This window comes from Ranitomeya imitator, chromosome 6 (assembly GCF_032444005.1).
Source record: "Ranitomeya imitator isolate aRanImi1 chromosome 6, aRanImi1.pri, whole genome shotgun sequence".
In the NCBI taxonomy this organism is placed as follows: Eukaryota; Metazoa; Chordata; class Amphibia; order Anura; family Dendrobatidae; genus Ranitomeya; species Ranitomeya imitator.
In genome coordinates this window covers 444,052,216-444,196,394 of record NC_091287.1, presented here as the reverse complement: position 1 = coordinate 444,196,394, position 144,179 = coordinate 444,052,216, and the positions used below count along the sequence as shown (strand labels likewise).

Genomic DNA, 144,179 nt, shown 5'->3' with positions numbered 1-144,179 from the left:
TTTGAGGGGCATTGATGCTACACCATTGGCTAAAAATAAACCTCAGTTTTGGACACAGCTGACCATGCGCATGGCGCCAGCCCATCAGGAAGGTTGTCGTTTTCTGGTGTTGCATAATTTGCATGATGATATTGTGCTGGGTTTTCCATGGTTGCAGCTACATAATCCGGTGTTAAATTGGAAATCCATGTCTGTGACTAGTTGGGGTTGTTAGGGGGTTCATGATCAGGTTCCTTTGATGTCAATTTCCTCTTCCCCCTCTTCTGAAGTTCCTGAGTTTTTGTCTGACTTCCAGGATGTATTCGATGAGCCCAAATCCAGTTCCCTTCCACTGCATAGGGACTGTGATTGTGCTATTGACTTGATTCCAGGTTGTAAGTTCCCTAAGGGCCGACTTTTCAACCTGTCTGTGCCAGAACATGCCGCCATGCGGAGCTATATTAAGGAGTCTTTGGAGAAAGGGCATATTCGGCCATCTTCTTCACCGTTGGGAGCGGGGTTCTTTTTTGTTGCCAAGAAGGATGGATCTTTGAGACCCTGTATTGGTTATCGCCTCTTGAATAAGATCACAGTTAAATTTCAATACCCCTTGCCTTTGCTTACTGATTTGTTTGCTAGGATTAAGGGGTCTAGCTGGTTTACTAAGATTGACCTTCGAGGGGCATATAATCTTATTCGTATCAAGCAGGGTGACGAATGGAAAACTGCATTTAATATGCCCGAAGGCCATTTTGAATACCTGGTGATGCCATTCGGACTCTCTAATGCCCCATCTGTGTTCCAATCCTTCATGCATGACATCTTTCGGAGTTATGTTGATGAATTCATGGTTGTATATTTGGATGATATTTTGATTTTTTCTAATGATTGGGAGTCTCATGTGAAACAGGTCAGGATGGTATTTCAGATCCTCCGTAATAATGCTTTATTTGTGAAGGGGTCAAAGTGCCAAAGTGCAGAAGGTTTCTTTTTTGGGTTTCATTTTTTCTCCCTCATCTACAGAAATGGATCCGGTTAAGGTTCAGGCCATTCATGATTGGATTCAGCCCACATCTGTGAAGAGCCTTCAGAAATTCTTGGGCTTTGCTAATTTTTATCGTCGTTTATTTGCCAACTTCTCCAGTGTGGTTAAACCTCTAACCGATTTGACCAAGAAAGGCGCTGATGTGACGAATTGGTCCTCCGCGGCTGTTTCTGCCTTTCAGGAGCTTAAACGCCGATTTACTTCTGCCCCTGTGTTGCGTCAACCAGATGTTTCTCTTCCATTTCAGGTTGAGGTTGACGCGTCTGAGATTGGGGCAGGTGCCGTTTTGTCTCAGAGGAATTCTGATGGTTCCTTGATGAAACCGTGTGCCTTCTTTTATCGGAATTTTTCTCCTGCGGAACGCAATTATGATGTCAGCAATCGGGTGTTGTTGGCTATGAAGTGGGCATTTGAGGAGTGGCGACATTGGCTTGAGGGGGCCAAGCACCGTATTGTGGTCCTGACTAGAGTTGAGCGACCTTGACCTTTTTAGAGTCGAGCCGGGTTTCGCGAAACCCGACTATCTCAAAAGTCGGGTCGAGTGAAATCGGCCGATTATGACGTAAAGTCGGGATCGACCGAAACACGAAACCCAATGCAAGTCAATGGGGCAGCATAGTCGGCAGTGAGTGGGGGCCAGGAAAACACCTAGAGTGCCCATTTTAATGTCAAAACCATCCATTCTTCTTAATGAAGCTTGTCAAGCGTAATTTACCTTATAATAATTGGAAGGCATTTGAAATTGGGGGTCATTTGGCTAAAGTTGTGGTGGGTAGGGCTGGTTCAAGTAATTAGTGGGCCCAGGAAATCTGGACCACGTCACGGCAGTGGAGCAGGGAGAGGTAAGTATTTCAACTTTGCAAGTGCTGTGAACCTGAGCAAGCAGGGGGGGCCCACTCGTTGGCATTGGCACTGGCACAGGGCCCCTCAAAGTACAGCGGTGTGTTTGCACGGCGGGGGCGCCTCCCACCGGCAGCAACACTTTTGCGTACCATGAGAGACCCTGTGCCAGTGACGTCGCCAACTAGTATTCCTCCCCCCACCTGATGAAGGAACCTGCACTTTCATCTGCACCTTCCTGTTTGTCCCCGTGTAAGGTGGTATGGTATGCGGGAAGGGGGACCTGACTTTCAGCAGGGTCACAATCTTGCAGTGTAGCGTGCACGGGAAATGTTGCGTTATGGGTCAATGTACCAGCAGACTCATCTATCACTGGCTGGGCAATGGGCAGGATGAGGAGGAAACACAGATATAGGCCCAAAGAATAAAGTGGGCTAAATGCAGTTCAAAATTGGTAACACAGGACTAATCAGGGGGCATTGCAGTGGAGGACAACTGGAATGAGAGGCTGACACAGAGAGTAGGCCCAAATCAGTAAGTAGTCGAAATGCAGTTCAAAATTGGCAACAGTAGTAAACAGGCGGCACAGCTTTGTTCAGTGGAGGAGAACAGCAAGGAGTGGCAGACACCGATAGTAGGCCCCAACCCAACTAGTAGGCCAAATGCAGTCTAACATTAACAACTACTTAACGAGCGCCTGAAAACGGAATTTCAGGACAGGAAACCAGGAGAACAGCAAGGAGCGGCAGACACCGATAGTAGGCCCCAAACCAACTAGTACGCCAAATGCAGTTGTTCCGTTTAACCACAATTTAATGAGAGCCTGAAGATAGAAGTTCAGGAAAGGCAACCTGGAGAACACCTTGGAGTGGAACACACCATCTCTCTACACCCCATACCCAATTTGTAGGTCTAATGCAGCGTAGTTTCCAACAACTACTAAACGAGAGCATGATGATCGAAGCATTGGCGAGGAAACCTGGGGAACACCTTGGAGTGGAACACACCATCTCTCTACAGTGGAACACACCATCTCTCTACACCCCATACCCAATTTGTAGGCCTAATGCAGCGTAGTTTCCAACAACTACTAAACGAGAGCCGGAAGATCGAAGCAATGGAGAGGAAACCTGGGGAACACCTTGGAGTGGAACACACCATCTCTCTACACCCCATACCCAATTTGTAGGCCTAATGCAGCGTAGTTTCCAACAACTACTAAACGAGAGCCGGAAGATCGAAACAATGGAGAGGAAACCTGGGGAACACCTTGGAGTGTAACACACCATCTCTCTACACCCCATACCCAATTTGTAGGCCTAATGCAGCGTAGTTTCCAACAACTACTAAACGAGAGCCGGAAGATCGAAGCAATGGAGAGGAAACCTGGGGAACACCTTGGAGTGTAACACACCATCTCTCTACACCCCATACCCAATTTGTAGGCCTAATGCAGCGTAGTTTCCAACAACTACTAAACGAGAGCCGGAAGATCGAAGCAATGGAGAGGAAACCTGGGGAACACCTTGGAGTGTAACACACCATCTCTCTACACCCCATACCCAATTTGTAGGCCTAATGCAGCGTAGTTTCCAACAACTACTAAACGAGAGCATGATGATCGAAGCATTGGCGAGGAAACCTGGGGAACACCTTGGAGTGGAACACACCATCTCTCTACAGTGGAACACACCATCTCTCTACACCCCATACCCAATTTGTAGGCCTAATGCAGCGTAGTTTCCAACAACTACTAAACGAGAGCCGGAAGATCGAAGCTCAGGAAAGGCAACCTGGAGAACACCTTGGAGTGGAACACACCATCTCTCTACACCCCATACCCAATTTGTAGGCCCAATGCAGCGTAGTTTCCAACAACTACTAAACGAGAGCCGGAAGATCGAAGCAATGGAGAGGAAACCTGGGGAACACCTTGGAGTGTAACAAACCCTCTCTCTACACCACGGAAGGGCTGATTCTTAGGAAGGAAGGCTGTCGGAAAGAAGCAGGGCGCGTCCGAGGGTGATTATATTCTTATTAGGTATCTACTCACCCTCGGACGCGCCCTGCTTCTTTATTTGTAATGAATGTTTATTTGCAATGTGGTTTTGACTTACTCTATTTTTTTGGTAAATAATGATTTTATTATTTTCATTGTTTTGCATCTTCTTGGCAATAATATAAAGAAGACGCGACAGGACAACACTCGGTGGATGCCATATCTGTGTTTAAAATTGAAAAAACCTTTCAGTTAACTACTTGCAGGAGAAAGTTATTGTAGCTGGTGGCCATTTTTAGTACTGTACCAGATTTTTGTTGTATGTGTTTGTTTTTAATGTTAAAATGTCTGCATTTGATATCTCTCCAGTATTTTCTTTTTTATAAGCAAAATACTTATTTTTATATTTTCTGATGTTGGTTCCAGGGGTACACGGGCAGCAGTGGTGTGGTCAGTGGAGGCCTAGTGGAAGGAGTGACCGCAGACAGGCATCGAAGGCCTAAAATAATAACACATGGCTGTAGGCAATTTTAAATTGGTTCCAGGGGTACACAGGCAGCAGTGGTGTGGTCAGTGGAGGCCTAGTGGAAGGAGTGACCGCAGACAGGCATCGAAGGCCTAAAATAATAACACATGGCTGTAGGCAATTTTAAATTGGTTCCAGGGGTACACGGGCAGCAGTGGTGTGGTCAGTGGAGTCCTAGTGGAAGGAGTCACCGCAGACAGGCATCGAAGGCCTAAAATAATAACACATGGCTGTAGGCAATTTTAAATTGGTTACAGGGATACACGGGCAGCAGTGGTGTGGTCAGTGGAGGCCTAGTGGAAGGAGTGACCGCAGACAGGCATCGAAGGCCTAAAATAATAACACATGGCTGTAGGCAATTTTAAATTGGTTCCAGGGGTACACGGGCAGCAGTGGTGTGGTCAGTGGAGGCCTAGTGGAAGGAGTGACCGCAGACAGGCATCGAAGGCCTAAAATAATAACACATGGCTGTAGGCAATTTTAAATTGGTTCCAGGGGTACACGGGCAGCAGTGGTGTGGTCAGTGGAGGCCTAGTGGAAGGAGTGACCGCAGACAGGCATCGAAGGCCTAAAATAATAACACATGGCTGTAGGCAATTTTAAATTGGTTCCAGGGGTACACGGGCAGCAGTGGTGTGGTCAGTGGAGGCCTAGTGGAAGGAGTGACCGCAGACAGGCATCGAAGGCCTAAAATAATAACACATGGCTGTAGGCAATTTTAAATTGGTTACAGGGGTACACGGGCAGCAGTGGTGTGGTCAGTGGAGGCCTAGTGGAAGGAGTGACCACAGACAGGCATCGAAGGCCTAACATAACAAAAATGTCAATACAATGGTATTGTCAGTGGCAGGCATTGAAGGATGTCAGTGCATAGACTAAACATTGGTGGAGCTGTGAGATAATTTTGCAAGTGGTAGAGCACTGTTTGAGCTGGGGTGGGGGGAAACTGTCTTGTGGCCGGCGGTACAGGCCCAGGGCCCCTCATATTACAACGGTGTGTCTGACGTTGGGTGCGCACCACCACCGCCAGAGACACTTTATTGTACTAGGAGGGACCCAGTGGCAGTGCCGTCGACCAAAAGCGGGCTCACCCACCTCTTCAGACAAACTGCACTCTCACGGGTGCTGTCGCCAAGTGTCGATACCACGGCCCCGTGTGGGGAGTTTGGCCATTTAGTGAGGTGTAAACATGTCGTATGCTGGACAATCAGGTGCAGAAAATTACGAGATTGGAAAAGGCATTCAGAATAGTCCACAGGCAAGACCTTTTCATAGGAAAGCTAGGTGTCAGCCGGGCAAGGTGGGGCAAAAGATTTCGAAATCCAGTTGTGGTTCATTTTAATGAAGGTTAGATCATCTACATTTTGGGTAGCCAGACGAGTCCTTTTTTCTGTTAGTATTGAACCTGCAGCACTGAATACTCTTTCTGATAGGACACTAGCTGCCGGGCAAGCAAGCTCCTGCAATGCATATTCTGCCAATTTTGGCCAGGTGTCTAATTTTGATGCCCAGTAATCAAATGGGAATGACGGTTGAGGGAGAACATCGATAAGGGATGAAAAATAGTTTGTAACCATACTGGACAAATGTTGTCTCCTGTCACTTTGAATTGATGCTGCAGTACCTGTTCTGTCTGCGGTCATAGCAAAATCACTCCACAACCTGGTCAGAAAACCCCTCTGGCCAACGCCACTTCTGATTTCTGCCCCTCTAACTCCTCTGGTCTGCTGGCCCCTGCAGCTCATGTGAGAACGATCACGGGCGCTGTGTGCAGGGAATGCCAGAAGCAAACGGTCAACAAGAGTTGATTGTTTGGTTGCTAATATTAGTTCCAAGTTCTCATGTGGCATTATATTTTGCAATTTGCCTTTATAGCGAGGATCAAGGAGGCAGGCCAACCAGTAATCGTCATCATTGATCATTTTAGTTATGCGTGTGTCCCTTTTGAGGATACGTAAGGCATAATCCGCCATGTGGGCCAAAGTTCCAGTTCTCAAATCTGCGGTTGTGCTTGGTTGAGGGGCAGTTTCAGGCAAATCCACGTCACTTGTGTCCCTCAAAAAACCAGAACCCGGCCTTGCCGCGCCACCAATTTCCAGTGGCCCCGGAAAAGCTTCCTCATTAAAAATATAATCATCCCCATCATCCTCCTCGTCCTCCTCCTCCGCTTCGCCCGCTACCTCGTCCTGTACACTGCCCTGGCCAGACAATGGCTGACTGTCATCAAGGCTTTCCTCTTCCTCAGCTGCAGACGCCTGATCCTTTATGTGCGTCAAACTTTGCATCAGCAGACGCATTAGGGGGATGCTCATGCTTATTATGGCGTTGTCTGCACTAACCAGCCGTGTGCATTCCTCAAAACACTGAAGGACTTGGCACATGTCTTGAATCTTCGACCACTGCACACCTGACAACTCCATGTCTGCCATCCTACTGCCTGCCCGTGTATGTGTATCCTCCCACAAAAACATAACAGCCCGCCTCTGTTCACACAGTCTCTGAAGCATGTGCAGTGTTGAGTTCCACCTTGTTGCAACGTCTATGATTAGGCGATGCTGGGGAAGGTTCAAAGAACGCTGATAGGTCTGCATACGGCTGGAGTGTACGGGCGAACGGCGGATATGTGAGCAAAGTCCACGCACTTTGAGGAGCAGGTCGGATAACCCCGGATAACTTTTCAGGAAGCACTGCACCACCAGGTTTAAGGTGTGAGCCAGGCAAGGAATGTGTTTCAGTTGGGAAAGGGAGATGGCAGCCATGAAATTCCTTCCGTTATCACTCACTACCTTGCCTGCCTCAAGATCTACAGTGCCCAGCCACGACTGCGTTTCTTTCTGCAAGAACTCGGACAGAACTTCCGCGGTGTGTCTGTTGTCGCCCAAACACTTCATAGCCAATACAGCCTGCTGACGTTTGCCAGTAGCTGCCCCATAATGGGAGACCTGGTGTGCAACAGTGGCAGCTGCGGATGGAGTGGTTGTGCGACTGCGGTCTGTGGACGAGCTCTCGCTTCTGCAGGAGGACGAAGAGGTGGAGGAGGGGGTGCGAACGGCTACAGCCAATTGTTTCCTAGACCGTGGGCTAGGCAGAACTGTCCCAAACTTGCTGTCCCCTGTGGACCCTGCATCCACCACATTTACCCAGTGTGCCGTGATGGACACGTAACGTCCCTGGCCATGCCTACTGGTCCATGCATCTGTTGTCAGGTGCACCTTTGTGCTCACAGATTGCCTGAGTGCATGGACGATGCGCTCTTTAACATGCTGGTGAAGGGCTGGGATGGCTTTTCTGGAAAAAAAGTGTCGACTGGGTAGCTCGTAGCGTGGTACAGCGTAGTCCATCAGGGCTTTGAAAGCTTCGCTTTCAACTAACCGGTAGGGCATCATCTCTAACGAGATTAGTCTAGCTATGTGTGCGTTCAAACCCTGTGTACGCGGATGCGAGGCTAAGTACTTCCTTTTTCTAACCATAGTCTCATGTAGGGTGAGCTGGACTGGAGAGCTGGAGATCGTGGAACTAGCGGGGGTGCCGGTGGACATGGCAGACTGAGAGACGGTGGGAGATGGTATTGTTGCCACCAGTGCCCTAGATGCAGTGTTTCCTACTACGAAACTGGTGATTCCCTGACCCTGACTGCTTTGGCCTGGCAAAGAAACCTGCACAGATACTGCAGGTGGTGCGGAAAATGGTGGCCCTACACTGCCGGAAGGGATGTTGCGTTGCTGACTAGCTTCATTGGCCGAGGGTGCTACAACCTTAAGGGACGTTTGGTAGTTAGTCCAGGCTTGCAAATGCATGGTGGTTAAATGTCTATGCATGCAACTTGTATTGAGACTTTTCAGATTCTGTCCTCTGCTTAAGGTAGTTGAACATTTTTGACAGATGACTTTGCGCTGATCAATTGGATGTTGTTTAAAAAAATGCCAGACTGCACTCTTTCTAGCATCGGATACCTTTTCAGGCATTGCAGACTGAGCTTTAACCGGATGGCCACGCTGGCCTCCAACAGGTTTTGGCTTTGACACGCGTTTTGGGCAAGATACGGGCCCGGCAGATGGAACCTGTTGCGATGTTGATGCCTGCTGCGGCCCCTCCTCCTCCGCTTCAGAACTGCTGCCGCCTGCACCCTGTTCCCCCAATGGCTGCCAATCGGGGTCAAGAACTGGGTCATCTATTACCTCTTCTTGTAGCTCGTGTGCAACTTCGTCTGTGTCACCGTGTCGGTCGGTGGTATAGCGTTCGTGATGGGGCAACATAGTCTCATCAGGGTCTGATTCTTGATCAGCACCCTGCGAGGGCAATGTTGTGGTCTGAGTCAAAGGACCAGCATAGTAGTCTGGCTGTGGCTGTGCATCAGTGCATTCCATGTCAGATTCAACTTGTAATGGGCATGGACTGTTAACTGCTTCACTTTCTAAGCCAGGGACGGTATGTGTAAAGAGCTCCATGGAGTAACCCGTTGTGTCGCCTGCTGCATTCTTCTCTGTTGTTGTTTTTGCTGAAGAGGACAAGGAAGCAACTTGTCCCTGACCGTGAACATCCACTAACGACGCGCTGCTTTGACATTTACCAGTTTCACGAGAGGAGGCAAAAGAGCTAGAGGCTGAGTCAGCAAGATAAGCCAAAACTTGCTCTTGCTGCTCCGGCTTTAAAAGCAGTTTTCCTACTCCCAGAAAAGGGAGCGTTCGAGGCCTTGTGTAGCCAGACGACGAACCTGGCTCCACAGCTCCAGACTTAGGTGCAATATTTTTTTTCCCACGACCAGCTGATGCTCCACCACTACCACTACCCTCATTACCAGCTGACAATGAACGCCCCCGGCCACGACCTCTTCCACCATACTTCCTCATTGTTTTAAAAACGTAAACAAACTAACGGTATTTGTTGCTGTCACACAAATTACACGGTGAGCTATAACTTCAGTATGATTTAGCTACCCCTTTACAGGTGAGTGAGACCACAACGAAAATCAGGCACAATGTTACACACTCTGTTGTTGGTGGCAACAAATGAGAGAGATGCCACACACGCAGGACTGTCACTGAAGCACAAATGTAAATATTAATCTCCCACTGATTTGATTTTTTTTTTTTTTTAAGGGAGACTTTAGGAAAAAAAAATAATAGAATAAAATGATTTTTTCAGGAAGAATTTAGAAACCAAATAAAATAAAATGATTTTTTCAGGGAGAATTTAGAAAACAAATAAAACAAAAAAAGGCTTTCTATGGCCCACTGAGTGAGAGATGACGCACACAGGAGTCAGGAGTGGCACACAAGCCCAGAGGCCAATATTTATCTCCCACTGATTGATGTAGTGATTTTTTCAGGTAGATTTTGGAACCCAAATCAAGCTAAAAAAAATAATAGGCTTTCTATGGCCCACAATTGGAGAGAGAGATAGAGATGGCACACCCAGGAGTCAAGACTGGCACACAAGCAGAAAGGGCAATATTAATCTCCCACTGATTTGTTTTTTTTTGTTTTTTTTGGGAGACTTTAGGAAAAAAAAAATAGAATAAAATGATTTTTTCAGGAAGAATTTAGAAACCAAATAAAATAAAATGATTTTTTCAGGGAGAATTTAGAAAACAAATAAAACAAAAAAAGGCTTTCTATGGCCCACTGAGTGAGAGATGACGCACACAGGAGTCAGGAGTGGCACACAAGCCCAGAGGCCAATATTTATCTCCCACTGATTGATGTAGTGATTTTTTCAGGTAGATTTTGGAACCCAAATCAAGCTAAAAAAATAATAGGCTTTCTATGGCCCACAATTGGAGAGAGAGAGAGAGATGGCACACCCAGGAGTCAAGACTGGCACACAAGCAGAAAGGGCAATATTAACCCCTTTACCCCCAAGGGTGGTTTGCACGTTAATGACCGGGCCAATTTTTACAATTCTGACCACTGTCCCTTTATGAGGTTATAACTCTGGAACGCTTCAATGGATCCTGGTGATTCTGACATTGTTTTCTCGTGACATATTGTACTTCATGACAATGGTAAAAATTATTTGATAGTACCTGCGTTTATTTGTGAAAAAAACGGAAATTTGGCGAAAATTATGAAAATTTCGCAATTTTCCAACTTTGAATTTTTATGCAATTAAATCACAGAGATATGTCACACAAAATACTTAATAAGTAACATTTCCCACATGTCTACTTTACATCAGCACAATTTTGGAACCAAAATTTTTTTTTGTTAGGGAGTTATAAGGGTTAAAAGTTGACCAGCAATTTCTCATTTCTACAACACCATTTTATTTTAGGGACCACATCTCATTTGAAGTCATTTTGAGGGGTCTATATGATAGAAAATACCCAAGTGTGACACCATTCTAAAAACTACACCCCTCAAGGTGCTCAAAACCATATTCAAGAAGTTTATTAACCCTTCTGGTGCTTCACAGGAATTTTTTGAATGTTTAAATAAAAATGAACATTTAACTTTTTTTCACAAAAAATTTAATTCAGCTCCAATTTGTTTTATTTTACCAAGGGTAACAGGAGAAAATGGAACCCAAACATTGTTGTACAATTTGTCCTGAGTATGCCAATACCCCACATGTGGGGGTAAACCACTGTTTGGGCGCATGGCAGAGCTCGGAAGCGAAGGAGTGCCATTTGACTTTTCAATGCAAAATTGACTGGAATTGAGATGGGACGCCATGTTTCGTTTGGAGAGCCCCTGATGTGGCTAAACATTGAAACCCCCCACAAGTGACACCATTTTGGAAAGTAGACCCCCTAAGGAACTTATCTAGAGGTGTGGTGAGCACTTTGACCCAACAGGTGCTTCACAGAATTTTATAATGTAGAACCGTAAAAATAAAAAATCATATTTTTTCACAAAAATTATCTTTTTGCCCCCAATTTTTTATTTTCCCAAGGGTAAGAGAAGAAATTGGACCCCAAAAGTTGTTGTACAATTTGTCCTGAGTATGCTGATAGCCCATATGTGGGGGTAAACCACTGTTTGGGCGGATGGGAGAGCTCGGAAGGGAAGGAGCGCCGTTTGACTTTTCATTGCAAAATTGACAGGAATTGAGATGGGACGCCATGTTGCGTTTGAAGAGCCACTGATGTGCCTAAACATTGAAACCCCCCACAAATGACACCATTTTGGAAAGTAGACCCCCTAAGGAACTTATCTAGAGGTGTGGTGAGCACTTTGACCCACCAAGTGCTTCACAGAAGTTTATAATGCAGAGCCATAAAAATAAAACAAAATTTTTTTCCCACAAAAATTATTTTTTTAGCCCCCAGTTTTGTATTTTCCTGAGGGTAACAGGAGAAATTGGACCCCAAAATTTGTTGCCCAATTTGTCCTGAGTGCGATGATACACCATATGTGGGGGGAACCACTGTTTGGGCACATGGGAGGGCTCAGAAGGGAAGGAGTGCCATTTGAATGCAGACTTAGATGGAATGGTCTGCAGGTGTCACATTGCGTTTGCAGAGCCCCTAATGTACCTAAACAGTAGAAACCCCCCACAAGTGACACCATTTTGGAAAGTAGACCCCCTTAGGAACTTATCTAGATGTGTGCTGAGCGCTTTGACCCACCAAGGGCTTCACAGAAGTTTATAATGGAGAGCCGTAAAAATAAAACAAAAATTTTTTCCCACAAAAATTATTTTTTAGCCCCCAGTTTTGTATTTTCCCGAGGGTAACAGGAGAAATTCGACCCCACAATTTGTTGTCCAATTTGTCCTGAGTGCGCTGATACCCCATATGTGGGGGGGAACCACTGTTTGGGCGCATGGGAGGGCTCGGAAGGGAAGGAGCTCCATTTGGAATGAGGACTTAGATGGCATGGTCTGCAGGTGTCACATTGCATTTGCAGAGCCCCTAATGTACCTAAACAGTAGAAACCTCCCACAAGTGACACCATTTTGGAAACGAGACCCCCTAAGGAACTCATCTAGATGTGTTGTGATAGCTTTGAACCCCCAAGTGTTTCACTACAGTTTGTAACGCAGAGCCGTGAAAATTAAAAAAAAAAATCTTTCCCCCAAAAATTATTTTTTAGCCCCCAGTTTTGTATTTTCCCGAGGGTAAGAGGAGAAATTCGACCCCAAAAGTTGTTGTCCAATTTGTCCTGAGTACGCTGATACCCCGTATGTTGGGGGAAACCAACGTTTGAGCGCATGGCAGAGCTCGGAAGGGAAGGAGCGCCATTTGGAATGCAGACTTAGATGGAATGGTCTGCAGACGTCACATTGCGTTTGCAGAACCCCTAATGTACCTAAACAGTAGAAACCCCCCACAAGTGACCCCATATTGGAAACTAGACCCCCCAGGGAACTAATCTAGATGTGTTGTGAGAACTTTGAACCCCCAAGTGTTTCACTACAGTTTATAACGCAGAGCCGTGAAAATAAAAAATCATTTTTTTCCCACAAAAAATATGTTTTAGCCCCGAGTTTTGTATTTTCCCAAGGGTAGCAGGAGAAATTGGACCCCAAAAGTTGTTTTCCTATTTGTCCTGAGTACGCTGATACCCCATATGTTGGGATAAACCCCTGTTTGGGCACACGGGAGAGCTCAGAAGGGAAGAAGCACTGTTTCACTTTTTCAACGCAGAATTGGCTGGAATTGAGATCGGATGCCATGTCGCGTTTGGAGAGCCCCTGATGTGCCTAAACAGTGGAAACCCCCCAATTATAACTGAAACCCTAATCCAAACACATCCCTAACCCTAATCCCAACAGTAACCCTAACCACACCTCTAACCCTGACACACCCCTAACCCTAATCTCAACCCTATTCCCAACCGTAAATGTAATCTAAACCCTAACTGTAACTTTAGCCCTAGCCCTAACCCTAGCCCTAACCCTAACCCTAGCCCTAGCCCTAGCCCTAACCCTAGCCCTAACCCTAGCCCTAACCCTAACCCTAGCCCTAACCCTAGCCCTAACCCTAACCCTAGCCCTAACCCTAACCCTAGCCCTAACCCTAGCCCTAACCCTAGCCCTAACCCTAGCCCTAACCCTAACCCTAACCCTAGCCCTAACCCTAGCCCTAACCCTAGCCCTAACCCTAGCCCTAACTCTAACCCTAGCCCTAATGGGAAAATGGAAATAAATACTTTTTTTAATTTTTCCCTAACTAAGGGGGTGATGAAGGGGGGTTTGATTTACTTTTATAGCGGGTTTTTTAGCGGATTTTTATGATTGGCAGCCGTCACACACTGAAAGACGCTTTTTATTGCAAAAAATATTTTTTGCATTACCACATTTTGAGAGCTATAATTTTTCTATATTTTGGTCCACAGAGTCATGTGAGGTCTTGTTTTTTGCGGGACGAGTTGATGTTTTTATTGGTAACATTTTCGGGCACGTGACATTTTTTGATCGCTTTTTATTCCGATTTTTGTGAGGCAGAATGACCAAAAACCAGCTATTCATGAATTTCTTTTGGGGGAGGCGTTTATACCGTTCCGCATTTGGTAAAATTGATGAAGCAGTTTTATTCTTCGGGTCAGTACGATTACAGCGACACCTCATTTATATCATTTTTTTATGTTTTGGCGCTTTTATACGATAAAAACTATTTTATAGAAAAAATAATTATTTTTGCATCGCTTTATTCTCAGGACTATAACTTTTTTATTTTTTTGCTGATGATGGCGTATGGGGGCTCGTTTTTTGCGGGACAAGATGACGTTTTCAGCGGTACCATGGTTAGTTATATCTGTCTTTTTGATCGCGTGTTATTCCACTTTTTGTTCGGCAGTATGATAATAAAGCGTTGTTTTTTGCCTCGTTTTTTTTTTTTCTTACGGTGTTTACTGAAGGGGTTAACTAGTGGGCCAGTTTTATAGGTCGGGCCGTTACGGACGCGGCGATACTAAATATGTGTACTTTTATTGTTTTTTTTTTTTATTTAGATAAAGAAATGTATTTATGGGAATAATATTTTTATTTTTTTTTTCATTATTTTGGAATATTTTTTATTATTTTTTTTTACACATTTGAAATTTTTTTTTTTAACTTTTTTACTTTGTCCCAGGGGGGGACATCACAGATCAGTGATCTGACAGTTTGCACAGCACTCTGTCAGATCACTGATCTGACATGCAGCGCTGCAGCCTTCACAGTGCCTGCTCTGAGCAGGCTCTGTGAAGCCACCTCCCTCCCTGCAGGACCCGGATCCGCGGCCATCTTGGATCCGGGGCTGGAGGGAGCAGGGAGGGAGGTGAGACCCTCGCAGCAATGCGATCACATCGCGTTGCTGCGGGGGGCTCAGGGAAGCCCGCAGGGAGCCCCCTCCCTGCGCGGTGCTTCCCTGTACCGCCGGCACATCGCGATCATCTTTGATCGCGGTGTGCCGGGGGTTAATGTGCCGGGGGCGGTCCGTGACCGCTCCTGGCACATAGTGCCGGATGTCAGCTGCGATAAACAGCTGACACCCGGCCGCGATCGGCGGCGCTCCCCCCGTGAGCGCTGCCGATCGCATATGACGTACTATTGCGTCCTTGGGAAGTAAAGCCCACCCCACATGGACGCAATAGTACGTCTAATGGCAGAAAGGGGTTAATCTCCCACTGATTTTTTTTTTTTTTTTTTTCAGGGAGACTTTAGGAAAAAAAAAAAATAGAATAAAATGATTTTTTCAGGAAGAATTTAGAAACCAAAGAAAATAAAATGATTTTTTTCAGGGAGAATTTAGAAAAGAAATAAAACAAAAAAAGGCTTTCTATGGCCCACTGAGTGAGAGATGACGCACACAGGAGTCAGGAGTGGCACACAAGCCCAGAGGCCAATATTTATCTCCCACTGATTGATGTAGTGATTTTTTCAGGTAGATTTTGGAACCCAAATCAAGCTAAAAAAATAATAGGCTTTCTATGGCCCACAATTGGAGAGAGAGAGAGAGAGATGGCACACCCAGGAGTCAAGACTGGCACACAAGCAGAAAGGGCAATATTAATCTCCCACTGATTTGTTTTTGTTTGTTTTTTTTTTCAGGGAGACTTTAGGAAAAAAAAAATAGAATAAAATGATTTTTTCAGGAAGAATTTAGTAACCAAAGAAAATAAAATGATTTTTTCAGGGAGAATTTAGAAAACAAATAAAACAAAAAAAGGCTTTCTATGGCCCACTGAGTGAGAGATGACGCACACAGGAGTCAGGAGTGGCACACAAGCCCAGAGGCCAATATTTATCTCCCACTTTTTTTTTTTTGTTCCAGGGAAAATTTATAAACCCAATAAAAAAAATAATAAATAGGCTTTCTATGGCCCACTATCTGAGAGACAGAGAGAGATGGCACGCTTAGGACTGGCACACAAGCCCAAAGGCCAATATTAATCTCCCTTTATTTTTAAGGGAGAATTTATAAAACCAAAAAAAATAAATAAATAGGCTTTCTATGGCCCACTATTTGTGAGAGAGATGGTACGCTCAGGACTGGCACACAAGCCCAGAGGCCAATATTAATCTCCCACTTTTTTTTTTTTTTTCCAGGAAAAATTTATAAACCCATTAAAAAAATAAATAAATAAATAGGCTTTCTATGGCCCACTATCTGAGAGAGAGAGATGGCACGCTTAGGACTGGCACACAAGCCCAAAGGCCAATATTAATCTCCCTTTTTTTTTAAGGGAGAATTTATAAAACCAAAAAAAAATAAATAAATAGGCTTTCTATGGCCCACTATTTGTGAGAGAGATGGCACGCTCAGGACTGGCACACAAGCCCAGAGGCCAATATTAATCTCCCACTTTTTTTTTTTTTTCCAGGGAAAATTTATAAACCCATTAAAAAAATAAATAAATAAATAGGCTTTCTATGGCCCACTATCTGAGAGAGAGAGATGGCACGCTTAGGACTGGCACACAAGCCCAAAGGCCAATATTAATCTCCCACTGATTGATTTATTGATTTTTTCAGGTAGAATTTAGAACCCAAATAAAGCAAAAAAAAAAAAAAATGGGCTTTCTATGGCCCACTGAGTGAGTGATGATGCACACAGGAGTCAGGAGTGGCACACAAGCCCTGAGGCCAATATTTTTCTCCCACTGATTGATGTAGTGATTTTTTCAGGTAGATTTTAGAACCAAAATCAAGCAAAAAAATAAATAGGCTTTCTATGGCCCACTGAGTGAGTGATGATGCACACAGGAGTCAAGAGTGGCACACAAGCCCTGAGGCCAATATTTTTCTCCCACTGATTGATGTAGTGATTTTTTCAGGTAGATTTTATAACCCAAATCAAGCAAAAAAATAAATAGGCTTTCTATGGCCCACTGAGTGAGGGATGACACAGACAGGGATGGCACTCTAGCAGAAATGTCAATTTTAATCTCCCACAAAAAAAAAAAAAAAAACAGGGAGTGTCCTTCAATTACTATCTCCCTGCAGTAATCTCAGCCAGGTATGGCAGGCAGCAATAAGGAGTGGACTGATGCACAAATTAAATAAAAAGTGTGTACAAACCAAAAAGATAGCTGTGCAGAAAGGAAGGAACAAGAGGATTTGTGCTTTGAAAAAAGCAGTTGGTTTGCACAGCGGCGTACACACAGCAATGCAGCTATCAGGGAGCCTTCTAGGGCAGCCCAATGAGCTACAGCGCTGAGGGAAAAAAAAAATGTAGCTTCCACTGTCCCTGCACACCGAAGGTGGTGTTGGGCAGTGGAAATCGCTACAGCACAAGCGGTTTGGTGGTTAATGGACCCTGCCTAACGCTATCCCTGCTTCTGACGAAGCGGCAGCAACCTCTCCCTAAGCTCAGATCAGCAGCAGTAACATGGCGGTCGGCGGGAACGCCCCTTTATAGCCCCTGTGACGCCGCAGACAGCAAGCCAATCACTGCAATGCCCTTCTCTAAGATGGTGGGGACCAGGACCTATGTCATCACGCTGCCCACACTCTGCGTTTACCTTCATTGGCTGAGAAATGGCGCTTTTCGCGTCATTGAAACGCGACTTTGGCGCGAAAGTCGCATACCGCATGGCCGACCCCGCACAGGGGTCGGATCGGGTTTCATGAAACCCGACTTTGCCAAAAGTCGGCGACTTTTGAAAATGAACGACCCGTTTCGCTCAACCCTAGTCCTGACCGATCATAAGAATCTGATTTACCTCGAGTCTGCCAAACGGCTGAATCCTAGACAGGCTCGATGGTCCCAGTTTTTCTCCCCTTTTGATTTTGTGGTCTCGTACATTCCTGGTACTAAGAATGTTAAGGCGGATGCCCTCTCTAGGAGTTTTTTTCCTGATTCCCCTGGGGTTCTTGAGCCGGTCGGCATTTTGAAGGAAGGGTGATTCTTTCTGCCATCTCCCCTGATTTGTGACGGGTTCTTCAGGAATTTCAGGCTGATAAGCCTGACCGCTGTCCTGTGGGGAAACTGTTTGTTCCTGAAAGATGGACTAGTAAAGTGATTTCTGAGGTTCATTGTTCTGTGTTGGCTGGCCATCCTGGGATTTTTGGTACCAGAGATTTGGTTAGTAGGTCCTTTTGGTGGCCTTCTTTGTCACGGGGTGTGCGTTCTTTTGTGCAGTCCTGTGAGATTTGTGCGCTGGCTAAGCCTTGCTGTACCCGCACTAGTGGGTTGCTTTTGCCATTGCCGGTCCCTGAGAGACCTTGAATGCATATTTCTATGGATTTTATTTCCTATCTTCCTGTTTCCCAAAGAATGTCGGTTATCTGGGTTGTCTGTGACCGATTTTCTAAGATGGTTCATTTGGTACCTTTGCCTAAATTGCCTTCTTCTTCTGATTTGGTTCCATTGTTTTTTCAGCATGTGGTGCGTTTGCATGGTATTCCGGAGAATATTGTTTCCGACAGAGGTTCCCAGTTTGTTTCCAGGTTTTGGCGGGCCTTTTGTGCCAAGCTGGGCATTGATTTGTCTTTTTCCTCTGCATTTCATCATCAGACAAATGGCCAGACTGAGCGAACTAATCAGACCTTGGAGACCTATTTGAGATGCTTTGTGTCTGCTGATCAAGATGATTGGGTGGCGTTTTTGCCATTGGCCAAGTTTGCCCTTAATAATCGGGCTAGTTCGGCTACTTTGGTTTCGCCTTTCTTTTGTAATTTTGGTTTTCATCCTCGTTTTTCTTCTGGTCAGGTTAAGCTTTCTAACCTTCCTGGTGTGGATTCTGTGGTTGACAGGTTGCAGCAGATTTGGGCTTATGTGGTGGACAATTTGGTGCTGTCTCAGGAGAAGGCTCAGCGTTTTGCTAACCGTCGTCGGTGTGTTGGTTCCCGGGTTCGGGTTGGTGAGCTGGTTTGGTTATCTTCCCGTCATGTTCCTATGAAGGTTTCTTCCCCTAAGTTTAAGCCTCGATTTATTGGTCCTTATAGGATTTCTGAGATTATTAATCCGGTGTCCTTTCGCCTGGCGCTTCCGGCCTCTTTTGCTATTCATAATGTCTTCCATAGATCTTTGTTGCGGAAATATGTGGAGCCCGTTGTTCCCTCTGTTGATCCTCCGGCCCCTGTATTGGTCGATGGGGAGTTGGAATATGTTGTTGAGAAGATTTTGGATTCCCGTTTTTCGAGGCGGAAGCTTCAGTACCTTGTCAAGTGGATGGGTTATGACCAGGAGGATAATTCTTGGGTTTCTGCCTCTGATGTCCATGCCGTTGATTTGGTTCGTGCCTTTCATCGGGCTCATCCTGATCAGCCTGGGGGCTCTGGTGAGGGTTCGGTGACCCCTCCTCAAGGGGGGGGTACTGTTGTGAATTCAGCTTTTGGGCTCCCTCCGGTGGTTGTAGAGGGAAATGCAGTTGGGCCTGGACTGCAGGAGTGGACAGGTGTATCTACTAATTGCAAAACTGACTGGGGTATATAGCTTTGCAGGATCCTTTAGTCAGTGCCAGTTGTCCATTGTTCTGGAAGCATTCACTTCCCTGCTGGTCTCTCCAGTTTGCTGTGCTTTTCTACTAAGATAAGTCCTGCTTGGTTTTTGCTGTCCACCTGCAGTGGACTTTATAGTTCTGTGCATTTTCATGTTTTTGTTTTGTCCAGCTTAGTCTGTGAAGGATTTTTTGCAGCCTAGATATTTCTCTGGAGATGCAGATATACCCCCCATATCTTTAGTCAGATGTGGTGATCCGTATTTTCTGCGGTGGATATTTTCTAGTGTTTTTGTACTGACCGCATAGTACTCTGTTCTATTCTTTCTGTTTAGTTAGTATGGCCTCCTATGCTAAAATCTGATTTCATATCTGCGTATGTTATTTCCCTCTCCTCTCACAGTCAATATTTGTGGGGGGCTATCTATCCTTTGGGGATTTTCTCTGAGGCAAGATAGGTTTCCTGTTTCTGTCTTTAGGGGTAGTTAGATCTTAGGCTGTGCCGAGGGGTCTAGGGAGTGTTAGGTACCCCCCACGGCTACTTTTAGTTGCGCTGCTAGTTCAGGGTTTGCGGTCAGTACAGGGACCACCTTCTCCAGAGTCCGTTTCATGCTGCTCCTAGGTCACCAGATCATAACAAGTCGGACCAAGATGGCTCTGTAAACTGTTGGCCTCTATTCGCACAGCATGCATTTTGTAGCACTGGGCGGCCCGCCTATATGTGCGCTAGTAATAAGCTGTAAACCAGATGCTCTGCATTGCGTGTGTGGACAATGCCACATACAGACTAGTATCTCTTATCTTTTTTGTGCACTAATGCCAAACAGCCAACACTGGATTTAAGTGGTTGTTTCATCAGTATTTTTTGCACCTGTGTTTTTGCCATCATTAATCAGGTCCACTGCCCCCTGCCAGTGCATTTGGTTGGAGGCTTCAGCAGGTTAACATCTCTGCTTTTTTTTCTCTGTGACTTTTTACAATAGCTGAACCTGGGAGGGTAGCAGTAACCAGACGCTCAGCATCAGCTTGAGCAAGATGCTAGGAGCGACAATGGGAGACAGCAGAGTACATGGTTCGAGATTCCCCCTGTGCAGCAGTGGGAACTCGACACCTAACACTGTACAATATCTTCAGAAATAAATAGATATTTACCAAAGTGATATCCTCAGGATTTGTTAACCCCTTCATGACCCAGCCTATTTTGACCTTAAAGACCTTGCCGTTTTTTGCAATTCTGACCAGTGTCCCTTTATGAGGTAATAACTCAGGAACGCTTCAACGGATCCTAGCAGTTCTGAGATTGTTTTTTCGTGACATATTGGGCTTCATGTTAGTGGTAAATTTAGGTCAATAAATTCTGCGTTTATTTGTGATAAAAACGGAAATTTGGCGAAAATTTTGAAAATTTCGCAATTTTCACATTTTGAATTTTTATTCTGTTAAACCAGAGAGATATGTGACACAAAATAGTTAATAAATAACATTTCCCACATGTTTACTTTACATCAGCACAATTTTGGAAACAAAATTTTTTTTTGTTAGGAAGTTATAAGGGTTAAAATTTGACCAGCGATTTGTCATTTTTACAACGAAATTTACAAAACCATTTTTTTTAGGGACCACCTCACATTTGAAGTCAGTTTGAGGGGTCTATATGGCTGAAAATACCCAAAAGTGACACCATTCTAAAAACTGCACCCCTCAAGGTACTCAAAACCACATTCAAGAAGTTTATTAACCCTTCAGGTGCTTCACAGCAGCAGAAGCAACAAGGAAGGAAAAAATGAACATTTAACTTTTTAGTCACAAAAATTATCTTTTAGCAACAATTTTTTTATTTTCCCAAAGGTAAAAGGAGAAACTGAACCACGAAAGTTGTTGTCCAATTTGTCCTGAGTACGCTGATACCTCATATGTGGGGGTAAACCACTGTTTGGGCGCACGGCAGGGCTTGGAAGGGAAGGAGCGCCATTTGACTTTTTGAATCAAAAATTGGCTCCACTCTTTAGCGGACACCATGTCACGTTTGGAGAGAACCCGTGTGCCTAAAAATTGGAGCTCCCCCACAAGTGACCCCATTTTGGAAACTAGACGCCCCAAGGAACTTATCTAGATGCATAGTGAGCACTTTGAACCCCCAGGTGCTTCACAAATTGATCCGTAAAAATGAAAAAGTACTTTTTTTTCACAAAAAAATTCTTTTAGCCTCAATTTTTTCATTTTCACATGGGCAACAGAATAAAATGGATCCTAAAATGTGTTGGGCAATTTCTCCTGAGTACACCAATACCTCACATGTGGGGGTAAACCACTGTTTGGGCACATGGTAAGGCTCGGAAGGGAAGGAGCGCCATTTGACTTTTTGAATGAAAAATTATTTCCATCGTTAGCGGACACCATGTCGCGTTTGGATAGCTCCTGTGTGCCTAAACATTGGCGCTCCCCCACAAGTGACCCCATTTTGGAAACTAGACCCCCCAAGGAACTTATTTAGATGCCTAGTGAGCACTTTAAACCCTCAGATGCTTCACAAATTGATCTGTAAAAATGAAAAAGTACTTTTTTTTCACAAAAATATTCTTTTCGCCTCAATTTTTTCATTTTCACATGGGCAGTAGGATAAAATGGATCATAAAATTTGTTGGGCAATTTCTCCCGAGTACGCCGATACCTCATATGTGGGGGTAAACCACTGTTTGGGCACTCGGCAGGGCTCGGAAGGGAAGGCGCGCCATTTGACTTTTTGAATGGAAAATTAGCTCCAATTGTTAGCGGACACCATGTCGCGTTTGGAGAGCCCCTGTGTGCCTAAACATTGGAGCTCCCCCACAAGTGACCCCATTTTGGAAACTAGACCCCCCAAGGAACTTATCTAGATGCACATTGAGCACTTTAAACCCCCAGGTGCTTCACAGAAGTTTATAACGCAGAGCCATGAAAATAAAAAATAATTTTTCTTTCCTCAAAAATGATTTTTTAGCCTGGAATTTCCTATTTTGCCAAGGATAATAGGAGAAATTGGACCCCAAATATTGTTGTCCAGTTTGTCCTGAGTACGCTGATACCCCATACGTGGGGGTAAACCACTGTTTTGGCGCACGGCAGGACTCGGAAGGGATGGCATGCCATTTGGCTTTTTAAATGGAAAATTAGCTCCAATCATTAGCGGACACCATGTCACGTTTGGAGAGCCCCTGTGTGCCTAAACATTGGAGATCCCCCAGAAATGACCAAATTTTGGAAACTAGACCCCCAAAGGAACTAATCTAGATGTGTGGTGAGGACTTTGAACCCCCAAGTGCTTCACAGAAGTTTATAACGCAGAGCCATGAAAATAAAAAAAAAAATTATTTTCTCAAAAATGATCTTTTAGCCTGCAATTTTTTATTTTCCCAAGGGTAACAGGAGAAATTTGACCCCAAAAGTTGTTGTCCAGTTTCTCCTGAGTACGCTGATACCCCATATGTGGGGGTAAATCACTGTTTGGGCACATGCCGGGGCTCGGAAGTGAAGTAGTGACGTTTTGAAATGCAGACTTTGATGGAATGCTCTGTGGGCGTCACGTTGCGTTTGCAGAGCCCTTGATGTGGCTTAACAGTAGAAACCCCCCACAAGTGACCCCATTTTGGAAACTAGACCCCCAAAGGAACTTATCTAGATGTGTGGTGAGCACTTTGAACCCCCAAGTGCTTCATAGAAGTTTATAATGCAGAGCCGTGAAAATAATAAATACGTTTTCTTTCCTCAAAAATAATTATTTAGCCCAGAATTTTTTATTTTCCCAAGGGTAACAGGAGAAATTGGACCCCAATAGTTGTTGGCCAGTTTCTCCTGAGTACGCTGATACCCCATGTGTGGGGGTAAACCACTGTTTGGGCACACGTCGGGGCTCAGAAGGGAAGTAGTGACTTTTGAAATGCAGACTTTGATGGAATGGTCTGCGGGCGTCACATTGCGTTTGCAGAGCCCCTGGTGTGCCTAAACAGTAGAAACCCCCCACAAGTGACCCCATTTTAGAAACTAGACCCCCCAAGGAAGTTATCTAGATATGTGGTGAGCACTTTGAACCCCCAAGTGCTTCACAGACGTTTACAACGCAGAGCCGTGAAAATAAAAAATCATTTTTCTTTCCTCAAAAATGATGTTTTAGCAAGCATTTTTTTAGATTCACAAGGGTAACAGGAGAAATTGGACCCCAGTAATTGTTGCGCAGTTTATCCTGAGTACACTGATACCCCATATGTGGGGGTAAACCACTGTTTGGGCACACTTCAGGGCTCGGAAGTGAGGGAGCACCATTTGACTTTTTGAATACGAGATTGGCTGGAATCAATGGTGGCGCCATGTTGCGTTTGGAGACCCCTGATGTGCCTAAACAGTGGTAACCCCTCAATTCTACCTCCAACACTAACCCCCCCACACCCCTAACCCTAATCCCAACTGTAGCCATAACCCTAATCACAACCCTAACCACAACCCTAATTCCAACCCTAACCCTAAGGCTATGTGCCCACGTTGCGGATTCGTGTGCGATATTTCCGCACCATTTTTGAAAAGTCCGCGGGTAAAAGGCACTGCGTTTTACCTGCGGATTTTCCGCGGATTTCCAGTGTTTTTTGTGCGGATTTCACCTGCGGATTCCTATTGAGGAACAGGTGTAAAAAGCCGCGGAATCCGCACAAAGAATTGACATGCTGCGGAAAATACAACGCAGCGTTTCCGCGCGGTATTTTCTGCACCATAGGCACAGCGGATTTAGTTTTTCATATGTTTACATGGTACTGTAAACCTGATGGAATACTGCTGCGAATCCGCAGCCAAATCCGCACCGTGTGCACATAGCCTAATTCTAAAGGTATGTGCACACGCTGCGGAAAACGCTGCAGATCCGCAGCAGTTTCCCATGAGTTTACAGTTCAATGTAAACCTACGGGAAACAAAAATCGCTGTACACATGCTGCGGAAAAACTGCACGGAAACGCAGCGGTTTACATTCCGCAGCATGTCACTTCGTTGTGCGGATTCCGCAGCGGTTTTACAACTGCTCAAATAGAAAATCGCAATTGTAAAACCGCAGTGAAATGCGCAGAAAAAAACGCGGTAAATCCGCCATAAATCCGCAGCGGTTTAGCACTGCGGATTTATCAAATCCGCAGCGGAAAAATCCGCAGAGGACCAGAATACGTGTGCACATACCGAAACCCTAACCCTAGCCCTAACCCTACCCCTAACCCTAGCCCTACCCCTAACCCTAGCCCTAACCCTAGCCCTAACCCTAGCCCTAACCCTACCCCTAGCCCTAACCCTAGCCCTAACCCTAGCCCTAACCCTAGCCCTAACCCTAGCCCTAACCCTACCCCTACCCCTAACCCTACCCCTAACCCTAACCCTAGCCCTAACCCTACCCCTAACCCTAACCCTACCCCTAACCCTAACCCTATTCTAACATTAGTGGAAAAAAAAAATTTTCTTTATTTTTTTATTGTCCCTACCTATGGGGGTGACAAAGGGGGGGGGGTCATGTATTATTTTTTTTATTTTGATCACTGAGATAGATTATATCTCAGTGATCAAAATGCACTTTGGAACGAATCTGCCGGCCGGCAGATTCGGCGGGCGCACTGTTCATGCGCCCGACATTTTGGAACATGGCGGCGCCCAGGGAGAAGACGGACGGGACCCCGGCTGGATCGGTAAGTATGATGGGGTGGGGGGGACCACGGGGGGGGGATCGGAGCACGGGGGGGGATCGGAGCACGGGGGGGGGAATCGGAGCGCGGCAGGCGTGGAACGGAGCACGGGGGGCATGGAACGGAGCACGGGGGGGCTGGAACGGAGCATTGGGGGGTGGAACGGAGCACGGGGGGGTGGATCTGAATGCAGGGGGGGTGATTGGAGCACGGGGGGGTGATTGGAGCACGGGGGGAGCGGACAAGAGCACGGGGGGAGCGGAGCACTGGATGGAGGGGAGCCGGAGCAGTGTACCGGCCAGATCGGGGGGCTGGGGGGGCGATCGGTGGGGTGGGGTGGGGGCACAATAGTATTTCCAGCCATGGCCGATGATATTGCAGCATCGGCCATGGCTGGATTGTAATATTTCACCCGTTATAATGGGTGAAATATTACAAATCGCTCTGATTGGCAGTTTCACTTTCAACAGCCAATCAGAGCGATCGTAGCCACGAGGGGGTGAAGCCACCCCCCCTGGGCTAAACTACCACTCCCCCTGTCCCTGCAGATCGGGTGAAATGGGAGTTAACCCTTTCACCCGATCTGCAGGGACGCGATCTTTCTGTGACACAGCATATGCGTCACAGGTCGGATTGGCACCGACTTTCATGACGCATACGCTGTGTCACAGGTCGGGAAGGGGTTAATTAGTGGTCCAATGTAATACAACAATAAAATATTGTTTTTCAACTTACATGTTGCAATTTCAAAGAATAGAATAATAGGAGACAAATAGGGTCTTATCCCCAGGATTGTTTCTACTCAATTGTGAGAAACTGCTCACCTGGTGGTACACAGTACAGGCGTGTAGTTTGTCAGCTGCTGCAGATCCACAGGTCGATGCTGCGACCTCTCCGAACCGTTATAATAGATGAAATGTGGATTTCATCTGCGCTGCTGCGACAAATAATAGATCCAGATATACTTGTAAGATATGAATAAACCACCCGAACATGTTACAAGTATATCTGGATCTATTATTTGTCGCAGCAGCGCGGATGTAATCCACATTTCAACAATTTCAAAGAAGAAATAGAATAAACAGCATGTGCAGCAATATAGTCACCCCTAATAATTACTTGGTTGCGCAGCTTTTGGCATTGATGACAGCCTCAAAACGTTTCTTGTAGCCATCTATAAGCTACTTGCACTTCTCAGCTGGTATTTTCTCCCACTCTTCCTTTGCAGTTTGTTCAAGCTCTTGAATGTTTGTAGGGTTATTTTCCCAATGGCAGATTTCAGCTCACCCCAAGATTTTCAATGGGATTGAGGTCAGGACTCAATGCTGGCCATTTTAAAAAGTCCATTTTCTCTATTTCAACCATTCCTGTGTACTTTTGGATGTGTTCTTTGGGTCATTGGGACGCATGGTCTTCAACTCAAGCAAAGTTTTCTTACACTCTGTAGGACATTTCTCTCAAAATCTACCATAGATGCCACCAGCTCCGATGGCCCCTTTTGATTTGATTTTCAAAGAATTTTTGGATTTCATCTGAGGTGCCTGTTGTTTTACCAGGAACTATAGAGAGATGGGGTTCACTGGGCTGCTGAAAATAGAACTAGATGAAACCAGGAAATGCTGGCAGATGAAACCAGGAGACCAAGGATATTTCTGAGTGGTTTATTGTCAATGCCCTTCAAAGTTAACAAACATCTTCTTGAAACATGTTGACAATAAACCACACAAAAAATTTCCGTGGTCTTCTGGTTTCATCTTCCAGTATTTCCTTGTATCGTGTACTCATAGCGTAGTGAACACCATCTTTCATTGCTTCTTCCTCTCGTATTAACTTGCAGGTCTGTAGTGGCCGACATTTTCAAGCTGTTTGAGTTGTTGTGCTTCCCACAACTCCATCAGGTGAGCAATTTTTCAAGCTGTTTGACGTGTTGTGTTTCACACAACTCCATAATGTGAGCAAATTTTCAAGCTGTTTGACCTGTTGTGTTTCACACACCTTCATCAGGTGAGCGATTTCCAAGCACCCTTATCCACCTTATACACCGCTTTTGCGCTATTGTTTTCCAAACATTTCTTCACCTACCTGGAGCAATGACAGTAGTGGTGCTATTTGCTTTTCAAATACATCACGATGTACTATGGACACAATAACCTAGGCTTCCCTCGCAGATAGAACTTTTATCCCTATAGATGTTGCAATTATTCATTTAAAAATGTGATAAATCACCATTATATGATGAGGGCAGTTAATAAAAGATTATATAGTACTTGATTAGTTGTGATAATTTCATCCAATGTGAAGTATATCATGTGATGTTATTACATTTTAAATGAACTCAGGAGAAAATCAAAATGTTTACGTGTCCAAAAATAAATGTTTAATATCTGTAATATTAATATTTTCCAGAAAAGAGAATGTGACTTTTACATTGAAGAAAGGATAGCCTGAACTCACATTTATCTGCATAATGCTAACTCAAAGTGAATGATTCAGTTAATGTCTTTAATCCTCTGGCAATTTATGATTGCATAATTCTACTGATGGCAGTTTAAAGTAATACAGCTCAAAGGCAAAGTCAGCCTGTAGGCAAGAATTCAAAAGACCGGAATATTAACCACGTGTTCTGATGTACAGCGAGAAACACCATTTCTATTTATATCCTCTTTGTCCAAAAACTAAAATAATATAAATATCTTTTTCTTCACAATGTTTAGTTTTTTTTTCTCTGAACACATTCAGTTGTCTGCAATCCTTATTTCTCCCTTTAAACAATGGCGTAAGGAATAGTTCATAATAAATTGAAAATAATGAGCTTACTATACTTTAACTGAAAAATAGCATAAAAAAAGTATTTTTATCACGATGTTCTTATTTGTAACAATTACAGTCGTAATATGTACATCTTTCACGTATATTAACCTATAAAACATTTTCGGGAGATGCTGGAATCGCATCGGGTATATCATTTTTGCAAATGGTTAGCTGCCTTCAGAGCTGTATTGTGGTGCAGCTAGCAGTTGCATGATAAATGCTTTTGTACCAAGCCTAAAGTCGTATTTTCACTAAATAGTTATGTTTTCCAGGTAATAGCTAATGTCTTTTTTGTTTCCAGCAACAGTAAAGAAGGGAATAAATAAGACAATGCCTTACATTATTATAGTGCAAATATAAGCCCCCTTTAACTATACCAATAATTTTAAGCCCTCCCTTAGGGAGAAAAAGATAGATCAAAGGAACTGTGAAAAGCTTTGAGGATTGAAGCCTATAATACTCCTGTCCTATACTTTAAGAACATCAAAATTATGAATGCCAGAGACAGTAACACCAGTGGAAATATCTGTGTACCAAATGCATTTCAATTACATCGAGATTAAACTATATTAAACCATTATTTTTATTTTAAATAATTTAAATCACTATTTTTTTTATTTCTTTTAATTGACAGTGTTTACTGTGGAGCATGACAAATACAAAATACATTGGGCAAAACATAATATTTGATTTCTATGTTATTAAAACAAAAATCAAAAAAAAGGAACACTGATTTAGGGTTAATTTAGAGTAATTACACTAAAACATTGTCAGAAACCTTCAAATAAATGACTTACGCTGTTCAACACCAAAGTACTTAATTTGTTTGACCACGTGGTGGCTTATTTAGCTGTCAGCAGCTGTAACTTTTGTATAAAGGGCCATTTTATATGCAGAACTAAAATCCTCTTGATACAATGATTTCTGAAGCATTTGATGACTTTCTAACATTTTTCAAGCTCATATTTTCATTTTCATGGATAATAATTATTTGTATTATACCTAGGAAAAATATAATATTTAGAAAATAATTTTAGATTATGATACATTGTAAATAGTGTTGATGCCTAATACGTTATATGTTGTATTGGAAGCTTCTAAAAATATATCATGATAATGTTCTCATCTGATCAAGTATTTTATAATACCAGAAGAAATTATTATTATGCAGATATGTCCTGCACTCTTATGTTCATTGCTATTATAATATGTCATTGAATATTTGTAATTTAAAAAAATATAATACATGGATAATCTTCTTTACATGTCGAAATTATCACTCTCTTTTAATGGGACAAACAGCAGGACTCCTGAAATTGTGTCTTTTAATAACATACCTTGTAACTCTTGGCTGAGAATCCACCTTTTCTGGTTGCTTTGATTTCAAATGATTGTTATAGATAACTGATAGAAGATTAAAGTGGAAGAAAAAGAAGAAGCCAATCAATTGAATATATGGCTTGAGAAAAACAAAAACAAAGAAAAGACACATTTTAACCAAAGTATTTTGGTTCTAAATAACAATACTTTTTAGTGGTTTTGCGCAGAAGGTGACTAAAGTTTTCTATTTTCTTGCGCTTTCTTGTGACACATATAAATATTTTACGCTTTATTAAGATCAATGTACATAAAAACAAAATTAAAGTTCTTCATTCTTTAAATTTGCAGGCTCTCACAAAAGTGTTCTTTAAACCCTATGCAAACTGCAAAAGAAAAAATAAATTACCCTATTTGATGCATTAAATCAGCTCCTGCTAGGATGCAGGATTAGAGATCACGCAAAGCAGCATAAATACATGATATATTGGATATTATTAGGTTTAAATATATATATATATATATATATATATATATATATATATATATACAATGGAATGTAAGAGGTTGGGCACCCCTTGTCAAAATTACTGTTATTGTGAACAGTTAAGCACCTTGAAGGTGAAATTAAATACGACATATTTTATTTGCATTTTTGTAAAAAATAATAATTTTTTACATTTCAAAAATTACACAAAGAAAATGGGACGATGCAAAAGTTTTTGCACACTGCATAGTTAGTACCTAATAGCACCCCTTTTTGAAATTATCACGGCTTGTAAACTGTTTTTGCATCTAGCCAAGAGTCATTCAATTCCTGTTTGAGGGATTTTCATCCATTCTTCCTAGGAAAATTTTTCCAGTTCTATTTGATTCCTGGGTCGTCTTGTATGCACTGCTATTTTGAGTTACAGCCACAGTTTTTCAATGATGTTCAGATCAGGGGACTGTGAGGGCCATTGTAAAACCTTCAGCTTGCGCCTTTAAGGAAGTTTATTGTGGATTTTGGTGTGTGATTAGGATCATTATCCATTTGTAGAAGCCATCCTCCTTTCTACTCCAGCTTTTTTGCTGATGGTGTTATATTTGCATCAATAATTTGTTAAAATTTCAATGAATCTTCACTCTACCCATGAAATGTTCCCTGTGTCATTGGCTGCAATACATCCCCAAAGCATGGTTGATCCACCCCCATGCTTAATGGTTGGCGAGGTATTCTTTTCCTGAAATTCTGTGCCCTCTATCTCCACACATACCTTTGATCATTGTGGCTAAACAGTTTTATTTTAGCCTCATTGGTCCACAGAACTTGCTTCCAAAATGCACCAGGCTTGTTTAGGTGTTCTTTTGCATACTTCTAACATTGAATTTTATGGTGAGGAAGCAACAGAGGTTTTCTTCTGATGACTCTTCCATGAAGACCATATTTTTCCAGGTGCAGTTGAAGCTAGAGGTTTACATACTCTATATAAAAAGACACATGTGCATGTTTTTCTCAATATTTGACATGAAATCAGAATAAACCTTTCCTTTTTAAGTCAATTAGGATTACCATAATTATTAATATTTGAAAAGTACCAGAATAATGAGAGCGAGAGAATGTTTTAAGGTACTTTTATTACTTACTGCAAAATAAAAAATGTACAAACATTTCATTATTATTGGTACCACTGCCTTTAGTTGGTCAGAATTTGGCCCCATTCATCCTGACAAAACTGGTGTAACTGTATCCAGGTTTATAGGTTGCCTTGCTCGCACCGGTCTTTTCCGCTTAGCCCATAAATTTTCAATAGAATTGAGATCAGGAATTTGTGATGGCCACTCCAAAACATTGACTTTGTTATCCTTAAGCCACTTGGTTACCATTTTGGCAGTATGCTTCAGGTCATTGTCCATTTGGAAGACTTGCATATAACTATTTGTACATATATGTGAGGGGAACACCTTTAGGTATCTTGAAATTGTACCCAATGATGAGCCAGGCTTGCGCGAGTCCACAATTCTTTTCCTGATATCTTGGCTTATTTCTTTAGACTTTCCCATGATGCTACACAAAAAAGCAGTGTGTTTCACCTGTTCATTAAAATACATCCACAGTTGTGTCTGTAGTTAATTTAGATGTGGCCAAAAAAACTACCAGAAGCTTGTTAATACATGACATTGTCATAGGTGCAGTCCAGAATTGGTTAAAGGCTGATATCCCAAACATATGACCCAAGTCATTCAGTTTAATGGCAATGGTACCAAATACTAATGAAATGTTTGTAAACTTTTGACTTTGCACTAAGTAATAAAAATGCCTTAAAACGTTCTCTCATTATTCTGGCTTTTGGCAAATATTAATAATTATGGTAATCCTAATTGACCTAAAATGGGAAAGGTTTATTCTAGTTTCAGGTCCGATATTGAGAAAACCATGCATATGTGTCTTATTATATAGTGTATGTAAACTTCTAGTTTCAACTGCATCTCTAAACAGTAGAAGAATGTACCACAACTCCAGAGTCTCTTAAATCTTTCTGTAATATGACGTCTTTCTATTATATTTTCTTCTAGCTGTTACATGTTTGTTTTGGTTATAGAAAACTAATCACCCGTGTGTATTTCCAAGGAATTTTCCTTTCCCACAAGAGTTTACAAGGATTGCAGAGACACTAAAGTCAGTATACATTTCTTCAGCTGTAGCAATGTTTCAGTATACACCCCTTTGTCAAGAAATAAAGAATAGCCATTTAATTAGTGACAAGGTCATAGGTAACCAATAGCTTCATAATATTTGTGGAGAGTGAAAGGCTAGCTGGACTGATCCATTCTTACAGAAGAACTACCGTAACACTGATTATTATTTGTCATTAATGGTTGTATTTGCACTTTCATTACAGATCCATATTGACTCTAAGTTGTACTTAGCTGTATTACATCACTTATAGTAAATAGGGCACTCATTTTCCTTGTGTTCTTCATTACAGGTTTTTAGAACACCTTAGTAGTCATCTGCACTTTTGTCGAAATTTTAATACACTGGGGGAATAAAAGCTGTTAACTATTGAATCTCTACTGATACAAGAACTAATCATTGACTGATGCCCTCCAGGATGTGAATGGTCATCCACCCACTGTCCTCCACCCAGACTTCAAAACTGTCATATGGCCTATAATAAACAAGAATAACTTTTCTCACTTTTCTTCCTTCAATATTTAATGCTATGAAGTACCGTATATACTCAAATATAAGCCGACCTGAGTATAAGCCGAGACCCCTAATTTTGCCACAAAAAACTGGAAAACTTATTGACTCGAGTATAAGCCTAGGGTGGGAAATGCAACAGCTACTGGTAAATTTAAAAAATGAAAATAGATACCAATAAAAGTAAAATTGATTGAGACATCAGTAGGTTAAGTGTTTTTGAATATCCATATTGAGTCAGGAGCCCCATATAATGCTCCATACACTTCATGATGGACCCCATAAGATGCTCCATACAAAATACGCCCCATATAATGCTCCATAAAGTTCATGATGGGGCCCATAAGATGCTCCATATTAAAATATGCCCCATATAATGCTGCATAAAAGGTTTATGGCTCCATAAGATGCTCCATAGATTATGCCCCATATAATGCTGCACAAAAGTTGATGGCCCCATAAGATGCTCCATAGAATATTATGCCCCATATAATGCTGCACAAAGGTTGATAGCTCCATAAGATGCTCCATAGATTATGCCCCATATAATGCTCCACAAAGGTTGATGGCCCCGTAAGATGCTCCATAGCATATTGCCCCATATGCTGCTGCTGCGATGAAAAGAAATGACATACTCACCTCTCCTCGCTCAGGCCCCCGGCACTTGCGATATTCACCTGTCCCCGTTCCACTGCAGTGCGCCACTGTGTCTTCCGAGTCTCTGCAGTGACTGCTCAGGCAGAGAGCACGCACTAACCACGTCATCGCGCCCTCTGACCTGAACGTCAAGCCAGAGGAGCCCGGCGGTGGAACGGGGACATGTGAATATCGCATGGAACACCCTCCCTCGTCATACTCACCCTCCTGGTGCAGACAGTCTCTACTTCTCCGATGGTCTCTCTAGCACCAGCAGCTTGTTCCTGTGTTTAGCGTTCACATGGTACTGCTCATTAAAGTAATGAATATGCGCTCCACCCCTGTGGGAGTGGAGTCACTCTGCTGGCGTCATAGACATTCTGAGAAGCAGGGATTGCGCCTGGAGCAGGTGAGTATGATGTGACAGCCACCACTCCTGCCACTCCCCCTCCCTAGCCGACCCCCTTGGACAATGACTCAAGTATAAGCCGAGAGGGGCACTTTTAGCCTTAAAAAATGAGCTGAAAATCTTGTCTTATACTTTAGTATACGGTATTTAATTTTTCTATTCGTGTGGAAAAATTTAAAAAACAAACTTTTCAGATAAGGCCTGTATAGTGTTGGCATTTCTATGTGAGCATACCCTAAGGTTTTTATTGCAATATAAATGCTTCATCTATAAAGTGTTGTTAGATGTGGAGTTGAGTAGATATAGTATCAGTACTATTAAGGGAACTATTAGCACATGCAGTCTCTCTTGTTTTTTAATCACAGTATAAATTTATTTTTTCCTGAACAAGAAGCTCATTGATGACATAACTGAGCAAGAATTAACAATAAGACAATTACTTTAATTCCTTTAACAGTTTCCAAAATTGACCTCATTAAATCTAAATCCATGAAATCTGAAGAGGAGAATGTAATTTATAAACTATTCTAGAAGTACAGGTGCTTCTCAAAAAATTAGAATATCATAAAAAAGTTAATTTATTTCACTTCTTAATTTATTTCACTTCTTCAATACAAAAAGTGAAACTCATATATTATATAGAGTCATTACAAACAGAGTGATCTCTTTCACGTGTTTATTTCTGATAATGTTGATGATTATGACTTACAGCCAATGAAAACCCAAAAGTCATTATCGAAGTAAATTAGAATGATTAGCAAAAAACACCTGCAAGGGCTTCCTATGCACTTAAAAAGGTCCCTTAGTCTGTTCCAGTAGGCTCCACAATCATGGGGAAGACTGCTGACTTGACAGATGTCCAGAAGGCAGTCATTGACATACTACACTAGGAGGGTAAGCCACAAAGTTCATTGCTACAGAAGCTGGCTGTTTGCATAGTGCTTTATCCAAGCATATTATTGGACAGTTGAGTGGAAGGAAAAAGTGTGGTACAAAAAGGTGCACAAGCAACCGTGATAACCGCAGCCTTGAAAGGATTGTTAAGAATTCAAAAATTTGGGGGAGATTCAGAAGGAGTGGACTGCTGCTGGAGTCATTGCTTCAAGAGCCACCATACACAGACATATCCAGGACATGGGCTACAAGTGTCGCATTCCTTGTGTTAAGCCATTCGTGACCAATAGAAAACGCAAGAAGCATCTTATCTGGACCAAGGAGAAAAAGAACTGGACTGTTGCCCAGTGGTCCAAGGTGTTGTTTTCAGATGAAAGTTAATTATGCATTTTATTTGGAAATCAAGGTTACAGTCTGGAGGAAGAGTGGAGAGGCCACAATCCAAGCTGCTTGAGGTCTAGTATGAAGTTTCCACAATCAGTGATGGTTTGGAGAGCAATGTCATGTAGGTCCACTGTGTTTTATCAAAAGTCAACGCAGCCATCTACCAGGAAATTTCCCTCTGCTGACAAGATTTTTGGAGATGGAAATTTCATTCTCCAGCAGGACTTGGCATTTGTTCACACTGACAAAAGTACCAATACCTGGTTTAAAAACAAAAGTATCACTGTGCTTCATTAGCCAGCAAACTCATCTATAGAAAATCTATAGGGTATTACATAAACAGAAATAAACACTTGAAATAGATCACTCTGTTTGTAATGACTCTATATAATATGTGAGTTTGACGTTTTGTATTAAAGAAATGAAATTAAATTAACTTTTTGATAATATTCTAATTTTGTGAGAAGCACCTGTACATACAGTGCTGTCTCAATCTGACATATTCTGACTATCTTTTATATTATAATATAAAAGTTTAAAGAAAACCTTTCTATGGAGATGTTTATGAATTACAACAGACAAGACAATATAAGGACAATATAAGACATAAATGTAAAGATTTATTAACATTTATCCAATGTTGTGGTAAATTTCACTATGTATGTACCAAATGTACTACAATACATTGAAGTAAATGCATACCTTTTATATTAGGGCAGCCCACAGCCTTTAAAGTTCAATGTAGTCTGCACTTTACTCTGCAGTGACATTGTATAATGTCAATGCAGAGTATGCTGCTTGCTCAAAATCATGCATCTGTGAGACATAGAGAAGGCAGACATGGTTTATTATAATCTCTGACTTCCTGTTCTCTTCATACATAATGCTGAACACGGGCTGTATTTACAGTATAGGAAGAACTAACAGCTATTTCTCCCTTCATAACCATTGATTGTGATTGTTTGGGTTTCTTAGGACATAACAGCTCCTGCTCCCTACATACACCCTGTCAGCTTGCTATGCAGGCAGGCAGGGGTTGAAAATACCGGTCAAATGTTTTATGATGGGCATAGTGCATGGAATAAATGAAAAAATAATTAAAAAGCAAGAGAATAAAGACTTAAAAAAAAGTCCAATGTTCCCCTTACTACAGAAAGGGAATCACAATTTAAAATGTTTTTTTTAGCAATCCCTTGTGGACATAGCAAACAAAAAAAGGGAAAAATAAACACATACAGTGGGGAAAATAAGTATTTGATACTCTGCCGATTTTGCAGGTTTCCCACCTATAAAGAATGGAGAGGTCTGTAATTTGTATTATAGGTACAGTCAGATCACCTGTGAGAGAGATAATCTTAAACAATTCCAGAAAATCACATTGTATAATTTTTACATAATTAATTTACATTTTATTTCATTAAATAAATATTTAATACAATAGAAAAACAGAACTTAATATTTGGTACTGAAGCCATTGTTTGCAATTACAAAGGTCAGACATTTCCTGTAATTCTTGAACAAATTTTCACACACTGCAGCAGGGATTTTGTCCCACTCATCCATACAGATCTTCTCCAGATGTTTCAGGCTTCTGGGCTGTCACTGGGCAACATTGAGTTTCAGATCTATCTAAATAATTTATATTGGGTTCAGATTTGGAGACTGGCTAGGCCACCCCAGGACATTGAAATGTTTCTTATGTAGCCACTCTTTAGTTGCCCTGGTTGTGTGTTTCATGTTATTCTCATGATGGAAGACCCAGGCACGATCCATCTTCAATGCTCTTACTGAGGGGAGGAGTTTGTTGGCCAAAATCTTGCGATTCATGACCTCATCCATCCTCCCTTCAACATGATGCTGTTGTCCTGTCCCCTTTGTAGAAAAACACCCCAAAAGTATGATGTTTCCCGCACCATGCTTCATGACTTGGATGGTGTTCTTGGGTTGTACTCATTTTTCTTGTTCACTCCTACAAACACGGTGAGTGGAGTTAATACCAAAAAATTATATTTTGGCTTCATCTCACCACATAGCTTTCTTCCATGCCTTCTCTGGGTCATCCTGATAGTCATTGCCAAACTTCAAATGGACCTTGACATGTTATGGTGTGAGCAGGGGGACCTGCAGGATTTTAATCCGTGACGACGAATCATCCTTACCCCACGAGGCGAGATCTTGCACGGAGCCCCAGACCGAGGAAGATTGACAGTCATCTTGTGTTTCTTTCATTTCTAATAATAGTGCCAACAGTTGATGCCTTTTCACCAAGCTTCTTGTTTGTTGTCCTATAGCCCATCCCAACTTTGTGCAGGTCTACAATTTTGTCTCTGGTGTCCTTAGACACGAACATGATTGGTGATTGCCGCATACTTTTTCTTATGTTATAAAGTATAAATCTACCCTGCTCTCTCTTTTAATATTTCTCCTCTCCTTATCCCTAAAATTGGTCAATATATGTATGTAGCTAAAGTACAGACCAAAAGTTTGGACACACCTTCTCATTTAAAGATATTTCTGTATTTTCATGACTATGAAAATTGTATATTCACACTGAAGGCATCAAAAGTAAGAATTAACACATGTGGAATTATATACTTAACAAAAAAGTGTGAAACAACTAAAAATATGTCTTATATTCTAGGTTCTTCAAAGTAGCCACTTTTTTCTTTGATGACTGCTTTGCACACTCTTGGCATTCTCTTGATGAGCTTCAAGAGGTAGTCACCAGAAATGGTTTTCATTTCACAGGTGTGCCCTGTCAGGTTTAATAAGTGGGATTTCTTGCCTTATAAATGGGGTTGGAACCATCAGTTGTGTTGTGCAGAAGTCTAGTGGAAACACAGCTGATAGTCCTACTGAATAGTCATGAAAATACAGAAAAATCTTTAAATAAGAAAGTGTGTCCCAACTTTTGGTCTGTACTGTATGTATGTGTAATTATAGGTACAGTGCATATATTACAACAATATGTTATTGACTCTGTTACTCTTATTTCATGTTGTAATGCAGTTTAAGAAAAATACTAATAGTAAGATTTTAAAAAGAAAAAAGAAATGGTTAGGGTCCAATCAAAGAAAGGTGCACCTTTTCGTGGCTGGTGTGCACACACAATTTGGCCAATTTATGCGTTAGGTACCCCAATTTTATAACTATACTTTATGTAATATTAATGTCATTTTAAATTATTCATATATTTAATATTTGCATGTATCTTTGAACAAACAGTATGTTGCTGTATTTTTGGATAATCTTTTACTTATGTACTTATAACATGTCTCAAGTGATATTCAAGTATACTTGTGATCTGTTCAAAATATAATTATTTTTGTGGACCCTCTTAACATTTTTTGTGTAAACTGCGGCCTCCTGCTGTGCCTGTTGCCATCCACTGGGTGATTTACTTTTAAATTTGTCCTTTACATCACTTTTGTGACTTAAGGCCACGTCACACATAGCGACGCTTGAGCGATTCCGACAACGATACGACCTGTCAAGGATCGCTCAAGCGTCGCTATGTGGTCGCTGGTGAGATGTCAAACAGTGAGATCTCACCAACGACGCAGCAGCGATGCGGCGACCTGTAGCGACCTGTACAACGATCCTATTTCATGACGATTCAATGGGACGTCCTGTCAGCGAGGTCGTTGGTAAGGTGTCAAACACAGCGATGTGTGCTACCCAGCGGGACCTCAACGATCAAAAAATGGCCCAGGCCATTCCGACACGACCAGCGATCTCACAGCAGGGGCCTGATCGCTGCTACGTGTCACACATAGCGAGATCGCTACTGAGATCGCTGTTGCATCACAAAACTTGTGACTCAGCAGCGATTTCGCTAGCGATCTCGCTGTGTGTGATGGGGGCTTAAAGAAATAAAACCATTTGCATTTTTCTACATTTTCTCTCTGTGTGCAATTTATCTTTTTCCAGGATCCATACATTTTGTTAGTAGAATCTTGTAGCAATATAACAAGATATATATTTTAACACAGTAAAAAGCTAGGTACTGTAAGCATACAGCAAATATAGCAGACATGGTTGAATCTTTAGAAATTCAAATATACCAGATTTGTTGAATTTTTCAAAAACAGTTGATTCGTGGATAATCGATTTTCCTTGAATTGCAATACAGCAAAGCCTGCGACTGTACTGAAAAGGCTTGTGTAACACTCTGAGTTCTTCTAGGACTAAACACATTTGAGAAATCCCCTATAGGTAGCAATGTTTATAATTGTGGTGATACACCATGATCATAGTGGGTACATGGGAACAATAGCAGGGTAAACGGGAACATCATAGGAGAAAAAAATCAGTATACAAAGATGAAGACGGATAAAATCACCATACAGTGGTAGATACCAGTTCTGCAGAATATATTATTACACATACGCTAATGCTGACCCTGTTCCTGCTGTATTTGTCTCATGGTGTTTGTGTAGCCCATAGCTAATCATCTGCAGGGCTCAGCTATGGTATAAATGGCAGAGAGTCCAAAAACTGATGGCTTTCTGTTTCCATGAAACTGCTGTGAGTAAAACAATTGTTTGGTTAAGAGCTGTGCACAAGGAGCAGCTCTGGTGAATCAAGATGTGCATAATTATTGGTCAGTAGGCCTAGGATTTTATTTTGTTGCTATTGCCTTGTGCTGTTAAATACAGAACCAATTAAACTGATTGGGACCTGTTGTACCAAAAGTTCCTGGTGTGAACTGTATTTTGGAGTGCCTGAAGCAACTGTGTGACTGAGGAGAAGGTGGTACTTTGAGCTAATGTCATTAACCTGTCCCAACAGTTAAGAGTAGCAGTCACTCCAGAAGGGGGGCTGTAATGGGCGCAGCTGGATGAAAGCCCCCACATGACTGCGTTGCCAAGAAGGGAGTTTTAGAGTTTTGAATAAAAAAAAAAAAAAAAAGGGATCTTATAGGTGATTGGTGGAAATTTTTGAATAAGGGGTGGACCTAGTGGGGAAAGGAGGCAGGGGCTGGAGAAGTGCGGGAAGGATCACTTGTGAGGTGAATCATCAGGAGAGAAGAAGTGTGCAGCTACTCACCATGGCCTCCATAGACAGCCTCGTGGAGCAGCTGCGCAGGGAATCCAGGTCCAGGAGCGATGGATGGCTGGAAGAGCAGCTCACCAGGCTGCTGGGCGACTGCGGGAGCCGGGGCAGCAGGACCAGGAGAACCCGGCCCCCAGAAAGATTGTCCCCCGACATGTCACCGCGCGGCAGGCGCAGGCCGCGGAGCCCCTCCGGGGACCCTGCGGGGGCTGCGGGACGCGGCGCGACCATCCTGCCCGTCCCCCCCTCCGGCAGGAATCCACCCGGCGGCTCTGCCGGCGCGAGGCGGCGACGTGGAGCGGCGACCAGCCAGGCACGGCCCGATGCCAGGGCCGCAGCGGAAGCCAGGGCCGCAACGGAAGTGCGGCCTAGTCCGGGAGCGAGCGGCGGTGCGGCGCCCTCTAGCGGTGCCAGAAGCAGCCGGAGCACAGCGCGGGCAGCGGCGGCAGAGTCAGGAGGAGAAGGGAGCACAGCGACGTCAGCGGTGAGGGCCGCACAGGTAGTGCGGCCTAGTCCGGGATCGAGGGGAAGTGCGGCGCCCCCCAGCGGCGCCAGGAACAGCAGACTTACAGCACAGTCAGCGGCGGCGACAACAGGAGGAGCCAGGAGTCCAGCGACGGCAGCAGTGAGGGGGAGCTATGGAGCAGCGGTGACAGCGGCGGGCTCACCTCCCCTAGGTGGGCCTGGCAGCGGCACGAGACGACAGAGTAGGGCGACGGGCAGGCTGGCATCGGTGGTTCAGCTGGGCCCGGGACGCGTTGGTCGTGGGGCAGGTGCCGGTCGGGCAAGTAGGCCAGGAGGCCGAGGTGGATTGCAAACAGCCGTCAGGTCAAGATCCGCCAGGAGGTCCAGCGACAGGAGTGTATCGCCAGTCTCGGTCCCCCCTGGTGACGTGGAGGCCAGGGGCGCGGGCCTGGGGCAATTCAGCGGCAGCGACGACCCCGGATCTGAGAGCGAACATCCAGAAGATGGCGAACAGCGGGATTCCGGAGACACGGCTGGTGGGGACACAGCACCTGCGCAGCCTCGTGAGTACATGTCTATTCCTATTTCGGTGCCGGGTACGGTGGGGTTAGTGGAGGGGGTAGGGGACGCTGGTTCTGGGCTTCCTGGCGTTAGAGAGCTTTTGGCAGGTATGTCGCATATTTTGAGGCGATTGGACGCGGGGCCAGCAAGTAATATGGGAGGGTCACCTGCTGGGGCTTGGTTGGTGGATCCTGTTAGTACAGCCGGGGGAGGGGGCTCCGGTGAATTAGTGAGGTCTGGGGCGGCCGCGTCGGCCCAGGCAGCTGGGGTGTCAGTGTCGGTTCAAACGGAGACGGGTAAGAAGGATGAGATAAAGTTGGATGATCGGGCAAAAGGGGAGGTCTTTGTGTGCTTTGAGGGTCCCCTCGGTGCCCATTTAAAGAAGGAGGTGAAGGAGAAGATCTGGAAGGATGAATTTGTTGAGATTTTCTCCCTCCTCCCTTTGGAAAAATTTAATCTGGACAAAGGGAAAAAAGATGATAGCAAAAAGGAAGAGGAGGAAAAAAGGCGTTGGCGCCTGATTCCGCAAACGTTTGTTAATTGGCAACAGGCTTTTGCTATCTTGGCCAGTGTGATAGGAGAAAAATTCCCGGAAAATTGCTCGGGTCTTTTCTGTTACTTTGATTCTATTGGTGAGGCACATCGTACGTATGGGGGCCAGGCTTGGCAGCGTTACGATGAACAATTCAGGCAGCGGAAGGCGGTTAGGCCTGAGATAAAATGGGAGCATAAGGACATTGGATTGTGGCTGAAGGTGATGGCCCCTGTGAGGTACGGGCAGTCCTTTCAAGGGGGCGCGGGGAGTAGTAGTCAGCAATCAGGACAAGGGGGAGGAGGAGGACAGGGGTATCAAGGGGCGAAGGAAAAAACGGGAACGTGCTGGCAGTTCAATGACGGCCAGTGCAAGTATGGCAATACCTGCAGGTTTAAGCACGTGTGTTCCCATTGTAGCGGAGCTTCACACGGGGCTTCAAAATGTTTCAGAAAAGCAAGGGGCAAGCCAGCAGGGGGTAGCGGTCATGGGGGTGACGCCGGTGAGGCTTCAAAAGATGGCCCCTTATCTAAGTAGATATCCGGACCGGTTGAAGGCGGTGGTGATTAGGGACGGTTTTGCTGAAGGTTTTAGGATTCCTCACCCGAATCATACGGTCCCCTTTTCTACAAAAAACCTGAGGTCAGCAAGTTTACATGCGGATGTTGTTTCGAGTAAGTTAGCAAAAGAGGTGGAGTTAGGAAGAATGGCGGGCCCGTTTAGTTCGCTGCCTATGGAAGGGGTGATCGTTTCTCCATTGGGGGTGGTGCCCAAGAAGGAGCCAAATAAGTTTCGTTTAATCCAGCACCTATCGTACCCAAAAGGTTGTTCTGTTAACGATGGCATTGCGGAGGAATTATGCTCGGTTGTATACACGTCGTTCGATGCGGCAGTGCAATGGGTTCGTATGTACGGAGCGGGGGCCTTGATGGCGAAGACAGACATCGAGTCTGCCTTTCGGCTTCTGCCGGTACATCCGGAGAGCATTCCGTTACTAGGTTGTTTTTGGAATGGAGAATTTTATTTAGACAGGTGTTTGCCGATGGGCTGTTCCATTTCTTGCTCGTTGTTTGAAACTTTCAGTACTTTTTTGGAATGGGTTGTTAGAGACGTTTCTGATGTTGCTTCGGTCATTCATTATTTGGATGACTTCATGTTTGTGGGCCCCCCGGACTCTGCGGTTTGCGGTAATTTATTGGCCACCATGGAATGGGTGTCCGGGCATTTCGGGGTCCCTTTGGCGCAGGAGAAAACAGAGGGTCCCTGTACGGTCTTAAGTTTTCTCGGGATTCTTATCGATTCTAGAAAGATGGAATGCAGGTTGCCCGACGACAAATTGTTGTTGCTGAAGCAGGAGGTGTCCAGAATCGGAAAATTGAGGAAAGTGACGTTGAAGGAGTTACAGTCGTTGCTAGGGCGCTTAAATTTTGCGTGCCGGATCATGCCTATGGGCCGGATTTTTTGCCGAAGGTTGTCCAGAGCTACGGCGGGAGTCCGTGCAGCTCATCATTTCATACGTTTGAGCCGGGAGCACAAGGACGATCTGTTGGTTTGGCAGCGTTTCTTGGAAAATTATAATGGCAGATCATTGATTCAGCAGGAGGATTTGAACGCCTTTGATTGTGAAATTTATACGGACGCAGCAGGGGGAGCCGGTTATGGCGCCTACTGTGCAGGCAAATGGAGTGTCGGAGTGTGGCCGGAAGAATGGCGGCAAAACGGGCTAACCAAAAATTTGGCATTGTTGGAGTTGTTCCCAATTGTAGTGGCAGCGTTTATTTGGGGCGAGAATTTTAAGGATCGTCGGGTACGATTCCATTGTGATAACTTGAGTGTCGTGTCAGTTATCAACAGTTTATCTTCCTCTTCTCCCCCCGTGATTAGGTTGGTTAGGGAATTGGTGTTGAGGTGTTTGGAATTGAATTCGTGGATTTCGGCGGTGCATGTACCAGGTGTCCAAAACAATATAGCTGATGCTTTATCTCGTTTTCAGTGGGACCGATTCCGGGAACTGGCGCCAGATTCGGAACCTACAGGAGCGGGATGTCCTTCGCATCTGTGGCAGATTGTTGCGGAAGGGGAGGTCGCTTGATACAGGCCTCACTGTCGAGCAGGACATGGTCGGATTATGCAGCGGCGTGGGAGATGTGGGAAGGTTGGTTGGTCCAATGCGGCCCAGTGGAATCCGACGGCGATAAGATTATGGCTCTGCTGGCTTTGATGGGTAAGGCGGCCGAATGGGGATGGTCCGTTTCGAGGTTAAACAAAGTTGTTGCGGGTCTGGCCTTTGGTTTTCGGTTGCAAGGTTCAGCTGATCTGACAAAAGATTTTTTGATAAGGCAGGCTTTGAAGGGTTTTCGGAAGGGCAATGTGTCTTTTGATAAGCGTAGGCCGATTTCTTTTGGTATGCTGGAACGGCTTGGGGAGGCTTTGGGCGGTATTTGTAGTTCGCAGTTTGAGGTTGTATTGTTTAGGTTAGCCTTCTCTTTAGCGTTCTTTGGCGCTTTGCGCCTGGGGGAGCTGGTGTCCCCAAATAAAAATAAGGTGGGTGGTCTGTTAGCGGAAGATGTTGACTTTTGGGCAGGAGGTATTGTATTTTGGATCAGGCGTTCTAAGACTGATCAGCTTGGTAGGGGTAGGCGAGTGGTGCTGGGGAGAGTTGACGGTAGCGGGATGTGCCCGCAGCACTGTTTGGAATCTTATTGGCGTCTGTCGGCACTGAGGGCAGGCCCTTTGTTACGACATCAGAACGGGGAATTTTTGTCGCGCTACCAATTTACGGCGCTGTTGAAGAGGGGTTTGGGATCGTTGGGTGTTGACCCGAAGAATTTCGGGTCGCATTCATTTCGAATTGGTGCTGCGTCCGAGGCGGATGGTCTGGGCCTAGGCGTTGATGTTATCAAAAGAATAGGCAGATGGAGTTCGGATCGATATCTGTCTTATATTAGGAATTAGGTCTGTGGGGGAGAGAGCCTTGTTATGGTGTTAATCATTGTTGTGTTTTTTCAGGTCGAACCTCCCTCCTGGCATGGATTATCGGACATTCATTTGTTCATTGGGGTGCGCTTCGTGCGGATGTCAGGCGAAATGGTAGGCAATTAGGCTTTGTAAGGGATTCGGTGGTTATTAGATGGTTGGGATTCCGGGGTATGTTATGGCGGAGTTTGTTGCCGGCAGTTGCCAACGCCGCTAGATTGGATCGACCCCCGGACATTTTGGTGGTTCACCTTGGAGGAAATGATTTGGGAGTTAGGCCAGTGAGGGAGTTGATCAGAGACATTCGTTTTGATTTTTTACGGTTGTGGGTATCTTTCCCGGGTGTTGTGACGGTGTGGTCGGACATTGTACCAAGGCGGAAGTGGCGTGATGTACGGTCCCATAGAGGGATCAATAGAGCCCGGGTGAAGCTGAATAGGGCGGTGGCAGGATTTGTGTCTCGGAACGGGGGTATTGCCGTTAGACATTTGGAGCTGGAGGATGGGATTGGCAATTATTGGAGGGATGATGGAGTGCATCTTAATGATGTTGGTATGGATTTATGGGCACTCGGGCTACAGGAAGGAGTCGAGAGAGCTTTGGTGGCGGTGGGGCACTCACGAGCCTGAGGTGGTCAGGGCTGTTCGTGTGTGGCGGGGGGTGGGGTTCTTGGAGGTGGTGATGACGTTTTTACGGGGTTGATCTGGCTTTTGTTTACGGGCTCTGGACGGGGAATTTACCTCGGGAGCTTTGGGGTTTTGGTTTGCCCGAAATGGGTTACATGGTGCCCTTGAGCTGGTGGTCACGGCTGAGGGTAAAGAAGTGTTTGGTTTTAAAGTTGGTGGTGGCTTTATGCCTATTTTTGAGCCAGATTTCTTACCCCCAAGAACCCTCCCCTCCAGGTTTTTACATATGGTATATATGTTGTTATTTATGTTATTGTTTGTTTAATAAAATGGCCGCTGTGGCCAAAATTATCCAAAGAAATTTACGTGTTGGTGTTTAATTTAAATTTACAGGAGAAGGGGAGAATGGCCCCCTGGGGATGGTGTGGGGGTCAGGAAGATTGAGTACGGGAAAGACCCTGTTTTGGCGATACGCGGTCAAGAAGGGGGGCTGTAATGGGCGCAGCTGGATGAAAGCCCCCACATGACTGCGTTGCCAAGAAGGGAGTTTTAGAGTTTTGAATAAAAAAAAAAAAAAAAAGGGATCTTATAGGTGATTGGTGGAAATTTTTGAATAAGGGGTGGACCTAGTGGGGAAAGGAGGCAGGGGCTGGAGAAGTGCGGGAAGGATCACTTGTGAGGTGAATCATCAGGAGAGAAGCCCACCCTCCCTCCCTTTATTGTGGATTAGTTTAAGTGAACAGTTTGATGGAGGGGTAGCCGGGGAGTTGGGTTTTTTTTCATCTCGGTTTTTTAATCAGTTATTGCCAGAGGGGAGTTTTCGTTATCATTGTCACAGTGGCAGTTTTGGCGGGGGGTGGGGTTCTTGGAGGTGGTGATGACGTTTTTACGGGGTTGATCTGGCTTTTGTTTACGGGCTCTGGACGGGGAATTTACCTCGGGAGCTTTGGGGTTTTGGTTTGCCCGAAATGGGTTACATGGTGCCCTTGAGCTGGTGGTCACGGCTGAGGGTAAAGAAGTGTTTGGTTTTAAAGTTGGTGGTGGCTTTATGCCTATTTTTGAGCCAGATTTCTTACCCCCAAGAACCCTCCCCTCCAGGTTTTTACATATGGTATATATGTTGTTATTTATGTTATTGTTTGTTTAATAAAATGGCCGCTGTGGCCAAAATTATCCAAAGAAATTTACGTGTTGGTGTTTAATTTAAATTTACAGGAGAAGGGGAGAATGGCCCCCTGGGGATGGTGTGGGGGTCAGGAAGATTGAGTACGGGAAAGACCCTGTTTTGGCGATACGCGGTCAAGGTGGGCCTCACCATGTAAGTGGTTCAGGAGTGATCACCTTCTCTGCCCCATTAATAACTAGATTATAATAATAATAATAATTTTTATTTATTTAGCGCCAACAAATTCCGCAGCACTTTACAATTAAGCGAGGACATGTACAGACAATAAATTCAGTACAAGTTAAGACAATTTAAACAGTGACATTAGGGGTGAGGTCCCTGCTCGCAAGCTTACAATCTATAAGGAAATGGGGGGACACAATAGGTGAAAAGTGCTTGTTATTTCAGGTCTGGCAATAAATAGGGATTTTCATATAAAGCTGCATGATCCAGTCATCAGCCCGTGTGTTTAAGTGCAATAGTCAAGTATCAAGTGCATTTATGTGCTTGGAGGGTGTGGAGACAGATGAATAGTAGAGTGCAGATTCACATGCAGATAATATTTGGAAGGAGGGAACAGGACAAAGTTAGTTTACTGAATAGTTGATTTGGTAGGCTTGTTTGAAGAGATGGGTTTCTAAAGCGCGATTACTGACTGTAAGATTATTGACAGTATCTAAACTCTCTCAAGTTATTTAACACAAACACAGCTACAGGAATTTGAAAATGACCTTACCATAGAAATGAATTGTAACCAGTTGTAACTAATAGCTCACTTAATAAAGCTGACAAACTTTTTATGTCCTTTAAATATAAAAATGGTCCAAAGATTATCCTTCTTAGTAAGTTGCAATCAGACATACCATTCTGCGCTGATGGTGAATGACGGTGTCACTGTCTGAGGTCACATCATCCAATTGTGACTGAGACCATTGATGTATCATATATTTCATAACTTCCTTCAGATTACTCCACTTAACAGAGGCAGTTGTTACTTGTCTTTTTTTTTTTCATTTTGCACTACCTTCCGTATTGCCACTTTTTCTTTTACCATACATTTTGAACAGCACTATGATTAACCCCTTCCCGACCTCTGCCGAACTAGTACTGCGGAGGTCGGTACCCCCGCTTTGATGTGGGCTCTGGCGCTGAGCCCGCATCAAAGTCGGGACATGTCTGCTGTTTTGAATCCAATGACCTGGAGAATCAAAATGGCAGGTCAGTTTTAGCATTTAGTGAAGCTAGCAAAAAAGCCAAACAAAAAATAAGTGTGGGATTGCACTTTTCTTGCAATTTCTCCACACTTTGAATTTTTTCCCAGTTTTCTAGTGCACAACATGATAAAACTAATGATGTCATTCAAAAGTAGAACTTGTCCCACAAAAAATAAGCCCTCACATGGCCATATTGATAGAAAAATAAAAAGTTATGGCTCTGGGAAGAAGGGGAGCGAAAGCGAGAACGCAAAAAGGGAAAAGGGCAAGGTCTTGAAGGGGTTAACTTATGACAATCTTCTCAATTCTACCTCATTCAAAATGGATATAACAATAAATACTAGGTAAGTATACAGACGTCCATAAAAGAAAATGTGGCAGCAGGCTGTAGTACAGGTGTGAAGTGTACATGTCATGCAGCTGCAGTGCAGTACAGTGCAAACCTCGACCAGGGGGAGCTTGGTAGGGAAGCCAGACTGCACACACAGAGCAACTGAACAGATGCCACCTAGTGGCGAGAGCAAGGCCAGGAAAGCCAAGTCAGATCACAAGACAGCACAACAGTACAAAAGGGATTAGCCAGAATGGATAGTCAGGATGTAGCAAGGGATCAGTAAACCAGGATGGGCAAAATATGGTACAATAGGGACAAACTGAAATGGAGTCAAAAAGCCAAGCCTGGAGATCAGAACCAGAGAGACAAGCAGAACTACAGACAAACGAAGAGACACAGGGAAAGGGCAGGCAGGGGAAGATAACAGATGCAGGACATGTCAATGTTCACAGTAGGACAAATCAGGGGCTTCCAGAGTCAGGTTCTCACGCCAAAGACAGAGCTATAACTGACACCACCCTCAGATGACCTGGGAGCTAAATAGCAAATCCGAGCCCAGAATGAGGCGGATCAAAGTTAACCCTTGACATGATCCACCCAGAGAAAGAGCAGACAGGACTAAGCTCCAGAACGGATCATGACAGTACAGTTGTCAAATTGGAGGAGTAAAACAGGGGTGCAAAAACTGACATGCACAGAGAAATGTTTAATTTTTTTGTTTCATTTTTCTTTGTATTGTTTTATTTTTACAAAATTCAACCACCTTCCAAAAGATTGCGTGATAAGAAGTGTTAGGAAAGTAAGTGTCTAAAAAGTCAAAAACTGCAACAGGACTCTGTATTGGTGTTGCGTGCACTGACATGAAACTTAACTTGTAAAATAGATGTGCAAAAAAACTCCACACTCTGGGTATGAGGGAATTATTTTTCTTTTTAAATAGCAATTATTTTCGCCTTAAAGGAAACCTGTCACCCCCAAAATCGAAGGTGAGCTAAGCCCACCGGCATCAGCATTCTGGAATGCTGTAGATAAGCCCCCGATGTATCCTGAAAGATGAGAAAAATAGGTTAGATTATACTCACCCAGGGGTGGTCCCAGTCCGGTCAGATGGGCGTCGCGGTCCGGTCCAGCGCCTCCCATCTTCTTAAGATGACATCCTATTCTTGTCTTCATGCTGTGGCTCCGGCGCAGGTGTACTTTGCCCTGTTGAGGGCAGAGCAAAGTACTGCAGTGCGCAGGTGGCGGGAAAGGTCAGAGATTGATTCAACTATCTACTATAAAAAAATTTTTATTGGAGTATTGTACATATATTGTAATATTGTACATGAATTGGAATATTGTATATTATATATTATTTATTTAGGTTTTCATTTTATGTATTTTTTGTGTAATTGTTTGCTTATTTATTGGTCCTGCTTTTTTTATGTGGTTGAATCAATTTGTGCACTTCCATTGGATCGGACTGCCCGCCCAGGTGAGTGTAATCTAACCTCTTTTTCTCATCTTTCAGGTTACATCGGGGGCTTATCTACAGCATTCCAGAGTGCTGTAGATAAGCCCCTGATGCCAGTCGGCTTAGCTCTCCTTCGATTTTGGGGGTGACAGGTTCCCTTTAACAGAAAGGATTGTACAAGAAATGCAAAAACTCAGTACAGTTGCTTGTGACAAGCAAACACACCATCCCTGACGATCATGATTTCTGAATAAAATATGTGCAGCACAATACATAGCTGGATATTATAATGCAGATCATGGTGTGACTTGACCAGGTATGCCATCTGCCCTGATCCTACAGACCTACCATCTTAAATGCATTGAAAGATGGCAGAGTCTTCTACGCATTTGTGAAGAAAGATCTGCCATAAGGAGCAGAATTACCTTTAGGGCTCAGCTTATAAAGCATTGATGCTACTCAATGCCTCGAAGTGAAGGGAACGATATGAATATTTCTTTCTTTTTATTTCCAATCTGGTGTCTGAATAATTATTATTGGTATAATAATTATCAGACCTATGCTTAATTGAAATCTATTCCCATGATTTCATAATTAATAAGCTTGCACTGAGAGGCTTTCAGCATAAAATAAATAAACGTTAAATAAAAGTACAATCCTCTTGAGGCTATAACATACTTTTCTAATTATTCAATACAGTTCAAAATAAAGTAAAAATAATATTGCTCATAACTGTTATTAGTGTTACATGCATTTAACTATACAAAATTAAAAGTTTACAAAATCTAGTTTATATTAACCCTTAAAGAGGTTCAGCAGGAACATAAAAAAATTACAATTAAATGAAATGTAATTAATTATAGCTTCCTTAAAACCTTTAATTAACAAATAATTCACTTAGGGGAGGTGGTCATTTAGAATACATTAAAATGACTGTAGTCTTATAATATTGAAAGAAACCTGTCCGCGAATGTTGAAAAGTGTCAGGTGACTTTGAGCATGTGTAGTATGAAGCTCCGCTTCCTTTTGCACATGCTCACATCTACCTGACTTGTTCTAGCATTCTAAGAAATGTTTCTGTTAGTGTAGTAAGATGGAAACCCTTTTAATGCCCTATATTAATTATTTCGACTTCACTAGACTAAATAATTTGTGATTTGCTAAACTAAGGTATCGTGCAATTCATGTATACTAACATTTTAAATGTCTTTGTTTTTTATTTATGTTCCTTGAGAAATGCTTTGACAAACCACTGAAATGAATGAAACATAGAGACTGTAAAACTATTCCTGTAGATCGAGAGATAGATCGATGGATAAACTGGAGATAGATAATTGAGGAAGAGATAGATAATAGATAGCTAGATAGATGATAGATAATAGAGGGATAGATCGATAGATAGATAGATAGATAGATAGATAGATAGATAGATAGGAGATAGATAGATAGATAGATAGGAGATAGATAGATAGATAGATAGATAGATAGATAGATAGATAGATAGATAGAAGATAGATAGATAGATAGATAGATAGATAGATAGATAGATAGGAGATAGGAGATAGATAGATAGATAGGAGAGAGATAGATAGATAGATAGATAGATAGATAGATAGATAGATAGATAGATAGATAGATAGATAGATAGATAGGAGATAGATAGATAGATAGGAGATAGATAGATAGATAGATAGATAGATAGATAGAAGATAGATAGATAGATAGATAGATAGATAGAAGATAGATAGATAGATAGATAGATAGATAGATAGATAGATAGATAGATAGGAGATAGATAGATAGATAGATAGATAGATAGATAGATAGATAGATAGATAGATAGATAGGAGATAGATAGATAGATAGATAGATAATAGATAGCTAGATAGATGATAGATAATAGAGGGATAGATAGATAGATAGATAGATAGATAGATAGATAGATAGATAGATAGATAGATAGATAGATAGAAGATAGATAGATAGATAGATAGATAGATAGATAGATAGATAGATAGAAGATAGATACAAATCCTACAGTGACCCCAACATCTCTGAAAAGTAAAAGCCATATTTATGGTATTCTTGTGTGAATTGTTTGTATTATTATAGTTTTTGGCAAAATGAAAATGATAAATTATTTCTAATCTTATTATTTGAATTTTAATTAATAACAATATTATTGTATTGCTTCCATAAAGCCAAAGACTTTTCAAGAAAGCAACTTTTAAACTTGTATCTTCTATGTATAAAATAAATTATATTCTATTTCTATGTCCCTACTAAATTGACTGACGCCCTGTAACAGATTGATTTATTCTTGGCCATCCAGGCACCTTTAGGAGGTAAGAAGCAGAGCTATACGTACCAATCTCCACTTAAAGAACATAGAAAATATTGCTAAAAATATATTGTTCTAAATGCAGTATTGCCAACACCCTGGAATCCACTATAAACTGCATTATGGCACTTCAAATGGCCCCTTTCTGTCATCAGCTGTAAACATCACATTCATATTTCTGCTGCAGTCTGATGACCTGTCAGAGAGCGATTACAGATGGCTGAGGGGAATTCTGATGCAGGAGAGATTTGCTCCCTATACAGTATCAGTATTCCTGCAGCGTCGCTACACGTGTTAGCAAACTGTCCACCGTTTTTGCTGTAGCAGTGTATACATTTAAATGACCGTGTACATGGTACAATAAATACAATTCCAGGGAAATTCTTCTGCTCGCAGTTTGAGTAAATGTTTTTATTATTGCCAAATGAATTATTAAAGAGCTTAGCTAAATGTTGCCTCATTGTGTTATACACGGTAAAAGATATACAGGCCTCGATTTCATCCTTTGGATTTTTTTAAGCTTTCATCTCTAGTTAGCAATAAAAAATATTTTTTTTATCAAAAAATATTGAATTCACTTATTCATCTTTAGGCCTGCTCAACTGTACAACACATGAAAAAAAAATTAATGGATTATTGTCTTTCTTGTGTAATCTCAACATTGAAAAAATAATTATTTAAAAAAAAAAAAGTGACATAAAAATAAAAATTTTGGGGAAAATCTCTCTTAATACACACACACACACACACACACATATATATATATATATATATATATATATATATACATATATATATAAACATATGTGTCTATGTATAATAGTAATTGTTTTCATCATGACATCCTTTTGCTCAGTACATAGAGAGTAGTTAACTAGTTAATGATGGTGATCAGAGTTTAGGAAGGTGAAATTGTATTTTTTGTTAATTTTACCATATGCAATACCATATGCAATACATACTAACTAATATATATATATATATATATATATATATATATGTATATATATATATAGAGAGAGAGAGAGATAACAAGAGATAAAAAAATTTATATATATACATATATATTAGTATAAACAAAATTTAAAAAATTGGCAAAAAATAAAAATCTCTCTTTTATATATATACTCTCTTTATATATATATATATATATGTATGTATATATATTCCGTATATATGTATATATATATATATACTATTTAATATATATATATAAATAGAGAAGTAATTGTTTTTGTTATTTCATCTTTTAGATAGAAAGTAGTTAATGATGGTGATCAGATTATAGGAAGATAAAATGGTATTTTTTGTTATTTTTACCTTTTTTCTCGTTATCAGTAAATATCTGAAAGAATGTTTATTTTCAGTTCTAACTTTCTTGGTTCCTCAATCTTTTTTCTGTCTGATTTATCCATAAATGAGGGAAAGTAATTTATTTTGTAGGCATCAGCTAAACTGGACAAATCAAGGTGACAAACCATGGTTGGTGTTTTTGGGCCTTTTGTCCTGCTGCTCAGTGAGTCACAGGACAATAGAAGCTAAATGGAATATATAACCGTCCAGCTGTCTCATTGTCAGAGCAAAGCCCCATCCCTGCAGTCTATCAGCTTATGTGGTGTGTAACTGTAGACATTATATGGAGCTAAACCTATGGCAAATCTTTTCAATGTCTTTTAAAATAAAATCTATCTCAACGTGTCCGGTGTGTAGATGGTCACCTTGTAATATATTCATTATATTTTATAAAGGTAAAGTGTAATTAGTATATAATAGACGTATAATCTGTACTATTTTATTGTCTTCTGTTAGTACATAATAATATTTATGGTTAATATCACAATTCCACCAGCAGACCTATTAAAATCAATATATAGTATATTCTCGTCAGCGGATTAGTATCACTCGGATTCCTGCTATATAAATCTAGATGAGTCTGATACAGTCTGATATTTCCCCATTTTGCTTCTTTCATGTGATAAAGCCGTAGGCACAAAATGGAGGTTCACTTATTTTCTTGCATTTTATCTAATGTTTCTGGGTAAGCAATTTTGGTGGAAGGAGTAAATGCAGGTTTCTAGTTAATGCTTGTTATGCTCAGACTAGAGAAATGCCTTCGTAGGAAGAAAGGTTCTGTATATACTGTAGTAAGCCATGATCTATGTGCTCAGACATCACACAAATGCACTACTAAGCATTGCTTTCAAGGTCATGTGTTCTTTAAAATGTACTATTATTATATGCAATCCTAGATACAGTTTATAAAGACAGGAGCACAGTAAACCAAGAATAGGAATTATCAGAAAAAATATCATATGAGTAAATCAGTCAGTCAGCCTAACTTACATGTGAGACTGCTTGTGAGCACTAGAACATTTGTCATCCGTTAAGTGTAGCTTGGGACTTCAGAGTGAAAAGAAGCCTTTTTCTCAGGGCTGTCGTGTCTGCACGTTTTTCTAATGCATATTTATTAGGCTATGAATAATTTATGAATATGGGCATGGGAGAAAAAACATATGCTTGCTAAATGGAATACATCATACGTGTTCACAACATATTCGGAGGTATTAGGGCATACAGTAGTGCTCTCCTTCGGCGATTGCTCCATTTTTCACATGTATTAAAGCAGACACACATACGCTATGTAATAAATTAGCATACATATATGTATTAGAGATAAGCAAATTATTGGAGATTCGAATTTGCTGACTTTGCCAAATTTTCCACAATCATTCAATTGGCGGTGAATAAATTTGTGTGAATTTCAATACTAGAAAAAGCTTGTAAGTGCTGAAAGTGCTGAAAAATACATGTGGAGGAAAGGAAAGAGAGGGAACCTCACTGACCATAAAAACATGTACCTTACTGTAAGGAGGGAAAAAGGACTCCACTGGACATAACAGTTTACACTCTACTGTAGAGAGAGAGAAAGGACCCCGCTGTTTATAAGAGCTGACATTTTACCGTAGAGAGGGAAAGTACCTCGCTGGCCATAAGAGCTTACACTTTACCATAGAGAGGGAGAGACAGTACCCTGCTGACCATAAGAGCTTACACTTTACCGTAGAGAGTGAGAGGACACCGCTGGCTATAAGAGCTTACACTTTACCATAGAAAGGGAGAGACAGAATCCTTCTGACCATAAGAGCTTACACTTTACAATAGAAAGGGAGAGACAGAACCCTGTTGACCATAAGAGCTTACACTTTAACATAGAGAGGGAGAGAGGACCCCGCTGGCTATAAGAGCTTACACTTTACCATAGAGAGGAAGAGAGAACCCCGCTGGCTATAAGAGCTTACACTTTACCATAGAGAGGGAGAGAGGACCCCGATGGCTATTAGAGCTTACACTATACTATAGAGAGGGATAGAGGGCTCTGCTTGCCATAAGAGCTTACACTTTAATGTAGACAGAGAAAGAGAGTACCTCTCTGGCCTTAAAAGCTTACACTGTACTGTAGAGAGTGAGAGAGGACCCCGCTGGCCATAAGAACTTACACTTTACTGTAGACAGGAAGAGGGGACCCCACTGGCAATAAGAGCTTACACTTTACAGGAGAGAATCAAGTCTGTAAGCTCTTATGGCCAGCTCTCTTTCTCGTGCTCTCTCTCTCCTGTAAAATGTAAGGTCTTATAGTCTTATAGTAGGGGGGATTTTCACTTTTCTGAGAGTGTAAGCTCCTATTGCCAGTGGGGTCATAACGCTCTTGTTCTCTCTCCCCTCTGTAAAGTGTAAGCTCTTATAGTCAGTGAGATCCTCTCTCTCTTTTTTTCTGTAGTGTTAAAGCTGTTATAGTCAGCTCTCTCCTCTCCGCTAGGTCTATTTTCTAAGCAATTACAAGCTTTCCGGTATTTAAATTAATGCAAGTGTACTTGCAAAAATAAAATTTTGGTGGCAAAATTTGGTGAAGGCGGCAAATTCGAATTTCAAAAGATTTGAATATCTCTTCAGAAAAAAATTAACAGCTCTGTTGGACTTATCAGGTTTACACAGATACACTTCTGCCTGTATCTACCCTTTTACTCTCTGGCCTTTGAGGAAGATGCAGTCAAAGAGGCCCGGCGCCTGTGCACTGCAGTACTTTGCTCTGCCCACAACAGGGCAGACAAAGTATGCCTGTGCCAGAACCACAGCGTGAAGAGCAGAAGAGGACGTCATGGAATGAAGATGGGAGGCTCTGGACCGGACCTGAGACACCCATCAGACCCGGACCGCAGCGGAACCGCCCCTGGGTGAGTATAATCTAACCTCTTTTTCTCCTCTTTTAGGTAACATCGGGGGCTTATCTACAGCATTACAGAATGCTGTAGATAAGCCCCTGATTACGGTGAGCTTACCTCACCATCGATTTTGGGGGTGACAGGTTCCCTTTAAGACAAATGCTGAAACCAAGGCTAGTGTGTCTAAAGTAAACTATGCTTCATGGCTTATGGGGCTGACAATCGATAATCATTTTTTTAAATTTATTTTACATTCGTCTGTGAAAGCATTTTTTCTTTTTTGTAAAAGACAAAAATCAAATTTCCAACATTCTTGACATTTTAAACTGTCTATCTCACAAACTGTCCATGCAACATTTTTTATTATTATTTTTGCACACCTGTTTTAATTGTCCAATTGTATATTTGTGCTCTCCATGCCAATCCTGCACCCTATAGCAGGTGCTGGCTTTAGGGAAATGAACCTACCTTGCATTTCTTGTCACAGCATTTTGGGAACATAGGGGGTTTTTATTCCCCCAAAAAATATTTACAGTACTTGTTTGATTTCCTGTTTTGTCCAATGTAACAGCTGTACATCCCATGACAATGCTATGTGCTGTTCCAACATGTTCCTTACTGGGCATGCATCTAGCATAACTCTATCCTTAAGACCTTTTTGAATATGAATAAGCAAAACAAAGTTTAATGTTCTTTATACTTGTTTTACCAGTACTATTGTTGCTTCAATTTCCTTTGTAAGCATGTGCTATCCAACCAATGTAGAATTTTTAGCTATGTTTATTGTTGGAGGGAAATTTTTAAAATTAAAAAAGTGCCCATACATTTTATTTTTCTATACTACTTAGATTAGTCCATTTTAGCTATCGTACAACTCACAACAATACTTTGGGCTGGTGCATAATTTTCCTTTCTGGTTGTGTACCTACTTACCAGTGTAGCATTTTTGGTTACTGCTTCTTGTCGGTGTGGGGATGAAAAGCTTTTTTTAAAAAAATAATACATGTTTTACTTTTTTCATACCTGTTTTACTAGTCCATTTTTGCAACCATACATCCCACAACTTTACTGTATAGAGTCGCCACATTTTCCTATCGGGGGCATGTACTTTCCTACCCAGGGCCTCCTTCAGGGCATTATTGCTCTTATTGGTTTATGGGGTCCAATGAGCAGAAGCAAGGAGGGGGGCCAAGACCGAGTCCCCTTCTTTTTGCTACTGCTCATCGTGTCCCAGGGGCAGGATTCGGCCAGTTCAGTAACTGAACGTGCGTCCTCGGACACACATTCCTGTGAAATCTATTATTGTGCAGGAAGCGACCAGCTTCTTACATGGAAATAACTAACAGCTGCCAGCCAATCAGAGGTCGGCAACTGACTTTGGCTTGCACGTTGCTAGCACATGATGTCACTGTGCTCTGGAAGCGATGTTCTAGATAACTGTGTGTTATTTTCTGCAGATGAATCCTGGCTGGAAGAAGTGATGGCGATTTGTGCTGGATTAAGAAAAAAAGTGAAGATGAATATCATCAACTAAAGACGTCACTGGTGAGTCAGGGTGGTATGTGTACACTTACAGTATACACTGTATACTATGTACAGAGCTCCTATGCATAATGTCACTGCTGGTCCCTGTATTACCTGTACACTGACACTATATATAGAGCTCCTGTGTATAAAGTCTCTGGTAAGTCATTGTATCACCTATAATCTTACACTATATACTATGTAAAGAGCTCCTGTGTATAAATGCACTTATGGCAATAATAGTGTTGTCTTTTTTTAATTAATGATCAGTATTGTAGTATTCAGTCACTATGTGGTGGAAATAAGTGGTCTGGTCATGGTGTGGTGGTATTTAGAAATATAGGTGTTGCTTCAGCTTCTTAAAAAATTCAATTTTATTTATCAAAATTAAAAAGAAAGATGATGAGAGACATGACTGTTGTGAATTCTGCTTTTGGGCTCCCTCCGGTGGTTGTAGGTGGTAATGCAGTTGTCCCTGGGTTGCAGTCCTGGTCAGGTGTATCTGCTGATTGCAGTTCTGACTGGGGTATTTAGGTGTGCAGGATTCATTGGTCCTTGCCAGCTGTCCATGGTTGTTGGGAGGTGTTGGACCTCTGTCTGGTTCCTCCTGCCTTGCTGCCAAATCAGCAAAGATAAGTGTCTGGTTTTGTTTCTGTGGCACACATGCTGTGTGCTTGATAATTCAGTGCTATTCATTTGTTTTTCTTGTCCAGCTTAGATTGTGTCAGTATTTTCTCAGTCTTGTTGGATCCTCAGGAGTTGCAGATATACGTTCCACGTTTTTAGTTAGATGGTGGAATTTTTTGTATTATCTGCTGTGGATATTTTTGGAAGGGTTTTAATACTGACCGCTTAGTATTCTGTCCTATCCTTTCCTATTTAGCTAGAGTGGCCTCTTTTGCTAAATCCTGTTTTCTGCCTGCGTGTGTCTTTCCTCTCCTACTCACAGTCATTATTCGTGGGGGGCTGCCTATCCTTTGGGGTTCTGCTCTGAGGCAAGGTAGAATTCCTATTTCCATCTATAGGGGTATTTAGTCCTCCGGCTGTGTTGAGGCGTCTAGGGTTTGTTAGGCACACCCCACGGCTACTTCTAGTTGCGGTGTTAGTTCAGGATTTGCGGTCAGTACAGTTTCCACCTACTCCAGAGAAAGTTTCATGCGGCTCCAAGGTCACCGGATCATAACACATGATGTAACATGATAAATGGCTGCGCATTTCGAACACGGGTTCCGCACTTCTATATGCCGCATGCCGCTACAGGTGAGCTGCTTATTTTGTTTTCCTTTTTGGTAGTATTTAGTCCTGGTATGTTGTTTTATTCGGTCACTATGAGGTGGCAATATGTGATCTGGTCATGGTGTATCAGTATTTGTTCCTCGTATGTGGTATCATTCAGTCACTATGTGGTTGTAATATGTGATCTGGTCATGGTGTGGCAGGATTTGATCCTTGTATGTGGTATTATTCTGTCACTATGTGGTGGTAATATGTGGTCTAGCCATGGTGTAATGGTATTTGTTCCTTGTTGAAAGTTATAAAAAGTTACAGTAGAGTAGGGCTCAGCCAAAAGAATCATCCTTGTCTGTCTGTTACATTCTTACCAATGTAACTTTCTTGGTTATAGCTTGTTAGCATGGGTGAAGAAGTGTTTTAAAAAAACATTGAAAATACAATAAATACTGCAAATTGTTCCCGAATTTTCCTTTCTGTGCACGTACTCACCAACATAGCATTCTTGGTTACAGCTTTTTATCATGGGGAAAGTAGTGTTGAAAATAATGTTTTAAATAGTACACATTCTACTTTTTGCATACCTGTTTTATTAATCCAATTCAGCTACCGCTGATGCCTCTTTGGAGTAATGGCAATTTAACACTAGTAAGTTGCTTAACAAAAAAAAATCTTTGAAAAAATTTCAATAAACTGAGACATTTAACTGTGCAGGTCTGTTTCAGCACATTGGATTAAGTTGGCAGGTTGAAGACACATGCACATTACACAAATACAACAGGTGGGGTGTTGTTACATTAGCCTTTATAGCTGTCACATGTACCCTACCTAAAATTTCTGGTTGAGTCCATATTTTTCATCGGTTCTATAAGTATGGAAAAAATTTTTTATACAAATGAAAAAGTGGCATTGGCAACGGACATGTTAGTGTGAGGAAATTAAACATCCATATCATGAATAAGAATGGGGAATCAGCTAGCAGTACGAACACCGCCTCCAGCACAAGCATTTTGAGCAGCCCTAGAACAAATGCAGGTCTCAATTGCCCGCTTTGCCTTTGGCAAGCATAATATTGAAGAGCTATTAACAAATTGGGGAAATCTCCCCCAAAATCCCTCTCTATTAAACCTTAAAATGTAACTTTTATTATGTGTGCGTTTAAAATGCTGAAGGGTATACAAATTAGCCTCTAATCTGCCTTAAATTTTAATATTCATTACAATTGAATTGTATAAATTCATTGGGTGACACCCCAGGGTACCAACACTTATAGGACAGAATAGGACAATCAAAGTTATAGCACTCATCACCCCAACATGTTTCACCGCAAGTGCAGAGTCATCAGGGGATGGGGCACTCTGTATTCATTAAGGAACAAATATCAGGTAGCTTAGATGGATTTTGCTCATTGTTGTTGGATACATATTCAAGAAATGGTGGAATCTCTTCAAGGGTTACAGGTTCAACAGAATTTACATTGTTAATAGCTAATTCTTCTGCTGATGGATTATATATTACTGGTGATTCAGCTACAACATCACAATTCTGCAACACACGTTCTTCTTTCAGTTGTGTTATTTATTGGATCTTAGCCACATGGATGGAGAGAATGATCACTCAAGGAATAAAACTCAGATTCCCTGTTCCCCATGGTCTTGACACCATGTTGCCCATAGAAAGCACCATCCAAACTGAATGAATGACCATCATCAAGTCCATGACCCTGCATGCATTTTATAAACAATCAGGTTTAGCATAGACCACAGGCCCAGAGGTGAATTATTACTTGTCTGCGTGCAGGAAATGTTTAATTACTACTCACCAAACAGAGAGATCTCGTGAGCTATCACAGGATCTCTGCTTGAGGAGAGAGACCAGGTAGTGTTCTCATACGAGTGGCTCCTGGTGACATTGCTGCACCTATTAAAAAGACCACTCACCACACTTCACCAGTGAAAAGTATATTACCATTGTCACTATCACTATCACACTGGTCTTTGCTCTGATCAGGACATTTTCACTCCAATCAGAGCACAGACCAGTGTGACAATGATGGGTAGTTTGTGTGCAGTATGGTATTAAACAAGGCTGTTGCCCCATTTTATCATTCGTTAACCCAAAGCCAGATTTGTTGAGGTGACGTCACTTGATTCATTACTAAAGATGTGTTTGCATTAAAGAGCTTGAAAGAGGTTGGATGCAATCAGGGCAGTATTTGGCATTCATGCTGCCTTAGGCACTTTAAATAGCCATGCCCCCTACTGATGAGTCAAACTTTGAGCATGTGCACAGACATCCATTAAAGGCATATCTGCTATGCAACTCGCTAATTAAACGTTAAAAAATGAACACCTGCACTTGCTGTACAGATGATCAGTACAGTTGAGCGATACCGTCCGATATTTGAAAGTATCGGTATCAGATGGTATTGGCCGATATCCGAAAAATATCGGATATCGCCGATACCGATATCCGATACCAATACAAGTCAATGGGACACAAATATCGGAAGGTATCCGTAATGGTTCCCAGGGTCTGAAGGAGAGGAAACTCTCCTTCAGGCCCTGGGATCCATATTAATGTGTAAAATAAAGAATAAAAATAAAAAATATTGATATACTTACCCTCGGACGGGCCCTGGTTGTCATCGCTGCAATCGCCATGCTTTTCTTCCTAAGAATGAGCGCTTTAATGACCTTCGATGATGTCGCGGCTTGTGATTGGTCGCTGAGCGGTCATGTGACCACTCACGCGACCAATCACAAGCCGCGACGTCATCGAAGGTCCTTAACCCCTTCATGACCCAGCCTATTTTGACCTTAAAGACCTTGCCGTTTTTTGCAATTCTGACCAGTGTCCCTTCATGAGGTAATAACTCAGGAACGCTTCAATGGATCCTAGCGGTTCTGAGATTGTTTTTTCATGACATATTGGGCTTCATGTTAGTGGTAAATTTAGGTCAATAAATTCTGTGTTTATTTGTGATAAAAACGGAAATTTGGCGAAAATTTTGAAAATTTCACAATTTTCACATTTTGAATTTTTATTCTGTTAAACCAGAGAGTTATGTGACACAAAATAGTTAATAAATAACATTTCCCACACGTCTACTTTACATCAGCACAATTTTGGAAACAAAATTTTTTTTTGCTAGGAAGTTATAAGGGTTAAAATTTGACCAGCGATTTCTCATTTTTACAACGAAATTTACAAAACCATTTTTTTTAGGGACCACCTCACATTTGAAGTCAGTTTGAGGGGTCTATATGGCTGAAAATACCCAAAAGTGACACCATTCTAAAAACTGCACGCCTCAAGGTGCACAAAACCACATTCAAGAAGTTTATTAACCCTTCAGGTGCTTCACAGCAGCAGAAGCAACATGGAAGGAAAAAATGAACATTTAACTTTTTAGTCACAAAAATGATTTTTCAGCAACAATTTTTTTATTTTCCCAATGGTAAAAGGAGAAACTGAACCACGTACGTTGTTGTCCAATTTGTCCTGAGTACGCTGATACCTCATATGTGGGGGTAAACAACTGTTTGGGCGCACGGCAGGGCTTGGAAGGGAAGGAGCGCCATTTGACTTTTTGAATGAAAAATTGGCTGCACTCTTTAGCGGACACCATGTCACATTTGGAGAGCCCCCGTGTGCCTAAAAATTGGAGCTCCCTCACAAGTGACCCCATTTTGGAAACTAGACGCCCCAAGGAACTTATCTAGATGCATAGTGAGCCCTTTAAACCCCCAGGTGCTTCACAAATTGATCCGTAAAAATGAAAAAGTACTTTTTTTTCACAAAAAAATTCTTTTAGCCTCAATTTTTTCATTTTCACATGGACAACAGGATAAAATGGATCCTAAAATTTGTTTGGCAATTTCTCCTGAGTACACCGATACTTCACATGTGGGGGTAAACCACTGTTTGGGCACATGGTAAGGCTCGGAAGGGAAGGAGCGCCATTTGACTTTTTGAATGAAAAATTATCTCCATCGTTAGCGGACACCATGTCGCGTTTGGAGAGACCCTGTGTGCTTAAACATTGGAGCTCCCCCACAAGTGACCCCATTTTGGAAACTGGACCCCCCAAGGAACTTATCTAGATGCGTAGTGAGCACTTTAAACCCTCAGGTGCTTCACAAATTGATCCGTAAAAATGAAAAAGTACTTTTTTTTCACAAAAAATTTATTTTCGCCTCAATTTTTTCATTTTCACATGGGCAATAGGATAAAATGGATCCTAAAATTTGTTGAGCAATTTCTCCCGAGTACGCCGATACCTCATATGTGGGGGTAAACCACTGTTTGGGCACACGGCAGGGCTCGGAAGGGAAGGCGCGCCTTTTAACTTTTTGAATGGAAAATTAGCTCCAATTGTTAGCGGACACCATGTCGCATTTGGAGAGCCCCTGTGTGCCTATGCAATGGAGCTCCCCCACAAGTGACCCCATTTTGGAAACTAGACCCCCCAAGGAACTTATCTAGATGCATACTGAGCACTTTAAACCCCCAGGTGCTTCACAGAAGTTTATAATGCAGAGCCATGAAAATAAAAAATAATTTTTCTTTTCTCAAAAATGATTTTTTAGCCTGGAATTTCCTATTTTGCCAATGGTAAAAGGAGAAATTGGACCACAAATGTTGTTGTCCAGTTTGTCCTGAGTATGCAGATACCCCATATGTGGGGGTAAACCACTGTTTGGGCGCACGGCAGGGCTCAGAAGGGAAGGCACGCCATTTGGCTTTTTAAATGGAAAATTATCTCCAATCATTAGCGGACACCATGTCGCGTTTGGAGAGCCCCTGTGTGCCTAAACATTGGAGATCCCCCACAAATTACCCAATTTTGGAAACTAGACCCCCAAAGGAACTAATCTAGATGTGTAGTGAGCACTTTGAACCCTCAAGTGCTTCACAGAAGTTTATAACGCAGAGCCATGAAAATAAAAAAAAAAATTATTTTCTCAAAAATGAATTTTAGCCCGCAATTTTTTATTTTCCCAAGGGTAACAGGAGAAATTTGACCCCAAAAGTTGTTGTCCAGTTTCTCCTGAGTACGCTGATACCCCATATGTGGGGGTAAACCACTGTTTAGGCACATGCTGGGGCTCGGAAGTGAAGTAGTGACGTTTTGAAATGCAGACTTTGATGGAATGCTCTGTGGGCGTCACGTTGCGGTTGCAGAGCCCCTGATGTGGCTAAACAGTAGAAACCCCCCACAAGTGACCCCATTTTGAAAACTAGACCCCGAAAGGAACTTATCTAGATGTGAGGTGAGCACTTTGAACCCCCAAGTGCTTCACAGAAGTTCATAACACAGAGCAGTGAAAATAATAAATACGTTTTCTTTCCTCAAAAATAATTTTTAGCCCAGAATTTTTTATTTTCCCAAGGGTTACAGGAGAAATTGGACCACAAAAGTTGTTGTCCAGTTTCTCCTGAGTACGCTGATACCCCATGTGTGGGGGTAAACCACTGTTTGGGCACACGTGGGGGCTCAGAAGGGAAGTAGTGACTTTTGAAATGCAGACTTTGATGGAATGGTCTGCGGGCGTCACATTGCGTTTGCAGAGCCCCTGGTGTGCCTAAACAGTAGAAACCCCCCACAAGTGACCCCATTTTGGAAACTAGACCCCCAAAGGAACTTACCTAGATGTGTGGTGAGCACTTTCAACCCCCAAGTGCTTTACAGAAGTTTATAACGCAGAGCCGTGAAAATAATAAATACGTTTTCTTTCCTCAAAAATAATTTTTTAGCCCAGAATTTTTTATTTTCCCAAGGGTTACAGGAGAAATTGGACCACAAAAGTTGTTGTCCAGTTTCTCCTGAGTACGCTGATGCCCCATGTGTGGGGGTAAACCACTGTTTGGGCACACGTGGGGGCTCAGAAGGGAAGTAGTGACTTTTGAAATGCAGACTTTGATGGAATGGTCTGCGGGCGTCACGTTGCGTTTGCAGAGCCCCTGGTGTGCCTAAACAGTAGAAACCCCCCACAAGTGACCCCATTTTGGAAACTAGACCCCCCAAGGAACTTATCTAGATATGTGGTGAGCACTTTGAACCCCCAAGTGCTTCACAGACGTTTACAACGCAGAGCCGTGAAAATAAAAAATCATTTTTCTTTCCTCAAAAATGATGTTTTAGCAAGCAATTTTTTATTTTCTCAAGGGTAACAGGAGAAATTGGACCCCAGTAATTGTTGCGCAGTTTGTCCTGAGTATGCTGGTACCCCATATGTGGGGGTAAACCACTGTTTGGGCACACGTCGGGGTTCGGAAGTGAGGGAGCACCATTTGAATTTTTGAATACAAGATTGGCTGGAATCAATGGTGGCGCCATGTTGCGTTTGGAGACCCCCTGAAGTGCCTAAACAGTGGAAACCCCTCAATTCTACCTCCAACACACCCCTAACCCTTATCCCAACTGTAGCCGTAACCCTAATCACAACCCTAACCCCAACACACCCCTAACCACAACCCTAACCCCAACACACCCCTAACCCTAACCACAACCCTAATTCCAACCCAACTCTAAGGCTATGTGCCAACGTTGCGGATTCGTATGAGATTTTTCAGCATCATTTTTGAAAAATCCGCGGGTAAAAGGCACTGCGTTTTACCTGTGGATTTACCGTGGATTTCCAGTGTTTTTTGTGCGGATTTCACCTGTGGATTCCTATTGAGGAACAGGTGTAAAACGCTGCGGAATCCGCACAAAGAATTGGCATGCTGCGGAAAATACAACGCAGCGTTCCCGCGCGGTATTTTCTGCACCATGGGCACAGCGGATTTGGTTTTCCATAGGTTTACTTGGTACTGTAAACCTGATGGAACACTGCTGCGGATCCGCAGCGGCCAATCCGCACCGTGTGCACATAGCCTAATTCTAAAGGTATGTGCACACGCTGCGGAAAACGCTGCGGATCCGCAGCAGTTTCCCATGAGTTTACAGTTCAATGTGAACCTATGGGAACCAAAAATCGCTGTACACATGCTGCGGAAAAACTGCATGGAAACGCAGCGGTTTACATTCCGCAGCATGTCACTTCTTTCTGCGGATTCCGCAGCGGTTTTACAACTGCTCCAATAGAAAATCGCAGTTGTAAAACCGCAGTGAAATGCGCAGAAAAACCGCGGTAAATCCACGATAAATCGGCAGCGGTTTAGCACTGTGGATTTTTCAAATCCGCTGCGGAAAAATCCGCATAGGACCAGAATACGTGTGCACATACCGAAACCCTAACCCTAGCCCTAACCCTAGCCCTAACCCTACCCCTAACCCTACCCCTAACCCTAACCCTACCCCTAACCCTAACCCTAGCCCTAACCCTACCCCTAACCCTACCCCTAACCCTACCCCTAACCCTAACCCTACCCCTAACCCTACCCCTAACCCTAACCCTAGTTCTTACCCCAACCTTAGTGAAAAAAAAAAAAATTCTTTATTTTTTTTATTGTCCCTATCTATGGGGGTGACAAAGGGGGGGGGTCATTTACTATTTTTTTTATTTTGATCACTGAGATAGGTTATATCTCAGTGATCAAAATTCACTCTGGAACGAATCTGCCGGCCGGCAGATTCGGTGGGCGCACTGCACATGCGCCCGCCATTTTGGAAGATGGCGGCGCCCAGGAAAGAAGACGGACGGACCTCGGGCGGCCAGGTAAGTATAAGGGGGGGAGATCAGGGCACGGGGGGGGCGTCGGAGCACGGGGGGGTGGATCGGATCATGGGGGGGGGTGGATCGGAACACGGGAGGGAGGATTGGAGCACGGGGAAGGATTGGAGCACGGGGTGAGGGATCGCTGTGCGGGGGGGGGGTGGATCGGAGCACGGGGGGGTCGCTGTGTGCGGGGGGGGGATCGGAGTGCGGGGGGGTTTGATTGGAGCGCGGGGGGTGTGATTGGTGCACGGGGAAGCGGACAGGAGGACGGGGGAGCGGAGCACAGGACGGAGGGGAGCGGACCACAGATCGGGGGGCTGGGGGGGCGATCGGAGGAGTGGGGTGGGGGCACATTAGTATTTCCAGCCATGGCCGATGATATTGCAGCATCGGCCATGGCTTGATTGTAATATTTCACCAGTTTTTTAGGTGAAATATTACAAATCGCTCTGATTGGCAGTTTCACTTTCAACAGCCAATCAGAGCGATCGTAGCCACGAGGGGGTGAAGCCACCCCCCCTGGGCTAAACTACCACTCTCCCTGTCCCTGCAGATCGGGTGAAATGGGAGTTAACCCTTTCACCCGATCTGCAGGGACGCGATCTTTCCATGACGCATATGCTGCGTCATGGGTCGGAATGGCACCGACTTTCATGACGCAGCGTATGCGTCAAAGGTCGGGAAGGGGTTAACGTGCTCATTCTTAGGAATGAGCGCATTAATAACCTTCGATGACATCGCGGCTTGTGATTGGTCGCGTGAGTGGTCACATGACCGCTCAGCGACCAATCACAAGCCGCGGTGTCATCGAAGGTACTTAACAAGCTCATTCATAGGAAGGAAAACATGGCAATTGCAGCGGTGACAACCAGGGCCCGTCCGAGGGTAAGTATATCAATATTTTTTATTTTTATTCTTTATTTTACACATTAATCTAAATCCCGATACCGATTCCCGATATCACAAAAATATCGGAACTCGGTATCGGAATTCCGATACCGCAAATATCGGCCGATACCCGATACTTGCGGTATCGGAATGCTCAACACTAATGATCAGTCTTTTGAGCTTCTTTTCATAGCTTCAGGTTTTAATGACGCCAAGAGATTAAAATGGGTAACCTAAACATTATTCGTGCTACCGCTAGGAAGCCACTCACTAGTTCTTAATACAATTTCAATTTTAAAAAAATGGCCAAAAGATGTTAGAAAAAAAGCAAAAATCAGTCTCTTTAGGACATAAAAATGTTTTCAGTGGGTCCTAATGTGTCTTCAGCCTGAAAAATCACAGGATTTGCAGATGTCTAAGACACATCATGTGCACATACTGTAAAACTTCATATACTCTTTAGATAGTAGTTAAGTCACTCACACACATTATACTAAAGTTGGCCAAACCTAGAGATACTTTGCTAGGTGAAGAGAATGGGGCATCAGACTGCGCTGCTCGCCTGTCAGGATAATGTACCAGAGAAGTCCAAATAGAAGTAATAGAGAATAGACTTTATTTCTACGCATTTCGTGGTGATCACACCAGTTCCTCAGGACAGTCTATACACATACAGGGTCTTGTATTTATAGCAAAAGAAGGCACATGGAGACGCCTCCTTTCAAGAAAAAAAAAAACACACCCAGTGGGTGGGGAATCTGACTTAAACACATATTCAAAGATATATGTACATCATAAAACACACGAAACAATCATAAAATATAATTGAGTATAGCACTTAAAACCATTGCTCATACATGTAAAAATCTAAATACAAAAAAACACATTAAAAAGAGTAGTTAAGCAAATGAATAACTTTTACAAGCTGGGGGAGTGCTAGAACTTACGGTGTTAAAATATTTATTCTTTGGCAGGACCCTGCTACTGATGTTTTTAACCATTGAGCCGTGGGTGGATTTGATTACATTGTTTTGTTTGGTGCTAATTTCACAAGAGTCTGTGAAATCAAAGAAATAACAGTGGAAAACAGAAACAAAAACAAAACAAAAAAATAACTAAAAAAAAAAATCCCTGAGAATTTTTCAATTGAACAAATCAGTTGTTTCATTGAGTCCATGGGGATTTATAGTGTTGAGCTTGTGAATCCAGAAGATCTCTTTTCTGTTGAGAGTCTGGACTCGATTAGGATTATCTAGGGGGACATGGTCAATAGGGATCACCCTGAAGGAGATCCTTTCATTGTGATATATTGCAATATGCCTGGAAAGGCCATGCTGTAAAAATCCTTCTTTTATATTATACCTGTGCGAGTTTATTCTTTTATGTAGCTGTTGCATTGTCCTGCCCATATATAATTTCTTACATTCGCATATAATGACATAGATGACAAAACTGGCTTGGCAAGTCAAATGGTATTTAATTTTAAAACTCATCTGAATTTCCACTGTCTGATGAAAAAGTTTTTGCATCATGAATGATGCTGGAGCAGCATAGGCATCTCGGGATGCCACATCTATAGGAGCCTTGTCTGAGCTTTTTTGTAGTGGGATTGAGATCCTCTTTTTTCTTTAGCCGGATGGGGACCAACATGTTTTTCAATGTTGGGGCCCTTCGGAACGTTATCAGGGGATTGCTGGGAAGAAGCTTCCCCAATATGGGATCATTAAGAAGTATGCCCCAATGTTTTTTTAGAACCAGGTGAATTCTCTTGTTCTGGGCTGAAAAAGTGGTAATAAAATTGAAGCTGATTCTTTTGTTTTTATAATATTGGAGATTAAGTCTATCTGTTCTATTTTTTTGCTTTCAAAGAAGGCTCTATGGATCAATTTTTTGGGATAACTTCTTTCAAGAAATCTATGTGATAAAACTTTTGATTGGTAAATGAAATCTATGTCCATACTGCAGTTCCTCTTGATTTTTTTGTATTGGTTGAGTGGAATATTCCTCAACCATTTGGCGTAGTGTCCACTTTGATAATGGACATAACTGTTCGCATCCACAGGTTTGAAGTAGGTTCTTGTATGAATTTTTATATTGTCATGAAAAAAAGTGAGGTCAAGGAAGTCAACTGTGTCAGGGTTTACTACAGGGGTGAAAACCCAACCCCAGGTGTTATCTTCAATGCTCCTGAGGAATGACCACACATCATCATTTGAATTATCATAAATAAAGAATAAATCATCTATGTAACGTTTGTAAATGATGATGTTGGGAGCATGTATTCTGCTGTATATGAAGATGGACTCGAAGATGGCCATAAACAAATTTGCATAAGTTGGCGCCACCTTCGAGCCCATCGCGGTCCCAAGTATCTGATGGTATAGAGTATCTTGAAAGGTAAAGAAATTATTATGGAGTATGAACTGCATGCTTTCATATAAAAAATCTTTTTGTCTAGATGTCAACCGTGGATCAATGTCTATGTAGGTTTTAAAACACACCAGTCCCAAATCATGTGGGATGCTGGAATAGAGGGCGGATACATTCATGAAAATAAAAACAAAAGTGTTCTTCCATGGGATGTCCTTCGTAAGACGGATTAGATGACTGGAGTCCCTCAAGTAACTGCGTAGTTTGTCCACATGTGTGTGCATCACTACATCCACATAATTTGCAAGGTTTGATGTCAGGGACCCTATTCCTGAAATTATGGGTCTCCCAGGGGGCCTTTTAGCATCCTTGTGGATTTTCAGAAGGTGATAGAAAAAGACAATCGGGGGATTGACAACTCTTAAAAAAAATTTCTCTGATTTATTCAGAATGCTCTGACTATCAGCTCTTGATATCAAAGCGTTAAAAGCAATAACTGCATTATTATATTGAGAGTTATCAACCTTATTGTACGTCTTGGGGTCAGATAATAGTCAGATAATAATGCTTTTTTTTTTTTAATGCCTCTTTTTCTCACCCCAAAAGAAAAAGAGGCATTAAAATCCATAAAGAGCAATCCAGACCTTGTCATCCGCATGGCAGACAAGGGGGGAGGAATAGTGGTACAGGACCGGGGGGATTATCTAGCAGAAGCATTTAGACTATTATCTGACCCCAAGACTTACAAATGGATAAAATAGCAGGAAAACCGCAGAAAATCAGCATAATTAATGAACATGCTGCTTTTTTTACCACGATGCGTTTTTTCGCGGAAAAAAGCGCATCATGTGCACAAAACATGCAGAATGCATTCTAAATGATAGGATGCATAATGTATGCATTTTAATGAGTTTTTATAGTGTTTTTACCACAAAAAACGTGAAAAAACCTGAACGTGTGCACATAGACTTAATGATTCCTTCTGTTCTTTATCATGACATATAATAGCTGCAAGGCAGCTACAACTGGGGCTATGTGAGTTTTTCTTGGCTGATACAATCTTCTTAGGCAATTTGCGCACATTTCAAAATGCTTGATTTTACTTCTTTCAGCAAATTCCCCAAAACTTTGACAATTCAATTTACATCTAATCAGTTCACTCATCTCTAGAACTAACACATTGATTTATATTGGTCCATATGCTGACCATTTGTGGTCCATTTTCCACATTGAACACACTCGGATTAGAGCAATGTTCATGTTAGTGTAACCTGAGATGTTAAGTGAAATGTGGTGTGAACTAAGATCCACAAATGGTATGACTTCCAACTTTATTAAAGCACTAAAGAATAACCTATATGGTATTCAACGTGGAGAGAAAATGACATAACATAACACTTTTAATAAAACGTTGAATTAATTTTTCCAAAAAATGGTTACTGGCCTTAGTATTAATTAAAGTAATAAACTGCACATACAAAATAGGAGAGATAATGTATAAATATGTGACAGATGTGCCACTACATAGCTGGTTTCCACAAGAACACAAAAATAATTTATTATTTTAATTTCCACATTTTAAACGTGAAACTTAGTTTTGCCATACAACATTATAATGTGACATTTTTTGAAACAAAAAAAAGTGTAAAGATTAACAAAAGTCAAAACTACGCGATGTGGCTGCTTTTCTTTTTAATATAGATTTGTTTGTGTGTGTGGTGTTAAAATCAACAAACAGAACGGTTTCTTAGTTGAAAACAACATAATAATAATTCTTGCTCAACATGAACATAAAATATGAGAGTGTATAAAAATGTGCAGCCTAATCACTCCCTAATGACGACTTATGTCCTCAGTGCAGATTATTTATTTCTTGGTTTTAAAAAGTAGATTATTTCAGTGGTGCAGGCTTAGTGTAAGCCGTTGAGAAACCACAAACACTGCACTTCAGCCTCTATTTGGGACATTAGCCAACGCTAATCTGATTAAGAGGACATTTTTTACAATATGGTGGTGCTTTGAAAATTCTGTGAAACTAGATAGAGTACAGTCAAAACTAGAAGAGGAGAGAGGAGATTGTTATTTTAAAGCATCCAAGTCATCCATGTACAACTAAATCCTGTAAAAGATATCTCACTGGCATAGCCGTTTCTAATGGTAATGCAGTAAAGCATTTACCGAATAAGTAATAAAAATACCTATTCACGGTACGTCCCATCACTGGGGGCTCAACGATCACTAGAAGAGGGGCTCCAAGCTTAACATTGTCCTTGCTGTGGTTGGTATCGAGTGGAATAACATGGTCTTGCAAGTACGCTGCATCGTTTATAAGTCCGATAGAGATGGCAGATAGCTGTACTTTGCTATTTCCATCAGTCTCATAAACAATGAGCAGAGCAGATGTCTTATGGGAGTCACATCTCAGCAAGACTGAAAATAATCTCAGTTCAATCCACTGAAATATTGGAAGGTAGATATATTTTAACGCCAATCAATGTAAGCTCATGAATTATTTCCTTAGTTTCCTTTTGTTTGAAGGGGATGTTCTGCCATATTTGAAAATAAAATCAGGTGCATGGCTGGGGTGTACATAAGAAAGTACTAACTTGCACTAACTCCTGTGACTCCAGTGATGGATGCTTTGGTGGTACAAATCAGCATTGAAAGTAATGACATCACTATTAGTGAAGAGTGAGTGTACTTGTTGCTCGGGTTTTCCCGAGCACGCTCGGGTGACTTCGGAGTATTTGTTATTGCTCGGGGATATAGTTTTCATCGCCTCAGTTGCATGATTTCCAGATAAGTTGAATACATGTGGGAATTCCCTAACAAACAGGCATTCCTCACATATATTCAGCATATCCATGTCCACTGCATGAAAAGGGACATCATCATTTTCACAGCCCACCCACGCAACTTGGGCTGAAAGCTGGTGTGTCAGATATGCCAAGTATGCCGCACATTCGTAAAATCATCCAGGCCTCATCAGAGCCACAATTCCTGGCTCACTGTCAGAGGCTCAAGGATTTCAGAGTGAGCAGTGGGGATCAGAAGATGCAGTGGGGATCGAACGAGTGACAGTGAGGAGAAGAGGGGCGGAGAGGTGAGCGAGTAGGTGAATATAAAGATTATTTTTATTTTTTAACATTTTTGATGGCCTTTTGCGGTTTTTAAAAATGTCGACCAGCAGTTGCCAATATGCTGAATCCATGTGGAAGTGATTTACAAAAGATCTGGATTTTGATGAATGTGGGGTTTCCCACATTGATTGTAATCTGGGATTGTTTGTGCCCATTGTTCTTGGATTGTATGTTCAATAAAATTTAGATTTTTTATAGACTGATTTGATTATACTACTTTGTTCCTGGCACATTTTTCTTTTGGTTGTTCTGTATTCTGGTGCCCTATGGGGACACACTGCATATCAGATAAGGTTACAAATTCTTGGTAATCTAAATGTGGATTTTTGTCAACTTCAAGTAGAATTCAATGTATTCATTCATTTCTTGTTACGAGTGTTCCCAACTAGAATCTTGCAAATCACACCCAGTCCTAGTTCATTAGGGGTCCCTAGACCCCTCTGCTGAATATGATGATGAAAGTAATAAAAGTGCATGCAATAGTAGAAAGCAGGTGGGTGAGCATTTTGCTGATTTTGCTGTGGGGCACATAGGCTTTAGGTTATATTTTCTCTTGAGTATTAAGATGAGCAAAGTAGTCTCAAAAGCAGATGGAAAAAACTCAGATGAAAGCGAGACATTGAAAATGTTGGTCAATTAATGACAATATGTGGCATGATATACAAGACTGAGAAGAGGTGGAAGGGAATAATGCAGAGTAAGGAAGTATAGATTCTTCTGTAACAGGGTTAAATACAGAGAAGGTATGATGAGTACATGAATGGCTGTGATACATTGCAGCTCGTAGAATCTAATAAGATCTCCTGATGTAGTCAATTTTATGTTTGATGTAGGAGAAAGGTCTTGGGCTCTATGCTCTTTAACAGGTGCCTGTAATTTGGACCTACAAGAGAAGTGAGCATTTCAAAGAGTCATTTGTGATTATTTAAAAGAGAAATAAAAGCAGTTAAGTAGTATAATTTTGCATGATTAAGGGCAAGATTACAAGGTCTCAGAATGAATTTGCAATTAATGAAATCTCTCAGTGCCTGAAATATTATCCACTGAATCTATTTTGACCTAGACTATCTTTGCAGAAATGCGATTCAGTTATATTCCAAGGTTGCCATCATAAATGTCTGGTAGGAGGGATTGAGGGTGTGAACTACAGTATGAGCCAAAACACAAAAATCATGTAAATAATATTAAGAAAATTGTGCATTTTATGTTCATGCCGCCTTATCTGATGATCTAGCTTTTATAAATTTCCAGCAAAAACAACACAATTAGGACAAATGAAGACTCGAAACAAAAACAGAATGAGTTATTAAGAAGCAGAAGTAAAGAGATAGTGTGACGATGTGGACTGTCTTACCCATTCCCATGAAGAAAACTGGCGTATGCATATGTGTAACGTGAACAGTGTTATGCATTTAATGTGTATGTGTATAATCCTTATGTAATATATTATGGTAATGTATGGAGTAGTGGGGCAAATGCCGAAACTCCATGATAATGTTTATAGATACAAGGAAGCAAGGATTATCAGTGATATATGATAGGGGATAGGAAGTAAATAAGGAATTGTTAATGTTAGGTACAGTCCGACAGATGGGAATAGTGTTAGCAAGAGGAGAGGTACTTCCTGGTTATGGGTGGTTAGGAGTAATGGAAGGTTTAAGTAAGTTCTTTGTGGAGTTCAAGTGCAGTGGGCTGCTAGGGCCAACTTTGGCCTATCACTCGGGGAAGTGGATTGCCATACAACTCCTCCATGCGGATCATCGGGCCTGGGACCTCGAGATTGGCGCCAGGTGCATCAGGCACATCGCACCTGGATGCCTGCAGGAGAAGATTGATGCAGATCCTCAAAGGTGGGGGATGATGGAATCAGGGTGCACTGCCATCAATGGAGAGTGAATAATAGATGTAGTGAAGAAAGCAGGAAAAGGGATGCTCTTTTGGGAATGAGTGCTAGGGCTGAAGTTATGTCTGGTACCTGAGGGAAAGACTGTAACCTGTTGTGACATATCCCACGTGCCCAATGTAATCAGTGTGAACTGTTAAGTAAAAGTTTGACTGTTGAAAAACACTTGGGGTCCCCTGGATTGTGTGCAGTGGCTCCTGAAGACCGAAGCCTGGAGGCAGCAGAGGCCTATGGCCCACAAGTGATTGTGATGCATCCCACACCTAACAGCACATCAGCACTGGGACACGATTTTCCTGTAGTTGGCCAGAGTGTGTAGAAGCAGCAGCTAGTGCACAACTACCTCGCTCAGGCTCCCTTACAATAGGTAAAAGGAAATTTTAAAATCATCTATAATTCCTAGAGCTGGTGTACAGTTTTGTACAGAATTACATTGCTCAGTTTGAACTCCTTTAATGTTTGAGGAAATAGTCTTTCTGGATATAATCGCCTCCCAAATCCCAATATTCTAGTAGACTGCAGCAGGAATTTATGTAGTATATAGTTGGTGTTTTGTAGTCATTTTAATTGACTAAAAGGGGTATTCCCATCTCCAAGATCCTATCCCAATATGTAATAGGTGTAATAATACTATTATTAGAAAACACCTTCAATTAGAAATGTAGTATAGTTCTTCCAATTTGCTATGTCTCCTCATGTAACTTCATGTGCAGGGCATTTCAGCAGCTTAGATATTCATGCCTACAGCCACTATCAGCTATCTACCTAACTAATTGTCACTATATGAATGGTCATAACCATGGATACTTAAGCTACTCCAATGCCCTGCACATAGGGTAAGCAACATAGCAAATCAGAAGAATAATGAAGTCTCTGAGCCCATAGTGAGGTGAAAAATGTAAGGCCTACAATCCTCCTTTTAGAGACAAGCCCAAAAGGGGTGTTACACTACATTTGTCCATCCTACATTTTGACCGATGTCTCTGCAAATTTCTCTTCTCTTTCTCCACACTGAAAGCTCTGCTGCCGTGCCGGGAGGAGATTAACTTTACTCCCCTTGGCAGCATTGCTCTTTCACTCATAGGGTTGCAAAGTGGTGGCTGTAAAAGAAAAAGTCTCAGCACTGATTGATAGGAGGATCAGCATTACAGCCAGTTGTCAGTCACTGCTGTGTGTGAGGTTACAGCTGCTACTCACTGTACAGAGAGCAGTGACTGAAACCATCCCAGCGCTGCCGATATGGCTGAAAGAGTGAGTTTGCTGGATGGGAATTAAGTTTATTTCCTCCTGGTAGTGGGGCTGTCAGTGATAGCACCACTCATTGTCAGAACGCTATTAGCCTGTAGACTAACCCGATATCCGCAGGTAAATAGCATTATTTTCCATGATAGATTACTTGATTACCTGAGCCTCATTTTACCTGGATAATATGAACTTGATTGCCTGACAGTTTTGGTGATATATTACAACTCTCTTGTTGGAATATAACTTGTCGATAGTCTATTCATTTTTCAGAATTAAAACAATCTTCTATGTTTTCTTGAATGTCTGGCCTGATCATGAAAGATTGTTTAGCCAGGCCACCCATAAAAATACAAGTGTTTCTTTGTTGGGCTTTGAGTGATTATTTGAATGAGTGCCGAGCAGAAAAATAAGTATCAAAGACAAAGTGCTTTGCTTAAGACCCTCAAGACAAAAGATCAATTGACTTCCTCTATTAGTTTTTGTGCCAAACATGTAAACACATCTTCTTACTATCTTTAAAGCATGAAGCGTGCCAGCTTGTTAACATATTGGGTGTAACTGTGGCGTTAACAAGCCTATAAATACCATTATGTAGATTTCTGGTCCTGACAGAGGAGATCAGATGCTCCTGAATAATCTAAACCAGCATTTGGCTTTTTAAGCATTTTGCAGCTGAGCACATGGGGTCAAATGTTGAGATCTGAAGCCAATTGCTTCTTGCAAAGAGTGTGATATGTCAAAGCATGCATGTTACATCTTCAGCAGGGTAAGGCCAGAGTGTAATGTAACGATAAAAAGTTTTACATGTGATGGCAAAAAGGAATAACAGAGATGAGTAAATCGATTTGATGTGAATCTAATTTGTTTTCCATTTTTAGGAATATGCTGAACCTGGCAAACACAAATAATTTGTTATTCGCTTTGAGTGTATTTCCTAAAATTGACCTAGCCATTTTATACTTTGCTGAACTTTGTATCAACTAGAAAAGGATGATATCACCACATACGCGAACTGGTGGGCTTTTCCCATAATGGCTTCCAACTAACAGATATCATGTTATGGCACAGCTACATGGAACGGACTATGATAGCCTGTATAAAAGCAGAAGCAGCAAATACAGCAACTATTTTGTGGTGAATCTGGATAGCAAGATGAGGATACTACTAGAGATAAGCAAACTTGTTCTGAAAACATTCGCCAATCTCAAATTCGGCACAAATGTAGGACATTCAGGTTGAGACTCGGATTCCTGAGCATTTTTCCACGAAGTTGGCAAAATTCGGTAACAGTTCGGTAAATGATTGCATTTCCACTAATGCTTCTGTTAGGACTTTGGCTAGGATAGTGGTGCTGTATGATGAGTGGAGGAACGTGTTTTATGAGGAGAGGGGGAGTGTAATTTTTTTTTACTTTAAATTAAATAAATGTGTGTACATTCTGGCAGCCAATCAGGTTGAAGAAATCATCCATAATGTCCAGACACAAGGGCTTCTGTCATTAGATGCTGAAGTCACATGTCCCTGTCTATTTAAAAAGTGGTAAAGGTAGTGGCCTGCTCTCTGTTGTATGGCGAGGTGCTGTTGTAACAGGCCAAATGACCCTTAACCCCTTCATGACCTTGGGATTTTTCGTTTTTCCGTGTTTGTTTTTCACTCCCCTCCTTCCCAGAGCCATAACTTTTTTATTTTTCCGTCAATTTGGCCATGTGAGGGCTTATTTTTTGCGGGACGAGTTGTACTTTTGAACGACATCATTGGTTTTAGCATGTCGTGTACTAGAAAACGGGAAAAAAATTCCAAGTGCGGTGAAATTGCAAAAAAAGTGCAATCCCACACTTGTTTTTTGTTTGGCTTTTTTGCTAGGTTCACTAAATGCTAAAACTGACTGGCCATTATGATTCTCCAGGTCAGTACGAGTTCATAGACACCTAACATGACTAGGTTATTTTTTATCTAAGTGGTGAAAAAAATTTGCAAACTTTGCTAAAAAAATAAAAAAAAAAATTGCGCCATTTTCCGATACTCGTAGCGTCTTCATTTTTCGTGATCTGGGGTCGGTTGAAGGCTTATTTTTAGTGTGCCGAGATGACGTTTTTTATGATAGCATTTTGGTGCAGATTCGTTCTTTTGATCACCCGTTATTGCATTTTAATGCAATGTCACGGCGACCTAAAAAACGTAATTCTGGCATTTCTAATTTTTTTCTCGCTACGCCGTTTACCGATCAGGTTAATGCTTTTTTTTAATTGATAGATTGGGCGATTCTGAGCGCGGCGATACCAAATATGAGTAGATTTGATTTTTTTTTATTGATTTATTTTGATTGGGGCGAAAGGGGGTGATTTAAACTTTTATATATTTTTTATTTTTTTCACATTTTTTTTAACTTTTTTTTTAACTTTTGCCATGCTTCAATAGCCTCCATGGGAGGCTAGAAGCAGGCACAACTCGATCGCCTCTGCTACAAAGCAGCGATCTGCTTATCGCTGCTATGTAGCAGAAATGGAGGTGTGCTGTGAGCGCCGACCACAGGGTGGCGCTCACAGCCACCGGTGATCAGTAACCATAGAGGTCTCTAGGACCTCTATGGTTACCATCCTCACGCATCGCCGACCCCTGATCATGTGACGGGGGTTGGCGATGACGTCATTTCCGGCCGCCCAGCCGGAAGCCGTAGTTAAATGCTGCTGTCTGCGTTTGACAGCGGCATTTAACTAGTTAATAGGTGCGGGCAGATCGCGATTCTGCCCGCGCCTATTACGGGCACATGTCAGCTGTTCAATGTCCCGGCTTTGATGCGGGCTCACCGCGGAGCCCTGTATCAAAGCAGGGGATCTGACCTCGGACGTACTATCCCGTCCGAGGTCAGAAAGGGGTTAATCCATTCAATGAAAATTCATCGCATACTCTGTATTTTTGTGGTGGTGCCAAAAAATAATATTTATTTGCTGTTCATGGGAACAGAAAAAATAGAAATAGGTAAAGCGCAGGAGAAAATTCTAAAGCGACTATATTTGAGTGATGTTTCAACCTGTTACAGGTCTTATTCAATACGTCGTTGGTAATTCTTTAGCCATGGAGATAGATGCAGCACCAGAAGGCCAGACAAGGTGCGGGAGAGCCACCAGTAATGTGATTTATAGCTCACTTTGCACACTACCCTGATCAGGGAAATAGCCCCATACAAACTGCATCTATCTCCATTACTAAAGAATTACTAACAATGTATTGAATAAGACCTGGGACAGGTCGAAATTTCACTCAAATATAGTAACTTTAGAAATTTCTCCTGCGCTTTACCTATTTCTATATTTTCTATTCCCACGAACTGCAAATAAATATTATTTTTTGGCATCACCGCAAAAACACAGAGTATATAAAAAGTGGACATGTTGTTTTGCTGGTGCCATTTTGTCAGCGTAATAGGGCAGAGAGGCTGATCCTGCTGCTGCAAATTGTCATATAGTTAGATAGGATACTGTCCTCTGTGAAATCAACCTTCCATTATCTATCTAGTTTGGGTTAATAGTGTTGTGCTGACAGGAGTCCGCATTTCCTAATCCAAATCATTTGGGCTAATACTGTGTTGCAGTCAGGACTCATGAGGTCACATTTACTAATCAAAATCATTTGGGCTAAGTTTGCAGTGTAGGCAACAAGCCCCATTTCCTAATTCAAATTGTTTGGGCTAATGGTGAGGTGCAGGCGGGTGGCCCCATTTCCTAGTCAAAATAATTTGAACTATCATTGGGGTGCAGGCACCAGGCCGAATTTCCTAATAATAATTGTCTGGGCTAATTTTGCGGTGCAGACACGAGGTTTCATTTCCTAATCAAATTGTCTGACTACTGGATTAATAATAATAATAATAATCTTTATTTATATAGCGCCAACATATTCCGCAGCGCTTTACAGTTTAACAGTTTCAAACACAAAAGTCATAAGTAACAACGTTAACAATACAATAATTAAAGCAAAATAAGACGACCCTGCTCGTGAGGGTTAAGTAAATAAGGCAGCACACTGTAGCGCTGAAACATGCAAATATGAAACACGAAAATTGAACTGCATTACTGCACTAGAAATTTGAAAAATGAGAGCGTTTAGCGCATAAAAACAGCCAATTGGCTATTTTTATGCGCTAAACGCTCTCATTTTTCATATTTCTAGTGCAGTAACGCAGTTCAATTTTCATGTTTCATATTTGCATGTTTCAGCGCTACATTGTGCTGATTTATTTACTTAACTATATACGAGTTGGCGACTTTAGGTTCAGCACCTGTTCACACTCAGTCTATGTTTGGATGTGCCGGTCAGGTTTTTGAAATGTATTCTCTAGCCTTCTGATCGTGCACTCCGCCTCCTAGCCACAGGTGTTTTAATTACAGCAGGTCCAATACCCCTCCACAGAGAGAGAGAATTTCAGTCTAAGAAGAGGTTTCACATGTACCCATTCAGATGGAGACGTTTATTCTCAGCGAGGAAAGGCAAGTCTAGGACCTGGTATAAGAGAGATGCCCTAATGTGGCTACCAGGTACACATAAAATTGGCTATTTTTATGCGCTAAACGCTCTCATTTTTCATATTTCTAGTGCAGTAATGCAGTTCAATTTTCGTGTTTCATATTTGCATGTTTCAGCGCTACAGTGTGCTGCCTTATTTACTTAACTATATACGAGTTGGCGACTTTAGGTTCAGTACCTGTTCACACTCAGTCTATGTTTGGATGTGCCGGTCAGGTTTTTGAAATGTATTCTCTAGCCTTCTGATCGTGCACTCCGCCTCCTAGCCACAGGTGTTTTAATTACAGCAGGTCCAATACCCCTCCACAGAGAGAGAGAATTTCAGTCTAAGAAGAGGTTTCACATATACCCATTCAGATGGAGACGTTTATTCTCAGCGAGGAAAGGCAAGTCTAGGACCTGGTATAAGAGAGATGCCCTAATGTGGCTACCAGGTACACATAAAATTGGCTATTTTTATGCGCTAAACGCTCTCATTTTTCATATTTCTAGTGCAGTAATGCAGTTCAATTTTCGTGTTTCATATTTGCATGTTTCAGCGCTACAGTGTGCTGCCTTATTTACTTAACTATATACGAGTTGGCGACTTTAGGTTCAGCACCTGTTCACACTCAGTCTATGTTTGGATGTGCCTGTCAGGTTTTTGAAATGTATTCTCTAGCCTTCTGATCGTGCACTCTGCCTCCTAGCCACAGGTGTTTTAATTACAGCAGGTCCAATACCCCTCCACATAGAGAGAGAATTTCAGTCTAAGAAGAGGTTTCACATGTACCCATTCAGATGGAGACGTTTATTCTCAGCGAGGAAAGGCAAGTCTAGGACCTGGTATAAGAGAGATGCCCTAATGTGGCTACCAGGTACACATAAAATTGGCTATTCTTATGCGCTAAACGCTCTCATTTTTCATATTTCTAGTGCAGTAATGCAGTTCAATTTTCGTGTTTCATATTTGCATGTTTCAGCGCTACAGTGTGCTGCCTTCAAATCGTCAAGGCAAAAACATTAGCAGTAGCAAAAGCAGTGTAAGAGGCATAAGCATTTTATGTGAGTCATTTCACACATTTTTTAGACCAATCTGTGCAGCAGCAGAACAGAGTACAAGTCTGACAATTTGTAAACAATTGGAGAGGATGTACACGAGTGTCTCGAGCTCAATATCAATGCTATCTGGGGGAATTTGGACCTTTTTGCATTTTAGTCTTTAAAAATGGAAGAGTGGTCTGAGCTCGCCTGCCACACCTTGGAGGTTTCGTCGTGCCCGGCAGCCAGCGTTCTCTCAAAACCTGTCTTCAGCCCTGCTGAATATGTCCTAGCAGATAATCACATCAAGATGTCCCCTGAAAGTGTAGACCGCCTAACTTTCATCAAGATGAAAAAGTCATGGATCTCCAATGACCTTTGCACCCCAGTCGCAGACTGGGTAGACAATTTTTTTAAATGTGGAGACTCAAATTTTCGTGTCTATTAAAGATTAGGAAAACTTTCAAGGTTCAGTTCGGTTCGATTCACCAAACGGTTCGACGAACGTATATGAACGCCATTAGATTCAATGGGAGGCCAAACCAAATGTATATACAGTACAACACATTAAAGGGTGACAAAAAGCTTCCCAAAAAGCTAAAATTAGGGGGGAAACACCATGAAAAGTGCGCAACAACTGACCCACAGTAGAAATTTGCAAATATCATAGTAGCAGTCAGCCATGTGCCATGCATGAGGTCTCAGGGTCTGGCCCAACATTTACAGCTTGGAATTGAAGTTTCAATGAGGATCTGATGGTTAAGAAAGAGGTGTAAGCCTTCTTAGCTGGGAGATCTGATACCTTATGCAGCACCTCCAATTTTTTTTTTATTCCAGCCACACAAAAAGCATACATATCAGTTTCATACATGGTAGAAAAATGTAAGGAGTAGGGTTGAGCGACCTTGACCTTTTTAGAGTCGAGCCGTGTTTCGCGAAACCCGACTATCTTAGAAGTCGAGTCGAGTGGAATCGGCCGATTATCGCGAAAAGTCGGGTATCGCCCGAAACACGAAACCCAATGCAAGTCAATGGGGGAGCATAGTCGGCAGTGAGTGGAGGCCAGGAAAACACCTACACTGCCGATTTTAATGGCAAAAACATCCATTCTTGTTAAAGAAGCTTGTCAATCGTAATTTACCTTATAATAATTGGAAGGCATTTGAAATTGGGGGTCATTTGGCTAAAGTTGTGGGGGGTAGGGCTGGTTCAAGTAATTAGTGGGCCCAGTAAATCTGGACCACGTCACGGCAGTGGAGCAGGGAGAGGTAAGTATTTCAACTTTGCAAGTGCTGTGATCCTGAGCAAGCAGGGGGGGCCCACTCGTTGGCATTGGCACTGGCACAGGGCCCCTCAAAGTACGGCGGTGTGTTTGCATGGCGGGGGCGCCTCCCACCGGCAGCAACACTTTTGCGTACTATGAGAGGCCCTGTGCCAGTGACGTCGCCAACTAGTATTCCTCCCCCCACCTGATGAAGGAACCTGCACTTTCATCTGCACCTTCCTCTTTGTCCCCGTGTAAGGTGGTATGGTATGCGGGAAGAGGAACCTGACTTTCAGCAGGGTCACAATCTTGCTGTGTAGCGTGCACGGGGAATTTTGCGTTATGGGTCAATGTACCAGCAGACTCATCTATCACTGGCTGGGCAATGGGCAGGATGAGGAGGAAACACAGATATAGGCCCAAAGAATAAAGTTGGCTAAATGCAGTTCAAAATTGGTAACACAGGACTAACCAGGGGGCATTGCAGTGGAGGACAACTGGAATGAGAGGCTGACACAGAGAGTAGGCCCAAATCAGTAAGTAGTCGAAATGCAGTTCAAAATTGGCAACCGTAGTAAACAGGCGGCACAGCTTTGTTCAGTGGAGGAGAACAGCAAGGAGTGGCAGACACCGATAGTAGGCCCCAACCCAACTAGTAGGCCAAATGCAGTCTAACATTAACAACTACTTAACGAGAGCCTGAAAATGGAATTTCAGGACAGGAAACCAGGAGAACAGCAAGGAGTGGCAGACACCGATAGTAGGCCCCAAACCAACTAGTACGCCAAATGCAGTTGTTCCGTTTAACCACAATTTAATGAGAGCCTGAAGATAGAAGTTCAGGGAAGGCAACCTGGAGAACACCTTGGAGTGGAACACACCATCTCTCTACACCCCATACCCAATTTGTAGGCCTAATGCAGCGTAGTTTCCAACAACTACTAAACGAGAGCCGGAATATCGAAGCTCAGGAAAGGCAACCTGGAGAACACCTTGGAGTGGAACACACCATCTCTCTACACCCCATACCCAATTTGTAGGCCTAATGCAGCGTAGTTTCCAACAACTACTAAACGAGAGCCGGAAGATTGAAGCTCAGGAAAGGCAACCTGGAGAACACCTTGGAGTGGAACACACCATCTCTCTACACCCCATACCCAATTTGTAGGCCTAATGCAGTGTAGTTTCCAAGAACTACTAAACGAGAGCCGGAAGATCGAAGCTCAGGAAAGGCAACCTGGAGAACACCTTGGAGTGGAACACACCATCTCTCTACACCCCATACCCAATTTGTAGGCCTAATGCAGCGTAGTTTCCAACAACTACTAAACGAGAGCCGGAAGATCGAAGCTCAGGAAAGGCAACCTGGAGAACACCTTGGAGTGGAACACACCATCTCTCTACACCCCATACCCAATTTGTAGGCCTAATGCAGTGTAGTTTCCAACAACTACTAAACGAGAGCCGGAAGATCGAAGCTCAGGAAAGGCAACCTGGAGAACACCTTGGAGTGGAAAACACCATCTCTCTACACCCCATACCCAATTTGTAGGCCTAATGCAGTGTAGTTTCCAACAACTACTAAACGAGAGCCGGAAGATCGAAGCTCAGGAAAGGCAACCTGGAGAACACCTTGGAGTGGAACACACCATCTCTCTACACCCCATACCCAATTTGTAGGCCTAATGCAGTGTAGTTTCCAACAACTACTAAACGAGAGCATTAAGATCGAAGCAATGGCGAGGAAACCTGGGGCACACCTTGGGGAGGCAGACACCGTTAGTAGGCCCTACCAAAGTTGTACCCCCAATGCAGTTTTAACATTCCTAGAGGCTGAAAACAAGACTATTGATGCTCAGCTTTTTTCAAAGGAACACAGCTGAATTGAGTGGCGCAGACAGACACAGGTAGTAGGACTTAACCCAAAAATGTGGCTCACTGCAGCTTAAAAAAGTTACAGGGGTACACAAGCAGCAGTGCTCTGGGCAGTGGAGGACAATTTCAATAGTGGACCGCAGACAGACTTTGTACGCCTACTATTAAAAAAAGGATGCTCTATGCAATTAAAAATAGGTTCCAGGGGTCCACGGGCAGCAGTGGTGTGGTCAGTGGACGAGTATTGGAAGGAGGGACCGCAGACAGGCGTAGTAGGCCTAACATAACAAAATTAGGCTGTAGACACTGTAAAATTGGTTCCAGGGGTACACGGGCAGCAGTGGTGTGGTCAGCGGAGGAAAATTGGAATTAGGGACTGCAGACAGACTTTGTAGGCTGTCCCCTGTGGACCATGCATCCAACACATTAACCCAGTGCGCCGTAATGGACACGTAACTTTTTGTGGACATGCCTACTGGTCCATGCGTCTCTTGTCAGGTGCACCTTTCTACTGTTTGATTGCCTGAGTGCTATGACAATGCAGACTTTTTCATGCCGGTGGAGGGCTGGGATGGCTTTTCTCGCAAAAGAAATGTCCACTGGGTAGCTTGAACCGTTGCACAGCGTAGTTCATCTGGGCTTTCTAAATATAAAACAAAGAAAAAAAGGAGGCTACATGCACTTTCAGCTGGGTTCCAGGGGTACACGGCCAGCATTGGTCTGGTCAGTGGAGAACTATTGGAAGGAGTGACCGCAAACATGCATCGAAGGCCTAACATAATAACATATTGCTGTTGGCAATTTTAAATTGGTTCCAGGGGAACACGGGCAGCAGTGGCCTGGTCAGTGTAGTAGTAGTAGAAAGAACGGACCGCAGACAGGCATCGAAGGCCTAAAATAAAAAAATTGGGCTGGCTGTAGGCAATTTTAAATTGGTTCCAGGGGTATACGGGCAGCAGTGGTGTGGTCAGTGGAGGCCTAGTGGAAGGAGTGACCGCAGACAGGCATCGAAGGCCTAACAATAATAACACATTGCTGTTGGCAATTTTAAATTGGTTCCAGGGGAACACGGGCAGCAGTGGCCTGGTCAGTGTAGTAGCAGTAGAAAGAACGGACCGCAGACAGGCATCGAAGGCCTAAAATAAAAAAATTGGGCTGGCTGTAGGCAATTTTAAATTGGTTCCAGCGGTATACGGGCAGCAGTGGTGTGGTCAGTGGAGGCCTAGTGGAAGGAGTGACCGCAGACAGGCATCGAAGGCCTAAAATAATAATACATGGCTGTAGGCAATTTTAAATTGGTTCCAGGGGTACACGGGCAGCAGTGGCCTGGTCAGTGTAGTAGTAGTAGAAAGAATGGACCGCAGACAGGCATCGAAGGCCTAAAATAAAAAAATTGGGCTGGCTGTAGGCAATTTTAAATTGGTTCCAGGGGTACACGGGCAGCAGTGGTGTGGTCAGTGGAGGCCTAGTGGAAGGAGTGACCACAGACAGGCATCGAAGGCCTAAAATAAAAAAATTGGGCTGGCTGTAGGCAATTTTAAATTGGTTCCAGGGGTGCACGGGCAGCAGTGGTGTGGTCAGTGGAGGCATATTGCAAGGAGTGACCACAGACAGGCATCGAAGGCCTAAAATAATAACACATGGCTGTAGGCAATTTTAAATTGGTTCCAGGGGTACACGGGCAGCAGTGGTGTGGTCAGTGGAGGCCTAGTGGAAGGAGTGACCGCAGACAGGCCTCGAAGGCCTAAAATAAAAAAATTGGGCTGGCTGTAGGCAATTTAAAATAGGTTCCAGGGGTACACGGGCAGCAGTGGCCTGGTCAGTGTAGTAGTAGTAGAAAGAACGGACCGCAGACAGGCATCAAAGGCCTAAAATAAAAAAATTGGGCTGGCTGTAGGCAATTTTAAATTGGTTCCAGGGGTACACGGGCAGCAGTGGTGTGGTCAGTGGAGGCATATTGTAAGGAGTGACCGCAGACAGGCATCGAAGGCCTAAAATAATAACACATGGCTGTAGGCAATTTTAAATTGGTTCCAGGGGTACACGGGCAGCAGTGGTGTGGTCAGTGGAGGCCTAGTGGAAGGAGTGACCGCAGACAGGCATCGAAGGCCTAAAATAAAATAATTGGGCTGGCTGTAGGCAATTTTAAATTGGTTCCAGGGGTACACGGGCAGCAGTGGTGTGGTCAGTGGAGGCATAGTGGAAGGAGTGACCACAGACAGGCTTCGAAGGCCTAACATAACAAAAATGTCAATACAATGGTATTGTCAGTGGCAGGCATTGAAGGATGTCAGCGCATAGACTAAACATTGGTGGAGCTGTGAGATAATTTTGCAAGTGGAAGAGCACTGTTTGAGCTGGGGGGGGAACTGTCTTGTGGCCGGCGGTACAGGCCCAGGGCCCCTCATATTACAACGGTGTGTCTGACGTTGGGTGCGCACCACCACCGCCAGAGACACTTTATTGTACTAGGAGGGACCCAGTGGCAGTGCCGTCGACCAAAAGCGGGCACACCCACCTCTTCAGACAAACAGCACTCTCACGGGTGCTGTCGCCAAGTGTCGATACCACGGCCCCGTGTGGGGAGTTTGGCCATTTAGTGAGGTGTAAACATGTCGTATGCTGGACAATCAGGTGCAGAAAATTACGAGATTGGAAAAGGCATTCAGAATAGTCCACAGGCAAGACCTTTTCATAGGAAAGCTAGGTGTCAGCCGGGCAAGGTGGGGCAAAAGATTTCGAAATCCAGTTGTGGTTCATTTTAATGAAGGTTAGATCATCTACATTTTGGGTAGCCAGACAAGTCCTTTTTTCTGTTAGTATTGAACCTGCAGCACTGAATACTCTTTCTGATAGGACACTAGCTGCCGGGCAAGCAAGCTCCTGCAATGCATATTCTGCCAATTCTGGCCAGGTGTCTAATTTGGATGCCCAGTAATCAAATGGGAATGACAGTTGAGGGAGAACATCGATAAGGGATGAAAAATAGTTTGGAACCATACTGGACAAATGTTGTCTCCTGTCACTTTGAATTGATGCTGCAGTACCTGTCCTGTCTGCGGTCATAGCAAAATCACTCCACAACCTGGTCAGAAAACCCCTCTGGCCAACGCCACTTCTGATTTCTGCCCCTCTAACTCCTCTGGTCTGATGGCCCCTGCAGCTCGTGTGAGAACGATCACGGGCGCTGTGTGCAGGGAATGCCAGAAGCAAACGGTCAACAAGAGTTGATTGTTTGGTTGCTAATATTAGTTCCAAGTTCTCATGTGGCATTATATTTTGCAATTTGCCTTTATAGCGAGGATCAAGAAGGCAGGCCAACCAGTAATCGTCATCGTTCATCATTTTAGTTATGCGTGTGTCCCTTTTGAGGATACGTAAGGCATAATCCGCCATGTGGGCCAAAGTTCCAGTTCTCAAATCTGCGGTTGTGCTTGGTTGAGGGGCAGTTTCAGGCAAATCCACGTCACTTGTGTCCCTCCAAAAACCAGAACCCGGCCTTGCCACGCCACCAATTTCCAGTGGCCCCGGAAAAGCTTCCTCATTAAAAATATAATCATCCCCATCATCCTCCTCGTCCTCCTCCTCCTCTTCGCCCGCTAACTTGTCCTGTACACTGACCTGGCCAGACAATGGCTGACTGTCATCAAGGCTTTCCTCTTCCTCAGCTGCAGACGCCTGATCCTTTATGTGCGTCAAACTTTGCATCAGCAGACGCATTAGGGGGATGCTCATGCTTATTATGGCGTTGTCTGCACTAACCAGCCGTGTGCATTCCTCAAAAAACTGAAGGACTTGACACATGTCTTGAATCTTCGACCACTGCACACCTGACAACTCCATGTCTGCCATCCTACTGCCTGCCCGTGTATGTGTATCCTCCCACAAAAACATAACAGCCCGCCTCTGTTCGCACAGTCTCTGAAGCATGTGCAGTGTTGAGTTCCACCTTGTTGCAACGTCTATGATTAGGCGATGCTGGGGAAGGTTCAAAGAACGCTGATAGGTCTGCATACGGCTGGAGTGTACGGGCGAACGGCGGATATGTGAGCAAAGTCCACGCACTTTGAGGAGCAGGTCGGATAACCCCGGATAACTTTTCAGGAAGCACTGCACCACCAGGTTTAAGGTGTGAGCCAAGCAAGGAATGTGTTTCAGTTGGGAAAGGGAGATGGCAGCCATGAAATTCCTTCCGTTATCACTCACTACCTTGCCTGCCTCAAGATCTACAGTGCCCAGCCACGATTGCGTTTCTTTCTGCAAGAACTCGGACAGAACTTCCGCGGTGTGTCTGTTGTCGCCCAAACACTTCATAGCCAATACAGCCTGCTGACGTTTGCCAGTAGCTGCCCCATAATGGGAGACCTGGTGTGCAACAGTGGCAGCTGCGGATAGAGTGGTTGTGCGACTGCGGTCTGTGGACGAGCTCTCGCTTCTGCAGGAGGACGAAGAGGAGGATGAGGGGGTGCGAACGGCTACAGCCAACTGTTTCCTAGACCGTGGGCTAGGCAGAACTGTCCCAAACTTGCTGTCCCCTGTGGACCCTGCATCCACAACATTCACCCAGTGTGCCGTGATGGACACGTAACGTCCCTGGCCATGCCTACTGGTCCATGCATCTGTTGTCAGGTGCACCTTTGTGCTCACAGATTGCCTGAGTGCATGGACGATGCGCTCTTTAACATGCTGGTGGAGGGCTGGGATGGCTTTTCTGGAAAAAAAGTGTCGACTGGGTAGCTCGTAGCGTGGTACAGCGTAGTCCATCAGGGCTTTGAAAGCTTCGCTTTCAACTAACCGGTAGGGCATCATCTCTAACGAGATTAGTCTAGCTATGTGGGCGTTCAAACCCTGTGTACGCGGATGCGAGGCTAAGTACTTCCTTTTTCTAACCATAGTCTCATGTAGGGTGAGCTGGACTGGAGAGCTGGAGATCGTGGAACTAGCGGGGGTGCCGGTGGACATGGCAGACTGAGAGACGGTGGGAGATGGTATTGTTGCTGCCGGTGCCCTAGATGCAGTGTTTCCTACTACGAAACTGGTGATTCCCTGACCCTGACTGCTTTGGCCTGGCAAAGAAACCTGCACAGATACTGCAGGTGGTGCGGAAAATGGTGGCCCTACACTGCCGGAAGGGATGTTGCGTTGCTGACTAGCTTCATTGGCCGAGGGTGCTACAACCTTAAGGGACGTTTGGTAGTTGGTCCAGGCTTGCAAATGCATGGTGGTTAAATGTCTATGCATGCAACTTGTATTGAGACTTTTCAGATTCTGTCCTCTGCTTAAGGTAGTTGAACATTTTTGACAGATGACTTTGCGCTGATCAATTGGATGTTGTTTAAAAAAATGCCAGACTGCACTCTTTCTAGCATCGGATACCTTTTCAGGCATTGCAGACTGAGCTTTAACCGGATGGCCACGCTGTCCTCCAACAGGTTTTGGCTTTGCCACGCGTTTTGGGCAAGATACGGGCCCGGCAGATGGAACCTGTTGCGATGTTGATGCCTGCTGCGGCCCCTCCTCCTCCGCTTCAGAACTACTGCCGCCTGCACCCTGTTCCCCGAATGGCTGCCAATCGGGGTCAAGAACTGGGTCATCTATTACCTCTTCTTGTAGCTCGTGTGCAACTTCGTCTGTGTCACCGTGTCGGTCGGTGGTATAGCGTTCGTGATGGGGCAACATAGTCTCATCAGGGTCTGATTCTTGATCATTACCCTGCGAGGGCAATGTTGTGGTCTGAGTCAAAGGACCAGCATAGTAGTCTGGCTGTGGCTGTGCATCAGTGCACTCCATGTCAGATTCAACTTGTAATGGGCATGGACTGTTAACTGCTTCACTTTCTAAGCCAGGGACGGTATGTGTAAAGAGCTCCATGGAGTAACCCGTTGTGTCGCCTGCTGCATTCTTCTCTGTTGTTGTTTTTGCTGAAGAGGACAAGGAAGCGACTTGTCCCTGACCGTGAACATCCACTAACGACGCGTTGCTTTGACATTTACCAGTTTCACGAGAGGAGGCAAAAGAGCTAGAGGCTGAGTCAGCAAGATAAGCCAAAACTTGCTCTTGCTGCTCCGGCTTTAAAAGCGGTTTTCCTACTTCCAGAAAAGGGAGCATTCGAGGCCTTGTGTAGCCAGACGACGAACCTGGCTCCACAGCTCCAGACTTAGGTGCAATATTTTTTTTCCCACGACCAGCTGATGCTCCACCACTACCACTACCCTCATTACCAGCTGACAATGAACGCCCCCGGCCACGACCTCTTCCACCAGACTTCCTCATTGTTTTAAAGACGTAAACAAACTAACGGTATTTGTTGCTGTCACACAACTTACACGGTGAGCTATAACTTCAGTATGATTTAGCTACCCCTTTACAGGTGAGTGAGACCACAACGAAAATCAGGCACAATGTTACACACTCTGTTGTTGGTGGCAGCAAATGAGAGAGATGCCACACACGCTGGACTGTCACTGAAGCACAAATGTAAATATTAATCTCCCACTGATTTTTTTTTTTTTTTTTTTCAGGGAGACTTTAGGAAAAAAAAATTATAGAATAAAATGATTTTTTCAGGAAGAATTTAGAAACCAAATAAAATAAAATGATTTTTTCAGGGAGAATTTAGAAAACAAATAAAACAAAAAAAGGCTTTCTATGGCCCACTGAGTGAGAGATGACGCACACAGGAGTCAGGAGTGGCACACAAGCCCAGAGGCCAATATTTATCTCCCACTGATTGATGTAGTGATTTTTTCAGGTAGATTTTGGAACCCAAATCAAGCTAAAAAAATAATAGGCTTTCTATGGCCCACAATTGGAGAGAGAGAGAGAGATGGCACACCCAGGAGTCAAGACTGGCACACAAGCAGAAAGGGCAATATTAATCTCCCACTGATTTGTTTTTTGTTTTTTTTCAGGGAGACTTTAGGAAAAAAAAATAATAGAATAAAATGATTTTTTCAGGAAGAATTTAGAAACCAAATAAAATAAAATGATTTTTTCAGGGAGAATTTAGAAAACAAATAAAGCAAAAAAAGGCTTTCTATGGCCCACTGAGTGAGAGATGACGCACACAGGAGTCAGGAGTGGCACACAAGCAGAAAGGGCAATATTAACCCGTTCATGACCCAGCCTATTTTGACCTTAAAGACCTTGCCGTTTTTTGCAATTCTGACCAGTGTCCCTTTATGAGGTAATAACTCAGGAACGCTTCAACGGATCCTAGCGGTTCTGAGATTGTTTTTTCGTGACATATTGGGCTTCATGTTAGTGGTAAATTTAGGTCAATAAATTCTGCGTTTATTTGTGATAAAAACGGAAATTTGGCGAAAATTTTGAAAATTTCGCAATTTTCACATTTTGAATTTTTATTCTGTTAAACCAGAGAGATATGTGACACAAAATAGTTAATAAATAACATTTCCCACATGTTTACTTTACATCAGCACAATTTTGGAAACAACATTTTTTTTTGTTAGGAAGTTATAAGGGTTAAAATTTGACCAGCGATTTGTCATTTTTACAACGAAATTTACAAAACCATTTTTTTTAGGGACCACCTCACATTTGAAGTCAGTTTGAGGGGTTTATATGGCTGAAAATACCCAAACGTGACACCATTCTAAAAACTGCACCCCTCAAGGTACTCAAAACCACATTCAAGAAGTTTATTAACCCTTCAGGTGCTTCACAGCAGCAGAAGCAACATGGAAGGAAAAAATGAACATTTAACTTTTTAGTCACAAAAATTATCTTTTAGCAACAATTTTTTTATTTTCCCAATGGTAAAAGGAGAAACTGAACTGAAAGTTGTTGTCCAATTTGTCCTGAGTATGCTGATACCTCATATGTGGGGGTAAACCACTGTTTGGGCGCAGGGCAGGGCTTGGAAGGGAAGGAGCGCCATTTGACTTTTTGAATCAAAAATTGGCTCCACTCTTTAGCGGACACCATGTCATGTTTGGAGAGCCCCCGTGTGCCTAAAAATTGGAGCTCCCCCACAAGTGACCCCATTTTGGAAACTAGACGCCCCAAGGAACTTATCTAGATGCATAGTGAGCACTTTGAACCCCCAGGTGCTTCACAAATTGATCCGTAAAAATGAAAAAGTACTTTTTTTTCACAAAAAAATTCTTTTAGCCTCAATTTTTTCATTTTCACATGGGCAACAGGATAAAATGGATCCTAAAATGTGTTGGGCAATTTCTCCTGAGTACACCAACACCTCACATGTGGGGGTAAACCACTGTTTGGGCACATGGTAAGGCTCGGAAGGGAAGGAGGGCCATTTGACTTTTTGAATGAAAAATTATTTCCATCGTTAGCGGACACCATGTCGCGTTTGGATAGCTCCTGTGTGCCTAAACATTGGCGCTCCCCCACAAGTGACCCCATTTTGGAAACTAGACCCCCCAAGGAACTTATTTAGATGCCTAGTGAGCACTTTAAACCCTCAGGTGCTTCACAAATTGATCTGTAAAAATGAAAAAGTACTTTTTTTTCACAAAAAATTTCTTTTCGCCTCAATTTTTTCATTTTCACATGGGCAGTAGGATAAAATGGATCATAAAATTTGTTGGGCAATTTCTCCCGAGTACGTCGATACCTCATATGTGGGGGTAAACCACTGTTTGGGCACACGGCAGGGCTCGGAAGGGAAGGCGCGCCTTTTAACTTTTTGAATGGAAAATTATCTCCATCGTTAGCGGACACCATGTCGCGTTTGGAGAGCCCCTGTGTGCCTAAACATTGGAGCTCCCCCACAAGTGACCCCATTTTGGAAACTAGACCCCCCAAGGAACTTATCTAGATGCATATTGAGCACTTTAAACCCCCAGGTGCTTCACAGAAGTTTATAACGCAGAGCCATGAAAATAAAAAATAATTTTTCTTTCTTCAAAAATGATTTTTTAGCCTGGAATTTCCTATTTTGCCAAGGATAATAGGAGAAATTGGACCCCAAATATTGTTGTCCAGTTTGTCCTGAGTACGCTGATACCCCATATGTGGGGGTAAACCACTGTTTGGGTGCACGGCAGGGCTCGGAAGGTATGGCATGCCATTTGGCTTTTTAAATGGAAAATTAGCTCCAATCATTAGCGGACACCATGTCACGTTTGGAGAGCCCCTGTGTGCCTAAACATTGGAGATCCCCCAGAAATGACACCATTTTGGAAACTAGACCCCCAAAGGAACTAATCTAGATGTGTGGTGAGGACTTTGAACCCCCAAGTGCTTCACAGAAGTTTATAACGCAGAGCCATGAAAATAAAAAATAAAAATTATTTTCTCAAAAATGATCTTTTAGCCTGCAATTTTGTATTTTCCCAAGGGTAACAGGAGAAATTTGACCCCAAAAGTTGTTGTCCAGTTTCTCCTGAGTACGCTGATACCCCATATGTGGGGGTAAATCACTGTTTGGGCACATGCTGGGGCTCGGAAGTGAAGTAGTGACGTTTTGAAATGCAGACTTTGATGGAATGCTCTGCGGGCGTCACGTTGCGTTTGCAGAGCCCCTGATGTGGCTTAACAGTAGAAACCCCCCACAAGTGACCCCATTTTGGAAACTAGACCCCCAAAGGAACTTATCTAGATGTGTGGTGAGCACTTTGAACCCCCAAGTGCTTCATAGAAGTTTATAATGCAGAGCCGTGAAAATAATAAATACGTTTTCTTTCCTCAAAAATAATAATTTAGCCCAGAATTTTTTATTTTCCCAAGGGTTACAGAAGAAATTGGACCCCAAAAGTTGTTGTCTAGTTTCTCCTGAGTACGCTGATACCCCATATGTGGGGGTAAACCACTGTTTGGGCACACGTCGGGGCTCAGAAGGGAAGTAGTGACTTTTGAAATGCAGACTTTGATGGAATGGTCTGCGGGTGTCACGTTGCGTTTGCAGAGCCCCTAGTGTGCCTAAACAGTAGAAACCCCCACAAGTGACCCCATTTTAGAAACTAGACCCCGAAAGGAACTTATCTAGATATGTGGTGAGCACTTTGAACCCCCAAGTGCTTCACAGACGTTTACAACGCAGAGCCGTGAAAATAAAAAATCATTTTTCTTTCCTCAAAAATTATGTTTTAGCAAGCATTTTTTTAGATTCACAAGGGTAACAGGAGAAATTGGACCCCAGTAATTGTTGCGCAGTTTGTCCTGAGTATGCTGGTACCCCATATGTGGGGGTAAACCACTATTTGGGCACACGTCAGGGCTCGGAAGTGAGGGAGCACCATTTGACTTTTTGAATACGAGATTGGCTGGAATCAATGGTGGCGCCATGTTGCGTTTGGAGACCCCTGATGTGCCTAAACAGTGGTAACCCCTCAATTCTACCTCCAACACTAACCCCCCCACACCCCTAACCCTAATCCCAACTGTAGCCATAACCCTAATCACAACCCTAACCACAACCCTAATTCCAACCCTAACCCTAAGGCTATGTGCCCACGTTGCGGATTCGTGTGAGATATTTCCGCACCATTTTTGAAAAATCCGCGGGTAAAAGGCACTGCGTTTTACCTGCGGATTTACCGCGGATTTCCAGTGTTTTTTGTGCGGATTTCACCTGCGGATTCCTATTGAGGAACAGGTGTAAAACGCTGCGGAATCCGCACAAAGAATTGACATGCTGCGGAAAATACAACGCAGCGTTTCCGTGCGGTATTTTCCGCACCATGGGCACAGCGGATTTGGTTTTTCATATGTTTACATGGTACTGTAAACCTGATGGAACACTGCTGCGAATCCGCAGCGGCCAATCCGCAGCCAAATCCGCACCGTGTGCACATAGCCTAATTCTAAAGGTATGTGCACACGCTGCGGAAAACGCTGCGGATCCGCAGCAGTTTCCCATGAGTTTACAGTTCAATGTAGACCTATGGGAAACAAAAATCGCTGTACACATGCTGCGGAAAAACTGCACGGAAACGCAGCGGTTTACATTCCGCAGCATGTCACTTCTTTCTGCGGATTCCGCAGCGGTTTTACAACTGCTCCAATAGAAAATCGCAGTTGTAAAACCGCAGTGAAATGCGCAGAAAAAAACGCGGTAAATCCGCCATAAATCCGCAGCGGTTTAGCACTGCAGATTTATCAAATCCGCAGCGGAAAAATCCGCAGAGGACCAGAATACGTGTGCACATACCGAAACCCTAACCCTAACCCTAACCCTAACCCTACCCCTAGCCCTAACCCTAACCCTACCCCTAACCCTAACCCTACCCCTAACCCTACCCCTAGCCCTAACCCTAACCCTACCCCTAACCCTACCCCTAACCCTACCCCTAACCCTACCCCTAACCCTAACACTACCCCTAACCCTACCCCTAACCCTACCCCTAACCCTACCCCTAACCCTAACCCTAGCCCTAACCCTACCCCTAACCCTAACCCTATTCTAACATTAGTGGAAAAAAAAAATGTCTTTATTTTTTTATTGTCCCTACCTATGGGGGTGACAAAGGGGGGGGTAATTTATTATTTTTTTTATTTTGATCACTGAGATATAATCTATCTCAGTGATCAAAATGCACTTTGGAACGAAACTGCCGGCCAGCAGATTCGGCGGGCGCACTGCGCATGCGCCCGCCATTTTGGAAGATGGCGGCGCCCAGGGAGAAGACGGACGGGACCCCGGCTGGATCGGTAAGTATGATGGGGTGGGGGGGACCACGGGGGGGGGATCGGAGCACGGGGGGGGAATTGGAGCGCGGGAGGGGTGGAACGGAGCACGGGAGGCGTGGAACGGAGCACGGGGGGCTGGAATGGAGCACGGGGGGGTGGAACGGAGCACCGGGGAAGTGGATCGGAGTGCAGGGGGGGTGATTGGAGCACGGGGGGGTGATTGGAGCACGGGGGGAGCGGACAAGAGCACGGGGGGAGCGGAGCACAGGACGGAGGGGAGCCGGAGCAGTGTACCGGGCAGATCGGTGGGCTGGGGGGGCGATCGGTGGGGTGGGGTGGGAGCACATTAGTATTTCCAGCCATGGCCGATGATATTTCAGCATCGGCCATGGCTGGATTGTAATATTTCACCAGTTATAATAGGTGAAATATTACAAATCGCTCTGATTGGCAGTTTCACTTTCAACAGCCAATCAGAGCGATCGTAGCCACGAGGGGGTGAAGCCACCCCCCCTGGGCTAAACTACCACTCCCCCTGTCCCTGCAGATCGGGTGAAATGGGAGTTAACCCTTTCACCCGATCTGCAGGGACGCGATCTTTCCATGACGCCACATAGGCGTCATGGGTCGGATTGGCACCGACTTTCATGACGCCTACGTGGCGTCATGGGTCGGGAAGGGGTTAATCTCCCACTGCTTTGTTTTTTTTTTTTTTCAGGGAGACTTTAGGAAAAAAAAAAATAGAATAAAATGATTTTTTCAGGAAGAATTTAGAAACCAAATAAAATAAAATGAATTTTTCATTGAGAATTTAGAAAACAAATAAAACAAAAAAAGGCTTTCTATGGCCCACTGAGTGAGAGATGACGCACACAGGAGTCAGGAGTGGCACACAAGCCCCGAGGCCAATATTTATCTCCCACTGATTGATGTAGTGATTTTTTCAGGTAGATTTTGGAACCCAAATCAAGCTAAAAAAATAATAGGCTTTCTATGGCCCACAATTGGAGAGAGAGAGAGAGATGGCACACCCAGGAGTCAAGACTGGCACACAAGCAGAAAGGGCAATATTAATCTCCCACTGATTTTTTTTTTTTTTTTTTCAGGGAGACTTTAGGAAAAAAAAAGTAATAGAATAAAATGATTTTTTCAGGAAGAATTTAGAAACCAAATAAAATAAAATGATTTTTTCAGGGAGAATTTAGAAAACAAATAAAACAAAAAAAGGCTTTCTATGGCCCACTGAGTGAGAGATGACGCACACAGGAGTCAGGAGTGGCACACAAGCCCAGAGACCAATATTTATCTCCCACTGATTGATTTATTGATTTTTTCAGGTAGAATTTAGAACCCAAATCAACCAAAAACATAAATAGGCTTTCTATGGCCCACTATTTGTGAGAGAGATGGCACGCTCAGGACTGGCACACAAGCCCAGAGGCCGATATTAATCTCCCACTTTTTATTTTTTTTCAGGGAAAATTTATAAACCCAATAAAAAAATAAATAAATAGGCTTTCTATGGCCCACTATCTGAGAGAGAGAGATGGCACGCTTAGGACTGGCACACAAGCCCAAAGGCCAATATTAATCTCCCTTTTTTTTTTCAGGGAGAATTTATAAAACCAAAAAAAAATAAATAAATAGGCTTTCTATGGCCCACTATTTGTGAGAGAGATGGCACGCTCAGGACTGGCACACAAGCCCAGAGGCCAATATTAATCTCCCACTTTTTTTTTTTTGTTCCAGGGAAAATTTATAAACCCAATAAAAAAAATAATAAATAGGCTTTCTATGGCCCACTATCTGAGAGAGAGAGATGGCACGCTTAGGACTGGCACACAAGCCCAAAGGCCAATATTAATCTCCCTTTTTTTTTCAGGGAGAATTTATAAAACCAAAAAAAAAAAATAAATAGGCTTTCTATGGCCCACTATTTGTGAGAGAGATGGCACGCTCAGGACTGGCACACAAGCCCAGAGGCCAATATTAATCTCCCACTTTTTTTTTTTTTGTTCCAGGGAAAATTTATAAACCCAATAAAAAAAATAATAAATAGGCTTTCTATGGCCCACTATCTGAGAGAGAGAGATGGCACGCTTAGGACTGGCACACAAGCCCAAAGGCCAATATTAATCTCCCACTGATTGATTTATTGATTTTTTCAGGTAGAATTTAGAACCCAAATAAAGCAAAAAAAAAAAGGGCTTTCTATGGCCCACTGAGTGAGTGATGATGCACACAGGAGTCAGGAGTGGCACACAAGCCCTGAGGCCAATATTTTTCTCCCACTGATTGATGTAGTGATTTTTTCAGGTAGATTTTAGAACCCAAATCAACCAAAAACATAAATAGGCTTTCTATGGCCCACTATTTGTGAGAGAGATGGCACGCTCAGGACTGGCACACAAGCCCAGAGGCCGATATTAATCTCCCACTTTTTATTTTTTTTCAGGGAAAATTTATAAACCCAATAAAAAAATAAATAAATAGGCTTTCTATGGCCCACTATCTGAGAGAGAGAGATGGCACGCTTAGGACTGGCACACAAGCCCAAAGGCCAATATTAATCTCCCTTTTTTTTTTCAGGGAGAATTTATAAAACCAAAAAAAAATAAATAAATAGGCTTTCTATGGCCCACTATTTGTGAGAGAGATGGCACGCTCAGGACTGGCACACAAGCCCAGAGGCCAATATTAATTTCCCACTTTTTTTTTTTTGTTCCAGGGAAAATTTATAAACCCAATAAAAAAAATAATAAATAGGCTTTCTATGGCCCACTATCTGAGAGAGAGAGATGGCACGCTTAGGACTGGCACACAAGCCCAAAGGCCAATATTAATCTCCCTTTTTTTTTCAGGGAGAATTTATAAAACCAAAAAAAAAAAATAAATAGGCTTTCTATGGCCCACTATTTGTGAGAGAGATGGCACGCTCAGGACTGGCACACAAGCCCAGAGGCCAATATTAATCTCCCACTTTTTTTTTTTTTGTTCCAGGGAAAATTTATAAACCCAATAAAAAAAATAATAAATAGGCTTTCTATGGCCCACTATCTGAGAGAGAGAGATGGCACGCTTAGGACTGGCACACAAGCCCAAAGGCCAATATTAATCTCCCACTGATTGATTTATTGATTTTTTCAGGTAGAATTTAGAACCCAAATAAAGCAAAAAAAAAAATGGGCTTTCTATGGCCCACTGAGTGAGTGATGATGCACACAGGAGTCAGGAGTGGCACACAAGCCCTGAGGCCAATATTTTTCTCCCACTGATTGATGTAGTGATTTTTTCAGGTAGATTTTAGAACCCAAATCAAGCAAAAAAATAAGTAGGCTTTCTATGGCCCACTATTTGTGAGAGAGATGGCACGCTCAGGACTGGCACACAAGCCCAGAGGCCAATATTAATCTCCCACTTTTTTTTTTTTTGTTCCAGGGAAAATTTATAAACCCAATAAAAAAAATAATAAATAGGCTTTCTATGGCCCACTATCTGAGAGAGAGAGATGGCACGCTTAGGACTGGCACACAAGCCCAAAGGCCAATATTAATCTCCCACTGATTGATTTATTGATTTTTTCAGGTTGAATTTAGAACCCAAATAAAGCAAAAAAAAAAAAAAAGGGCTTTCTATGGCCCACTGAGTGAGTGATGATGCACACAGGAGTCAGGAGTGGCACACAAGCCCTGAGGCCAATATTTTTCTCCCACTGATTGATGTAGTGATTTTTTCAGGTAGATTTTAGAACCCAAATCAAGCAAAAAAACAAATATGCTTTCTATGGCCCACTGACTGAGAGATGGCACACACAGGAGTCAAGAGTGGCACACAAGCCCTGAGGCCAAAATTTTTCTCCCACTGATTGATGTAGTGATTTTTTCAGGTAGATTTTATAACCCAAATCAAGCAAAAAAATAAATAGGCTTTCTATGGCCCACTGAGTGAGAGATGGCACACACAGGGATGGCACTCTAGCAGAAATGTCAATCTTAATCTCCCACAAAAAAAAAAAAACAGGGAGTGTCCAACAATTACTATCTCCCTGCAGTAATCTCAGCCAGGTATGGCAGGCAGCAATAAGGAGTGGACTGATGCACAAATTAAATAAAAAGTGTGGACAAACAAAAAAGATAGCTGTGCAGAAAGGAAGGAACAAGAGGATTTGTGCTTTGAAAAAAGCAGTTGGTTTGCACAGCGGCGTACACACAGCAATGCAGCTATCAAGGAGCCTTCTAGGGCAGCCCAATGAGCTACAGCGCTGAGGGGAAAAAAAAAAATGTAGCTTCCACTGTCCCTGCACACCGAAGGTGGTGTTGGGCAGTGGAAATCGCTACAGCACAAGCGGTTTGGTGGTTAATGGACCCTGCCTAACGCTATCCCTGCTTCTGACGAAGCGGCAGCAACCTCTCCCTAAGCTCAGATCAGCAGCAGTAACATGGCGGTCGGCGGGAACTCCCCTTTATAGCCCCTGTGACGCCGCAGACAGCAAGCCAATCACTGCAATGTCTATCAAAGCAGGGTGTGACTAATAATTAAAAAATAACTTTTAATGTATAATACTAAAATTGGTATAATAAACCACGTACAAACAAACAGAAAGGACTCACAGAACAAATTCCCATATATAGAGAATCTGCGAATAATAAAATCCCTAAGACTGTCCACATAGACGCCTCAGTGTCAGTCTACAAAGGGAAGAAAACACAAACACCTCCTCGAAGGAGCATGTAAATGATAACTCTCACCGCATACAATGAAATCCCATCAATCTAGTGGGAATGCAGTACCGATACATATATCCTGTCTCTATCACTCAGAGACGTAAACCGTGTATAGAAAAAATTGGAACGATCTCACCTCCAGTTTCCTTATCTTTGTAACGGCCAGATCACTTACGTCCACAGCATTTTGGGAGGGTGGGGGGATCCACAATTCTGCCCACACATGTACCCATCCAAGCTGTCAGGAGTGCAAATTAACCCCAGAATACCACGCACATTTATCCCTACGCGTTTCGTTTTATGAACTCATCAGGGGAAATCGATGTAAAACCCCTCCACCTCCGTGGGGGATTCTCAACCTAGGGGTATGCCAATGATCGCTGTATAGCGGCATTCCCGTTACTTAAATAGCCCGCCCCATGCTACCTAGGACCGGGTTGTTTGGCGTCATATCCTGTGCGCCCTCGTGGAGCGCAAGTCTTGGACCGCACGCGTCATTTCCGGCGACGCATGCTGTCCAGTTACCATGGCAGCGTACTGCCGGTGTTATGGCGTCTCCTTGCGCCGTGCGCTTCACTTCCTGTGTAGCGTCCCTGTCCGGTTGCTATAGCAGCGCGACGCCCGACCGCAAGCTCAGGTCCAGGCGACTCCGCTGTCTGTTAGCGTTCCGGAGTCCTGAAATAGCGCTGCGCTAGGTTATATAAAAATCCATCTGCAGCACAGTGTAGAGAAGTTTAATAGTCCCTTCCTAGATGCTACACATGCCAATCATGGCATGCTGCACTATTTTTCCATGCTGGGACACTTTTAAATTCAAAAAAATAGATCCTACTGTAACCTCCTCTCGGGAGGGAGGATCCTAACCATGGACACATGCTGACTACATCCTCTAGGGGGGGAAAAAACACCTATCACGGAGGGCAAAGGAAAAAAGACCCTATCCTTTGTCCAGGGTCGTCCCAATAAAAGGTTATAAGGAGGTCCTAATAGATGACAGAGAAGGACTAATTGGATATCAGGATCAAAACAAAGGAAAAATAAATAAACGTAATAAAAAAAAAAAAAAAAAAAAAACGTAATTGAAAAAACGTAATTTGAAAATACGTAATTTGAAAAAACATAATTTGAAAAAACATAATTTGAAAAAACATGGATGCGGCCTACTGGAGAGATGGAAATAGGGGGGGGGGAGGTTATGACAGGAAACACAACCCCTGGCCCCACAAGTTATTAACCTCTCATCAAGGAATCTCAGTGATTTAGAGGTTGGGGTCTTGAATAAAGGCCTCAATTTCATACCCACATCTAACTTCCAAGCATTTGAAAGTGTGAAAGACTTACATCTCTTCACAAGAAGGCTTAAGTGGAAGAAGTTTTTCGTGAGAGAGGATAAGAGGACGTGTAGGGACATGGATATACCCGATGCTTTGTTAGCAGATGTTAGGTTCTTGTATTACTTGGCAGATTCAACCCCGGAGAATACGGGGAGGGGCCCGTTTACGTTTTTAAAAAACAAAAGTAAAAAAATGCCCCCAATACAGGGTGATCGTTCTGCAATTGACATTTTTGAGGAGCTGGTGACCAGAGATCTGGAGAAGTTGGAAAACGAACCAATGGGAAGGAAGTACAACTTGTCCAGATCAGAGATGGAGACTTTGAAGGGCCTAGAGAAGGACCCCAAGATCATAATCAAGCCCTCAGATAAGGGGGGCAACACAGTAGTCATGAACCACGAGGACTACGTAAATATGTGTAAAAGGATTCTTGATGATCCGGCAAACTATGAAAGAATCTCCTCAAATCCTACCTCATTGTATAGAAAACAGCTTAAATTGATTTTGGATGGAGGGTTGAGTAATAGCCTAATTGACAAGAACGAATATGAATACCTACTCCCACAGTACCCGGTAGTGGCAACGTTCTATTGCCTCCCAAAGGTCCATAAGGGTCTGGTACCTCTTAGGGGGAGACCCATCGTCTCAGGAATTAATAGCCTATGTCACCATGTGGGAATTTACCTTGATTAGATCCTTAAAACACATGTGACATCGCTTAATTCATATACTAGAGACTCCATGGACCTTTTGAGAAAAATAGACGGACTGACCCTGGAACCAGAGGCCCTACTTTGTAGCATCGATGTGGAGGCACTCTACTCGTCAATAAGACACTGTAACGGTCTAAGGGCAGTGGAGTATTTCATTAAGAGTAGAGGCCAACAATATTCAGGGCATAATAAGTTCACTTTGGACCTACTTGAATTTTGTCTTACCAGGAACTTTTTTCTATTCAACGGTTCCATCTTCCACCAGCTCAGGGGCACCGCTATGGGCAATTCATGTGCGCCCGCGTACGCAAATCTGCTCCTGGGCTGGTGGGAGGAATCCGAGGTCTTTGGGGACACATTCTTGGAAGAACAGGCCAATATAGCCTTTTGGGCCCGATATATAGATGATGTGCTACTGTTTTGGAACGGAGATGCTGTAACCTTGACAAACTTCGTTTCTAAACTAAACAACAACCAGTTAGGTTTGTCTTTTACTTTTGAATATCATAAAGACAAATTACCATTCTTGGATCTATATATTCAAAAAATGCCAGATGGACATCTGGATACTAAGACCTACAGAAAGCCCACCTCCACGAATGCCCTTCTGAGATGGGACAGCCACCATCAGGTGTCCCTGAAGAAGGGCATTCCTAAGGGACAATATCTACGAGCAAGACGGAATTGTTCCTCGAACGAAGAGTATAAGACACAGGCTGATGAGTTAAAGACACGATTTTTGGCCAGGGGATACCCGGAGGGGATCCTAAGAAAGGCTTTCAATGAGGTGAAAGACATTAACAGAAATAGTCTATTGGTACCAGCTCCAACGAAAGAGGAAAGGCCGGTTTGCAGATACATCACCACCTACAATAATGGGGCTCAAAAGGTACGGACAATATTGCAGAAGTATTGGTCCATTCTAAACATGGATGAGGACATTGGAGAGATGGTGGGAGACTCCCCGAGGATCACTTTCAAGAAGGGTAGGTCCGTAGGCGATAGACTTGTACATAGTCACTACTCCCCGCCGGTGAATGACACATGGCTCCCAAAACCACCAAAGGGATGTTACAAGTGCAGTGGGTGCATAGCATGTCCTGTAATCGCAGGGGGCCCAAAGTTTAAAAGCGGAGTGACGGGGAAGGAATACGAGATCTACCACTTCATAAACTGTAGGTCCAAGGGAGTTATTTATAGAGCAGTTTGCCAATGCGGTCTAGAATACATTGGCAAGACAATACGCGAATTTAGAAGACGAGTTGGGGAACATCTGAGAGATATTGCCCTGAATAGGGATACACCCCTGGCCAGACATATCAACACGGAACATGGTGGTGATAATCGAGGGCTTAAATTCATGGGGATTGACAGGATTGGTGCACCAAAGAGGGGAGGTAATTGGGACCAAATGCTGTTACAATGTGAGACAAGATGGATTTTCCGTCTGAAAACACAAACACCAGGAGGCTTAAATGAGATTTTGACTTACAGCTGCTTTCTGGATAGTTAAATACATATATATTGACTCTTTTCTTCCTTCCCCCCTCTGTCTCTTTTCATTAGGGCCTTTATAGGGCCATTAATAGGGACAGCCGTCACGGAATGGGGGCGCCAGTCTTGCGTTATTCTGTCTTAGGGTGCCAACCTCCATTGGTAGGTAGGCTTTGGAGGATAGGAGCCTGGTTAGGGAATATGGGGGGACACATAACTCTATCCCTCTTCCTGATTTTTTCCTGGGCACCTTTCCTGTCATAACCTCCCCCCCCCTATTTCCATCTCTCCAGTAGGCCGCATCCATGTTTTTTCAAATTATGTTTTTTCAAATTACGTTTTTTCAAATTACGTTTTTTCAAATTACGTTTTTTCAATAACGTTTTTTTTTTTTTTTTTTTATTACGTTTATTTATTTTTCCTTTGTTTTGATCCTGATATCCAATTAGTCCTTCTCTGTCATCTATTAGGACCTCCTTATAACCTTTTATTGGGACGACCCTGGACAAAGGATAGGGTCTTTTTTCCTTTGCCCTCCGTGATAGGTGTTTTTTCCCCCCCTAGAGGATGTAGTCAGCATGTGTCCATGGTTAGGATCCTCCCTCCCGAGAGGAGGTTACAGTAGGATCTATTTTTTTGAATTTAAAAGTGTCCCAGCATGGAAAAATAGTGCAGCATGCCATGATTGGCATGTGTAGCATCTAGGAAGGGACTATTAAACTTCTCTACACTGTGCTGCAGATGGATTTTTATATAACCTAGCGCAGCGCTATTTCAGGACTCCGGAACGCTAACAGACAGCGGAGTCGCCTGGACCTGAGCTTGCGGTCGGGCGTCGCGCTGCTATAGCAACCGGACAGGGACGCTACACAGGAAGTGAAGCGCACGGCGCAAGGAGACGCCATAACACCGGCAGTACGCTGCCATGGTAACTGGACAGCATGCGTCGCCGGAAATGACGCGTGCGGTCCAAGACTTGCGCTCCACGAGGGCGCACAGGATATGACGCCAAACAACCCGGTCCTAGGTAGCATGGGGCGGGCTATTTAAGTAACAGGAATGCCGCTATACAGCGATCATTGGCATACCCCTAGGTTGAGAATCCCCCACGGAGGTGGAGGGGTTTTACATCGATTTCCCCTGATGAGTTCATAAAACGAAACGCGTAGGGATAAATGTGCGTGGTATTCTGGGGTTAATTTGCACTCCTGACAGCTTGGATGGGTACATGTGTGGGCAGAATTGTGGATCCCCCCACCCTCCCAAAATGCTGTGGACGTAAGTGATCTGGCCGTTACAAAGATAAGGAAACTGGAGGTGAGATCGTTCCAATTTTTTCTATACACGGTTTACGTCTCTGAGTGATAGAGACAGGATATATGTATCGGTACTGCATTCCCACTAGATTGATGGGATTTCATTGTATGCGGTGAGAGTTATCATTTACATGCTCCTTCGAGGAGGTGTTTGTGTTTTCTTCCCTTTGTAGACTGACACTGAGGCGTCTATGTGGACAGTCTTAGGGATTTTATTATTCGCAGATTCTCTATATATGGGAATTTGTTCTGTGAGTCCTTTCTGTTTGTTTGTACGTGGTTTATTATACCAATTTTAGTATTATACATTAAAAGTTATTTTTTAATTATTAGTCACACCCTGCTTTGATAGATATCTTTTTGACTGGTGATATACCGCTGTTTTTGATTTTCAATCACTGCAATGCCCTTCTCTAAGATGGTGGGGACCAGGACCTATGTCATCACGCTGCCCACACTCTGCGTTTACCTTCATTGGCTGAGAAATGGCGCTTTTCGCGTCATTGAAACGCGACTTTGGCGCGAAAGTCGCGTACCGCATGGCCGACCCCGCACAGGGGTCGGATCGGGTTTCATGAAACCCGACTTTGCCAAAAGTCGGCGACTTTTGAAAATGAACGACCCGTTTCGCTCAACCCTAGTAAGGAAAGTAACACAGGTAGTTGACAATAAGTAAGTACACGCCTGCCTGTCTGGGAGGTCTACTTATATAGGCACCCACCAGATGGGGAATTCGGGTCTCCACATTTCAAAAATAATTTTCACATACCACTAAAGTATCATCAATTTCCACAGAGTAGAAACAATATAATGGGCCTCTAACACATTTTCCACCATTGGCAACACACCAGATGGAGCCCCAACTTGGAGTCTCCACAATTCAAAAAAATAATTGTCAGACACCACTAAAGTGGCATCAATTTCCCCAGAGTAGAAACAGTATAATAGGCCTCTAACACACCTTCCACCATAGGCAACCCACCAGATAGAGACCCAACTTGGAGGCTCCACATTTCAAAACATTGTTTGTAACATCAGCAGCAGTAGCAACAGCAGGCACAGAGGACACCACAAAGATGGCACAGACTACAATAACGTGAGATCCATGCATGACAGCAAAAACAATACCATTGCCTAGTCTGCCAAGTCTGTGACTAGGGTGCAAAAGTATTTGGAGATCCATGACTTGTTCATTGTCATGAAAGTTAGGCAGTCTACACTTTCATGGGACATCCAGATGTGTTTTTCCATCAGGACACCACTAGCAACTCTGAAGACACTTTCTGACACGCTCTGACAGAATGCTGGCTGCCGGACTTAACAAAATCTCAAAGGCATGGCAGGCGAGCTCAGGCCACTCTTCCAGTTTTGACTAGCAAAATGCAAAAAGTGTCCAATCCCCTGATGGCATTGACATTGAGCTCCTCAAACTCCTGCTCCATCCTCTCTGGTCATTCAAAAATGTAAGACTTGTACTCCGTTCTGCTGATGCACGGGTTGGTCTTAAAAATGTATGAAACGACTCATTGAAATTGCTTATGCCAATTACACTGCTCTTGCTACTGCTTCTGCTAATGTTTTTGCGATGACGCCTTGATGTTCCCGAGGTTGGACGTCTAGAACTGGAATGCACACTATGTGCCTCACTGCTGTCTTGGGGAAAACCCCTCTTAAGATTGTCTACAAGCGTGTTTCCATACTCCAGCATGCACGCATCCCTTTCCAGGGAGGAAAAGCATCTCACTAAATTTTCTCTTGTACCATGGATTTAACAGAATGGCAACCCAGTAGTCAGCAATATTTCTAACCCTAAGAATATGGGCATCATATTGAACATAGTGCAGAAAGAAAGCACTCATGTGACTATGAGGTCCAAGTCCATGGAGTGTTGGTGGTGAGGTAACACTGAAAGTTACTTCCTCCATCCCCTCCCGCCAACTACAGACAACAGAGAGGGGATCATTATTCTATTCATCTCCTGATTATTGTGCATCCATCACCTCATCCTCCTCCATTTGTTCCTCAGCTCCTGCATCTTCACTAACAGTTTGTCTGGTACCATGAACCCCCCTTGATTTTTGTGAGACACCCTCCCATGGCACCCACCAGTGCAATGACAGTCCAGAAGTTTGAGATATTGTTATCCCTTCGGCATCCTCTTCTGCTTCCACCTCTTCCTCTGGGACCATCACCTCCTCATACAGACTATTCAAAGTGTGCTTCAGCATGTAGATGAACGGAATAGTAATGCTGATGATTAGGGTTGAGCGAAATGGATCGGTCATTTTCATAAGTCGCCGACTTTTGGCAAAGTCGGGTTTCATGAAACCCAACCCGATCCCTGTGTGGGGTCGGCCACGAGGTCGGCGACCTTCGCGCCAAAGTCGCGTTTCGATGATGCGTTCAGCGCCATTTCTAAGCCAATGAAGGTGGACGCGGAGTGTGGGCAGCGTGATGACATAGTTCCTGGTCCCCACCATCTTAGAGAAGGGCATGGCAGTGATTGGCTTGATTTCTGCGGCATCACAGGGGCTATAAAGGGGCGTTCCCGCCGACCGCCATCTTACTGCTGCTGATCTGAGCCTAGGGAGAGGTTGCTGCCGCTTCGCCAGAAGCAGGGATAGCTTTAGGCAGGGTACATTAACCCCCAAACCGCTTGCGCTGTAGCGATTTCCACTGTCCAACACCACCTTTTGTTTGCAGGGACAGTGGAGGCTACATTTTTTTTTCCTCAGCGCTGTAGCTCATTGGGCTGCCCTAGAAGGCTCCCTGATAGCTGCATTGCTGTTTGTACGCCGCTGTGCAAACCAACTGCTTTTTTCAAAGCACAAATCCTGTTGCTCCTTCCTTTCTGCACAGCTATCTTGTTTGTTTGTCCACACTTTTGACTTTTTTTGTGCAGCAGTCCACTCCTTTTTATTGCTGCCTGCCATACTTTGCTGAGATTACTGCAGGGAGATAGTAATTGTAGGACAGTCCCTTTTTTTTTGTTATATCTCTTCAAGCCACTTTCTGCCACAGAAAATATACTCTAATACAGTGGCCCAGATTTATTCACTAGTCTCCCTGAAGAAAAAAAAAAGGGTGCAGATTAAAATTGGCAAATCTGCATCAGTGGCAGTCCTGTGTGTGGCATCTGTGTCTCATTTTCTGGCACAGAAAACATACAGTCTAACAGTGGGCCTGATTTCTTGCCAATTCTCCCATAAATAAAAAAAAAAATAGTGGGAGATTAAGATTGGCAATTCTGCCTCAGTGCCAGTGCTGTGTGTGGCATCTGTCTCTCATTTTGTGCCACAGAAAACCTAGAGTGTAATACTGGGCCAGATTTTTTGACAATTCTCCCAGGAAAAAAAATAGTGGGAGATTACGATTGACATTTCTGCCTCAGTGCCAGTCCTGTGTGTGCCATCTGTCTCTCATTTTGTGCCACAGAAAACCTAGTGTGTAACACTGGGCTAGATTTTTTGACAATTCTCTCAGGAAAAAAAAAATAGTGGGAGATTAAGATTGGCAATTCTGCCTCAGTGCCAGTCCTGTGTGTGGTATCTGTCTCTCATTTTGTGCCACAGAAAACCTAGAGTGTAATACTGGGCCAGATTTTTTGACAATTCTCCCAGGAAAAAAATAGTGGGAGATTACGATTGGCATTTCTGCCTCAGTGCCAGTCCTATGTGTGCCATCTGTCTCTCATTTTGTGCCACAGAAATCCTAGTGTGTAACACTGGGCCAGATTTTTTGACAATTCTCCCAGGAAAAAAAAAATAGTGGGAGATTAAGGTTGGCAATTCTGCCTCAGTGCCAGTCCTGTGTGTGCCATCTGTCTCTCATTTTGTGCCACAGAAAACCTAGTGTGTTACACTGGGCCAGATTTTTTGACAATTCTCCCAGAAAAAAAAATAGTGGGAGATTAAGATTGGCCATTCTGCCTCTGTGCCAGTCCTGTGTGTGGCATCTGTCTCTCATTTTGTGCCACAGAAAAACCTAGTGTGTAACACTGGGGCTGATTTCTTGACAATTCTCCCACAATAAAGTAAAACAAGTGGGAGATTAAGATTGGCATTTCTGCCTCAGTGCCAGTCCTGTGTGTGCCATCTGTCTCTCATTTTGTGCCACAGAAAATCTAGTGTGTAACACTGGGCCAGATTGTTCAATATTGACCGAAAAAAGGACTCATCTGGCTACCCAAAATGTTGATGATCTAACCTTCATTAAAATGAACCACTCATGGATTTGAATTATTTTGCCCCACCTTTCCCAGCTGACACCTAGCATTCCTATAAAAAGGTCTTGCTAGTGGACTGGTCTTACTGACTGTTCCAATCTCTTAATTTGCAGCTGCTGTTTGTCCAGCATACGACATGTTTACACCTCCCTAAATGGGCTAACTCCCCCCGCGGGGCCGTGGTCTCGCCACTTGGCGCAAGCACCCGTGAGAGTGCCGTTTGTCTGAAGAGGTGGGTGTGCCCGCTTTTGGTCGACGGCACTGCCACTGGGTCCCTCATAGTACAATAAAGTGTCTCTGGCGGTGGTGGCGCGCACCCAACGTCAGACACACCCTTGTAACATGAGGGGCCCTGGGCCTGTACCGCCGGCCACAAGAGAGTTCCCCCCCCAGCTCAAACAGTGCTCTACCACTTGCAAAATTATCTCTCACAGCTCCACCAATGTTTAGTCTATGCGCTGACATCCTTCAATGCCTGGCACTGACAATACCAATTTGTTGACATGTATGATGCTAGTTAAAATAGTCAGGGTCAGTGTCCTATATTGACACCAGTAAATACTTAGCGCCAAATTACTATATCTGAAACTCAGCAGAGGAGCCCACCCCTGTACCTAAGTATGCCACACTTTTTTTTTTATTTTGTTGTTTTGTCTTTTTATGGAGTCCTCCGCTGACCACACCAATGCTGCCTGTGTACCCCTGCCACATAATCGAAGCTGCTTTGAGCCTATTTTTTTTATTTTAGGCCTACTAAGTCTGTCTGCGGTCCCTCCTTCAAATTGTCCTCCGCTGACCACACCAATGCTGCCTGTGTTTCCCTGCAAGATAATTCATACTGCTTTGAGCCTATTTTTTTAAATTTTAGGCCTACTAAGTCTGTCTGTGGTCCCTCCTTCCAATTATCCTCCGCTGAGCACACCAATGCTGACCGTATACCCATGTAACCTTTTTTCAACCTGCAGTGAGCTAACTTTGTGGTGTGAGGCCTATTAGCAGTGTCTGTCTGCGCCACTTAATACAGCTGTCCTCCTCTAAAAAACAACAAAAAAAAACAATTGTCTGGTTTTCAGCCTGTCAGAATTATAAAACTGCATTAGGGCCACAAGTTTCGTTGTGGTCTACAAACTGAGTCTTCCGCTCCAAGGTGTTCTCTATGTTGCCTCTCCCTCGCTTCTATCTTGAAGCTCTTGTTAAGTAGTTGTTGAAACAACACTGCAATAGGCCCACAAGTTGGGTCTGGGTTGTAGAGAGGGTGTCTGCGGCTCCAAAGTGTTCTCCAGGTTGACTCTCGATAGCTTCTATCTTGTAGCTCTTGTTAAGTAGGTGTTGAAACAACACTACATTTGGCCTACAAGTTGGGTCTGGGTTGTAGAGACGGTGTCTCCCGCTCCGAGGTGTTCTCCAGGTTGCCACATAATCGAAGCTGCATAGAACCTATTTTGCTATTTTAGGCCTACTAAGTCTGTCTGTGGTCCCTCCTTCCAATAGTCCTCCACTGACCACACCAATGCTGCGTGTGTACCCCTGGAACCTATTTAAAAGTGCATACAGCCTATTTTGTTATTTTAGGCCTACTAAGTCTGTCTGCGGTCCCTCCTTCCAATAGTCCTCGACTGACCACACCAATGCTGCCTGTGTACCCCTGGAACCTATTTAAAAGTGCATAGAGCCTATTTTTTTATTTTAGGCCTACTAAGTCTTTCTGCGGTCCCTCCTTCCAATTGTCCTCCACTGAGCACACCAATGCAGACCGTGTACCCATGTAACATTTTTTAAACCTGCGTCGAGCCAACTTTGTGGTTTAAGGCCTACTAGCAGTGTCCGTCTGTGCCACTCAATACAGCTGTCCTCTTAAAAAAAAAGGACCTGCAATTGTCAGGTTTTCAGCCTATCGGAATTTTAAAACTGCAGTGGGGCACTGGGGCTACAAGTTTGGTTGGGGCCTACTAACAGTGTCTGCCGCTCCAAGGTGTTCTCCAGGTTAACTTTCCTGGCCTTCTATCTTCAGGCTCTTGTTAAATAGTTGTTAAATGGAAGAAATGCAGTGGGGCTCCAAGTTTCGTTGGGGCCTACTAACAGTGTCTGCAGCTCCAAGGTGTTCTCCTGGTTTCCTGTCCTGAACTTCGATCTTCAGGCTCTCGTTAACTAGTTGTTAATATTACACTGCATTTGGCCTATTAGTGTGGTTGGGGCCTACTAACTGTGTATGCCGCTCCGTGCTGTTCTCCTGGTTTCCTGCCCTGAACTTCCATTTTCAGGCTCTCGTTAAGTAGTTGTTAATGTTACACGGCATTTGGCCTACTAGTTGGGTTGGGGCCTACTAACGGTGTCTGCCGCTCCTTGCTGTTCTCCTCCACTGAACAAAGCTGTGCCGCCTGTTTACTACTGTTGCCAATTTTGAACTGCATTTAGACTACTTACTGATTTGGGCCTACTTTCTGTGTCAGCCTCTCATTACAGTTGTCCTCCACTGAACAAAGCAATGCCACCTGGTTAGTCCTGTTACCAATTTTGAAATGCATTTAGCCCACTTTATTATTTGGGCTTAGATCTGTCTTTCCTCCTCACCATGCCCATTGCCCAGCCAGTGCTAGATGACACTGCTGGTACATTGACCCAGACCGCTACATTCCCCTTGCACGCTACACAGCCAGATTCTGACCCTGCTGAAAGTGAGGTTCCCCTACCCGCATACTATACCACCTTACACGGGGACAAATAGGAAGGTGCAGATGAAAGTGCAGGTTCCTTCATCAGGTGGGGGGAGGGCCCACTCGTTCGCATTGCCACTGGCACAGGGCCCCTCATAGTATGCAAAAGTGTCGCTGCCGGTGGGAGACGCCCCCGCCGTGCAAACACACCGCGGTACTTTGAGGGGCCCTGTGCCAGTGGCAATGCGAATGAGTGGGCCCCCCCATGCTTGCTCTGGATCACAGCACTTGCAAAGTTGAAATACTTACCTCTCCCTGCTCCACTGCCATGACGTGGTCCACGTTTCCTGGGCCCACTAAATACTTGACCCAGCCATACCCCCAACAAATTTTGCTAAATTACCCCAATGTCCAATGCCTAACTATTATTATAAGGTAAATTAAGATTGACAAGCTTCAGTTTTGGCCATTAAAATTGGCACTGTAGGTGTTTTCCTGGCCTCTACTCACTGCCGACTATGCTTCCCCATTGACGTGCATTGGGTTTCGTGTTTAGGTCGATCCCTGACTTTTTGCGATAATCGCCCGATTTCACTCGACTCGACTTTTGAGATAGTCGGGTTTCGCGAAACCCGACTCGACCCTAAAAAACTAAAAGTCGCTCAACCCTACTGATGATGGCATCTTAGTAAAAAATTCAAAACTGTTCAGAAAGGTGCAGAGGTCCTTCACCTGTGGCCACTCAGCAAGTTGGATTTGCAGCACGTCAGGACCGCATTAATAATAATAATAATAATAATTTTATTTCTATAGCGCCAACATATTCTGCAGTATGTTACATTTTAGAGGGGACTTGTACATACAATAGACATTACAGCATATCAATATACACATAGATCAAAACAGATACCAAGAGGAATGAGGGCCCTGCTCGCAAGCTTGCAATCTATGAGGAAAAGGGGAGACACAGAACGTGGATGATAACAATTGCTTTCGTTGTTCAGACCAGCTAAAGTGCAAGACTCGGGTGTTCATGTAATGCTGCATGAACCGATTATCAGCCTAAGTACAGTACAGACCATAAGTTTGGACACACCTTCTCATTTAAAGATTTTTCATATTTTCATGATTATTGTGAGGCAGTGACCCCTGTTACAGCTAGGGGGCGCTGTATGTGCTCTCCAGAATGTGCAAGGAAGTATAGTGAAGCCATGAGGGCGTACTACAGACACAGCTGTGGCTGTAATTAGAAGAGTGAAGCAGTGACTGATTAAAAAGCCCTGTAGTACTGGGGGAAGGGTGTCAGTGTGTTCTTGGAAGCAGACAGGGCAGTTGTCTGCAGAGCTCTCTCTGTGTGGAGCAGCACAGAGGCTAAATGAACCAGAGAGACTGACACCCTGCGTCTTGGGCTGTCTTATGTGTACCCGGCTGCACTCCAGAGGATAAAGAGTGCAGTGCGCTGAGTGAGTACAGAGACTTGTTACCGGCGTGCAGTTACCCAGGGAAACTGGACAGAGGGAAGTTCGGCCTGTGTATTGACTGCGTCATATAGCCATGCATTATTAGTGGACTGAATGAAGAAGCTGTATACTATATTGACTGTGTGAAGTAACAAAATAAAGGAACGTTTTGTTTGAACTTGCTTGGGTCACTGCCGTTTTACTGTATATGGTCCTACTGCTGCATCACATATGGTGGAAAGAATGCGGGCCATGTGAACTGAGGCATACCCAGAGCATGCTGCATGTCACTGATTAAGCCTGCAAGGCTACAGTTTGAGCTAGCTGGAAAAATGGAGCAACTTTTCGAGCAGGTTGTGCTCAGTCAGCAAAGGCTTCAACAAGAGACGCTGCAGTTTCAACATTCCCAGCAAGAGATTTTTCAGCAGCAGAGTCCGGAAGAGACCCCAAAGGTAAGGGGTGATCATTGGGTGGACCAGTGGTCCTATGTAGAGACTCGGTCTGCCAGGTCTCAAGCAAGTGACTTGTTGCAATTGGTGGAGGAGTTCTGTTCTCCGTATGAGATGATGGAGAGAATCGTGGCTGATCGGATGGTGAGGGCTCTGCCAGCCGCCATGCAGCGTTGAGTTGGGCTGAGGGACCTAGGCCACCTGGATCTGCTGATAGAATTGATTGAGCGGTATAAGTCCACTCAGGACGTTGCACCAGAGCCCGGGCATGGGGCTAGTAACTGTTCAGTAACATCCAAGCCCATGGACTGTGGGAACACTGGTCAGGAGTCTATGTGTGCCCAGCCTGTCTGTATCACCACTAGGGGCACAGCTAGCGGCAAACCAGAATTGTGCCAGGTGCTTGTGAATGGGTGCCGAACAGAGGCTCTCCTGGACACGGGGAGTAAAGTGACTCTGGTCCATCGTTCCCTTGTGGCTGTGGACAAGACCAATGGACAGAAAATGGAGGTGATGGGTATCCATGGGGAAATCCGGGAGTACCCAACCGTGGAGGTCAATGTTTCTACACCATGTGGAGACATTAGACATGTGGTGGGAGTGGCAAAGACCCTTCCCTATGGGACTGTGTTTGGAAGAGATTTTCCCCTGTTTTGGTCCCTGTGGGAGACCAGGGTAAACCCTCTCATGGAAAAAGTTATACAGGGTGCAGAACCCAAAGATGTTGAAATACCTGTCATAGGGGTCGCCAACCTAGGGACAGAGTGTAATCCTGATAGGCTCCCCCTAGAGGTAATGGCAGGAGAAGCTAAAGATGTTTCGGGCGTAGAACCCGAAGATCATAAGATGTATGCCACAGGGGTCGCCAATTTAGGATTAGAGTGTAATCCCGATAGGCTTCCTCTAGAGGTTGAAGACACAACAGCACACAGAGAGGTAAAAAAAATACTCTGTTGTAAAAAAGTCACAGTAAATAAGCAAGTGCTAGTCAAAAAATGAAAAAATACAGGGTATTTGGTTAATACGTATTTTTGCAAAAAAAGTATGTTAAGCTGCTCCACCAATCGCCAAGGTATACCCATAATAGAGCAGTCCTGTCTAATGTACATAATCCCTATCTGATGTATTTAAAAACCCTCTAGAGGTTGTGGCAGTAGAGGTTGTGGGGACCCCATTGAACCCTGAGCTGGAGGTGTTCCCTGGTAAGGTTGGGACAGCTCAGATCCAGGGGCTCTTTCGGAAACGCAGATATAAAAGATGCAGGTATGAGATGAGCCGAGAGTGTACGATCGCAGAGGCGACTGGGGATGTGCACGCGACAAACCCTCTGGCACCAGTCAAGGAAGGGGCCGGGGGTCAGAGTAAATTTGATAGAGTGCTCTCTAGACAGCATTGTCGGGAGGCTCTGGTTCGGGTGCGGCGTAGTACAGATATATGCCCAGAGTTGCCAGCGCGGTCCGTGGCATTTCAGCGTGATATAGTCACTGAGGCATGGGTAAGGGTACAGAGGAAGCGGTACCAGGGGTCCGAAAGCAGATACTTAGGTGACAGGATGACCCGTGGGGTTAATGAACCTGAAGTAAACAAAGTAAAGACCACCCAAAACTGGCCCAAATCTGCGGTTAATCAGAAAAGAGGGTTTGACTTCTACAATGGAGGTCGGGGTGGGTGGTCCCGTAATGAAATATGGAGGAGAAACATAAAGGGGAGGGATGCGTGCGTTGAACGATGGTTCCGGTCCCTACTTTGGTTTCTTAATGTAGTGAGCGGGGATGTCAGGGGGGCATACCAATGCCCTGTCTTTCACCCTAACGGGATAACAAATGTTCAACCCCACAGGTATGAACAGGGGGGGAGTATATTTGAGGCAGTGACCCCTGTTACAGCTAGGGGGGGCTGTATGTGCTCTCCAGAATGTGCAAGGAAGCGTACCGAAGCCATGAGGGCGCACTACAGACACAGCTGTGGCTGTAATTAGAAGAGTGAAGCAGTGACTGATTAAAAAGCCCTGTAGTACTGGGGGATGGGTGTCAGTGTGTTCTTGGAAGCAGACAGGGCAGTTGTCTGCAGAGCTCTCTCTGTGTGGAGCACAGAGGCTAAATGAACCAGAGAGACTGACACCCTGCGTCTTGGGCTGCCTTATGTGTACCCGGCTGCACTCCAGAGGATAAAGAGTGCAGTGCGCTGAGTGAGTGCAGAGATTTGTTACCGGCGTGCGGTCACCCAGGGAAACTGGACAGAGGGAAAGTTTGGCCTGTGTATTGACTGCGTCATATAGCCATGCATTATTAGTGGACTGTATGAAGAAGGTGTATACTATATTGACTGTGTGAAGTAACACAATAAAAGAACGTTTTGTCTGAACTTCTTTGGGTCACTGCCATTTCACTGTATATGGTCCTACTGCTGCATCACACTATGAAAATTGTAAATTCACACTGAAGGCATCAAAACTATGAATTAACTATTAATTATATACTTAACAAAAAAGTGTGAAACTACTGAAAATATGTCTTATATTCTAGGTTCTTCAAAGTAGCCACGTTTTGCTTTGATGACTGCTTTGCACACTTTTGTCATTCTCTTGATGAGCGTCAAGAGGCAGTCACCGGTAGGGTTGAGTGACTTTTACTTTTTTAGGGTCGAGTCGGGTTTCGAGAAACCCGACTATCTCTAAAGTCGAGTCGAGTGAAATCGGCCGATTATGGCGAAAAGTCGGGGATCGACCGAAACACGAAACCCAATGCAAAGTCAATGGGAATTTTTTATTTTTTTTTATTTTTGTTTTGTTTATTTTTTTCTCTCTCTCTCTCTCCCTCCCTCTCCCTCTCCCTCCCCCTCTCCCTCTCTCTCTCTCTCTCTCCTCTGTCCCTGAACAGAAAAGCTGGTGTTACACATTGCAAATCGCTACAGCGCACAATCGACAAGATGACGATAGGCGTCCACACCCCTAAGACCTATGTCATCACTCTGCCCACACTCCTTCATTGGCTGAAAAAATGGCGCCAAGCGCGTCATACGAAACGCGACTTTGGTGCGAAAGTCGCGTACCGTATGGCCGACCCCACACAGGGATCGGGTCGGGTTTCATGAAACCCGACTTTGCCAAAAGTCGGCGACTTTTGAAAATGAACGATCCGTTTCGCTCAACCCTAGTCACCGGAAATGATTTTCACTTCGCAGGTGTGAAGATTTTTTAAGGGTACGGGTGATGTTGTCGGTGAAAAGCTGATGTAGCACATGCACAGCTTTCTTAGTGAAGTAATGGCGACTGGGCAACTGGTACTGGGGGACTATGAAGGCCATCAACTTTCTGAAACCGTCTGTATCGACCAGGTGGAATGATAGCATTTCAGTGGCCAACAAATTAGAGATGATGGAGTTCAATCTCTTAGCTTTGGCATGTGTAGGAGGAAACATTCTTTTATATAACCACAACTGTGGGACTGAGGGCTGACTGCTGTGCTTAGAGAGGGTGGAGTATGGAGAACAGGACAAACTGCTGGACTGTGAGTAAGGTGCAGGCAGAGATGTCATGGTGGATTGAGAAAGATGTGTTGTGCTAGGTGACACAAAAGCAGCAGTCATGTCTACTTCCATTACAGCTGATTTCTCATTCATCCAGACTGCAGGAAGTAAACAAGTGAATTTTCTGAGGCCTGAGACTTGTGTGAGAAGACTTGGCATGGTGATGGAGGAGGAAGAAGCAGCAGATGTGGTTGATGGGACAGCCGGTGGTTGGTGAATCCCACTAGTCTGCATTTTAGCGCTGTGAGATTCTAAGGCATGTTGATCGTGAATGTGCTGATTCATGCATGTAGTCAAATTATTGCAATTGCCAGTGTTGGCGACAGCCAGAGCTGGGGCTAAGGATGCATTGCTTGTTGTGGTTTCATCACTTCGTGTCTGTGTGGGATACCACATTTTAGAGCAGTGAGATTCCCACACTAAGGCATGTTGATTGCGCACGTTCTGAGTCATGCATGTAGTCAAATTGTTGCAATTTTTGTGTCTACTGAGTTTTTTTGCAAATCTGACAGATAACGTGTGTTGGGTCTTGCTCTGCGGTCTCAAAAAAGGCCCAGGCTAGGCAACCCTTGGCGCCCCTGCAAACTGGACACTCGTGACAGGTGCTGGCGACAGCCAGAGTTGGGGCTAAGGATGCATTGGTTGTTGTGGTTGCATCACTTTGTGTCTGTGTGGGAAACCGCAATGTTACCTCTTCATCTTCCACCTCCTCCAGATCCTCTTCTGAGCTACTTAGCTGCATACATCTTGGTTCACACCAAGTGGCATCTATAACCTCATCATCATCCTCTGTGTTCTCACACACCTCACTCTGAGAATCACCCTCCTCCTCTTCCTGCCCCAACACCACAGTACAGTCCATGTGCATTTCTGGTATCTGAGTCTCATCAGGATCACCTCCATCTTAGTGGTTAACGTCTTGTGATGAGGGTCTGGATTCTGCTCGGACCCTAATATGTCCAGCCCCAGATCCAACATGAAAAAATTTGGGGTAATGGCGCAAATGCTTTCCTCCTCTGGATTGTGATTCTTCGGAACAGACCTTCGATGCCCATGGAATATAATGTGTGAACAGCTCTGCAGAATGGCCCATCTGTGCATCCCCACAGTCAGCTGGACATTTGGAAATTTATGGTGCTGTGGGAAACAAAGGAGAGTGGGGTGCCACCTCTGAGGATTGTACTGTGTGTGATGTTAAGGCGGAGGAAGAAAAGGAGAGGCCACTTAATGCAGCACTTGCCATTCACTTTAGCAAGTGATCTCTCTGAGCCTCATCTACAAGGTGTACCACTGGCAAAGAAAGAGTCGAGTAGCCCATCCAGTAACAGGTGTTCTCAATGGTCTTTAGATAGGACAACATGGTGTTTGATCAGTTGATCTTTTATTAACTTTAACACCTAACCCATGTACACGTTGAACACCAAGCTTATTCCCCTTTCCACCACAACTTTGCTTTTTCCCACTCACTTTTTTCACTCCCCCTGTATTAATTTGCCTTCTCCTTTTGTAAAATGCTGTTTCTCAACCTTAAGCCCACAGCTATCAGTCACGCATCACTTAGTGAACAATCACTATTTAGTTTCTTAGATACTGTGTCTGAACAACACTATTATATCTATCGATTTATAAGTAGAAATCTGGCCTTCTGATTTGCCACTGAAATACAGTTTTATCAAAAACTATTTGGATTAGCTAATTGGCCCTCTAGGCTGCACTCCAATATCAGGCCTAACAATTTTGAACAAGCACAAGAATCCCCTTTTCGAAATTGTGTATATCACAGAAAAAGGTCAGAGAGTATAAAATAGGTTGTAGTTTATTAATCAAAAAAATTATTTTAACATTTGTATCTAGTCAGAGTAGCACAAAAGAGCAGGGATTTTTTAGGGGTAATGAATACATGAGCATAACAATGTTGTATATATAATTCTAATAGAACAACATATGCAAATCAAACATAGAAGTTATTTACCACATCATAGTCAATTGGTGTCTCCCCAATAACAGTAATGTATCCAGCTGTCCAAAAAAATGGGACCATGCATAGAATAAAGTGCAGTAATGCGCACTTATGCAATTGGGCAGGAAAATCTGAATACATGCACACACTATCCTAGCCAAAGTAATAACAAAAGCATAAGTTGAAACAAAATGAATTACCGAAATTTGATGACTTTGAAAGCGAATACGAGTGTTAGGGGTCGAGTTCCCGCCTCTGCACAGGGGGAATCTCAGGCCGTCTCCACTGCAGTCTCCCATTCTTCTCCTGCCACGGTGGAGTCTGCTCAGCGGAGATGTCGGTCCCAGCGTCTTGCTCAGTCCCACTCTGTACAAAGACTTACTGCTGCTTTTCCTGCTTCTGCCATTGAAGTCAGTGTTGGGCAGCGGCGAGCAGATGCTTTTAGGACTAAGTCCTGCTTTTCTCTTTCTGAGCATGCCCAGGGCAAGATCTCCCATTGGAGATCAAAGGTCACATGCTCAGGTACTGCAGCACATCCCATTGGTCCTCCAGGAAGGTCCTGAAAGTGCAAAACTTCAGTAGCAGCTTCCCATTTGTCCTTCATTGGAAGGTCCTGAACGTGCTGCAACTATTTAAGCTGCGCATGACCGCACAGCCACGCGCTAGTATTGACTTGATATAATGTGTGTGTGTAGATGGATGTATGTCGATGGATGAAAGCTCCTAAATCATTCCCATTCCTAGTTTTGTTGACTGTTCGCGAATGATGGTAGCTATCTAGCGCCCGACTAAGCCATCATCATCACGAAACACACATTACAGCGTCTAGTTGCTGTGACTGCCAGTGCGGCGCCGTGTGCTTTCTCAGCACTTTCCTGACCCAAGCCTGGGTGGTTAGTGGAGTCCGCCAGTGCGGCACCTCACGCACTCACGTGCATCTTTAATACATTTATTTCTGTCACTCTGACACCCAGCGGTATCGAGTGCATGAGGTTTTTATGAACTCTATTCCTGTGTCTTGGGATAGAGTTCTGAGACTCCTTGCTTGCGCTCTTGGTGCGGTACCACGGTCCTGTGACGCAACAGGGTTCGCTTCCTTCACATAGGGTGAAGTAAACTCATGTGTGTATTCACATTGTGCCGCCATATCGTCCGTCATCACTAGCAGCAGGTTTTCACCTGCACGGTGGACCCCAGACTGCGAACGCACCTGACACTATTCCATCTTAAACTTGGTGCGTTCCACCAGTCCTTACAACGAGTCTGCCAAATGTGCAACGTTTGTGCTGAATTTGAAATTCGCGAACATTTTCTGAACGTGTTCGCTTATCTCTAGTCGGAATACATGCCAGTTTCACAAAACAGTATAATTAAAATAGCACAATAGAAGCAGATAGTAGGGATGTGGACCAGGTCAAGCTGAACTTTACAACTGGCAGTGTGGAATAGTGATTTAGGAATTAAATAGCCAGTAGCTTCATCCCCCAATGAGGAAGCTGACATAAACGAGAGATAGAAGTTTACCACAAAGTTTCCTTGATGGAAATACAAGTTCCGGAGTACCACTTCATTATTACTTGGCTCGGCTGCGACTGGCAGTAAAAACAGAAACCAAAGGGCAAGGATGAAATGGATATCACAGACAGCCAAACAACTCCTGCCTGCCTATTATTTTATAATGCTATGCAGTACTGCTGCTGCTAGGACTGCCAGAGTCAGCCCTACTTTGCAAGAAATCTCCTGTTCTGTCCTATTTTATACTATGCGGTTGCTGCCACTGCCACTTTCTCTAGCACCGCCGCTAGATGCCCACACACTTCTTCTGTGCTACTCTAATGTTTTTTAAAGCTATACTGTACTGCAGCCATGATAAATATATGCAAAATATGAAAAGATGGAAGCAAAATGTTTAAAACATCTCACTTTATTCAGTATCAAAAAGAAGTGCCTCACATAGAAATGTGCAAACTTACACACCTTTGCATGCTATCTTTACTTGTTTGAAAAATATCATGCTGCACTTGGGCACACAATTCATCAAGATTTTATGATGGCAGCTGCCTTTGCAATTGCCAACTTATGACTTCCCTGTTGTGTTCAATGGAAGACAGACAACTCTGGAAATGCTTCAGGCTATAGTAGCTTAGTTTAGGTCACTCAGACTTGAACAAGTGGTCTGGCATTGACAAATTGCTCTTGAGACACTTTGGTGATGTCAGTATTATTATATCAATTGCATATTTTATATACTTTTTGGAAAAATAAAAATTCTCTAAAAAAATTTAATTTTGTGTTGCCATTTTCTTAGACTTCTCATTTTTGTGTATTGATTGGGTTATGTGATGGATTATTTTTTGTAGGGTAAACTGCAGATTATATTGTCAACTTTGGACACATATGACTTTTGGTTGGTGCTTCTTCCTTTTTTGGGGAGGTGATTTACCTTTTTTGCTCACCCTGTCGTATAACAGGGCCAATATTTTATTGGATAACAATAATGTTATATTATGGGATAGTGCAGATCTGAGACAAGTTTTTCATGCTGATTCAGCATGATAAAACATTCGCAGCGTGCTTTGAGTGGCTCTGATATTTGGATCACGTACACTCAAATAAGTATATGCCTGCGAGTGAAACATCAGACTGTACGCTCACAGAGACAATGGAGAAGATGGAGAAATTAAGTTCTCCATCTTCTCCAAACTTGTGCTGCGATTCTCCACTCATCTCAAACTCTGACAGTCGAGTGTCATTAACATAATCAGCTCCATCTACTATATAATTGTCTAAGGGTCACTTCCATCTGTCTGTCTGTCTTTCTGTCTGTCTGTCTGTCAAGGATATTCATTAGTCGCGGCCTCTGTCTGTCATGGAAATCCAGGTCGCTGATTGGTCGTGGCAAAATGCACACGACCATTGCCACGACCAATCAGCAACGGGCACAGTCCGGTGGCAAAATGGCCGCTCCTTCCTCCCCACAGTCAGTGCCCGCTCCATACTCCTCTCCAGTCAGCCCTCACACAGGGTTAATGGCAGCGTTAATGGACTGTGTTATGCCGCGGTGTAATGCAATCCATTAACGCAGCTATTAACCCTGTGTGACCAACTTTTTACTATTGATGCTGCATATGCAGTATCAATAGTAAAACGATCTAATGTTAAAAATAATAATAATTAAAAAAAAGGTTATTCTTATCCTCCGACGTGCGCGCTGTCCTCGGCAGTGCAAGCGGCAGGTTCCGCTTCCAAAGATGCTATGCGAGAAGGACCTTCCATGACGTCACGGTCATGTGACCTCGACGTCATCACAGGTCCTGCGCTCATACCAACCCTGGGACCGGAAGCTGCTGCGTGCACCGCACACAGGTGCCAGGACTACAAGTGGCCCTTGGAAGGTGAGTATATGTTTATTTTTTATTTTAAGTCTTTTTTAACCACGCATATAGTGCCCACATTGCTATATACTATGTGGGCAATGTTATATACTGCGTGGGCTGCATTATATACTGCATGGCTGCTATATACTACGTGGCCAGTGTTATATACTATGTGGGCAATGTTATATACTGCATGGCCTGTGTTATATACTGTTTGGGCTGTGTTATATACTGCATGGCCACTGTTATATACTGCGTGGCCTGTATTAACGCATCGGGTATTCAAGAGTATGTCGTGGCCTGTGCTATATACTATGTGGCTGCTATATACATAGATTTTCTAGAATACCCGATGCGTTATAATCGGGCCACCATCTAGTTCTCTCATATGAGAGAATCTATGCCAGTGATAGCATACCCTAAGAATTATACTTCTGGCATTTTTATTAAATTTTTTACAGAAAATAAATAATTGTCATATTTTAAAATGTCTGAATTTCTACCAAATATATTTTTAGAATATTTTTACTTATAGAATTAGAGTTGGGGGAATAATTAAAATTTTTATGCTTTTACTTTTTTCATTTTATTGTCATTATTTTACAAATTTTTTCACCCCTTAGGGAGCTTGAATAAGAAATCACTTGTACAATCTGCTGGAATAATTATGAATTGCAGTGTATTGTAATTTGTAAAAATCACATGTCGATGGACAGCTAACCCTGACTTACGTGGTTAGAGTAGGGTGTCAGCTAGCACCTTCCTTGTAAAGAACTGCCATGCATGCATACCTGAGATATACCATACTTATTCGATGGATGTAGGGAATGAGACATTATTTTTTATCTTTGTTTTGCTTTGACTAATAGAGTAAAGTTTTGAAAGAGGATTTCACTGTAATAGCTTAAAATTACTATTAAGCTTTTTCAAAATGGATTTTCTAAACTAGAAAACTACTTTAAGAACAACTTGGTAAATGGCTTTTCAAGTTTTGTCATCTGTTTAAATTGATATTAATGTAAAATTATATAAGTAAAGAAAACTGTATATGAAACTTCAAAATTATATTGTACATATTACATTTTCCACAACCAAAAGCATAAAAAGCTATTTTCGTGATACTCACAGTCACAAGATAAAGTTACAATTAAATGAATAATAAAGTAAATATTTTTTTTTTTGGTTTATTTTATACTGACCCTTTGTGGCTATTTGTGAGTTTATACAGTCATGGCCAAAAGTATTGACACCCCTGCAATTCTGTCAGATAATACTCAGTTTTTGCCTGAAAATGATTGCAAACACAAATTATTTGGTATTATTATCTTCATTTAATTTGTCTTAAATGAAAAAACACAAAAAGTATTATCCTAAAGCCAAATTGGATATAATTCCACACCAAACATAAAAAGGGGGGTGGACAAAAGTATTGGCACTGTTCGAAAAATCATGTGATGCTTCTCTAATTTGTGTAATTAACAGCAACTTACCTGTGGCACCTAACAGGTGTTGGCAATAACTAAATCACACTTGCAGCCAGTTGACATGGATTAAAATTGACTCAACCTCTGTCCTATGTCCTTGTGCATACCACATTGAGCATGGAGAAAAGAAAGAAGACCAAAGAACTGTCTGAGGACTTGAGAAACCAAATTGTGAAGAAGCATGAGCAATCTCAAGGCTACAAGTTCATCTCCAAAGACCTGAATGTTCCTGTGTCTACCGTGCACAGTGTCATCAAGAAGTTTAAAGCCCATGGCACTGTGGCTAACCTCCCTAGATGTGGATGGAAAAGAATAATTGACAAGAGATTTCAATGCAAGATTGTGCGGATGGTGAATAAAGAACCTCGACTAACATCCAAACAAGTTCAAGCTGCCCTGCAGTCCAAGGGCACAATACTGTCAACCCGTACTAGCCATCGGCATCTGAATGAAAAGGGACTGTATGGTAGGAGACCCAGGAAGACCCCACTTCTTACCCCGAGACATAAAAAAGCCAGGCTGGAGTTTGCCAAAACTTACCTGAAAAAGCCTAAAACATTTTGGAAGAATGTTCTCTGGTCAGATGAGACAAAAGTAGAGCTTTGTGGGCAAAGGCATCAACATAGAGTTTACAGGAGAAAAAAAGAGGCATTCAAAGAAAAGAACACGGTCCCTATAGTCAAACATGGCGGAAGTTCCCTGATGTTTTGGGGTTGCTTTGCTGCCTCTGGCACTGGACTGCTTGACCATGTGCATGGCATTATGAAGTCTGAAGACTACCAACAAATTTTGCAGCATAATGTAGGGCCCAGTGTGAGAAAGCTGGGTCTCCCTCAGAGGTCATGGGTCTTCCAGCAGGACAATGATCCAAAACACACTTCAAAAAGCACTAGAAAATGGTTTGAGAGAAAGCACTGGAGACTTCTAAGGTGGCCAGCAATGAGTCCAGACCTGAATCCCATAGAACACCTGTGGAGAGATCTAAAAATGGCAGTTTGGAGAAGGCACCCTTCAAATATCAGGGACCTGGAGCAGTTTGCCAAAGAAGAATGGTCTAAAATTCCAGCAGAGCATTGTAAGAAACTCATTGATGGTTACCGGAAGCGGTTGGTCGCAGTTATTTTGGCTAAAGGTTGTGCAACCAGTATTAGGCTGAGGGTGCCAATACTTTTGTCTGGCCCATTTTTGGAGTTTTGTGTGAAATGATCAATGTTTTGCTTTTTGCTTCATTCTCTTTTGTGTTTTTCATTTAAGACAAATTAAATGAAGATAATAATACCAAATAATTTGTGTTTGCAATCATTTTCAGGAAGAAAATGAGTATTATCTGACAGAATTGCAAGGGTGTCAATACTTTTGGCCATGACTGTATGTGTTTATATGTGGAATGAATTTTGCTTTCTATTTTACAAATGTTGTTGTTGAATGTAACATTACAGTCCTATATAATTTAACCCTTTTTTGTTATGTAGGAATGGGGTATGGTTTTTCTACTCATGAATGTGTTGGCTAGTGAATTTTACTTTTCCTATTTCCAAATGTGTTTTTCCTGTTTCAGTTGCCTTTAGGATAAATAATTCACCTTAGTACAAAGAGAGAGCAAAAAAAACTTTTACAAATGGAACAAATGTGTAAATGTACATATAGCCATGAAGTGCTTGCAAATGAGAAGAGACGTGGCAGAGTACTGTAATTGCCAAATGACTATGAGCGCACACACAAGAGGTCATCGATTTCAGGAATAGAAGTGGGCACACTTCTTTTATTTTCATTTTACTATTTCAGTCCGTAAAGAATGGTGATGAATAAATGGGTTCTTGAGCACCATAGTCTCACCAGTGCTACACAGTTAAATGAAGCAGCTGCTGGACTCTTCCCCATTTAAAAGAACACTGTACAAACTGAGAAGTCCTCAGAGAAATGGCAGCCTTTAATGGTTTTTGTTTGATTTCATGAAAGACAAACCACAATTGGGGTAAAAAAAACATGAACCGAAAAGAGCAACAAACTAAATGGATTGTTTCACATATACTTCAGTATATATAACACTTTTTAAAAAGATATATATATATAGATATATATATATCTATATATATATATATATATAGATATATATATATATATATATCCTACCTGATAGTATTTTCATGTTACAAACTCATTGAATAATCATTTTTTATTGTTAAACATTTTGAAAATATTTGTTCTTTTTTACTGAAACAACAATCAGTTTAGTTAATGTAGACAGGAAGGCAAATTAAAAATAAAGGAAGCTTCAACATGGTGTGAAAAATTAATCATAGATATAGATAAATATTAGATAGGTTGACAATTGAGAACAATTTGATGAATAAATTGATAGACAATATATAAGTCAATGAGCAATAAAAAAAATATTTCGAATCATCAGCTCTTGATGTTTTCTTTTATTTGGTTTGTCAGCACTTAATCACGTCATCACTTCTACTTTTCATCTTGTTTCCTTAAATCACAGTGCTGTTTGTGATGGACCATTGTTGCTTATTGCTTATTTTTTAAGAAAACATGAGCAGTAAAAGAAAGGTACATTTTACGTACTGGGAGTGAATTCTTTGCCTTACATAGTAATATGCTGCAAACTAAGATCATCACTGTGGTATCAGATTGGAAACAAGAGTTTAGACTAAAACTTGCCACTGAGGGAAATAATAAAATGCTGATGATAATGATGTCATGGTCATGTGGATTTTATTGTTAGAATAATCGTATAGTAAAAATGATATCACATAAATGGGAAATTCAGAAATAAATAAGGCAATGTTTTGATAATATTGACCCATTTTCAAGTATTGAATATTTATTTTTAATATATTGGTCATTCAACAGAAACTAAAATTAGTAACAGAATTTAAGCATTTAAAAAGGTTATGGTTATTTGCAAAATAGTTTGAAAAAAAAAACAATTTTACTATATATAGAACAGTATAAAACCATATCTACATACATTTTAATTTAAAAAGTGCTTATACTTATGTACTTATGCCACAATAAAGAGATATATATGTATTAGAGGCATGACATTAGATAGATGATAGATAGATAATATTTTCTTTCTCTTCAGTCAAGATTTGTAGACCTTACAATGAGTTTCTATAAAAACAGAAAAGAACATGGGGATCATATTTATCCATAGAGGAAGAAATAGCAATTGGATGAGCATTAAGACCTGTTATACTAAAATCATTTGGTATCTATGTTAGATGAAGGGATATGATTATAGTATATCAGCCTCCCTGCTAGCAGCTCATCCCCTTTCACAAATGTGTGAGATTGCACTGTCAATGGCTTACCAGGAAAGTGCATGTTATTTAGACACTTGCCTGGATGTACAGCTATAGGGTGTCTACAGAAGATTGTGAGTCAAATTACATATGGTTTATTCAGACGATTGCAAGAATTTCAGGTCTGACAGAAGAAAAAAGAGAAACATGAATAGTAATTGCTGAGAAAATTACCATCACCTTTCCCTAGAAGAACAAAAAAAAAGTGAGCAAATGGAAGGATGAAAAAGAACAAAGACTCTCAGTGATATAAGACATTTTAACATCAAGTAAAACAAAATAAAAATAAACATGTACAATGTCTCTACAACAAGTGCCTTAGGCTAGTTTCACATTTGCGGTTGAATCCGCAGCGTATCTTCCGCAACCTGAAACGCACGATAAACTGTATGCAAATGCGTGCAAACGAAGCTGTTTTTAGATGCATAAGCTTACGCATGCGGTCAAAAAAATGCAGCGTTTGCATGCTTTTTCATGCATTTTTCAGAAGAAAAATCTAGATATACACCGCCAAAGGGACAACAGTGGGCGTGTGTTATTGGATATCTTTATATAGACCCTTGGACAACTGAAATCTTCAGATTTTGCTACTGTATCCTGTGTCACTATGGATCTTTGCATGGAGAGCTGTTATTTCAACCTGGATTTAAGTATAAAGCTGTTTCTTGCCTATGCGTTGCGTTTGCATGTGAGCAACAAACATGTCATAATTATTATTGTTCTGCCATGTATTATTTGTTTTTACTTTATGTGTTTAGCAAAACTCCATCATAAATATAATTGTTTGTAATTTGTTTATTTCTTTTTTTTGCAGATTCCTGGCTGCCGGAGAGAGCTTATCATCGCTCCATTTTCAGCACCGGCTTGGCATTTCCACCTTGTCTGAAATTGTTGCAGACACCTGCCAGGCTTTGTGGAACGTTCTCCGGGATGAATTTATCCCTCTAACCACCACGAAAATGTGGCTGGAAATTGGCAACAAATTCTGGAGAGTGTGTAATTTCCCCAACGGTTTGGGAGCAGTGGATGGAAAGCACATACAGATTACCAAACCTGCCAGATCTTGATCGGAGTACTTTAACTACAAGAAATATTTTTCTGCAGTGCTCATGGCAATAGCAGATGCGGATAGTCGCTTTATCGCCGTGGACATTGGAGCTTTTGGCTGTGGCAATGACTCCCTGACTTTCAAGAACTCAGATATGGGTCGACGTTTGTATGGCAAAAATTTAAATTTTCCCCTGCCACGACCTCTCCCCAATCAAGGCCCACCGATGCCATTTGTTATGGTTGGGGATGAGGCCTTTCAGATGTGTGAAAACCTACTGAAGCCATATTCCAACTACAGACAGACCAGGGTCTGAAGAACTGTTGAGAGTAACTTTGGGATTCTTGTCTCAAAATGGCGCATTCTTGGGACAGCCATTAATCTAAAAATGGAGAGCGTCGATGAGGTTGTCAAAGCCTGTGTGGTTCTCTACAATTACATAATGACTAAGGAGAGACCCAACATTGAACTGGATGAACCAGTTGCAAACCCATTGCCAGATTACCACCATCACCTTCTGTGGTCAACTGTTGAAATTGCCCACATGCGGGACCAATTTGCTGCCTACTTTGTTTCTGACATTGGATATGTGGCATAGCAAGATGATATTGTGTAAAATGTTCTGTTGGGTTTGGGTCTGTACCAGTCATGTTTTAAATGTTCCTAATGTTTGTTGTTAATAAACAACGTGTTTTGATACCTGTACTGAGTTTTCTATGTCTTTCCTCTCAAAACCACTTAGAGGACCACTTAGTGGTCAGTGGTATGGTAGTTGACATCATTACATCCTGCATCTCTTCTGCATTATCTATTGGACGCAGACTGAGGACAAGATGGAGGTATAACACAAAGAAAATCTATACTCACCAGGTCAGGGGTCAGAAATAATGAGTTCATGATGCACAAAACCCAGCATCATGAATTCACTATTTCTGACACCTGTCCAGGTGAGTATAAATATGCCTTGTATGACCTTCATTGTCTCTTCAGTTTGTGTGAAATAGATTACGTAGACTGAAGAGAAAATGGAGATAATGCAAGGCATATCTATACTCACCATGCCATTTTTCAGAAATAGTGAGTTCAGGATGCTGGGTTTTGTGCATCCTGAATTCATTATTTCTGGCAGCTGTTCAGGTGAGTATAGATATGCCTTGTATTACCTCCATTGTCTCTTCAGTCTGCGTCAAATAGATTAACCCCTTCATGACATGCCCGTACTAGTACGGCACATGTCGTGTCTCCTCCTTTGATGTGGGCTCTAGCGGTGAGCCCACATCAAAGTTGTGACATGTCAGCTGTTTTGTACAGCTGACATGTGCGCGCAATACTGGCAGGTGGAATCGCGATCCACCTGCCGCTATTAACCAGTTAAATGCCACTGTCAAATGCTGACAGCGACATTTAACCCCTTTCTGACCTCGGACAGGACAGTACGTCCGAGGTCAGAACCCCCCTTTGATGCGGGCTCCGGCGGGACATGTCAGCTATTTTGAACAGCTGACATGTGGCCGCAATAGCGGCAGGTGAAATCGCGATTCACCTGCCGCTATTAACTAGTTAAATGCCGCTGTCAAACACTGACAGCGGCATTTAACCGGCGCATCCGGCCGGGCTGCCGGAAATGAGCGCATCGTTGACCCCGTCACATGATCGGGGGTCAGCGATGCTTCTGCATAGTAACCATAGAGGTCCTTGAAAGGAACAGGAAATAAAACAAACAGACTCACTGCAGGAATTCAACTAGTGTTTACCATGCAAGGCTGGACCTCCTAAACCAAGTCCAACTAGTGGTATAGCCAGCAAGGAAGTGCAGTGAAGGGTGAATATATAAAACCCAACCCAGAATGTGAGACTGCAGACTAAAACAGAAAAATAGAATAAAATGTCACTGCTCAGCAGACAGGGGAACCGACGTCACAGCAACAGGTCAGCAGATCGAATCACCAAACCAAGCCATGACAATGCCATCTTACATTACCTAGTGTCCTCTCTGTTTATGTATAGCACCAGCCCATTGTATAGTGGCAACCCTCTCTACATAGCATCCTCTCTATATATAAAATTAAAATCACTACTGATGGATTAGCATGTGTTATGAGCAGTCCATCAGTTTATATACACACATACATATAATCTCTAATCTTGTTGCTCTAAAGAGAGAAAAGCAGCTCTAAATAAGTCAGTCAGAAGTATTGTTTTAATACTTGTCAAGGGACTCTTTAGCCAAGGTTATATTCTAATAAACCATAGATGCAAGAAGTGCTATAATCTCTAAATCATAATTTTTATTTGAAATCATTAAAATCCCAATGCACGTAAGTTAATAAAGACAACCTATAATAGAACTAAAAACATGACCAGAGCAAAGAAAATGAGCTTACTAGCCCCAGTAAAAACAAAGGAAAAACTACCACAAAAATTTTATAAATAGATGTAGAAAAAATATACGCCAGTATAAGAAAAAAAATTGTAACTGTATGCATGTACGGGGTACAAGGAAATGAAAAAGAGAAAAGTATCAATGTATAGTAATCCTCCAGATATGCTTTATTCACTGGAACTCTTACGCTGCTGTCACACTAGCAGTATTTAGTCAGTATTTTACATAAGTATTTGTAAGCCAAAACCAGGAGTGGAACAATTAGAGGAAAAGTATAATAGAAACATATGCGCCACTTCTGCATTTATCACCCACTCATGGTTTTGGCTAAGGCCGGCCTCACACTAGCGAGTTTTACGGATGTATGATAGTTGCAGAAAATACGGATTGCATACGGTACAATGATTCTCTATGGCCCAGCTCCAATCTGCCGTATTTTACTGATCCGTATTATACAGTCTTCTACGGCCATAGAAAATCGCAGCATGCTGCGTTTGTCACCGTATTGCGCAAAAAATACGCCAATGAAAGTCTATGGGGGCGAGAAAAATACAGATTACACACGGACCAACAGTGTGACTTGCGAGAAATACGCAGCGGTGTTGTAGCGAAAAGCCAGCAATTCAGTGCGGTGTACAGTTAAATCACTCTGACAGGTTAGAATAGAATAGCTAAGATAAATGTCTACACATAGTATAGGGGTATATATATATACAGTGAGGCAAAAAAGTATTTAGTCAGTCAGCAATAGTGCAAGTTCCACCACTTAAAAAGATGAGAGGCGTCTGTAATTTACATCATAGGTAGACCTCAACTATGGGAGACAAACTGAGAAAAAAAAATCCAGAAAATCACATTGTCTGTTTTTTTATCATTTTTTTTGCATATTATGGTGGAAAATAAGTATTTGGTCAGAAACAAACAATCAAGATTTCTGGCTCTCACAGACCTGTAACTTCTTCTTTAAGAGTCTCCTCTTTCCTCCACTCATTACCTGTAGTAATGGCACCTGTTTAAACTTGTTATCAGTATAAAAAGACACCTGTGCACACCCTCAAACAGTCTGACTCCAAACTCCACTATGGTGAAGACCAAAGAGCTGTCAAAGGACACCAGAAACAAAATTGTAGCCCTGCACCAGGCTGGGAAGACTGAATCTGCAATAGCCAACCAGCTTGGAGTGAAGAAATCAACAGTGGGAGCAATAATTAGAAAATGGAAGACATACAAGACCACTGATAATCTCCCTCGATCTGGGGCTCCACGCAAAATCCCACCCCGTGCGGTCAGAATGATCACAAAAACGGTGAGCAAAAATCCCAGAACCACGCGGGGGGACCTAGTGAATGAACTGCAGAGAGCTGGGACCAATGTAACAAGGCCTACCATAAGTAACACACTACGCCACCATGGACTCAGATCCTGCAGTGCCAGATGTGTCCCACTGCTTAAGCCAGTACATGTCCGGGCCCGTCTGAAGTTTGCTAGAGAGCATTTGGATGATCCAGAGGAGTTTTGGGAGAATGTCCTATGGTCTGATGAAACCAAACTGGAACTGTTTGGTAGAAACACCACTTGTCGTGTTTGTAGGAAAAAGAATACTGAGTTGCATCCATCAAACACCATACCTACTGTAAAGCATGGTGGTGGAAACATCATGCTTTGGGGCTGTTTCTCTGCAAAGGGGCCAGGACGACTGATCCGGGTACATGAAAGAATGAATGGGGCCATGTATCGTGAGATTTTGAGTGCAAACCTCCTTCCATCAGCAAGGGCATTGAAGATGAAACGTAGCTGGGTCTTTCAACATGACAATGATCCAAAGCACACCGCCAGGGCAACGAAGGAGTGGCTTCGTAAGAAGCATTTCAAGGTCCTGGAGTGGCCTAGCCAGTCTCCAGATCTCAACCCTATAGAAAACCTTTGGAGGGAGTTGAAAGTCCGTGTTGCCAAGCGAAAAGCCAAAAACATCACTGCTCTAGAGGAGATCTGCATGGAGGATTGGGCCAACATACCAACAACAGTGTGTGGCAACCTTGTGAAGACTTACAGAAAACGTTTGACCTCTGTCATTGCCAACAAAGGATATATTACAAAGTATTGAGATGAAATTTTGTTTCTGACCAAATACTTATTTTCCACCATAATATGCAAGTAAAATGTTAAAAAAACAGACAATGTGATTTTCTGGATTTTTTTTTCTCAGTTTGTCTCCCATAGTTGAGGTCTACCTATGATGTAAATTACAGACGCCTCTCATCTTTTTAAGTGGTGGAACTTGCACTATTGCTGACTGACTAAATACTTTTTTGCCCCACTGTATATATATATATATATATATATATACATATATATATATATATATATGTATATATATATATATATATATATGTCAGTGGGACACATATATGTATATATATTAATATTTCATACAGCGCTAGATAGCTTAAAAGCCGGTAATTCAATTGCAGGCTTTTCCTATCTCCTTCACAAACCCGACATGATATGAGACATGGTTTACATACAGTAAATCATCTCATATCCTTTTTTTTGTATGTTCCACACTACTAATGTTAGTAGTGTGTATGTGCAAAATTTGGGCGCTCTAGCTATAAAATTAAAGGGTTAAGTTGGCAAAAATTGGCGTGGGCTCCCGCGCTATGTTCTCCACCAGAATGGTAAAGCCAGTGACCGAGGGCAGATATTAATAGCCTGGAGAGGGTTCATGGCTATTTCCCCCCCCCCCGGCTAAAAACATCTGCCCCCAGCCACCCCAGAAAAGGCACATCTGGAAGATGCGCCTATTCAGGCACCTGGCCACTCTCTTCCCATTCCCGTGTAGCAGTGGGATATGGGGTAATTGTAAGGTGACATTAAGCCAGATTAATAATGGAGAGGCATCAATTATGACACCTATCCATTATTAATCCAATAGTATGAAATGGTTAAAAAAACACACACACATTATTACAAAGTATTTTAATGAAATAAATACACAGGTTGTTGTAATATTTTATTATATTGGCAACTCGAGCCTGGGAACTTTTCAGAATATTTTCCCACGCTCGAGTTCACATGAGGACATCCAGCAGAGGGCGCATCACCGCAACTCGAGGTAACTACAGGTCATTCACCTACATTCCATTCATTCGCCGGGTTATTACAGGCAGGGGCGGCTGCATTAGCAGGCTTCTGCTTGTAAAATTAGTTAACCCTTTCAGATGGATTTACAGCGTGGGACAAGACTGATTGTCGGAAGGTATGAAATATTGTTGTTGTTTTTTTTACATTTGTTACAGGTGACAAGGGTCTTCAAGTGGATTACCAATACAATAAAATATTACAACAACCTGTGTATTTATTTCATTAAAATACTTTGTAATAATGTGTGTTTTTTTAACCATTTCATACTATTGGATTAATAATGAATAGGTTTCATAATTGACGCCTCTCCATTATTAATCTGGCTTAATGTCACCTTACAATAGCAAGGTGACATTAACCCTTCATTACCCCATATCCCACTGCTACACGGGAATGGGAAGAGAGTGGCCAAGTACCAGAATAGGCGCATCTTCAAGATGTGCCTTTTCTGGGGTGGCTGGGGGCAGATGTTTTTAGCCAGGGGGGCCAATAACCATGGGTTCTTTCCAGGCTATTAATATCTGCCCTCAGTCACTGGCTTTACCATTCTGGCAGAGAAAATTGCGCGGGAGCCCACGCCAATTTTTTCCGTGATTTAACCCTTTAATTTAATAGCTAGAGCGCCCAAATTTTGCACATACACACTATTAACATTAGTAGTGTGGAATATGCAAAGAAAGGGATATGAGATGGTTTACTATATGTAAACCATGTCTCATATCATGTCGGGTTTGTGAAGGAGATAGGAAAAGCCGGCAATTGAATTACCGGCTTTTAAGCTATCTAGCGCTGTATGATATACAGTATTTATATATATATATATATATATATAGACAGTATATATGTTTTTACAATTATTTGAGCCCACGGATCCATTGTATGTCCGTATGTCGGTTTTGTCCCTGTTCGACAAGATGTTCGTCGAACGTTCGACGAACACCGTCCAACCCCATTGAAACCAATGGCAGGCAAACACAAACATACAAACACATGGAAAACACATAGAAAACACCTTAAAAGGTGTCCAAAAGCTGACAAACTGCTCAGAAGACACAACAAACACATGGAAAAGTCACAACTACATATAGTCATGTGAAAAGAAAAGAGGTTGAGGAGTAAAAGGAGGAGGAGACACAGATATAGGCATGTCATGCCCTTCTAAAATCAAGAAAGGCTGGAGTAAAAATCTAAACTCACTCTACCAACACCTAGACGTCTTGACAAAAAAAATTAAAAAAGAAATATCTTTAGGTAGAATGGCGGCGGGTCCATTCAGAACACTTTCCTTAGAAGACGTAGTTTTCCCCCCGTTGGGAGTTGTGCCGAAAAATGAACCCAATACATTCAGACTAATCCACCATTTGTCATATCCAAGGGGCAGGTCAGTAAACGACAACATTGACGCGGAACCAAGTACAGTACTATGTACTGTACCTCATTTGACGAGGCAATCAGGCGGGTCAAGAGGTTGGTAAGGGGCACCCAAATGGCAAAAACAGATGTTCAGGGGGCGTTCCGGTTACTACCTGTGCCTCCGAATAGTGTCCTCCCATTGGGCTGCTTCTGTGAAGGAGCGTACTACATAGATCGTTGTTTGCCCATGGGGTGCTCCATATTCTGCTCACTATTTGAGGCGTTTAGTTCCTTCCTCGAATGTGTCGTCATGGACGTTTGTAAGGTGGCACATATTATCCATTACCTCAACGACTTCTTATGCCTGGGCCCAAAAGATTCGCCACAGTGGGAATACACGCGGTAGTCCACCTGTGAGAAAGAGTGGACACCCCAGAGCCGAGTGGTTAGATTGAGAAAAAAAAAAGGCGGTGTAGCTTGCTTCATGGGTGGGGTACTCTGCTGAGTAGCAGAAATTGTTACTAGGCCCAAAAGGATTTCCTGGGCTAGATACCGTTAAAAAATAGTACTTCGGTAAACAGGTGATGTAGCTTGCTTCATGGGTGGTATACGCTGCTGAGTAGCACCAAATTCTACTAGGCCCAAAAGGATTTCCTGGGCTAGATGCCATTACAAAACAGTGGTTAGGTAAATAGGCGGTGTAGCTTGCTTCATGGGTGGGGTACTCTGCTGAGTAGCACAAAATGCTATTAGGTACAAAACGATTTCCTGGGCTAGATGCAGTTAAAAATTAGTAATTAGATCAACAGGTGGTGTAGCTTGCTTCCTGGGTGGGGTACGCTGATTAGTAGCACCAAATTCTACTAGGCCCAAAAGGATTTCCTGGGCCAGATGCCATTAAAAATAGTACTTAGGTAAATAGGCGGTGGGTGGCTGGGCTACTCTGCTGGCTAGCAGACACTGAAGCTTTGGAGCAGACCTCTGAATCCCAGGCCATAGCATGAGTAAACAACTCTGCAGACGACCCCACCCACCTGGAATTGACGATGGCAACATCATGTAAAACTCAGCAAGGGGACTAAATAAAAAAGTCTCCATTTTTTCCTAAAATTCGGCCACAGACACCACTTAAGTGGCATCAATTTCGCCAGTTTTTTAAAACGGTTGGTGAGGTGATTTTCAAAAATCATCAAGCTTTTAGTCTCCCCAAGATGACACAGGGGTTGAAAATAGAAGGAATAATGGTATGCACTCTGATCAAAATGATTTGAGGTGCTGGTAAGACAGACTCGAAGGCCCCAAGAGTCATATAACCAAAAAATTACCGCACACTCAGACTTGATATGATGCAAAAAGTGTTCAACAAGTTTATTACAAAAAAAAGAAGAGTTGCCATGAAATGAAGCACAATAAATTCAGATTAGACCAAACCCATTATAGTAGTATAGTATTATACCACTAGTGTATTTTCCCATGCACCTTACATGACCCCTCTGCTTTCAGGTTCAGTTTATGCGCTACAACGCTATTATTTGCCATTTACTACTGATGACACCTATGTGCCTTCCTGGGACACCTTAGGTATACCTTAGGTATACACCATATATTGATTTTACCTCCCATACATATTCACCTTTCTGGGCCTACCTCATACTCACTGTTTAATATGACATCATTGCTGTAGGCACCTCTACCCTACACCCCATACAATCTCCACCTATGTGACTACACCTTCTCTCTTCCGCTAGACATCGTATGCTAGCCACCATTACCCGGGACCCTCAGGCCTTCAATATTCTTTATTCTAATGCTGTTCTATTTATCACATGACAGGATTTACATTAAAAAGAATGCCCACCTGCTTTCCTTTTCTGCCATTTGTATACGCACTTCTGGAAACCATGGTAACCATCTTATAACACGTCAGTCGCTCCTTGCATTCCTTCCTCTTTAGTGATACACTCACTTTAGTAACTTTAGCGAACATTCTCTGTACATACTTAGTTTAATTTGACTGTAGTTGTTTTATTTGTATATATTTGTATATATTTAGATTTTGGAGATTGTATGTTTTTGTACCTAATGATATTTTGCCATACTATGACCTGTTATTTATACTATTTCTTTGTCTCCCCAGTAACCCCATGAATAAGACCCTGGTGGGTCGAAACGTTGAATTTGGTCTAATCTGAATTTATTGTGCTTCATTTCATGGCAACTCTTCTTTTTTTTTGTAATAAACTTGTTGAACACTTTTTGCATCTTATCAAGTCTGAGTGTGCGGTAATTTTTTGGTTATATGACAGGGGTTGAAAAGTCATTGCGGATCCAGGATTTGTTCATCTTGATGAACGTTAGTCTATCTACATTGTCACTGGACAGCCGCGTGCGCTTATCTGTCAGAACACCACCAGCAGCGCTGAACACACGTTCAGAGAGAACGCTGGCTGCGGGGCACGACAAGAGTGGCGAGCTCAGGCCATTTTTCAAGATTGGAAGCCCAAAATGAGCAAGGGTCCAGTTCCACAGTCATGGCATCTTATCTTGGAGATACTCTTGTACCATCCTCTCTAGGCATTGGCTGTGCGTCAGACTTCTTATCTCCTGTGGCCTTGCAAAAGGATGGTCTAAAAAAATCTTGAAATGATTGGAAAAAATTGCTGTTACAACCAGATACGATGTTACTGTTATGATTTGAGTGATGACTCGATAGTCCCACGGTTGGCAAGTTAGAACTCAGAGATTCACTACGTGTTTTGTGGAAAAGCAGATGTTAGATTCTGTAACAGTCTCTGCTGATACTCCTGCATGCGTGAATCCTATTCTATGGCAGGAATTATTTCACCAAATTTGCTTTTGTACTGGGGATCTAAGAGTGTGGCAACCCAGTAGTCGGCATTACTTAGGATTCAGACAATCTGAGGGTCATGTTGCAGGTAGTGCAGCAAGAAGGCACTCATGTGTCTTGCGCATCCAGGAGGGCCAAGTCCTTGTTGTCTTGGTGGTGGCGAGGTGATAATCATGCTTCCTTAATCTGCCCTCTCCCCCCAACCTCGCACAACAGAAATTTTATCAAGGTCTCCCTCATCTGATGAGTCTTCCATGCCCAGCGCCAGTTGGTCCTCCACTACTTCCTCGCCTCCTGCACCTTCCTTAAGTTTGGCTGCTACCATGTGCCCTCGGTAATCCCTCTCCCCCAGCCTCCAATGCCAGCCGCCTTGGTACTGCCAACCTTCTTTACCTTGGAGATATGATCCCTTCCGCATACGACTCCTCCTGTTCCTCCTCCTCCTCTTGTTCCACCACCTGACTCCGAACACTGTGTAAGGTGTGCTCCAGTATCTAAATCACCAGAATGGTCATGCTGATAATGGCATCGTCAACACTAAACATCTTCATTGCTATTTCAAAACTGTGCAGAAGGGTACATAGGTCCTTGATCTGAGACCACTCCTGCAGCGTGATTTGCCCCACCTCTTGATCTCGTTGGCCCAGGCTATGCGTCATAACGTATTGCACCAGGGCTCGTCAGTGCTGCCACAGTCGCTGCAACATGTGCAGAGTTGAATTCCACCGTGTGGGCACATCGCATTTCAGCCGGTGAACTGGCAGGCCCAATGACTTCTGTAGAGATACAAGTAATCGAGCTGCAGGATGAGAACGGCGGAAGTGAGCACACAGCGACTGTGCCCTCTGCAGAAGCCCATCTAGTCCGGGATAGTGGGATAAAAATTGCTGGACAACCAGGTTCAAAATGTGAGCCATACAAGGCACGTGTGTGACATTGCCCCGGCGAAGGGCCGCACCCAGGTTTGCAGCATTGTCACACACAGCCTTCCCTGGCTGCAGGTTGAGTGGAGACAACCATTGATGGAACTCGGTCTCCAGAGCTGACCACAAATCCTCAGCTGTGTGACTCACATTTCCCAGACATTTCAATGTAAACACTGCCTGATGCCATTGAGCCCTGGTGACAGCATAATGAGGAGGTGTGCAGGATTCCTTCTGTTACAACGCGGGTGGCATTACCAGACAGGCTTTGGGTGACCCACTTGGGTGGTACATTTATCATTGTTAAACCTCATCTGCCACCTTTCAGCTTAAGTTTCCAACTTATCCAGATCCATCTGCAGCAGAATACTATCTTCTCTTGTATTAACTGCTTTACATAGTTTTGTATCATCTGCAAATATCGATATTTTACTGTGTAAACCTTCTACCAGATTATTAATGAATATGTTGAAGAGAACAGGTCCCAATACCGACCCCTGCGGTACCCTACTGGTCACAGCGACCCAGTTAGAGACTATACCATTTATAACCACCCTCTGCTTTCTATCACCAAGCCAGTTACTAACCCATTTACACACATTTTCCCCCAGACCAAGCATTCTCATTTTGTGTACCAACCTCTTGTGCGGCACGGTATCAAACGCTTTGGAAAAATCGAGATATACCACGTCCAATGACTCACCGTGGTCCAGCCTATAGCTTACCTCTTCATAAAAACTGATTAGATTGGTTTGACAGGAGCGATTTCTCATAAACCCATGCTGATATGGAGTTAAACAGTTATTCTCATTGAGATAATCCAGAATAACATCCCTCAGAAAACCTTCAAATATTTTACCAACAATAGAGGTTAGACTTACTGGCCTATAATTTCCAGGTTTACTTTTAGAGCCCTTTTTGAATATTGGCACCACATTTGCTATGCACCAGTCCTGCGGAACAGACCCCATCGCTATAGAGTCCCTAAAAATAAGAAATAATGGTTTATCTATTACATTTACTTAGTTCTCTTAGTACTCGTGGGTGTATGCCATCCGAACCCGGAGATTTATCTATTTTAATCTTATTTAGCCGTTTTCGCACCTCTTCTTCGGTTAGATTGGTGACCCTTAATATAGGGTTTTCATTGTTTCTTGGGATTTCACCTAGCATTTCATTATCCAATTCGATACAGGTGAATTCAGCAAAATGGTGGCTGGCTGGCCGCCATATCTCTAAATTGTAGTTAGCAGTCAGCAGGTTAAAAATGATCATAATACCAACCCTATACCTTTCAGCCATGTCACTGCTTTCTCTCAATAGTATGGTACTTATCACCGCTACATGCTGAAGTCACGGAAATTTTCATTCTAGGCTTGGACTTCAAGCCGCAACTAGACTCAACCACCACCGAAGATGCATGGAAGTCCCAGCCCAGAGTGTATGTGGACAGAGGTGATATTGCCCATTTCTTGATGTCCTCAATGCAGATAAATACAGGCAGATAATTATACATCATGCAGCACAATCAGGGAGGCATCTAAACGGCTCCAAATTTATTCTGCAGCAGGACAATGACCCCAAACATACAGCCAATGTCATTATAAACTGTCTTCAGGATAAAGGAAAATAAGGAGTTCTTGAACTAATGATATGGCCCCAACAGAGCTCTGATCTCAACATCATAGATCATGTCTGGGATTACAGGAAGAGACAGAATGTTTTGGCAAATCCACATTCACAGATCTGTGGTTATTTCGCTAAGTGTTTGGAACAACCTCCTTTTTGAGTTTCTTCAAAAATTGTAGGCAAGTGTAACTAGAAGAGCTGATACTTTGATGTGGTTTGGAAGGTGTTAGGGTAAGTCAGGAGTTAGTGTCTTCAGTCCTGTCAAAATCTCACAGAGTGTGGTGGTATGCATGATAGTTTACTGCAACAAAGAACTACTCAGGGGAATGACTAAGCTGGATGGATGCAGGGAGTGTATATATTTGCTATAATATAAGAAATGCCGATATTTGGGTATGGTACACCCATATTCATGACTTTCACAATAAATGTGATCTGCATTCTTCTTTGGAGAGCTTTGGAAATCACATACTTGTATATTTTTTTAGTCATCACCAGCACCATAGAATGAATTCCAGAAAATGAATTCAGTTAGAACTTGTTTAACAAAGGATGGTCAAACCAATATTTATTTTATTCAGATTTCTAGTTTGTTCACTCACTCAACATTTTATTAATTATTTAAATTAAACTATTAACAATTCTATTATTGAAATCATTCTTACTTTGCAGCATTATTTCCACATAATTTAAACCAAAAAAGGACTATAAATAACCTAATAAATATGCAAATTTGGTTCAAGTAGACAACTAGACCTTATACCTAAAAAACTGCTTAAACACTAGAATCAGTCATGAAAACATGATACAAAAAATCAAATTCATAATAAACACACCTTTATTAAGGACACCATTCAGAAATACACTACACAGGATAAAAACATATAACAAATATTTTAAAACAAGGGGAGCAGGGCATCACATACAAAACAAACATGATCTATAGTAGGATAAGGAGAATATCATAGCCAAAACTAAAATATTATTATGTGCTAGGCGTATAATAAATCCAGATGGTACTGGAAAAAGTATATGAAAAGTAAATAAAAAGGTGCTCAATACATATAACGCAGTATATATATGTTTATAGGTACCGCAAAGTGCCAAAGTGCAAATAATGATCTATAACTCTCCATAAGAGGTAAAGATGAGGTAAATATACTAACCAGGATTCATCCTACATGTGGTGCCGCTGCTACCTCCCACTCCAACGCACGTTCCACATAAGCCTAGACTTTTTGCACAGTGTTTTATATATTTTATATTTTTAACAAACCATATGACAAAGGGATTGCCAAACCTGTGTCATTCTAATGTAACGTGTGATCATAATGAGAAACTCCTCATTCATGAAAATTCATATTGAGAACAAGAGCCTGCAACACCAATAATTGCATGTCAATATGTCTGTTGCATACATAAAATGATGAATAAACTGAAAACCCATTAGAACTGATGATCTTAAAAATACAATCACTAGTCTGCATGATATTGACATTAACTTCTGAACTGACTGAGTGCCCTCTTGTAATCAACTTAATATAATGGAAAGGACTGACAGACTAACACGCATGCTAGTAATAAAATAAAGTAATAACAGTTCTAGAGTCTACACTAGATGACATTTAGCTGTTTAGTACAGCATTTTCTTGTAGTTATTTTTTCTTTTATTTCGTTATTCATAATCCATCTCTTTAGCCCTTCTGAACTGAATTATGACTTTAATAATTCTTTATCAATGGCAGAGAACATTTCTTGGTAATATTATAAAACTTTAGTGATCAAATTTGACCCGAAAGCTCTTAAAATCTAATCACCCAAATTGATCACGTAACATAAAGAACAACACCATTTCTAAAGCACAATACAAGTGAAACCAACTGGCTAATGTGAAAATAAAAGTAAGCACAAATTCATATGAAAAGTAGCATGCCATATGTAATAATTACAATGCATGTGTTCTCTTAATAATAGATATATACAGTAGGTTTCAGTATTAACCCTACTTTTCATGTGCCCTATGATTAATAAAGAAATAACAGGTTGTATGCACCTCAACACTTATGCATTTGACCCCATCTCATCTCTCCACCTCCCCAACTTTACCATCCATCTTTTCTAATTATCATTAACTTCTGGTACTTTTCCTTCTGCTTTTAAATATGCAACAATCACACTTATCCTAATGAAACCATCGTTCGACACAACCTCTGCATCCAGATATCACCCTATATTGCTGATCCCTTTGCCTCCAAACTCTGCGAACAGCATGTCCACATTGAACTTTCCTCCCAGCTCACATCCACCAAAACAACCCTAAGCAAAATAACTAATGACTTGCTTAAAGCCAAAGCTAACAGACAATTATTTATACTTCTCCTTCTAGACCTGTTCTCTGCCTTTGACACAGGTGATCACTTACTCATACTACAAATCCTCTCTTCCCTAGGCATCAAAGACCTTGCCCTCTCCTGGATCTCCTCATACCTTACTAACCACACATCTAGCATCTCATATTCCCATGCTGCCTCCTCATTCTACCCTTTCTGTTTGTGTCCCTTAAGGCTCTGTCCTGGAACCCCTTCTCTTCTTCAATAAATTTGGCCTGGGAAATCTCATTAAGTCACAAGGCTTTCAGTACCATGCTGATGACACTTAGATCAAACTCTCTGTCACAGATGCCAACTTTCTGCTGTCCAGAATGCCTATCAACTATCTTCCTTCTTCTCATCATGCTTCCTAAAACTCAATGTGGAAAAAAATGAACTCATCATCTTTCCTTCATCCCATTTAACTCCCCTACAAGATCTTTCTATCACAATAAATGACATCACACTTTCTAATGTACCAGAACTCCGCTGCATTGGAGTAACACTTGACTCTGCGCCTGTCTATCAAATCATACATCCAAGCTGTTACTACCTCTTGCAGCCTCCAACTCAAAAAAATTTTCCAGAATCCTTCCATTTCTCAACTCTGAATGTACTAAAATGTTAGCGAATGCCCTCATCATCTTTCTTTTCAACTACTGCAATATCTTTGTCTGTGGCCGCCAAGTTAACACTCTCATACCTTGCC

General features: G+C 42.8%; 1 long non-coding RNA gene across 1 annotated transcript; it reads left to right on the top strand.

Annotated features, from left to right (window-relative positions):
* The first annotated feature begins 51,219 nt into the window (after nt 1-51,219).
* LOC138641451 (uncharacterized) lies at nt 51,220-128,987 on the top strand. The gene is made up of 3 exons (XR_011313845.1): nt 51,220-51,253; nt 56,927-57,014; nt 128,588-128,987. It is a non-coding gene; the product is annotated as an uncharacterized lncRNA (long non-coding RNA).
* Nucleotides 128,988-144,179: the final 15,192 nt, after the last annotated feature.